At 33.9% G+C, this 144,179-nt stretch overlaps 6 protein-coding genes, 3 long non-coding RNA genes, 1 other non-coding gene and 2 pseudogenes across 13 annotated transcripts; 7 read left to right on the top strand and 5 right to left on the bottom strand.

Annotated features, from left to right (window-relative positions):
* Nucleotides 1-1,318: 1,318 nt before the first annotated feature.
* Nucleotides 1,319-4,542, top strand: LOC107953077 (transcription factor MYB46). Its single transcript, XM_016888303.2, has 2 exons — nt 1,319-1,803; nt 3,444-4,542. Exons 1-2 carry the CDS (start codon nt 1,481-1,483, stop codon nt 4,114-4,116), a joined length of 996 nt encoding a protein of 331 aa, XP_016743792.1. The 5' UTR covers nt 1,319-1,480; the 3' UTR covers nt 4,117-4,542.
* A 28,478-nt stretch (nt 4,543-33,020) lies between these two features.
* TRNAS-GCU (transfer RNA serine (anticodon GCU)) lies at nt 33,021-33,102 on the bottom strand. Its single transcript has one exon. It is a non-coding gene; the product is annotated as a tRNA-Ser (tRNA).
* A 30,010-nt stretch (nt 33,103-63,112) lies between these two features.
* LOC107953075 (pentatricopeptide repeat-containing protein At4g39530) lies at nt 63,113-66,136 on the top strand. Its single transcript, XM_016888299.2, has one exon. The coding sequence runs from the start codon at nt 63,285-63,287 to the stop codon at nt 65,850-65,852; it is 2,568 nt and encodes an 855-aa protein (XP_016743788.2). The 5' UTR covers nt 63,113-63,284; the 3' UTR covers nt 65,853-66,136.
* A 20-nt stretch (nt 66,137-66,156) lies between these two features.
* On the bottom strand, nt 66,157-71,178 carry LOC107953076 (zinc finger CCCH domain-containing protein 56). 4 transcript variants are annotated; one of them, XM_016888300.2, is made up of 4 exons: nt 71,062-71,166; nt 67,377-70,084; nt 67,193-67,249; nt 66,157-66,522 (listed from the first exon to the last, which is right to left on the bottom strand). In XM_016888300.2, exon 2 carries the CDS (start codon nt 70,054-70,056, stop codon nt 68,011-68,013), a length of 2,046 nt encoding a protein of 681 aa, XP_016743789.1. In that variant the 5' UTR covers nt 70,057-70,084; nt 71,062-71,166; the 3' UTR covers nt 66,157-66,522; nt 67,193-67,249; nt 67,377-68,010. The 4 variants fall into 4 exon arrangements, with proteins under 4 accessions (XP_016743789.1, XP_040973787.1, XP_040973788.1 ...); XM_041117853.1 differs by having other exon boundaries at nt 67,193-68,582; nt 68,685-70,084; XM_041117854.1 differs by having other exon boundaries at nt 67,193-69,281; nt 69,465-70,084.
* A 4,775-nt stretch (nt 71,179-75,953) lies between these two features.
* LOC121232239 (uncharacterized) lies at nt 75,954-78,415 on the bottom strand. The gene is made up of 2 exons (XR_005930589.1): nt 78,211-78,415; nt 75,954-76,450 (listed from the first exon to the last, which is right to left on the bottom strand). It is a non-coding gene; the product is annotated as an uncharacterized lncRNA (long non-coding RNA).
* A 4,319-nt stretch (nt 78,416-82,734) lies between these two features.
* LOC121203685 (uncharacterized) lies at nt 82,735-84,025 on the top strand. The gene is made up of 3 exons (XM_041074123.1): nt 82,735-83,007; nt 83,391-83,714; nt 83,813-84,025. The coding sequence occupies exons 1-3, from the start codon at nt 82,735-82,737 to the stop codon at nt 84,023-84,025; spliced, it is 810 nt and encodes a 269-aa protein (XP_040930057.1).
* Nucleotides 84,026-87,776: 3,751 nt separating this feature from the next.
* On the top strand, nt 87,777-90,606 carry LOC121232238 (uncharacterized). The gene is made up of 2 exons (XR_005930588.1): nt 87,777-87,930; nt 90,266-90,606. It is a non-coding gene; the product is annotated as an uncharacterized lncRNA (long non-coding RNA).
* Nucleotides 90,607-97,478: 6,872 nt separating this feature from the next.
* Nucleotides 97,479-100,485, top strand: LOC107953073 (calcium-dependent protein kinase 8-like; annotated as a pseudogene).
* A 4,490-nt stretch (nt 100,486-104,975) lies between these two features.
* LOC107953072 (uncharacterized) lies at nt 104,976-106,239 on the top strand. Its single transcript, XR_001699052.2, has 2 exons — nt 104,976-105,762; nt 105,993-106,239. It is a non-coding gene; the product is annotated as an uncharacterized lncRNA (long non-coding RNA).
* Nucleotides 106,240-117,992: 11,753 nt separating this feature from the next.
* On the top strand, nt 117,993-123,074 carry LOC107953069 (sulfite reductase [ferredoxin], chloroplastic-like; annotated as a pseudogene).
* Nucleotides 123,046-125,462, bottom strand: LOC107953070 (phenylacetaldehyde reductase). The gene is made up of 6 exons (XM_016888296.2): nt 125,126-125,462; nt 124,879-125,048; nt 124,592-124,783; nt 123,862-124,024; nt 123,514-123,700; nt 123,046-123,352 (listed from the first exon to the last, which is right to left on the bottom strand). The coding sequence occupies exons 1-6, from the start codon at nt 125,244-125,246 to the stop codon at nt 123,196-123,198; spliced, it is 990 nt and encodes a 329-aa protein (XP_016743785.2). The 5' UTR covers nt 125,247-125,462; the 3' UTR covers nt 123,046-123,195.
* A 1,085-nt stretch (nt 125,463-126,547) lies between these two features.
* On the bottom strand, nt 126,548-134,573 carry LOC107944619 (phenylacetaldehyde reductase-like). The gene is made up of 6 exons (XM_041117851.1): nt 134,416-134,573; nt 134,170-134,339; nt 133,883-134,074; nt 127,379-127,541; nt 127,032-127,218; nt 126,548-126,840 (listed from the first exon to the last, which is right to left on the bottom strand). The coding sequence occupies exons 1-6, from the start codon at nt 134,534-134,536 to the stop codon at nt 126,684-126,686; spliced, it is 990 nt and encodes a 329-aa protein (XP_040973785.1). The 5' UTR covers nt 134,537-134,573; the 3' UTR covers nt 126,548-126,683.
* Nucleotides 134,574-144,179: the final 9,606 nt, after the last annotated feature.

Here is a 144,179-nt window from a genome sequence, read left to right as displayed (position 1 = left end):
TCAAATAATAATATAACTAATATCTTAACTATATGGTATGTTTATTAATTTTTTTGTCAAACACTCATTTAACATAGACTCAAATCATATTATTTTTATCTAGACCTGTTCATAGTTTAGGATACCTGCTTAGGCCCAAATGCCCACAAGGAAATTTGGGAGGGTTTGGGCAAAAATATTAGACACCAAAAATGAACTTGGGCAAAAAAAGTTAGGCTTGTGGCCCAAGCCTGACCCGACCCGTTTTAAGTTTATAATACTTTATATTATGTAATTTTTATATATTATGTAAAAAAATAAACATATACTAAATATATAATACTATTCTAATGTAAATATTAAAATACAATAATAATAATTAAAAATAATATAGGCAGACTTAAAATGGGTGTGGGTTAGTCTTTTGCAAATATGAGCGGGTTTAAACAAAATTTTAAGCTCAAATTTCGAGCTAGACCAAACTTAGACAAGCATTAATATAATAATATCATACTTAAACCCAACCCGAATCTGACCCAACCCAAATCCGATCCTTACCTATCCTACCCAATCCATCATCACCTATACTTCCATCCTCATCTCAAGTAGTAATAATAATAATAAATAATAATAGATGCCTTCAAAAATGTCCATATCCCTCCTTTTGTCAAATTTCTCCATATAACCCAATATATATAAATATATATTAGAATTGTATTATATATCAAATCAAAAAGTAAAGAGTCTCTTCTACTTTTTCCCCTTTTCAATCATCAAAACCTAAAATGTGTAATATCAATGTGCAAGATGCACCACTTAAACACTTAGATAATTTATATATAGATTAATAAACATGTGCCAAGTGTGTATTAATTATTAATTTATTTTTCCATTATTTTGTCACCCATTCCCATATTTATAGCTTCAATTACACGTGTGTGGGTTCATGCAATTTATAAAAGAAAAAACAAAAGGAAGATTATGTGAATTTGAAGCAAATATCTTGGCTTGGTAACAAAACAAAGCCTATAGATTTCTACATATTTCTTTTAATTTTTCTTTGTTATTGTCATTTTTCACTTTTCCCTATGATTCATTTATGATGATTACCTTTTGAGTGAAGAAAAATGTAAAGTAAAAAAAAGAAAGACAAGATCATGGAGTCAAAGACAAGACGACCACTCTCTCTTCTTATCTTTTTCTCCATTTCTCTCTCTAAAGTCTCCTTCCAAACCGTTTTCTACTTAGACCCATCAACCGACTCTATCTCTCCTTATTTCTTCCCTATATTCTAAGCAAACCCCACAACCATCACCATCATCATCACCACCAATATTTCCACTCCATGAAGCCTCCTCTTCTCTTTTCACTCTATAAAGTCTCCACTAATCTCTACCATCAAACTAGTTAGGATCAACAAATTAATCCACCCATCAACATTGTTATTCTCCTTGGATAGGATCCAAGGCTTAGCTTGCTCTTAAATTAGGAGATTGAATCCATGATGAGGAAGCCTGATCCATCCGTGAAGGTTATCAGTGGAGGCAATACTAATACTAATACTAATACTAATAATGGTACTACTACTAATAAGCTTAGGAAAGGATTGTGGTCACCTGAGGAAGATGACAAGCTCATCAACTATATGTTAACCAATGGCCAGGGATGTTGGAGTGATGTAGCTAGAAATGCTGGCCTGCAAAGATGTGGGAAGAGCTGCCGCCTTCGTTGGATCAACTATTTGAGACCTGATCTCAAACGAGGAGCCTTTTCTCCCCAAGAAGAAGAGCTTATCGTCCATTTACATTCCATTCTTGGCAACAGGTCTGCTTCTTTGTCTTTCTTGCATGCTTATTTCTATATTTTTATGTGCGTGTGTTATTCCACCGTAACTTTAATAACATTTTCCGTCTCCTTGCTTCATTTTCTTGGGTCTCGGCTCATGGTCATAGAACTGCAATAACATTTCTATGAATAAAATCATGGAAGTGTAAGACCAAAGGAAGAATTTTTAATCTGTTTTTTCTTTTTGTTTTTCAAACCTAAAATTTTATGCAAAACTCTCAATTATGATCACCTAAAATAGTTGTAGTATATTATTATATGTTAAACCAGAAAAAAAAAAAGTTGTTCTATCCATATATACCTAATTTTACGTTTGAATACAAAACACTCGTTCCAATGCTTTCCAATTCCAAGTTCTATTCTGTTTTCTAGGTTATTTACTGCTATGATATTCTAGCTAGGTGTAGCACACTTTACGTGCATTTTAATGCTGAGCAATGATAAATAGATAGATAGAAATATTCTAATTGCTTTCTTCATGAGGTGAACCTTAACTTCTACATTCTTTATCATTTCATTGACAAAATAGGCATATGACCTTAGTACTCTACTTAAATGATTATATTCATCTCTATCCCTAATTAGAGTGAAAAAAAATAGAGCAATACTTTTTGCCTCTATCACGTGTATGTAGTCTTGAAAGGGATACCTCAACAGTTAAAACTTGAACTTTCATATCGGATGCCTTGGATATATAGTTGGATTAAAATTATGAGATGAAAAAAGTGAAGTTTTTTGGGATCGAAAAAGGCTAACCCTCTTTGTGTGGTCTAGGAATATACTATATCTACGATTCAAATTCCAACTTATTAGTCATTCTCTTATGACTAAGTTGCAAAAATTGAGAAAAAAAAAACAAATAAACCAAAACATGAAAGGCTAATTGAAATGCTGATGTGGAAAGAGAATTTTAGAGTGATTTCAGGAGAGAAACATCAATCAAGATCTCTCCTTGTTTGTTTGCTTTGCACATGCAAACCATAAAGCCTCGAGTCAATGGGGTTTTTAGAGTAGGTGGTGGAGGGAGAAGCAAAAGCAAGTATTAATTATTAAAGTGTGAGGACAAAGTAACAATTTGTACCCATGAATAAGCCATGTTTGTTAATTTTGAGTAGTTGGATTTTCTTTTCTTTCCTGTTAATGGAGATATAATGAATTAAGTTGAAAGGAACATACGATAGAGTGAATTTAGCCCATCAAGGTTCTACTTTTCTTTTAAATATATGGTGAGTGAACTAGTTATAAAGACTTTGTTGAGATCAAATTCAAGTTTAAAATTGGACTGCCCCTTCCCTTACCCCTTGATAATTGTTCATTTCTTCTCTCTTTCTTTATTCTAAATTTTTAGGGGAGAAAAGATATTAAACGAAAATCCCCACTAAACCTTTGTGTTGAAGATACTCAAACTAACATTCATTTAGTACATTTTTGCTTGCATGCAAGTTGCAAGCCCTATATCATTGCCATTAGATGTGACTGCTTCGTAAAGTCGTTGCTTGGCATGGAAAATGATATTGAAATTTTTATATTTTCTTTGCTTCTGTCGACCGTATAACATAATTATACAGATGAAAAGTACTTAACTGACTCTTTCCATTCATGGTTTGAAACCCTCAAAGGTGGTCTCAAATAGCGGCTCGTCTACCTGGCCGTACAGACAATGAAATAAAGAACTTTTGGAATTCAACAATAAAGAAAAGGCTAAAGAATTTATCATCCACTCCCTCACCAAAGGTTAGTAATTCATCGACGTCGGAGCCTAATAACGGTGCCATGCAAGGGCTCATGTCAATGCAAGAACAAGGCATTTTGCCTATGTACATGGACTTACCATCAGCATCGTCCAATTCTTCCTTGCAATCCATGGTCCTGAATCACACCGGCAACTCATTACCGATGCTCGAGCATGACCTAAACGTGTTCGGGGCGTCCGGATACTTCGATCCAGCCTCATGTGTAACACAGGTTGGGGTAAATGGAGAGAGCTTTTACGGTGAAAACGAGATGTTGGGCACTGTTGAGAATGGAGCAGAAAGGGAACTATATGTCCCTCCTTTAGAAAGCATTGGAGAAAACCTTAAAACTGAAAATACGACTGTTGATGTTTGGAACATCAACAACAACCCTTTCAATATCATAAACAGTAAAAACAACAATAGCAAATCAGACAACATAGGCAATGCGGCTGTTGGGAATTTTTGGATAGGTGAAGAGATAAAAGTTGGAGAATGGGACTTGGAGGATTTGATGAAAGATGTTTCTTCCATTCCTTTTCTTGATTTCCAAAGCTGAATATATATAGTTTCAAAATCCTTTCCTTTCTAGTCACCCCTTTTCAAACCTTACCTCCTATCTTTGATCATCAACACTTGAAAAATATAAATACATATATATATATATCCTAGTCATATATAGTAAAAGAAAAAAAAAACCACCATTTGTGTAAGTTGTAGGGAATTGGTGAGTTTGGAATAAAGGTGGGGATTTGGGACCATTAAAATCTTTTGTAAGTAAATATGTTTCATATGGAGCGGCAAAAAGGGTGCTTTGATTGACTGATGAAGAAGCATCTGAGTACACGAAAATGAAATAATTAATTACGCAATGTGAATATAGTCATGTAAACAAGGTAGAAAGGAACATCTCAAGGAATATATATAAGATTGAGATCGATGTAACAAAGCAATGTCAATGAAGAGAAATAATAATGTTGTATTATTGTTGCATTTTGATAAAAAGAAAAAAAAAAGTAAAAGAAAATCTTGATCTCAAAATCTATAAGTACATTAGATATATGATCATTATTAGATATTAGTTGTAGTCTTTGTCTTGGAAAAGAAGCATTAGATATAACGTAATGAAAAATGTTTTATAATTATTGGTTTTATATAATTAGGCTAGGGGTTAAGATGTCCACTTAGCTTGTACAATAAATATCCCATCGGCTTTAAATGTTAATTTTGGTCATTGATTTCCATTATTTCATTTGAAAATTAGTCTCCATGGTTTGTCTTGGAGCTAGCTGTAGGAAGAGTAATTATAAGCTCGATGACCATTTTCTTCGATTTTCTTGAACATTTTGTGGAGGAGAAAATAAAGTAAGCATGCCAGCTGGCAACCAAACATGGTTGGTAATAATTTACATAATACTTAATTAATTAAATAAATTATAAATTGGTAATTTAATTTGATTGGTCTAATTAAGCTGTTATTAAATCTAAAATTTCAAAATTAATATTTACTATTTGTTTCTTATTCATAAGAAAGAAAAAAGAAAAGGGTTGATGAACTGTGGAGTGAAATGACGGCATGGCATGAAGAATGGAAAGCAGTGCTATCCTAAATCATTTCCATTTGGATTTTAACATTCCCATAACAAACTCGTGAATGCTTGTAATTATCATAGAAATTTAATTTGGAGAATTAAGTAATGGGATGGTTGTTTCTTTCTAAAGATATTATGGTGAGTGACTTATTGATGATTACCTCTATATTTAATATTTAATGTAACTGAATGAAAAGAGAAGGGGATGGCCATTGGTCGAGCACTTCAAGTTTTCATGTTTTGCCGACAGCCAAGGGTAGGGTTTATGGGTTGGACTCGATTGGTTTACGCTTCTATAAATCTGTTTTCATCATATCTTTGTTAATGCAACTAGCTAGCACTAGAGAAGTTTCCAACAGCAGCATGTCAGACAGATTTACACATTTTCCTTCCCAACTTTCTAATATAACATGTTTTATACCTTATTTTAACCATTTTAATTTTATAATTAAGTTTTTCATAATTAATACAATTAGTTTAAAATATAATAATTTTTAAACCATAATCAAAATATTTTTACTATATTCAAGTTTTACTTCATATAATTAATACAAATCAATAGTATTCAGTTAATAACTAATTAACATATATCTATTATTTTGATAATTCAAATATAGTGCTGGACTTAAGTTGTGGATTATTAGTCATGTGTTCACCTTACGCAATAATTGACTGGATTTGAATCACAAGAGTGTCCCTTATTGTGTTGTGTGTTGATAATGGTTTGCTTCTACCAATGATGTGCGAATTGTATGGAAAGAAAAAGCAATAACATGCATATATTCAAAAGTTATATGGTATATCTAAAAACACAAGTTCATGAACCAATGAATAGTTAGATTTGCCAAGAAGTATTAATAGTCGCAGTGGCGAAGTTGGGGGTTGCTAGGTGCCCTGCACCCCCTAAAATTATAAAAATGTATAATTGGCATTTAATCCTAGTTTGGCCCCTTTTCAAATTTGAATAATTAAAAATATTTCCTTCCTTTTTTTTGGTTCCATATACATATGTTAACATTTTAATTTAAAATATTTATATAATATATTACAACTTTCTTTTTTTTTTTTTGATAGTTGGTCACTTTTTAATTTAACATTAAATATAAATTTAGGTTAAATTTCAATTTGTTAACTAGTGAAAAGAAATCTCTTTTATTGTTGCTATTAATGACTACCGTTATCAATGCCAGTCCCTCAAATGCGGCATCAAGTTCATCTTCTAAAATTTTCTTTCATCTTTTTTTCACCAATTTTACTATTGTTTTTATTGTATTTTAAAGTTTATAGTTTAATTTTATTCTATAGTTATTAATTTTTTTTATCTTCTAAGATATTGTAGTTATGAAGTTGAAAACAATTTATTCGTTTTTTAAAAAGAAAAGTATAGAGACAACACAATCATCCTCAGAAACATTATAAATTGATGTTCCTCCTTCATCATTTGCTCCTTTAAACTCTAATGTCCATCCTTCTAAAATTCATAGAGTGGAAGATGAGGCACTTGATTTGTCTAACTTAGAACGTGAACCAGGGTTATGTAAGCAAATATATGATTATCCGATTAATATGCATAATGAAATTCGAAGAGCTTATATTCAAACTAGACCATATCAACCTATTCTTTCAGAATATCCTACTTCTAATTCAAAAAGCATCCTCGTTATTTTCAAACATCATGGTTTAAACAATTTTCCTAGTTAGAATATTCACCTTCTAAATATGTATTTTGTTTGCCTTATTTTCTTTTTAATAGTAATCCAATTAGTCGTTTTGGATCAACTGCATTTACTCATAGTGGCTTTAGAAATTTGAAAAAGGTACACGATGGATGCAATTGTGTGTTTTTGACACATATGGGAAAAGATCTTAATTCACTACATAACAATGCACAATGAGCTTATGTAGATTTAATGAATCAAGCTCAACATATTGAATTATCACTTGATAGACAAACAACATACCAAATTGTACCTAAGCGTCTACGTCTAAAAACTAGTATAGATGTTGTTCGATGGTTGACATTTTGAGAGTGTGCTTTTAAAAGTCATGATGAAAGCTCGAGATGAAAAAATCGTGGGAACTTTCTTGAATTGTTATCACTATTAGCATCTTATGATGAGAAAGTTGAAGATGTTTTGAAAAGTGCTCCACATAATTCTAGTTATACTTCAACAATACAAAAAGATATACTGCAAATTTATACTAGTAGAGTTCGTAATGTAATTTGTGAAGAAATTGGTGATAGAAAGTTCAGCATTATTGTTGATGAAGCTAGAGACGAGTCAAGAAAAAAGAAAATGGCAATTGTTTTGAGATTTGTTGATAAACGAAGATTGGTAAAAGAAAAAAAATTAATATAAAAGATATTGAATTATTGACTTTGAAGAATGATAATTTTAATGTTCTCTTGCAACATAGCTTTGACATACAAAATATCAGAGGTCAAGGCTATGATAGTGTGGGGAATTCAACGGCTTGCAAGCTTTGGTTTTGAATGATTGTCGATATGCTTATTATATTCACTATTTTGCTCATTGTCTTCAGTTAGGATTGGTTGCAGCATATAGAGAAGTGGTTGAAGTGCATCAATTTTTTAAAGACTTGTCTAATATTTTTAGTATTTCTTCTACTTTTTCCAAACAGCACAATGAATTACAAAAATCCCAAGCATCTGAAATAACTTGTTTGGTATCCATCAATGAGCTAGCAACTGGAACAAGAATGAATCAAATTGACACTTTACAACATCCTGGTGAGACTCAATGAAGTTCTCATTTAAATTCAATTACAAGTTTACTGACAATGTATAATGATACTAGCATGGTTCTTGAAAGTCTAAAAAATATCGATCCTAACTATTTTCAATGAGGAGATGCTCATAATGCATATAATAGATTGAGATCTTTTGAGTTTATTTCTATATTACATATGATGAAGGAAGTTTTAGAGGTTACTGATAATCTTTTTTAACCTTTGCAACATCGTTCTCAAGATATATTAAATGCCATGAGTTTAGTTTCGACAACAAAAGATTTAATTCAAAAGTTGAGAGATGATGGATGGAATGAATTGTTGAAAAATATGATATCTTTTTGTGAAACTTGGGAGTTAAATTTTTCAGATATGAATTCTCAATACATTGTGGGCCATAGCCGTAACAATAAGGAAGATATTATAGTAGAGCATCACTATCGAGAGAATATATTTTTTGCTACAATAGATACTCAGTTACAAGAATTGAAGAGAAAATTTAACAAAAATGTTGTCGAGCTTCTCACTCTTACTACAACTTTAGATCCCAATGAGTTTTTCAAGTTATTTGATATTGAAAAAATTTTTATTCTTGTAAACAAGTTCTATCCAAAAGATTTTTCTCTACAAGAGAAAGAACGTCTTCCATATGAGTTGAAGCATTATGAACTTGATGTATGTAAGCATCCTAATTTGAAAAAAATATCAACACTTTCTGAACTTTGTATAAACTTAGTGGAGAGTGGAAAATCAATCATGTACCTATTTGTTGATAGATTGATTCTTATTATATTGACTCTTCCATTTTCAACTGCATCCTTAAAATGTGCTTTTTTTGCTATGAAGATTGTGAAGACTCGACTTCATAGCAAGATGGAAGATGATTTTTTAAGAAGTTATTTAGTTGTGTACATTGAGAAAGAAAATTGCAAAAAAATTTAATGTAAACGAAATAATGGATGATTTTAGTGAGATCAAGGATCGAAGAGTGGATATTTATATGCTTAATTATCCACAATTAAGATTAAAAAAATAGTAGAATATGTCTAAAGAACGCTCCTCTTTTTTGCCAAATTCCGTTAACGGTGACGATAGGGATTCTCATTTTGTCGAAGATCGAACCACCAAGAAAGAGAGATTTAAGGGCGGACTTGATGAAGCATCAATAGATATGGTTGTGGACCCTAATCTGTCTCTAGCACCTTCATGGAAGGATAAGCTTTTGGGTGGAGTTCCAGCTCCGTCCATGATGGATCAAAATGTTTCTTCTTCTGGAAAAGATAGTGAAAGTGATGGAGATTTTGATTTATTGGTTTATGATGTGCAAACATCTATCGTTAACGGAGTTTCAGATATCATTTTTCTGACCGGATTAAGGAAATTTTGTTCAAAGAAATGGAATTAACAGTTGTTATCAAACTTTTAGGGCGGAGTATTGGTTACAAAACTTTACATAATCGCAAAACCAGCCTGTGGAAACCTATTTCTGCTTTTCATCTCATTGATATTAAAAATGGGTATTACCTGGTTCGTTTTTTGAATAGGACTGACTATGATCGTATTTTTTCGTAGGGACCTTGGATTATCTTTGGACAATATCTCACCGTTCAACCTTGGACCAAGGATTTCAGCCCTCTACAACCGTACCCCAGTGTGGTTTTGGCTTGGATTCAATTACCGGGCCTCTCAGGGTTTATGTTGCGTCAGTAAATCGTTAAGGCTATTGGGGGACATATTGGGAAGGTTGTAAAGTTGGATTTCCAGACGGAAAATAGAACCAGGGGACACTTTACTCGTCTTTCTGTGTTCAAAAATCTCGAGAAGCCCCTGGTTTCTCAAGTCTTGGTTGACGGTGCTGTTCAGCGGATAAAGTATAAAGCCTTTCCAACCGTTTGCTTTGGTTACGATAAATACAGGCATGTCAAGAACTTATGCCCAACAGTGGCTAAGGATTGGACCCCTAAATGTCTTTCTAAGGCAGCGAATGTGTTTTCAGCTACTGCCAATGAAGGAGCAGTTGAACAAATGGGTCAGAGTTTGGGCCTTAGATGTTGGTTGAAAGAAGGTCTCGGCTAGGATAATAGAATGTTCGAGGTAACGCAGGAGCGATTAACGGAGTGAAATCTCACAAGGAGGAAGCTCTTGATTTATGGCGTTAAAAGATGTGAGAGAGACAAGCGATAATCACGTTGTCTCTGCTAAAGGTTTTCTATCGGTGAAGGGGGCTGAAATATAGCCTGAGGAAGTTGATGGTTTTAATACTAGGGTTGGGGATAAATCATTAGGGGTTTGGGTTCAATTTCTGTTCCAGGTTTTAAGCCCAGTTCGGGTATTGGATCTTCTAAGGAGGCTACTGCGGTAGCTAAGGAAATGGATGACAAGGGTCGTCCGATTGTTAGGCTTGCAGTGGAGCCTGCTACGCTGAATTCTTCAGGCCAGGCTGCTAATGAGAGGCATGGAAAAGCTATGGAAAAAAGGCCTATGTTGGGCAGTGTTATTACATAGAATATGAGTAAGGAATTAAATATTGGCAATTTTATTTCTAATTCTAATTCAAACATTGGTGTTGCAGGATAGTCACGTCATTTATCTTCTGGTAAGGACGTGGTCTTAGACGATATAGTTCATGGGGGCTTATCCACTGAGGTTTGAGGGGGTTTAAATGCTAGAAATTTTGACAATATTAAAGCTTATTTTAATCTTGCTTTAGAAGGCTCTGGGGGTATTCTTGTTCCCATTTCTGATAGTGTTTCGGATCCCAGGAAACATTCAGTAATAAGTTTCAAACATTTATCTCACGAAAAATAAAAAACTAGTTTGGTTAACCTTTCCGGTGGAAAATTAGGTGAAGGAAATTTTTGTTTCCAAAGAGAGGCATAGAGGTAAAGATTCAATTGGGTGAAGTAGTCAAAAAGCTTCGAATGCGTTGTGTAGTAGGGGGAGTTGTTTCAAAGCTTCTGGGAATTCTAAAGTACCGTTAGCCGAATCTATAAAGGAAATGGCTAAATTCATTTCAAATCTAAATCTTAGCAATGATCTCATTTCTGGATCGGAAGGTATAGACTTGATCACAAATAGGGATATTATCTCTCGACAATAAAAGGTACAGTTTCTAATTTTCGCTGTTTATTATGAATTTTACTATATTTTCTTGGAATTGTCAAGGTTGTGCCAATGATAAGTTTCCTCGTATTTTTCAGGAATATAATCTAGAACATAGTCCTGATATTATTAATTTTCTTGAGAAAAGAGTTAGTGAGTCCAAAGCGGATAATATTATTGTAAAATTGGGGTTTCCTAATTCTCATCGCGTCGAAGCGATTGGTTTCTCGGGGGGCATTTGGATTGGCTGGAAAAATTTTGTTCGTCTTGAGATCATTTATAACCATTCTCAGTTCATTATAGCTCAAGTTGGATCTACGTTTTCCTCAATTTTAGTCTTTATCTCGTTCGTTTATGGGAGTCTGAATAAGCAGAAATGTAAGGATCTGTGGGATATTTTGAAACGTTCGATTCCTATGAGAAATTACCCGTGGGTTGCAATTGGTGATTTCAACGCTATTCTTTCTTCCTCTGAAAAATCATATGGTATGTCTAAAGGTAGGCGTTGCCCTTTATTTGGTGACTTTGTGGATAAGGCAGAGCTTCATGATTTAGGTTTTAGAGGCCCTCCATTTACTTAGAACAGGGGTTTGCTTTTTGAGAGGCTTGATCAAGCTTTGGGAAATGAAGCTTGGGTTCAACTATTCCCTAATAGTTTGGTCACTCATCTCCCTAAAATTAAGTTAAACCATAAGTCTTTTCTCCTTTTCTTAAAACCGAAGGTTATTTTTCCCAAAAGCAGGCCTTTTTATTTTTTGGCTGGATGGGTTGAACACCCTGATTTTGGAAAATTTTTGAAAGATAATTGAGGTTTCTCTGGTGATATGTCTGATACCTTAAGTATGTTCTCTCATGATCATAAAAATTGGAATAAGTTGGTTAATGGTCATATCACTTCTTGTAAAAGGTTTCTTGTTAAAGAGCTCACTGAAATTCAGAAAATTATGGATTTCTTAGGTTCTAATTTTTTAGCTCAGGTGGAGTTAAAGATTTAGCAGAAGTTGGAGAATATTGTTCGTCATGAAGAACTTCTTTGGAAATAGAAATCCCGCTGTGATTGGCTTCATCTTGGATATCACAATACTAAGTTTTTTTATGGTCGTACATTGCGTCAAAGGAAGAATAGTTGTATTATTGCGATCCGCAATGATTGTGGGGACTGGATTTATGATTTGGAAGCTATTGAAGCCAAGGCTAATAAATTCTTCCAAAATTTGTATGGGGAGTCTCCTGGTCCTATAGGATGCTTACCTCCTAGTAAATTTCCTTACCTTAATCATGATGATATTTCTTTTTTGGGGAAACAGGTCACTAACGAGGAAATCAATGTGGCTCTTTTTAATATGACCCCTCTTAAAGCTCCCGGTAGTGATGGCTTTCGTACACTTTTCTTCTAGAAGTAGTGGAATACGGTTAGAGACTCGGTTTGCAATTGAGTTTGAAGTATTTTTAATAGGGGCACTATTGATGCTGAGTTGAAGAATACCTTAATTGTCCTTACTCCCAAGGTTGATAGTTAACAAACTAAAGCCAATCTTTAGAAGAAAGGTTTTATTATGCTCTTCAAGTTTCCTTATCCTTATTCTACTGCTCACAATTTGTTAACAACAACAAGACCAATTTACCAAGAACATGTCAATTGGGTGTCTAACGATAGCACAAATTTCATATGCCTTAACTTGTTATATATTTCATATAGCCATTTTTTGAATAAAAGAAGTTAGTTGAGATATTTGGTTTCTTACCTCATCTTCCCCTTTTAAAGAGTCATATCTAAATTCAAATTGTTGCCAATTGGAAACCATGATGGAAATAAACACTCTACCCTTTCGAGAAGTTTTTTCGACAATAGTATCTTCATTTGCTACATTAATCATTTTTCTCTCCATAGGAAAAATTCCTTTGCAAAAGTACTTCATAAGAAATTGTTATGAAATTCCATGCTAAGGTAAAACTACCGCAAAATTGTTTGAATATTTTCCAATACTTATAAAGAGAATCCATGTCCTTTTGTTTTATGGCGTAGATTTCGTTCCTCATAAAGTTAGCATGAAGAGAAGGGAAAATTTTATCAAGGAATAATCTTACTATATCTACCCATGTGGTTATAGATATTATGACAAATAAAAGAACAAATTTATTGCTTTTATTAGCAAGTGAAAAAAAAGAATGCTCAAATCAATTTAATTTTGCCTCATCAAAACACCCTAAAAATTTTTATACTGTAATTGGTATTGTTCCAGGTTCTGATACAATAAAATATGAGAAAATCTAAAGTTAATGTATTAAATGAAGTTTTAAAGGATCAATTACTTTTTTGGAGAAGAAAATTTGTAAGCTGAGCGAGGATTGGAATATTGAGAAAAAAACTAAATTGGAAAAGTTGGATTAATGCAAGGACTAAAGTTAATTAGACCAAATAGAGAAATATAAGTTATTAATAATTATTTTGCATGAGAATGACAATGAATATGAATAATATCAAGTGAGACTCAATTGGACTAAATTGAATGAAAGTGAAAAGTATAGGGACTGAATATAATTTTTCCATTTTGTCAAAAAATGGCGCAAATGAATTTTTTTGTATCAATGATTGATAATTATGGATGATAAGTGGAAATTTTGACGTGTTAAGTGCATTGAATGGGAAAAGAGAAAAGTAATAAGTGATAAGGGGCTAATATGTAATTTTCCACAAAAAGAGAGCATCCTTTTGCTCTTCCTTCCTCACTCTTTGTTGTTCCCTATGGGATGGAAGAGAGAGCTTCTCTCGTTCCTTTCCTTTTTATTTTTCTTCAAATCCAAGCTTAAATTTCACTCAAATCTTTGAATTCTCACTAAAAACAAGTAGCAAATCCTTTTCTAAACTTGATTTCTCGATCACATTCATTCTTTCAAATCTATGGTTTTTTATGACTAGTAAGAGAAAACTTGGGTTAATGAGAGAAACCTTCAATCAAAGTAAGAAATCATGTTTTCTTCATCTCGGACTTACTTATTTGAGATATTTAGTAAGAAAAAGTCATTTGAGAATGAGTATTGATATTTTGTTTATATTTTTGTATCAAGAAAAGAGAAATTTGGTGGATAAAAAAGTTGTAGGCAAAGGATTAATGGATTCAAGATCTAAGAAAAAATAGTAAAGCTTGATTGTAAGCCTTAGTGCATGCATCCAAGAGGTAAAAATCCTTGGACTTTCTAACTTTTCCTATATTAATTATGATTAATGAAGGTAATAAACAGTTGAAGTAAAATATGTGCTGAAAGATTGAAACCATAGGGCTAAAGTGTATAAAAATGGATAATTAATTTGATTTTGTTATTATCAATAAAACTTGGCTTAAGTTAAGTGGAAATGAGTTAACGAAGTGGTATGAGAATTGTAATAGCCCAAATTTGTCCGGGCCCATGAAATGAGATAAAATAAAAATAAAAGTCCATGTTAATGTCCAACTTACAAACAGGCCTAAAGGCCCGATAGCCCAAACTCGGTTACACTTGTAGCACAACTGGTCTAAACCAGAATACCTAAACTACCCAATACCCGGTTACACCCAACCCACAAATGGACACGGCCCAAGAGGCCCAAACTGTAAACTAAGGACAGAAGACCTAGGGTTTCAGAAACCCTAGGCGCCGCAAGCACTCCAACCATCACCCTCCATCGACGCCTCCATCAGTGCCGTGATTCCAGGCTCAGTATCACACCGCGATCAGCGCACGAATCAACGCCAATGTGCCATCATCAGTGCCCGATCATCGCTAGTCTCTTCATCGTCACATGAAAAAGGGGAAAGAAGAAACAACAGAAGCAATACAAAACATGGCAAGAAATAAATATTGTAAATATGATTTTATTTTCAGTGGCTATAAAAGCCCGAATCGAGAACGATGTAAAACTACGTTTTTGGATATACACACATATACAAAAAAATACAAAACAGTTGACTAGACAGAGGTGATTATTCTACTCTCTTTTATTTCTTTTCTATAAATATATATACAAGTATTGAAAAATAAAGAAACAGAATTTACCTTTGCGAAAAAAACAAAGCTTTCCAGCTTCTAACCGCCGTAAGAGGCGGTGTTGATGGTGGCGCGTAGGCGCGTGTAAGCCCCAGGAGAGAGGCTCAATAGAGCTCCGAGGGCCGGATCTCAACCCTCCTTCAGAGAATTTTTTTTGTTTTTTTTTTTAGAATCAGGTTTAAAATGAAATTTTTAGGTTAAATTTGGCTTATATAGCCTTATGAAAATGGTGTCGTTTTTGCTTAAAACAATAAGCTTCAAAACGACATCGTTTCAAAGCCAGGATCCGCGCGTTGACCCGAGATCCGGGTAGGATCCACGCGTTGTTGTTTAAAGGGCTAATTTCCCAATTGATCCTTCCGCATTTTTATGTTTTTAAAATTCATTTTATTTTTATTTTGATTTGGCCCTAATCTTTTGCATTTATTGCAATTTGGTCCCAATAGCCATTATAAGACCTATTCTGAGAACGACGTCGTTTTTGGGATTAAGGCTAATTGCCCAATGAGTCCCTCAATTTTTGGTGCGCATTTCAATTAGGCCCGAATTTTTTTATTTATTGATGATTAACCCTAGATTTTTTAAATTAAATTCAATTTTAATCCCTTTTTTTATATATTTTTAATTTATTTTAAATACTATACGTATTATTTATTTTTATAAACATTAATTACATGTAAAAATAGTATATATATTATTTTTATTATTTATCATATCATTTACATTATTATACATTTTATTTATATATTTTATAATATATTATATCATTTTACTATATATATTATTCATTATATTATTTTTATTATATTTTATATTACTTCAATATTTATTATTATGTATAATTTTAAAAATTTGCAAACTATTATTAGGTAATGTATATATTATTTTTAAATATTTAGCATATTATGTAAAGTTCTAGAATTTATTATAAAGTTTCATACATATTTAATATAGTATTATTTATATAAATATATATTAAGCTATTATATCATATAATATATTTTTATTATTTTCTTAAAAAATGTCTCTTTTATTAGTTATATATTGCTTTAAATAATTTTTACCTCATTTATTTTTAAATTGTTTTTAAATTTTTTTTATCCTTTTGGTATTTATTTGATATTGTTTTAACATATTAATTCTATCTCATAGATTATTTGTTATTTTTATGTTATTTTATTATTGTTATATATTCATATGAGAATTGATTATTTATGTCAGTATTTTAAGATTATATTCGCATGAAATTCTATTGTATATATGTGTAATTTGTATTGTTATATTCACTATTTTGCTATTTTGTATTTTTGCATGAAATAATAATGTGTGTATATTTATGTTATTTATAATTATATGCATGAAATGTTAATGTATATTGTGTAATTTATGTCGTATTTATCATTTTCTATGTTATATTTGCATGAAATGTTAAAGTATATAGTTTAATTAATTTAATATTAATCTTTTTAATAGGTTAAATGCATCATCGCTTTTAAAATTTTATATTTCATTTAATCCAAAGGAATTTTAAAACCGAGGAAATGTCTTTTGTATTTAGGAATTCGGGAAATAGTGCCCTAACATGCTGGGTTGCGGCTTCCCGTTTGTCTAAATGTCTAAAGTATCCTTTTAAATAGATTTTGTAAATCACGAGATGATTTTAGCTACGAAAGTTTAAGAATATCGTGTCCAATCATGCTAAATGTGATATTTGTACTCTTTTGGGAACGAAAGAATCTCGATTTTCAAATTAAATTATTACGATTTTAAAAAGAGATCTTATTTCTAAATTCTTTCAAACTTTTGACATTAAGACAAAACTATTCAATTTGGTACCAATTTTGGGCGTTGCGAGGGTGCTAACCCTTCCTCATATATTACCGACTCCCGAGCCCGTTTTCTCACAATTTCGTAGACCAAAATGTTTTATAAGGTGATCTAATCACACTTAAAAAGGTTGATGGCGACTCCCATTTTCAAAATACCTCCCTTTTAAAAAAAAGGTTTCGACAGCTTGGCGACTCCACTGGGGAATTAATAAGAGAGTCAAGCCAAGAAATTGATTATTTTCTGTCTTAATGTCAGAAGTTTGGAAAATTTTACAATTATTGATCTTTTTACATGTGTTTGCTGCATATGTTTGTTATCTTGTTTCCACACACATTGCATTTGCATGACCGTTGTGGTCGCACCCTTAAGTGGGAGTGAGAAGCTACGCTTTCGTGAGGTTTTCACCTCCGTATGGGCTAGTGAATTACTTCCGGGATACATCTGTACCTATGTCTTCGTGAGATTTTCATCTCCGTATGGCCATAGGGAAATGTGTTCCCTTGAACCGAACTTGGTCCATATGAGCTTATAATGGGTGAGGACCGAGGAATCTGCTGGTTCAGGTATCCTCGCTTTAGAACTGAAACGCATATAGTGAACTTTAAGTGCTTACCCTAGGGAGTATAGTGATAGCTTTTAGTAAGCTACCCTTATAAGTGCTTGTTTATCATACGTTTATATATAATACTGACTTATTTTATTTTTTTATCATTGCATGTCACTCACCATTTAAAGGTATCGATTCACGGTTCGATTTCTAGATTAGAAAGTTTTGTAATGAGGAACGAATATCTTGATAAAGTGGAGGACAATGCTTCTGTCTGTGCATGGTCAGAAAAACCCAGTTAGAGAAAGGAGATAGTGTCCTGAGGGGTATACATCAGAGTTGTGGGACTTTACTCGTATCAGTTCAACACAGAATGAGTTTCAAGAGTTGAAGGACATTTGGGCCCAATGGGATGATAAGGCTAAGCAGCTGTTCTACCAGAATTATGGAGATCTTCCCTATTTGCTAAACATCAAGGTGGATAAGTATCTGTTTTGAGCTATGGTACAGTTTTGGAACCCTGCTTATAGTTGTTTTACATTTGGAGAGGTAGACTTAGTACCTACTTTGGAGGAGTATACGACCTTGCTCCGCTGTCTAAAAATCCAAGGTAACAAGGCGTATGTTAGGGCTGCTAATCTCCCTACTTTCGTGAAGAAATTAATGATGATCACAGGGATGAGTGAACAGTGGGCCGCAGCTTGAGTCCAACAAAAGGGTGATGGTAAATGCATTCCGTGGGCAAGTTTGAGGGATTTGATATTGGCACACCCAGATGTGAAGAAGAGGGTTGATGTTTTGGCCTTAAGTATTTATGGTTTGGTGATTTTCCCTAAAGCTATTGGGCACATAGACGAGGCAGTTGCGAATTTATTCGATCGACTTGGTAAACAGAACACACCTATGCCTGCAATCCTAGCCGAGACGTTTAGATCTTTGAGCGCATGTCGGAGAGCTGGTGAAGGTAGATTTATTGGATGTGTACAGTTGTTGTTAGTATGGTTCCACAGTCACTTTTGGAAAGTTGATAAGGTTCCCTGCCGAGTGTTCTTTGAGAATTATTCTCCCTTAAGAGAAGCAGCAGTTACACCGAGGAGGGACGACATTACAGAGGAAAGGTGGATGGAAATACTTCAGAATCTCCGAGAGGAAGATGTAATGTGGAAAGCCCCCTGGATGGCTCCTAATGAAATCCTTTATCATTGCGGAAGTTTTGATTGGGTACCTCTTCCTGAAATTTAGGGAGTCGTTGGTTATACACTATTACTCGTCCTAAGACAATACAAAGCGGGGCAGTTTATACCGGCAACACAAGGGTTAGCTCAGAGTGATTTCTCATATAAAGGGGATCATTATAAAAAGAAGATGCGAGAGATTTCCGAGGCTTGGAAGAAATTTTGTTGTATGAAGATTCTGACCGAAGGACCAACGACGACCCTTGGGTACAAAGAGTGGTTTAGCAAGAGGATCAATGATAACATCCCTAGGCCGAGTTTGGGGACTGCTCGATCGATGAATGAGAGTTTACGAGTGATTCCATCAGAGTTGGAAGTTATAAAGCAAGAGTTTGAAAGGAAGAATTTGGAGCTCAGAAGAAAGATAGAGAAGCTTGAGGAGGAGAAGATGTACCTGAGCTTAGACGTTGACGTTCATAGAATTGAAGTCGAAAAAGAGAGAAAAGAAAAGAGGAAGATTGAGGAAGACCGAGATGACTTGAAGACGCAATATAAGAGGATGCAGTTATCAATGAAAAGAGCTGGATTGGGGAAGTCTTCAGAGCAATGGCAATAAGAGGTTCAAGAAGAAAGAGCCAAAGCCGAGTATTGGGAGAAGAAGTTCCAAGAGATGCAGGCACGTAATCAAGCCCTAGAGAAGGAGAATCAAGGATTAAAAACTAAGGTGACTGAGCTTGAACGATCTCTTCATCATCACCGAAGTCATAACTCTGTAGTCGATTTAAAGGCAAGCCCGGATAAGATCGAGGAAATGAAGCACAATATTGGAGGGTTGGAAGCAGCATTGCAGAACTGTGAACTACAGATTAAGCAGCTCGAGGCAAGAGAAGAACATTGGAAGGGAGAGCTTTACCATTTTTAGGATCAAGTCAGAGATAGGGACTGCCTCATGGGAGAAGCTATAGTACAGATTCGAGAGGTTGCATTTGCAAGACCTGGCAGCGCAAGCTAATGTATTGAGTACAAAGTATGAGTCAGTGTCAAATAGAGGTCTAGAGTTAGCTTTGTTATTGGATAGGGTTAAAACTTTAGGCCTGAGGGCAAAGGCGTATTTGTAATCCGTTTTGTGTAAAGATTTTTGTTTCTTAAATAACGTTTTCTAAAAGAAACTGAATTAGAATCGATATCTTTTTTTGCATTCATGCATTTGCATCTCATCGCATCATATATATTCAAATTTATAGAAGGATCCTAATTAGTTTAAATTATAGAGGGAGAAAGAGAGTGTAAGAAAAAGAAGAAATCTGGAAGCAACACATCCTTACAGTACACGCACCAAGACAAAGAATATAGATCAAAGACTTGAGCAGATCTAGAAAGAAATGTAAGAGCAATTACAGGAACAATTGGAAAAAATCCAACATGAGATGAAAGATCAAATGTTAGAGGCCCAAAGAAATATGATGGCTGAAATGGCTCAGCTGTTGAAAGGGGCAACAGATAAAGAAAAGGCCCCTATGACTATCACTGAAGAGGATAATGAGGACCATCCTTCGGGTTTTACTCCACCCTATGTACAAACTCAACCTGAGGCGTATCCCCGAAGGCCGTCCATCACAATAAGATCGCAACATGGGCAAGTTGATGCTGGAATACCCATAAATTTTCAAACTGGCTCGGGATTTAACTCAGGAGATAATCCTACCAATTAGTCATCCCTGATTTAGATGTAGCGGAGAAGGAAGAGATGAGACTCGAATCATCAAGGCAATTAGAGGAACGTTACAAATGGTTAGAAGAGAAATTGAAGGTATTAGAAAATGCTGATAATTATCAGGGAATTTATGCTAAGAACTTGAGTTTGGTCCCAGATTTGATGCTTCCTCACAAGTTCAAGATGCCGGAATTTGAGAAGTACAATGGGACTACCTGCCCTGAGGCTCATATCACCATGTTCTATAGGCGGATGACTGGCTATGTAAACAATGATCAATTATTGATCCATTATTTTCAAGACAGTTTGGTTGGGCGGCGGCTAGGTGGTACAATCAATTGAGTCACGCAAGGATTGGTTCCTGGAGAGACTTAGCACAAGCCTTTATGCAGCAGTATAATCATGTGACTGATATGACTCTTGATAGAATCACTTTGCAGAACATGGAAAAGAAGCCTAATGAGAGCTTTAGGCAATATGCACAGAGATGGAGAGAGGTTGTCATGCAAGTTCAACCACTGCTTTTGGAGAAAGAGACTACCATGCTATTCATTAACACCTTGAAGGCCCCATTCATTACTCATATGATTGCAAGTACCACCAAAAGCTTCACTGATATAGTTATGGCAGGAGAAATGATTGAAAATGCCATAAGGGGTGGCAAGATAGAGGGAGAAGCTGTTAAAAGATCGGCCCCAAGAAGGAAAGATAATGAAGTGAACAATATGAATAGTTATAATTCGAAGGCAATTACGGTTAGTCAGCCCAGAGCAACTACAGTTGGGCAACAGGATTTCCAAAAGCAAGGATCCGGTTCGAGATAAAATTCTGAAAAGGTCTCATTTACGCCTATCCCAGTGACATATCGGGAGCTTTATCAAAGTATATTCAATGCGCATACAATAGCTCATTTTCATTTAAAACTGTTACAACCCCCATATCCCAAATGGTATGATGCAAACGCCAAATGTGAATACCATGCGGGGATATCGGGGCATTCAATCAAAAATTGCACTGGTTTTAAAAAGGCAGTGGAAAGACTAATCAAGATGCGGGTCGTAAAATTTGACGACACCCCTAATATAGAGAACCTGTTGCCAAACCATGGTGATCAAGGGGTAAACGCAATTGGAGACACTGGTATGAGAAGGATCAAAGAAGACGTGGCTGAGGTAAGAATGCTGATAAAAGTAATCTGGGAAGAAATAGTGAAAAGGGAAATGATAATCTCTAAAGAAGGAGTTAGAGGAGTGAGGGACTACTGTGAGTTCCATGCAGAAGAGGGGCATAAAATCTAAGAATGTGACGAGTTTAAGGCTTTGGTACAAAGCCTTATGGATAATAAGGAGCTAGAATTTTATGAAGCAGGCTCAGATGAGGGTCATGTATGCGCATTGGAAGGGGAACCCAAGAATCAAAGAATCAACCGGCCAAGGATCATTATTTTTCTACCAAGGAATAATGAAGTTGAAACACAAACAGCACCGAAAGTCATTATTCACAAACCCGTTTCCTTTCCTTATAAGGATAACAAGAGGGTATTCTGGAATTATAACTGCAATGTGACAATACCGGAGGAAGAAGATATAGCTAGTTCTTCTAATGAGGCTCAAGATGAGGGTTCTTATACACGTAGTGGGAATCGTTATGATGTAGAAGGCGTCAGAGTTGAACCTGTAAAAGTAAAAGCCTTTGACAAAGGAAAGGGGGTTGAAGTACTTGTTAACGAGCCAGTGAAGGAAGAAGAAGCCAGAGAGTTTCTAAAATTCCTAAAACACAGTGAGTACAGCGTGGTTTAACAATTGCGCAAACAACCAGCCCGTATATCAATATTGGCTTTACTTTTGAGTTCTGAGGTACATCGGGAAGCATTAATGAAGGTGCTTAACGAGACTTACGTTACTAATGATATATCTGTCAATAAGTTGGATCGATTGGTTAGTAACATAAGTGCTGATAATTTCATTTATTTTAATGATGATTAAATCCCACCTGGTGGCATGGGATCAGCTAAAGCTTTGCACATCACCACTCGCTGCAAGGGATATACATTGCCAAGTGTGCTTATTGATAATGGGTCAACCTTAAATGTCTTGCCATTATCCACATTAAACAGATTGCCCGTAGACAGTTCTCACATGAAAACATGCCATAATATAGTGAGAGCATTTGATGGCACGGAAAGAAAGGTCATGGGAAGAATTGATATCCCTTTGATGATTGGGCCAAACACATATGAGGTAAACTTTTTAGTGATAGACATCAAGCCCTCTTATAATTGCTTGTTGAGGAGGCCTTGGATATATTCCGCAGGAGCGGTGCCCTCATCTTTGCACCAGAAATTGAAGTTAGTAGCGGACGGATGGCTGGTGACCATAAATGCGGAGGAAGACATCATAGCAACAGTTACCAGTGACGCACCCTATGTAGAGGCAAATGAGGAGGCCATTGAGTGCTCTTTTCGTTCCTTAGAATTCGTTAATGCAACATTTATTTCAGAGGGGAATGAGGTGCCGGTGCCTAGGATATCCAGAACCACAAGAATGGGTTTGCAGCTAACAATGGGGAGAGGAGCCTTGCCAGGAAAAGGATTGGGAAGATATCTTCAATGAGGGATCCAAATTCCAGAACTAAAGGAAAAGAGAGACCGTTTTGGCTTGAGTTTTAGGCCAAATCACAAGCAGAGGAGAAAGGAAACAGAGAAGCGTCAAGAAAGAAGAAGGGCGCATTTAAGTGGAAGAGAAGTAGAGTGGGAATTGATGGTGTTCCCTCATATATCCCAAACCTTTATATCAGGAGGGGTAATTCACACTGAGAGAGGGTTGCTCGAAAAAGGAAGTTATCACATCAGTGCTGTACATAGTGAAGAGTCTGAACGAAGAAACCTTAAGGGCATTCGCCCTTACGAATCGGGAAGCTCTTTAAACAATTGGATTGTAGAAGAACTTCCTCTAGTTTTTAAAGACTTTTCAGAGTAATTTTCAGAACACTCTTGTTGCTCTAGAGCCTAGGAGTAATAAGGTTTCTTTTGTAAAATAGGCTCATGTTTGGATATTTGCATTTCAATAAAACATGACTTTTGTTATCAATCCAAGTGAATATTCTTTTATACCAATCAATATTCTTTCGACCTTTTTTAAAAATTCTTTTAAATTTTTCATTTCATACATAATACATAAATAAACATTCTTAAAATTCATTCATTCTTTGTACATTCTTTCGTACCCCGCAGGTCCCTAGATATCAATGACATGAGCACTGATACTACAAATCCTGAATTCTCTTTTGAGCAAGACATGTGTGTAGAAGAACCTCAGGATTTTGAAGATGACGGGAATTGTGATGTGTCTCAAGATCTGTTGAGAATGATGAAACAAGAAGAGAAACATATCCTACCCCGTGAGAAAGAGGCAATAGAGAATGTAGTCTTTGAGGAAGGAAAAAAGGTGAAAATAGGGACACATATTGCAAAGGAAACGAGACAAGGTCTTGTTGAGCTACTACGTGAATTCAAAGATATCTTTGCATGGTCATATGAGGATATGCCAGGTTTGAATACTGATATCGTGGTACATCGTCTCCCCATAAGACAAGATTGCAAGCCAATCCAACAAAAATTGCGAAGGATGAGGCCTGATATTGTGCTGAAAATAAAAGAAGAAGTCAAGAAGTAGTTTGATGTTGGATCCCTACAAGAGGTTAAGTATTCAGAATGGGTGGCTAACATTGTGCCTGTCTCTAAGAAGGATGGGAAGGTACAAATGTGTGTTGATTATAGAGATCTGAACAAAGCTAGCCCAAAGGACAACTTTCCTTTACCACATATCGACACTTTGGTGGACAATACAGCGGGATATTCGTTGTTTTCTTTTATGGATGGTTTCTCATGGTACAATCAGATAAAGATGTATCTTGAAGACATGGATAAAACTACCTTTATAACATTGTGGGGCACCTTTTGTTACAAGGTAATGCCCTTCGGGCTAAAGAATGCAGGGGCAACATACCAAAGGGCTATGGTGACCTTATTTCATGATATGATGCACAAAGAGATTGAAGTGTATGTTGATGACATGATTGCTAAATCTCGAACAAAGATGGAGCATATTGAAGTCTTGAGGAAGTTGTCCCTGAGATTAAGAAAGTTTCAGTTGAAGCTTAATCCAGCAAAATGCACTTTCGGAGCTAGGTCGGGGAAATTATTGGGCTTTGTGGTCAGCGAAAAGGGAATAGAAGTTGACTCAGACAAGGTTAGAGCCATACGAGAATTGCCTCCACCACGTACTCAAAAAGAAGTTCGGGGTTTTCTTGGAAGATTGGATTATATTGCTCGGTTTATTTCACAATTAATCGAGAAATGTGATCCTATATTTCACCTCCTTAGAAAACACAACCAAGGTACATGGGATGAGGAATGCCAGAATGCTTTTGATAAGGTTAAGCAATACTTGTTAAGCACTCTAGTATTATCTCCGTCCAGACCAGATAAACCATTAATTCTGTACTTATCAGTGTTTAGTGATTCTATGGGGTGTATGCTTGGTCAACGTGACGAGTCAGGAAGAAAGGAGAAGGCGATATATTACCTCAGTAAGAAATTCACAGAGTGTGAGATGAGATATTCACCAATTGAGAAGTTGTGTTGTGCTTTGATCTGGACGACTCGAAGGTTGAGGCAATATATGCTATATCATACGACTTGGCTAATTTCGAAACTTGATCCATTAAAGTACATGATGGAGCCAACAGCCCTAAATGGAAGAATGGCAAGGTGGGAAGTACAACTTTCAGAATTTGATATAGTCTATGTGAGTCAAAAGGCTATAAAAGAGAGCGTGATAACAGAATTTTTGGCTAGCAGAGCTTTAGAAGATTACGAGTCATTAAGCTTTGATTTCTCTAATGATGAGTTGATGTATGTAGCAACTATTGAAGAACGTCCATGGAAGTTGAACTTTGACGGTGCATCCCACACGGTAGGAAATAGAATTAGGGCAGTCTTGGTATCCCCAAATGGTGATCATTATCCATTTACATGTAAATTGGATTTTGACTGTACGAACAATATGGCCGAGTATGAAGCATGCATCATGGGGATTTGAGCGGCCAAAGAGCGAAAAATTAGAACCCTAGAAGTATATGGAGACTCTGCGTTGGTAATATACCAGCTTAGGGGTAAATGGGAGACAAGGGACCCCAAATTGATTCATTATCGAAAGGTAGTTTTGGAGTTACTTGAGGAGTTTGATAATACCACCTTTAATTATCTCCCACGAAATGAAAATCAGATGGCAAATGCTTTAGCAACACTGGCTTCCATGATTAAAGCAAATAAACAAGAGGATGTTAGACCAATTCAGATGAGTATTTCTGAGGTTCCAGCTCATTGCTATAACATCGAAAAAGAGGAAAAGGATGACCATCCTTGGTATCAAGATATATTACGATATGTGAGAAATCGTGAATATCCTGAACAGACAACTGAGAATGATAAAAGAACTTTGAGGAGGTTAGCGTGCGAATATGTACTAGATGGAGACATCCTTTATAAAAGAAGGAAATATCAGGTACTCTTGAGATGCGTCGATGCTATGGAAGCTAGACAAATCCTGGAAGAAGTACATGAAGGTGTTTGTGGGACACATGCTAATGGCTTTACGATAGCAAGGCAAATCATGAGGTTTGGATACTATTGGTCTACTATGGAAAGTGATTGTATCAGCTATGCTAAGAAATGTCATAAATGCCAAATATATGGGGACAGGATTCATGTACCACCTTCACCCTTACATGTTATGACTTCTCCATGGCCCTTTTCCATGTGGGGCATGGATGTCATTGGGCCAATATCACCAAAAGCTTCGAATGGGCATCGTTTCATTTTCGTGGTCATTGACTATTTCACAAAATGGGTAGAGTCAGCTTCATATGCTAGTGTTACCAAGCCGGCAGTAAGTCGTTTCTTGAAAAAGGAGATTATTTGTCGGTATGGAATGCCTGAGAGTATTATATCAGACAATGCATTGAACTTGAATAACAGCATGATTGCGGAAGTTTGCAGCCAATTAAAGATCAAACATCATAATTCATCTCCATATCGCCCAAAAATGAATGGGGCAGTGGAAGCTGCCAACAAGAAATTAAGAGGATAGTAAGGAAAATGACTGAGACCTACAGAGACTGGCATGAGAAATTACCATTTTCACTCTTTGCCTATCGAACGTCAGTCAGAACCTCTACTGGGGCAACTCCTTTCTCATTGGTTTATAGGATGGAGGCAGTGTTGCCCATTGAAGTAGAAATACCTTCTCTTTGAATTTTGTCAGAAATAAAGCTGGATGAAGCAGAATAGGTTCAATCGCGATATGACCAATTGAACTTGATTGAAGAAAAGAGGCTAAGGGATATTCGTCATACTCAAATGTATCAGAAGCGAATGATACGAGCTTATGACAAGAAAGTTCGTCCAAGAGAATTCCACGAAGGGGACCTTGTATTGAAAAAGATTCTTCCCATACAGAAGGACTTTAGAGGAAAATGGATACCGAATTGGAAAGGACCGTATGTTGTGAAGAAGGCTTTCTCTGGTGGTGCACTGATTTTGACAGAAATGGATGGGAAAAGTTTACCCAATCCAGTGAATTCAAACTCAGTCAAGAAGAACTTTGTCTAAAGAGAAGGGAAGCTGGGGTGAAAACCCACAAAGGGCGCTTTGAGACTTTAAAAAAGAAAATGGAGAGACCAAGGTGAAAACCCACAAAGGGCACCTTGAGACCAAAGGAGTTTTGAGTTGAAAACCCGAAAAGGCTGCTCAAATTTCGAAAAGCATGCAGTGACCTTACCATACCGAATTTGACGAGAAGCGGAGTGTGTTACAGGCCAGAGCATCAACAAAGCACTTTGGATATTCTAAACACATGTTAAACTCAAAACAGTCTTCATGGAATTTGTATACAGAAGCCCAAGCTGTGATATGTTGGATATCTGATTCTTGTCCTGTTTACTATCTTTGGATTCTTTTTCTTCTCAAAGATATGTTTTCAGATTAATTTCCTATTGTATTCTGATGATTTATTTAACTATTCTCAAGATTAAATTATTTGTCTTCCATTATTCATAAAGTGAGTTTCATTGAAATAATGATTGATGAACTAAATATTTTTACAAACGAAGTTTTGCATATTACTCTGGAAATCTCTAGAGAATACAAGAAACTAAAACAGAACAATTGTTTGAAGAATTCCCATGAGTGAGGGTCGGAGGTATTCAAGAAAATTTCTTCAGTTCAAAGGATAATTGGACAATTCAAACGATTCAATCTTAAGGGAGGATCGTCTCCAGCAGGTCGTAACGTTCGGAGAATGGTACAATAGGACCAATCTGATTCAAAACACATTAGCAGAGTATGATTGATACTTTGAGTAAAATAAAGGTGGAACTTTAATGGATGAACGAGTAAAGACGTCCAAAATAGGAATCATTTTCATAACATTTTGCATTATAGTATGTCTATTTAGGAGCACTTGACTCATTTCGATCATGTCACCTTAATCATCGGGCATGAGCACATATGCATTCTACAGGTTACGCCCTTTAAGGGATAATATAGATCACCAATAGCAGATTTGGCGTCTCTGTATTGTCAGGGAGCAGATCGAAGATGATAGATTTGGCGTCTCTGTATTGACAGAGAGCAGATCGAATATGACAGATTTGGCGTCTCTGTATTGACAGAGAGCAGATCAAAGATGACAAATTTGGCGTCTCTGTATTGACAGAGAGCAGATCGAAGATGACAGATTTGGCGTATCTATATTGACAGAGAGCAGATCGAAGATGACAGATTTGGCGTATCTGTATTGTCAGAGAGCAGATCGATGATGACAGATTTGGCGTCTCTGTATTGTCAGAGAACAGATCAAAGATGACAGATTTGGCGTTTCTGTATTGACAGAGAGCAGATCGAAGATAACAGGTTTGGCGTCTCTATATTGTTAGAGATCAGATCGGAGATAGCAGATTTGGCGTCTCTGTATTGACAGAGAGCAGATCGAGGATAACGAAGAGCAGGGTGAAGATAGCAGATTTGACATTCTTGAGTTACGATGAAGTAAGTTTGAAGCTATCAGAATACCTTTGAGGAAGATAAGGATCAAGATTTCGAGACTAGGCCAGGCCGGGCAAATTTGGTCCTTTTATAATCTTTTCTCTATTCCTGTTACACAGTAATAAGCAAAGAGGGGCAGCTATAATAGCCCAAATTTGCCTGGGCCTGTGAAATGAGATAAAATAAAAATAAAAGTCCATGTTAATGTCCAACTTACAAACAGGCCTAAAGGCTCGATAGCCCAAACTCGGTTACACTTGTAGCCCAACTAGTCTAAACCAGAATACCTAAACTACCCAATATCCGGTTACACCCAACCCACAAATGGACACGGCCTAAGAGGCCAAAACTGTAAACTAAGTACAAAAGACCTAGGGTTTCAGAAACCTTAAGAGCCGCAAGCACTCCAACCATCACCCTCTATCGACGCCTCCATCAGTGCCGTGATTCCAGGCTCAGTATCACACCGCGATCAGGGCACGAATCAACGCCAGTGTGCCATCATCAGTGCCCGATCATCGCTAGTCTCTTCATCGTCACCTGCAAAAGGGGAAAGAAGAAACAACAGAGGCAATACAAAACATGGCAAGAAATAAATATTGTAAATATGATTTTATTTTCAGTGGCTATAAAAGCCCGAATCGAGAACGATGTAAAACTACGTTTTTGGATATACACACATATACAGAAAAATAAAAAACAGTTGACTGGACAAAGGTGATTATTCTACTCTCTTTTATTTCTTTTCTATAAATATATATACAAGTATTGAAAAATAAAGAAATAGAATCTACCTTTGCGAAAAAAACGAAGCTTTCCAACTTCCGACCGCCGTAAAAGGCGGTGTTGATGGTGGCACGTAGGCGCGTATAAGCCCCAGGACAGAGGCTCGATAGAGCTCCGAGGGCCAGATCTCAACCCTCCTTCAGAGAATTTTTTTTGTTTTTTTTAGAATCAGGTTTAAAATGAAATTTTTAGGTTAAAATTTGGCTTATATAGCCTTATGAAAACGGTGTCGTTTTTTCTTAAAACAATAAGCTTCAAAACGGCGTCGTTTCAAAGCCAGGATCCGCGCGTTGACCCGAGATCCGGGTAGGATCCGCGCATTTTTGTTTAAAGGGCTAATTGCCCAATTGATCCTTCCGCATTTTTATGTTTTTAAAATTCATTTTATTTTTATTTTGATTTGGCCCTAATCTTTTGCATTTATTGCAATTTGGTCCCAATAGCCATTATAAGACCTATTCTGAGAACGACGTCGTTTTTGGGATTAAGGCTAATTGCCCAATGAATCCCTCAATTTTTGGTGCGCATTTCAATTAGGCCCGAATTTTTTTATTTATTTATGATTAACCCTAGATTTTTTAAATTCAATTCAATTTTAATCCCTTTTTTATATATTTTTAATTTATTTTAAATACTATACGTATTATTTATTTTTATAAACATTAATTACATGTAAAAATAGTATATATATTATTTTTATTATTTATCATATCATTTACATTATTATACATTTTATTTATATATTTTATAATATATTATATCATTTTACTATATATATATTATTCATTATATTATTGTTATTATATTTTATATTACTTTAATATTTATTATTATGTATAATTTTAAAAATTTGCAAACTATTATTAGGTAATGTATATATTATTTTTAAATATTTAGCATATTATGTAAAGTTCTAGAATTTATTATAAAGTTTCATACATATTTAATATAGTATTATTTATATAAATATATATTAAGCTATTATATCATATAATATATTTTTATTATTTTCTTAAAAAAAATTTCTCTTTTATTAGTTATATATTGCTTTAAATAATTTTTACCTCATTTATTTTTAAAATTGTTTTTAAATTTTTTTTTATCCTTTTGGTATTTATTTGATATTGTTTTAACATATTAATTTTATCTCATAGATTATTTGTTATTTTTATGTTATTTTATTATTGTTATATATTCATATGAGAATTGATTATTTATGTCATTATTTTAAGATTATATTCGCATGAAATTCTATTGTATATATGTGTAATTTGTATTGTTATATTCACTATTTTGCTATTTTGTATTTTTGCACGAAATAATAATGTGTGTATATTTATGTTATTTATAATTATATGCATGAAATGTTAATATATATTGTGTAATTTATGTCGTATTTATCATTTTCTATGTTATATTTGCATGAAATGTTAAAGTATATAGTTTAATTAATTTAATATTAATCTTTTTAATAGGTTAAATGCATCATCGCTTTTAAAATTTTATATTTCATTTAATCTAAAGGAATTTTAAAAAACGAGGCAATGTCTTTTGTATTTAGGAATTCGGGAAATAGTGCCCTAACATGCTAGATTGCAATTTCCCGTTTGTCTAAATGTCTAAAGTATCGTTTTAAATAGATTTTGTAAATCACGAGATGATTTTAGCTACGAAAGTTTAAGAATATCGTGTTCAATTATGCTGAATGTGATATTTGTACTCTTTTGGGAACGAAAGAATCTCGATTTTCAAATCAAATTATTACGATTTTAAAAAGAGATCTTATTTCTAAATTCTTTCAAACTTTTGACATTAAGACAAAACTATTCAATTTGGTACCAATTTTGGGCGTTGCGAGGGTGCTAACCCTTTCTCGTACGTAACCGACTCCCGATCCCGTTTTCTCACAATTTCGTAGACCAAAATATTTTATAAGGTGATCTAATTACACTTAAAAAGGTTGGTGGCGACTTCCATTTTCAAAATACCTCTCTTTTAAAAAAGAGGTTTTGACAAGAATTTTTAAGCCCATGGTATAAAGTGAAAATTTGGTGATATGAGATCAAAGTGATTAACTGGTATTGGTCAAAATAGAAAGCGAAGAAATGGAAAAGAGAAATATGTTGCATGAAAGTCTAATTTGAATATTGAACATTAAGTATAATATGTGAATGTTAAATATGCAAGTGATCAAAGAGAATTGGTCAAATGATGGTTATAAAGCCTTGATGAAAGACAATATTATAAATATATCAAATTTTTTAATTTTTTTAAATTGAATTTATTTGTTAGGATAAAACTATAGGAGTATTTTAAAAATTTGTGAGTAATTGGATTTTAGTAACTCAATATCCTTTCTAAAATTTCACTTAAATAAATTACTTTTCAAAAATTTTCGTGATTTTTTATTTATTTAAACTTAAACCTCCAAAATTTGTTTTTATTTATTTCTAATATATATTTTTAAAACTTTAAATTATTAAAAATATTTATATTTTTTTTACAAATATAACGATATTCTTATTAAATATTTTATATTATTTATTTTTAATAAAATTATCCATCTTTTATAATTATTTTTAAATTTATAAAATTCCAATAAGCTATTTTTTTTCTCAAACAATTACAATCGCTAATATTTCAAAGATAATTTCCAAAATTTTAATTTTTTTATGCTTATATTTTGCTAATAACTTTTTTACCCAGTTCTACATCTCGGCGCATAGCTTGGAGAGAACCAGAGCAATGGTTTGGTTCACTTTTTATTAGTTTGGACGTGAACTGGGCCATCCAACAGATGAATACGAAGTCAATTTGTATCCATTACTTGTGAATGAACCAATGAATAATAATTTTGATAATATGATAGAAGTTTTAAAAAATTCAAAGAAAACCATAGGTAAGAAATACAATTCATATAATCTTTTTCTCCCACTCCTTTACTCTTCCCCTTTTTGTGCCATATCTGCTTTAGCCTTCAGCCATCGTTGCTGTTTGTTTTTGCCGAGTCTGCTTCTTCCACACCGTCCCTACTACCACGGGCCATCGAGATGATACCTTGTTCTCTTCTTTTTTATCTCAATATTTAGGTTTTGGATTTTTGGTTATGTGTTATGAATTATTATTTGTTAATAATATTAATATTATATGTTTCTTTTCTTAGTAAACGAGTTTGATTAATGATTAGATAGGTCGAAACTAGAGTTTAAGTTATGGTGATGATTGAATCGGATATTAAAGAAGAGAAAAAAGAGTGTCTCAGTAAGAGAGACCTTTCTTTAATCAGGACTAAGGATAGTTTATATACACTTAGTTATAATCCTGAGGTGCTATGTGTCACCTTCCATAGGCAAGTAGAGTGCAAGTGGTCAAGTGATTTGTTGTAATGGATCTAGATAATGTGACAATGTAACTTTTTTTAATCACTTCGAATGGGATGTGATTGTTGAAACTAAAAGTAACAGTTAATAAATATAATCCATATGTGCTCTAGTTATTTAGCCAAAGAGTGTATGTCTAAAAAGTAAGGATCTCATTAGAGTAGATGAGAGATTTCACTTAAAAAAAGTGTCTTCTAAGGATGGAAATATACTGATATTAAATAGAGAAGTTATTCAATTTTATAAATAAAATTGATAAAAATAAATCATATTTCATAAAATGTAATAAAAGAATATATGACATATGACATTGTTTTACCTCTATGTATAGTTAAAAGAAAAGAGATCCTGTTTAATTATGTTCTCAAACAAATAAGCTTGTTTCCAGTTTGCAGTCAGAGGGGAAGGCCACTTTGGTAATATTGGATAATACAAATGACAAAAAAATTGCTTCGACGCCTGAGAGATTCGAACTCTCGCGGGGAAACCCCATGTACTTAGCAGGCACACGCCTTAACCACTCGGCCAAAGCGTCTTTTGATGTGGCTGTGAACGCTATTAATATAAAACTTATAATAAAATTTTAGTACAATTATTGCAATTTGTTTATTTTATTGTTTTATTTTTGAAAAATAATAACCCGAAAGTGAACCTCATTTTATTTATTTTATTTTATTTTATTTGAAAGAAATAATCCTGGTACTTTTATTTTATTACCAGACGAACGATTAAAGTGTAATTTTTATTTTTTTATTTTTTTATATTTTTTTAGTTTTACAACATGGGCAGTAGGTATCTAAAATATTTTGATAGGCGAATGGATTGTATATGAAATTCAGATATAATGTCATTTATATCTCATTCCAATAATTTAATGATATATTAAATTTTTTCTCTTGAATTTCAATATTTTATTTCTGAAAAAATTAAATCTAACTCAAAATATTAAAATTCTAAAAAAAATAAGATGACGTGCATTAAAATATTGAAAAGGATACAGTAAATGATGCTGATTTGAGTGTCTATGTAGACAATTCCATTTAACAACATATAAGACATGCAAATTATATTTATTTGTTCATTTAACATTAAAATTTTTAAATGGAAAACACACAACATCCAACTTTTTAAATTTTACATTTCAATATTTGATCTACTTAACCTTCAATTATTTACTGAATGTTTAAATTTAAAATATAATACCATTTATTTTTTTTATTATGTTAAAAATATCTCAAATTTTTAAAAAATATTAAATTTGAAATTTGAAAAGTATTAAAATTTTATCTTAATTTTATAAATATTCATAATTAATTTCAAATTTTAAAATATTTTTTTAATTATCAAAAAATAATCTATCAAATTTAAAAATTTAAAATCAAATATAACATTATCATCAATCCTTTATTATTTTTAACCAATTTCATTTTAAAAAAGAAAATTATTTATAAATAGATAGGGGAAAAAATACAAAAATAGTCATAGCCAAAATCCCAAGGAATGCTTAAATTCCAATAAATTTATCCAATACAGTCAATCCTATGTACTTCAACGGTTGTAGAAGAAGATAAAAGAGCAATCCATATTTTTTAAAAAAAAGACAAAAAAAAATGGAGAAGATTATTCCACGTTTGATGATTAGCATATAATAAAGTTTCCCGAACAAACTCATAACTGCCTTATTAGTAGCTCATCGTCTCCAATGAAAGGACAAATGTCGAACAGACGAATTCAACGATATACGATCTTAAACAATAGCACCAAATTCAGATAAATCCATGGTCGATGAAGTAAGAGCTATAATAACATATTTACAATCTGATTAAAAAAGAAAATGGTCAAACTGTTCAGAATTAAGCCGGGCAAGAACCTCATGAATGCCCAGCAACTCAGCTATACGTTGCTCCAAAATAAAGGGACACAAACTTGAGAACCTTAGATAAAAGCACCTGCGTGATCCTGAATGACAGCAGCAAAAGAGAAAACATCTTGCTCAGCATGCGCTTGCATTTTTAAAAGTTTCTAGCTTGCTGAATCCAGTGTTGGTCGTGATCAATCGTCCTAGCAGTAGCCTGTTGCACCCCAGCAAAAACGTTGCGGGCTTCCTTCCAGTCCTGCAAGAAATGGTCGGCCGCCGAAACAATAGTGAAGGAGGTGACGTCTCTAGCCTGCCAAACAAAGAAATTGCGATTCAACTACAAACTCCTCGTAACTGTCATAATACGGCACTTAGTCAGGACACTGACCATGGAGAGAACAGAACGTAAAAATACATCATCCGAGGCAGTCTCTACAAGTCCAAGAACCCTCCATGCATCTAGCGTTATAGGACACTTAAGATATTTTCGATGCTTTCAACTCCTCCACAACGAGGGCACAATGAGCCAATAGGGCAACCCCTCTTGGCTAAGCGTCCTTTGCAAGGGATGAACCGACGCAAACATCTCCACAAAAAATCCTTAACCTTGAGAGGTACATCCACATTCCACAACAAGGACCAAGGACCCTCCACCTTTATCCCCATAACTGCGGACATAGAGTTAACTGCCAACGCATAACCTTACTTAACTCCAAAAATCCCTGAACGTGTGTAGTGCCACACAAACTGATCAGTCAGCTTATTTGCGCAATAGGAAGTTGCAAGATTCTCTTAGTATCATACGGAACCAAATTGCCTTCTACCAGCTTAACATCCCAACTGTCACCCCAAGCATTTAAAAGATGACTCACCCAAAGATCATCCATGCCATCAAGCAAAATCGAATCGACTCAACATAAAAATTTGTTTCATGCGGAAATAATAGAATCTTAGCAAGAACAGAAGAATCTCACAAGAATAACAGAGGAAACAGAGGTATTATTCTATTTACTTGATCTTTCTTCAGTACTGTATATATGACTTATATGGAGGAAATAATCCTAACTGTTGCTAACAACTCTTTAACCATCCTGATAACTGCCTAACCACCTGCTTATCTCTATAACCTATAACATTCACCTAGCTTCTTCAAGTGGCAACACCCGAAGAAGACTAAGAAATTGACTAAACAGAGATACGGGCAATGGTTTAGTGAGAATATCTGTCACCTGGTCACAGGCTGAAACTTCACCAACAACCAAGTCTCCACTAGCTACCTTCTCGCGAACAAAAAATAAGTCAAGCTCAACATGTTTAAACTTGGAGTGAAGAAGTGGATTAGCTGCAACAGTTACGGCACTAGAATTATCACACCATACTGTCGGTAGATCAACTAAATCAGCCTTGAGTTCTGCTAACAGAGAAACCAGCCAAGTGACATCACTCGTGGCTGCTGCTAAACTATGATACTCGGCTTCAGGCGTAGAGCGAGAAACAACTGGCTATTTCTTAGAACACCATGAGATAGGGGTATGACCAAAATACACAAAGTATCCCGTAGTAAACCTTCGATAATCAAAACCAAGACCCCAATTGGCATCAGCATAACCGATCAACGATAGACGATCAGACCGGCGAAAAACCAACCCATGAGAAAGAGTTCCACGTAAATAACGCAAAATTCGTTTTAATGACACCAAATGAGAAGTTGTGGGAGCATGCATAAATTGACACACCCGATTAACAGCATAAGCTATATCAGGTCGAGTTAACACAACATACTGCAGCGCTCCCGCCAGACTGCGATATTCAGTTGGATCAGCCAGCGACTCTCCCTCATCTTTAGACAACATAGATGAACTTACCATTGGTGTATGAAAACCTTTGGCTGTAGACATAGAACTTCGATCAAGAAGCTCGCGAATGTATTTGCGCTGAGACAAGTGAAGACTACCAGAGGAAGATCGACTTACTTCAATTCCCAAAAAGTAATGGAGATCACCCATATCCTTTAAAGTAAATTCATTATGTAGCCGCTGAACAAAACAATGAATTTCATCAGAGGAACTGCCAGTGATAACAATGTCATCCACATAGACAAGCACATAAGGCGTAAACTTGAAGGAAGATCTGACAAAAAATAAAGCATCCGATTTAGAGAGGACAAAACCAATAGAGACAAGAAACCGCTGTAATTTGATAAACCAAGCACACGGAGCTTGCCGTAAGCTATACAAAGCCTTTGTCAGTCGACACACAAGCCTTTCACTATTCGGACCCGATTGAACATAACCAGGGGGTTGCTACATAAAAACTTCATCAGTTAGATCTCCATTTAAAAAGGCATTATTTACATGAACCTGTCGTAGAGGCCACCCTCTAGTAATAGCGATGGACAAAATTACTCGTATAGTAGCTGGTTTGACCACTGGACTGAATATTTCCTTGAAGTCACAGCCAAGTACTTGAGAACACCCCTTAGCAACTAACCCAGCTTTACGACGATCAATAGTCCCATCAGGATTCTTCTTAACCTTGAAGAGCCGTTTGCAGCCAATAAACTTGCGGTTGTGAGGAAGAGGAACAAGCTCCCAGGTAGAATTGCGAACGAGAGCACCATATTCAGCTTGAGCCGCAACACACCACTTTAGAGTGGACAAGGCTTCCTCAATCGTAGGTGGTTCAACAACTTCAACATTCATAACTTTAGGCTTGAAAATACCAGCCTTAGCTCTCGTCACCATGGGATGCGTATTAGACACAGGTTGAGCAGGACCAGCAGACACGTTATCAGCACCATCAAGAGAGCTGGAGTGAGTGTGATCACCGGGTGAACAATCATGTGGCTCACGATCAGTCCCAGGCACAGAGGAACAAGCAGATGGAGGAGACGAGTAAACAAGTGAAGGAGCAACTGGTCGAGTAGTATCGATCGACTGTGGAAAACTAGGTCGGACAAGCGGAACGAACGTTGACACTACCGAACTTAGCACTGGCAAACAACTTGAAGCAAACTCAGAGGACAGAAATCTATTTTCATCAAACACAACATGACGAGAAATTACAATCTTGCCAGAAGGGGAAGACACTGATAACCTTTGTGGTGAGAACTATAACCCAAGAAGACAGAAGGTTGAGAACGAAAATCCAACTTATGAGACGTAGACGGTCGTAAATAAGGAAAACAACAACACCCGAATACCCTTAGATGATCATAAGTAGGAGTACGCCCATAAAGAGCCTGAAAAGGAGTCTAACCCTTTAGGACTAGAGTAGGAAGACAGTTGATAAGGTGAACAGTAACAAAAAGCATAGCCCCAGTAGTCCATAGACAGACCAGCTTGAGCTAAAAGAGTAAGACCCATATCAACAATGTGACGATGTTTGCGTTCAACCACCCCATTTTGTTCAGAAGTATATGGGCATGTTACACGATAAACAATTCCTTGAGAAGTAAGGATCGAAGTGAAGGCATGGTACTCACTACCCCAGTCACTCTGAAATTGTTTAATACTTACCCCAAACTGATTCTTAACAAGTTGTTGAAATTAAACAAAACACTTCAATGCCTGTGACTTTTGATGCAGCAAATACACCCACGTGAACTGAGTACAAACATTCATAAATGCTATATAATACCAATTATTCCCACAAGCAACAGACGCAGGACCCCAGAAATTAGAAACAACCAAGTCAAAAGGAGTACCATCTTGAATAGTAGAAGAGTAAAACGGAATTTATGTGATTTCCTTTTTGACATGTCGTACATACACCATCAAGATAATCTTTTTGTACCACAACATTACATTTATTCAGAGCACTTTTAACAACACAAGCAGAGGGATGACCAAGAAAACACATCACCTTCATCAGTTTTATTCTGAAGTTCAATGGAAGTAGCAACTGGAGACAGAACGGACTGAGTAGACAGATCTGGTAGAGAGAACTGATATAACCCATCACGAATGTGGCCCTTCAGCAGCGTTTCCTGGGTCACAATGTCCTTAACAACATAATACGTTGGGTGAAACTCAAAACACACATTATTATCTCTAGCAAACTCGGACACAGACGGTAGATTTTTACAGATTCTTGGTACACACGACACATCAGATAACCGGAGTAATTTAGACTACGTAGGTAAAACACAAGTACCAATAGATGAAATCGATGCGGGGGTGCTGTCACCCATCAAAAGAGATGACTTACCAAAATACGGAAAAGAATCTTGAAGAGTCGACGCATCGCAACAAACGTGATTGCTAGCTCCTGAATCAGGATACCAGGAAACAGTCCAACAGGCATGGGTATGTATGAATCAGTACCATCACCATTAGGTCTACGCTGAGCAGTATTGACATGTGATCTAGAATAATTCGAGTAATCAGATGCATGTAAATCACCAATCCGAAGAAGACCAATACATGGATCTGAGCCACTATAAACACAAGCTCGCGGCTTGGTACGCCAAGGCATAGGCGAAGCCGAAGGATCGCACCCATCTGCAACTCCTTGATCACGACTCAAAGGATAACCAACCTGAACACAATTACTAATAGGTGCAAAACCATTTAAATTCTCATGGAAATTTCCATCATCAAACCCACTATAATGAGCAAAAGGCCTAGGAGGTCCATGATGAGGACCAACCATATTCGGCCTACTAGGCCTAGGCCTAGATAAGTGCCTATCCAAAGCATGATGCGGCCCAGCATAATTTCCATGCACAAGCCCACCAAAACACCCAGCTGGAGTTAGGGCGGAGTATTCGATCGAGTCGAGTCAAATCGAGTCAAAATTTTTTAAGTTAGTCGAGTTGACAAATCCTATTTTAGCAACCGAACCCAATTTGAAATTTTTTCGGATCGAATCGAGTCAAAAAATTTTGAGTCAAGTTAACGAATCCTATTATTTATACTTAATGTTGTGTTTAGATAGACCGATTATTTAACTAGTAGATAAAGTATAAGATTATTTAACTACATGAACAATATAATGATTTAGTCTTTTAACTTAATGAGTAAACATTTATCAGAACGACGTAGTTTTACCTTTTAACTTAATTATTTTGAATTTTAACTTTTAATAAAGTAAACATTTATCAAAACTACGTAGTTTTGTCTTTTCTTATTCGGATTTTCGGATAACTCGAATTGTGTAATTCATATTCGAGTTAAATCGAAAAACTTAATTTTTTATTCAAGTTGATCCGAATAACTTGATTAACTCAAATAACTTGAACTATTTAATCAAAATTTGAATTTTTTATCGAGTTTTTCGAATCGAATCGGATTTTGTTGACCCCTAGCCGGAGTCCAATTCAATGGTTGATTTTGACTAAAACCAAACCGATTTTGACCAAAAGAATGAGTGAATCTCATTCGTTGGGTAGAAGGCCCCCAAACACCATCAGTAAATTCCCTTTGTGATGCAGGTGCAATCGGAGTATTAGACTCTCCTAACACCGGCGACGGTTAAGAGGCTCCAAGAGGACGACCAGCACCCGACGCCCGAGCCACCGTCGATGGCCCATCAAAATCGCGTTGAAACCGATAGTAACACTTCTGAGCAAGATGGCCGATACTATTGCAGATTTGGCACTGAATTCTTGGCCGAAAACCACCTCCACAGCCACTCGATGGAGAATGACCACCACGAACGAAGGCCTCCGGTACTTGCGACGAAGAACCCTCAACAAGATTAGCATGCATAACGACCTCCTGGACGGCCCGTAATTGCCGATTCTTATACTCGAGCAAAGTATCAACAAGGCATTGGAACAGCACCGGTTCCGATGATTACAGTGCCGAGGAGACAACCGCATCAAAATCAGATGGCAAGCTTACAAGCATTACCTACGTCTTCTCCACCTCCAAGATTCGAGTGCCAGAGGCCGCCAACAGAGTACACAAATTTTTAATTTTAGCCACATATTCTTTAATAGACAGTGTACCTTTTTTAAGCGAATGAAGCTCATGCCGAATCCAGGATTGTTTAGCACCAGTGTCTGCCGCAAAAAGACTGGCTGCCGTAGTCCAGACGTTACAAGCAGACCGAGCATCCGTGAAAGAGGCCAAGCACGAAGAGCTAACCGTGGAGAGGATCCACGAGGTAAGCAATTGATCTTATTGATCAAACACTTGAGCAGAGTGATTAGGAACAAGAGATCCATCCGGTGAAGAAACAAATCGCGAGGGCTGAGATAACGTACCATCCAAAAATCCTAGCAAACCATAACCACTAAGAATGAGACGTACCTGTTAACGCCACTGGATGAAGGTACCATCATCGAGCTTTACTACATCATGCCATAGGAAGGAAGTCACTACTTTGTCACCGTGAAATGCAGCATAACCACCATCAATAGAGGTAGAGTCAGCAGAGGTCACGTGAGCCATAGGTCCAGAATCAAGAGGCAACTGATACCATAATAGAATCTTAGTAAGAACAAAAGAATCTCACAAGAATAACAGAGGAAACAGAGGTATTATTCTATTTACTTGATCTTACTTCAGTATTGTATATATAACTTATATAGAGGAAATAATCCTAACTGCTGCTAACAACTCTTTAACCATCCTGATAACTGCCTAACCACCTGCTTATCTCTATAACGTATAACAGAAAGTAAAGGGTTTGAGAAAACTCTAATGTTATGACCCGTACCAAAACCTCTACCGAATCCTTTTTAACAAGAACAGCTTGGCCGCATGTACACTCCTCCAAACAAACAAAGGGTTATTACCTTTTACAAATTCAAGAAACTTGCACTCGAAAAAATATCTGGCTTTGAAAATGCGACAGAGAAGAGAATTCAAGTTAAGCATGAAACACCACATTTACTTTCCAAGCATTGCCAAATTGAAACAATAGGGATTCCGAAAACCCATGCCTCCAAACTTCTTAGACATACATAGTTAGTCTCAAGATGCCTACAGCGTTCCCCTACTAGTACTAGAACACGAACCCCACTAGAACGAGTTCATCATACATACTGGTGGGAATCATAAGGACACTGGTGCAATAAATAGGTATTGCCTGAGCAATAGTTTTGAGCACTACCTTCTTACTCGATCTCGATAATAATCTATTCTTCCAGCTAAATATGCATTTGCAAGTGTTAGAATTGAGTGACCCGAATCTTTATTTATATAAAATATAATGGTAAAATAAAATAATAGTAAAATTCATATAGAACTACATTTTTTTTATTTTATTTTAGAATAAGATTTTTTAAACCTTATTTAAACTTCATCTATTTGATATTGATTAGAATAAAGAGTTTCAATCTTACTACACTTCTATTAGAATATGGTTTTACAAGCCGATAAATAGACATAGTCTACTCCTATTGTAATCATTTGAATTTGACATAGTGAATTTTCTTCTCTTCTGCTCGTGGATGGGTTTCCACATAAAAAAATCGGTATGTTCTTTATTTTTTCGTTCTTTTTTCTTTGCAATATATTGTCATTGCCGACATTGTATTTTTTAAAAAATTGGTATCCGAGCTTCCGAGTTGTTCATCTCAATCACGGTAATGGCGTCTTTGAAGTATGAAATTCCATTGTTGGATAGCAACACCAGATTTGCGTTGTGGCAGATAAAGATGCAGGCAGTTCTTGCACAGATGGACTTAGAGAATGCCTTGCTAGGGATAGATAAGATGCATTCGACATTGACAGAAGAAGAGAAGAAGCGTAAGGATTAAAAGACATTAACACGATCACATCTGCATTTGTCTAACAAAATTTTATAAGATGTGATGAAGGAGAAGAACGCGGTTGCATTATGGAATAGGCTGGAAAAAATATGTATGTTGAAAACTCTAACCAATAAGTTGCATATGAAACAACGTCTTTATGCTCATCATTTGAAAGAATGTGTATCTGTGCACAAACACTTAACAGTGTTTAAGAAAATTCTCTCAAACTTGGAGACCATGGAGGTTTAGTATGATAAGGAAGATCTAAAGTTGATTCTAATTTGTTCATTGCCCCCGTCTTATTCAACCTTTAGAGACACGATTTTATATAGCAGCGAGTCTCTCACAGTTGATAAGGTTTATATTAATTGACCTCGTATGATAAGATGAAACATCTTGTGGTTAAATCTGACTCTCAAGGAGAGGATCTCATTGTTCGAAGGAGACAAGATCAGAATGCTGATGATGATCATGGAAGGACACAGAAACGAAATCCTCACGATAAATCTAAAGATAGATCAAAGTCTTCAGAGGTAAAACTTGTAACTTCTACAAGAAGAAAAGGCACATTAAATCTAAGTGATATAAGCTGCAAAACAAGATCAAAAGGGAGGCTGTGAATTAAAAGGGAAAACAACCACAAAAATCCAGTGAAGTTGATGTTATAGAAGACTACAACGATGGTTAACTTCTAGTCGCTTCTATCAACAATTTTAAAATGAGCGAGGAATGGATCATTATTCAGGTTGCACCTTCCACATGAGTCCCAATCGGGAGTGGTTTACAACTTACGAAACAATGTCTGAAGGTGTTGTTTTGATGGGAAATAATGCTTCGTGTAAAAATGTAGGTGTTGGAACAATTAAAGTTAAGATGTTTGACAGAGTTGTTAAAACACTTAGTGAGGTACGACATGTTCCAAAATTGAAGAGAAATTTAATTTTTTTTAGTATTCTTGATTCAAAAAGGTACAAATACACAGTTGAAAGTGGGGTTTTGAATATTTCCAAAGGTTCCCTCGTTGTGATGAAAGAGTAAAGAAAGACTGCCAAGTTATATGTTTTGCAAGGCTCTACTGTTACTGGTGATGTAGTTGTCACTTCCTCTTCCTTATCAGATGATGATATTATTAAACTTTGGCATATGCACCTAGGGCATATGAGTGAGAATGGCATGGCAGAATTGAGCAAAAGAGGACTTCTTGATGGGTAAGGAATTTGCAAACTGAAGTTCTGCGACCACTGGGTTTTTGGGAAGCAAAAGAGAGTTTAATTTACCAAAGGAATCCATAACACGAAGAGAACGTTGGAGTATATTCATTCTGATCTGTGGGGGGCATCCAGAGTGCCTTCGAGAGGTGGAGCTAATTATATGCTAACTTTTATTGATGATTTTTTCAAAAATGTTTGGGCATTCTTCCTAAAGCAGAAAAGCGATGTGTTTTTTGCATTTAAGTCTTGGAAAACTATGATTGAAGAACAGACAAGAAAACAAATAAAACACCTCCGCACAAACAATGGCTTAGAGTTCTGTTTTAATGAGTTTAATGAACTATGCAAGTCAGAAGGGATCGTGAGACACTTGACAGTTCGTCACACTCCACAACAGAACGGCATTCCAGAATGATCATGGAGAAATTTTGATGTATGTTGTCAAATGCTGACTTACCGAAGTCGTTTTAGGCTGAAGTAACCTCTACTATATATTTTTTGATCAACCAATCTCCATCCATTACCATTAAGAAAAAGATTTCACAAGAGGTATGGTCTGGTAATTCTGTTGATTATTCTAATTTAAAGATCTTTAGGTGTCCTGCGTATGCTCATGCTGATAATGGAAAATTGGAATCGAGATTCATTAAATGTGTTTTTCTTGGTTATAAAGCTGGTGTAAAAGGGTATAAGTTATGTGTCTTAAAAATAGAAAAGTTGTGATTAGCGGAGATATTTTTTATGAAACTGTTATGCTACCTAACTTATCTCTTAAAAAATCTTTCAATAAAAAACATCAAAAGCAGGTGGAGCATCAGATTAATCTAGAATCTATAACAGAGTCGACTCTTCAAGCCAATACAAAAATTTAGAATTAGAGTAGCTTCTTCACAACAACACTCTACCACCAAAAATAGAATTAGAAGATAAATTAAACCTTCAAAGAAGTATGCCAAGACTGATCTAGTTGTTTATGCTTTAAATGTGGTTGAAGATATAGATGCAAATCAAGAGCCATCTAATTATTCTAAGGTGGTTAACTGTGAAGACTCAGAAAAGTGGATGTTTGCTATGCAAAAAAAAATGGAATCACTCCACAAAAACAGAACATGAGATCTTGTGAAACTTCCTAAAGGTAAAAAGGTTGTTCGTTGTAAATAGGTGTTTAAAAAAACAGAAGGGACTCTAGGAGTTGAAAACTCAAATATAAAGTAAGGCTTGTTGCAAAGGGTTACAGTCAAATTCCAAGAGTGGACTTCACAGATGTGTTCTCCCCAGTTGTGAAGCATATTTCGATTCGAGCTTTACTTGGTATTGTGGTTAGAACTTGAGGAGGATATTTACATGCAACAATTAGAGGATTTTACAGTCTCAGAAAAAGAAGATTATGTTTGCTTGCTGAAAAAGTCCATTTACGGTTTGAAACAGTTACCAAGATAGTGGTACAAGAGGTTTGATTCTTTTATGACTTCTCATGATTTCAAAAGAAGTAGCTTTGACAGTTGTGCTTACTTTAAGAAAAATAGTGATGGTTCTTTTGTATATCTAATCCTTTATGTTGATGACATGTTGATAGCAGCGAAAGATAAAGGAGAGATACGAAAGGTCAAAGCCCAACCAAGTGAAGAATTTGAGATGAAAGATTTAGGACCAACAAAGAAGATACTTGGTATGGAGATTCTCAGAGATAGAAAAGCAAGTAAATTGTATCTAAGTCGGAAGGGGTACATTAAGAAAGTTTTTTGTAGGTTCAGTATGTAGAGTGCTAAACTTGTTAGTACTCCTTTAGTAGCCCATTTCAGACTTTCATCAACTTTGTCTCCACAATCAGATGATGATATTGAGTACATGTCATATGTTTCATATTCTAGTGTAGTGGGATCTCTCATGTATGTTATGGTTTGTTCACGTCCAGATTTATCATATGTAGTCGGTGCAATTAGTAGATACATGGCGAATCTTGGTAAAGAACACTGGAAAATAGTTCAGTGGATTTTAAAATACTTACGAGGTACTATTGATGTTTGCTTACAATTTGGAAGAGCTAGAGATTGAGTCATTGGGTATGTTGATGTTGGTTTTGCTGGAGATCTTGATAGAAGAAGATCACTTACAGGTTATGTCTTTACAATCGGAGGTTGTGCAATCAGTTGGAGAGCCACTTTGCAAACTACAACCGCTTTGTCTACCACTGAAGTTGAGTACATAGCGATCATTGAGGCTTGTAAAGAAGTCATTTGGTTGAAGGGATTATTTAGTGAACTCAATGAAGACCTTCGAATCAGTATAGTATTTTGTGACAATTATAGTGTCATCTTCCTTACAAAAGATCAAATGTTTCATGAGAGAACAAAACACATTGATGTTTGGTATCATTTTGTTCGTGATATTATTGCTCATGGTGATATTGTTGTGAGCAAAATTAGTATTCATGAAAATCCTACAGATATGATGACTAAGCACTTCCTATAACCAAGTTTGAGCATTGCTTAGACTTGGTTGGTGTTCATTAATGAACTTAAACCCTTAAAGGGTTTTATAGAAAAGGTAGAGAACTTGTTCATTAAGTGTTTGCGATGAAGAACTTGTTCATTAAGAATTCGTGTCAAGGTGAAAATTGTTAGAATTGAGTGACTCGAATCCTTATTTAAATAAAATACAATGGTAAAATAAAATAAAAATAAAATCCATATAGAACTACACTTCTTTAATTTTATTTTAGAATAAGGTTTTTAAAACCTTATTAAACTTTATCTATTTAATATTGATTAGAATAATGTGTTTCAATCTTAGTACACTCCTATTAGAATATGGTTTCACAAGCCTATAAATAGACATAGTCTATTCCTCTCGTAATCATTTGAATTCGACATAGTGAATTTTCTTCTCCTCTGCCCGTGGTTTTTTTCCTGAAAGGGTTTCCACATGAAAAAATCTGTGTGGTTTTTATTTTTTCTCTTTTCTTTGCGATATATTGTCAGTACCGACATTCTATTTTTTTTTACAACAAGTCTCTCACGAAAAAAATGAAATATTTGCCTCTTATTCTTACCAACAAGGGAGGGGAACCCCAAATAGGAACCTTAAAAGATAGGCGCCTCCACCCTAGTAAAGAAAAAGCCACATGCTTATCAACTAGCTTTGTGCTAGAACTGAACATAACTGTAACACCTCAAACCCGGCCTAGACGTTATGGTCGCATTTGTGGTGTTACATTAGAGTGAGTTTTGAAAAATGTAGTTCTATTAGAAAACTCTGCTTGCGTTAAAAAACCTTGTTTGTGATCTTTATGAAAAGCTACCTTATTTAATTTATTTGTTAAATTAAAGGTTTGTTAAGCAAAACATGCCTCATACAAAAAACGTTATTACGCTTTAAAACATTTTTCGTTGCAGAAGCTTTTAAAACCAATTACATGGCATAGCAGTTGAAAACCGTTTACCTTTTGAAAACCCGAGTCCTACTGCTAGCATTTATAGGTCAATTTAAATAAATCCACAAATAACTGAAACTTTAAAACGGCCTTAGTACATAAAATTTACCTATATAAATGATAAACCGTAAATTATACATAGTTTTACCCCATGTTTAATGCATTTTATAGATGATTTCTCATTAGAATTGGTGAATTCGATGCTCCTAATGCTTTAATTTCATGTTTTGTACTCAGGAGAGCACCAAGAGTTAAAAGGAGCCAAAAACGAGCCAAAAGGGACAAAACGGACCAAATCGAGAAGATGACATGGCCTAAGCCTTGCCACATGGGTAGCTCATACGCCCGTGTCTTTCGAGGGTGTCGACTAAGGCTTTTACGATTCACACGGCCTGGCCATTGACCCACACGGCCGTGTGCAATTTAACGGATCGAACACAGCCTGACAATCACGTCACACGGCCGTGTCATACGGGCGTGTCCCTGCTGAGCCCAAGTTAAGTCCAATTCAGAAAAGGCCACTTTGGAGGGTTTCTAGGCATTCCAAAGCCTATAAATACGCACTAGAGGAGGAGAAAAGGGGAGACGGAGAAGAGGGGGTAAGGAATTACCCCAAGAAAGCCGATTGATCCATCTCAGAAGCCAGATTCATTATCAAGACTGAAGATCTCTCCTCAATTTCCCTTCAGGAGTTTTGGGTTTTCTTTATGTTTTTTACTCTTTATTCTTCTGAGATGTTTTCTTATTCAGTTATGAACTAAATCCCCCAAATACCTAAGGGGAATGAAACCTAAAAAGAATCTTGTTGTTATTTTTTGAATTGTATAATAAATATTTAACTTGCTTTTAATTATGTGTTCTTAATTCTTTCTTTCATATCCCAGGATACTGATTCAAGACACGCTCTTATTCAGAGGAGGAATAGACCCTGTCTAAGAGTACATTTGTCATAATTAAGCTGAGTTGATTGCGCACCTAGAAATAGGGTGATAAGATTTTGCCGGATTAGGGTGAAACCTAATAAGGGGATCCATACATCGAGTTAATGCAACCCTAGAGTGTTAATTAGAGAAAAGTCTCGGTTATTCAATTTAGGGATTAAACGTTATTAGTCTTGAATAGGGATAATAACATAACTTAGGAATCTCTACGGAACAAGTTGAATGCATAAATCGTCCGATTCAGAGCCTGAATAACAAGTACAGTCTATGTGGATTTTTCCTTCGGTATTGTCTCAAGTCAATCGATTTTCCCAAAAGCAATTCCCCAATTCTTTTCTTTGTCCGTTCTTAGTTTAAATAATTAGTTAATTAAAACAAACCCTTTTATTCTTAGGCTAGATAATAAAAAGATAGTTATTACTAGTACTTTTGGTTCCCTTGGGTACGATATCCCGGTCTTGCCATTACTATACTATTCTTCGATAGGTGCGTTTTCCTTTTCATCGTGATAGTAGTCAGTCTAGGTTTGATCTTCATTATAAATATTTATTACTTGTTACGAATCACGCGATCAATAAACTACTTTTACTAAATTCTAAACAAAAACATAATCAGTGGTGTTGCCATCTCCGAGTCCCTCCCAGCACCGAACCGCCTAAGGGTTACCTGTACAGATAGGCAGAAAATGTGAGTTTATAAAAACTCAGTGTGTAATCCATATTTATCAAACAGTCAACATACAGTGTTGAACAGTCTAGGTCTAAGCCCATTTCAGTCGCAATATCAGTGTGGGTCTTAACCTAATACAGTAACAGTATCAGTATGGGCCTTAGCCCATTTCAATACAGTATCATAAATGAATAAAAAGATCCTACCCATCCATCCTCTACAATCTACTCCGTCCAACCCTACACTCTTTGTAGGGATAAAATCGACCCACCCATCCCTACAATCCAGAATTTAGTACCGGTTGCGACACTAACAGTAATTGCAACAGAGATGCCAGTAATAGGCTTATAGCCTTTCAGTACACTTCCTCCAATATAATATGTCCCAACCATGCAATACAACATAATATAAATGTACATACAATAAAGGTGGCATGCTCAAACGTTCACATATCACATAGAGGTATTTTCATCATTTACCTTATAAGGGTATAACAATCACAACATAAATTAGGGTTTAGGTGTACTTACCGACCCAACAGTAGGTCCACATTCGTCTCGTGTGACCCGTGCAACCTTAACAGTTTAACCGCAAAAATGGGCCCAACCCCATAATACGGCCCATGTAGGCCCACACACTCGTGTGGTCCAATAAGGCCAAATAATGGCCATGGTCATGTAAACTATACAGCCGGCCAATTACACTCCACCCATCCGTACGGTTTATCTGTATGGGGCTCACGAGCCTGTAGGGCCAACTCGGCCCATTTCAGCCCAACGTGGCCCAAAACGACCTATGCCCACGAGATCACTCGATGTGTCTCTATAATCGCGTACTCATACTTATGCATTTAGATGACCACACAGGCGCACACATGCCCACGTGGCATCGATGGTAATACATTCCTAACTTCTGCTAATGAACAAATGAAACAGTGTGATTACACACCTGTTGAGAGAAGAACGCCAATCACCACGTACTCCAATGTAGATCCAAGTATGATCCAATGTTAGTCCTTAAAACGTTAGGGTTAACACCCTCTTATTAACACTTAAATCCTCCATCGTACCATTAACCTACCTTGATTAAGCAAGCAGGGTTTACTCTACCCTTAAGCTAGCGATCACCCACTCCTTGTCAAGGATCTGCATTGGAACCTAACCTTGTTAAGTACCACACAAAAAATAAACCATTTAAACCAAGTGAACCACTTACCAAAATACAGAACTACGAGTGGAGGGAAGCAATTAATTCACAGTTTCCACAAAGAGAACGCCACCACAAAAAAGGTAGCACAAACGCAAATGCTTCCTTAACAACCGTCGGCCAAAAAAGAAAATGTTAAAAAAGAGGACTATAGCTTTGTCAGGAAGGGAAAGGGGTGAACAAAACAAAATTATGATAGCAACACTTACCACCAAGATCAACAAACAAAACACAAGAAGGAATCGGCACACAAAGGGTAAGTGCAAGAACAATATTCGGTGTACCTGAGAGGCGAAGGAAGAAGAGAAGGAAATATCCAATTACCCTAGACTAAACCGAAAAGATTTGGAAGATATGAAAGTACCAGATGTTAGGCCAAATAGGGCAACCGCTTGAGAAGAGATGTGAGGGAAAAGAAAAAAGGAAAACGCACACTACAAGAGCTGAAAGGTACTTTCAACAACACAACTCGTCTTCTGAAACCATCGAAAGAAACCACAATTACAAAAACCCGAAAAGAGGAAAATGAAAGGAAAGTTGAGAAAAGAACAATAGCTATCAAAATGAGAATCCAAAAAGCACTCAGTTTCGGCAACCCTTAGCTAAAACCGAATTAGCATCAAAGGGACTCCTACATTCGGCCACTACTACCACCCTCCCTTAACCTTCCTTAATTTTCTCCTTGAATCTCTCCCCACATCACTCCCACTGAACACAATCCCAATCCCTTCCAAATCTCATAACTTTTTCCCCCCAACACTCCTAAAATCTCTCCATCCTTCCATTACTCAGACTTTTACTGAAACACAACTTCTTGCAGTCCAACTCAGCAAAAATATTAATCTCTTTGCCAATACAAGTACTCGAACCAGGTTTCCTTGTAGAAGTAACCACGCCCCTAACCCCTTGACCAGTAAGCTTTTTATGACACATCCTTACCATATTTATTTAAGAAGCTCATCATCAGACGACAGGGTTTCCTCAAGACAAAATCAAAATTTTGCACATGTCAAGGCTTGAACTCAGGACCTCTCCCACACTCCTCAGGACACCCAACCATTTAAGCAGACAAGTATTTATGCAACACAATATACAAAAATAAAGACCTAAATTTTTTAGGCGTTACAATTCTACCCCCTAAAAAAATTTTGGCCTCGAAATTTACCTGATCAAAATAGATGAGGGTATTATTGTCGCATCACCTCTTTAGGCTCCCACATGGCTTCCTTAGAACTGTGATTACGTCATAGCACCTTAACTAGTGAAACCGACTTCCTCCTCAGAACTTTCACATCGCAGTCTAAAATTTGAACCGATTCTTCCTCAAAGGTCAGATCTGGTCTCACCTCAATCTCTTCAGCTGAAACGATGTGTGTAAGATCAGAACGATATCGACTCAACATAGAGACGTGGAATACATCATGAATCCAGTCCAACTCTGGAGGTAACTCAAGTTTATAAGTAACTGGTCCCACACGTTTCAATATACAATATGGCCCAATAAACCTAGGGCTTAACTTGCCCTTCCGACCAAACCTTAGTACTTTCTTCCATTGCGAGACCTTAAGAAACACCAAATCCCTCACCGAATACTCAATCTCCTTACGCTTTAGATATGCATATGACTTATACCAGTCGGATGCTGCCTTCAGCCGATCCCGAATCAACCTCACTTTATCCTTGGTATCAGAAATCAACTCAAGGCCTAGCACACGCTGCTCACCCAACTCAGTCCAACAAATGCCTCGTAAGGTGTCATCTGTATGCTAGACTAATAGCTATTGTTGTATGCAAACTTTTCCAATAGCAAGTAATCCTCCCAACTGCCTCGGAAGTCTATCACACAACTTCTTAACATGTCCTCCAGTATCTGAATCACCCACTTCGACTGACCGTCTGTCTGAGGATAGAATGCAGTACTGAAATCCAACCTTGTACCCAATGCCTCGTGTAACTTCTTCCAAAACTGAAACATGAAGCGAAGATCTCTATCGGATATTATAAAAATCAGTTCCCCATGCCATCACACTATTTTAGACACATACAGCTTAGCCAGTTTCTGTAATGAGTAATCAGTACAGACAAGTATGAAGTGAGCAGACATGGTCAATTGATCCACAATTACCCACACCAAATCATTTTTAGAAGGCGTTAGGGGTAGCCCACTAACAAAGTCCATAGTTACCCTCTCCCATTTCCAAAGCGGAATCTTAACTAGCTGAAGCAATCCTGAAGGAAACTGATGCTTCGCTTTAACCTGCTGGCAAGTTAGGCAATTACTCACAAAATTAATAACTTCACGCTTAGGTCCTGGCCACCAATATAACTCCCGAAGATCTCGATACATCTTATTCCCGCCAAGATACATAGAGTAAAGACTACTATGCTCCTCCTGCAGTATAGATTACCTCAAATCAGTATCCTTCGGTACACATACTCTCCCAAGGAAATAAAGTACCCATTCCCTATTCAGCCCAAAATCTGAAGTTTCCTCATTTTCAATCTGCCGAAAACGAGAACCCAGTGACTCATCCTCCAACTGCTTACCTTTAATCTGTTCAATCCACCTCAGTTTAACTTGAAGTTCGGACAGTAAACTACTATCATCAAATAAGCTGAGACAAGCAAACATCACCCTCAAATTAGTAACAACTGTACGGATCAATGCATTGGCTAACACATTAGCCTTACCAAGATGGTACTCAATCAAAAATGTCATAATCCTTAAGCAGCTCGATCTACCTACGCTGCCTAAGGTTTAACTCCTTCTGAGTGAGGAGATACTTAAGGCTCTTGTAATCCGTGTAAATGATACACTTCTCACCATACAGGTAATGCCTCCAACTTTTCAGTTGGAATATCACCGCTGCCAACTCCAAGTCATGCGTCTTAAGCTGACAAGATGCATATGCAACTACCTTACCCTTTTGTATCCACACACAACCCAAGCCAACATGTGATGCATCGCTGTAGACAGTGAATTCCTTCTCAAACTCTGGCTGAATTAAGATAGGTGCCTTAGTCAGAACTTTCTTAAGTTTCTTAAAACTTTCCTGCTGCTTATCAGTCTAGTTAAACGATAATCCTTTACGTAACAATTTAGTCAAAGGTGCAGCAATCAACGGAAAGCCCTCAACAAACTGTCTATAATACCCTGCTAATCTCAGAAAACTTTGAATCTCAGATACTGGCTTAGGTTGCTTCCAATCCAGAACTGCTTCAATTTTTCGAGGATCAACCCTAATCCCCCCAGCTGATACCACGTGACTTAGAAAAGTTACCTCACGTAGCTAGAATTTACACTTGCTAAATTTAGCATACAATTTCTTCTCCCTCAAAATCTGCTGAACAACCCAAAGATGTGCAACATGATCCTCTTCAGTCCTCGAATACACCAGAATGTCATCTATAAACACCATCACGAACTGATCCAGATAGGGCTGGAACACTCAATTCATTAGATCCATAAAAGTTGCTAGTGCCTTCTTCAGTCCAAACGGCATCACCAGAAACTCGTAATGACCGTAACGAGTTTTAAAGGCTGTCATGTAAACATCCGTTTCCTTGACCCTCAGTTGATGGTACCCCAATCAGAGATCAATCTTAGAGAAAATCGAAGCCCCTCGTAACTGATCAAATAAATTATCTATCCTCGGTACGGGATACTTATTCTTAATAGTCAATTTGTTCAGTTGCTGATAGTCGATACACATCCATATAGTTCCATCCTTCTTCTTCACAAATAAAATCGGTGCTCCCCACAAAGACACACTAAGGCGGATGAACCCTCAATCCAGTAATTTTTAAATTTGAGCCTTAAACTCTACGAGCTCTTTCAGTGCCATTCTATAAGGGGCGATAGATACAGGAGCTGTACCAAGCAAGAGCTCTATCCCAAACTCTACTTCACGGTTTGGAGGTAACCCCGGTAACTCATCCGAAAAGACGTCTGAAAAATCCTTAACTATTCTAATGTCTCCAACAGATGATACTACAGAATTAGAAGTACTAACGTAGGCTAGATAAGCCTCACAACCCTTACGAACCAACTTCTCAGCTCTGAGTGAAAAAATCATATTTGAGAGATAGTTTCAACACTCCCCAATCACAACGATCTCCTCACTTTCTGTAATTTTTAGTACTACCTGCTTAGCAACACAATCTAAATTCACCTGATGCTTAACTAGCCAATCCATACCCATTATCAAGTCGAACCCTCCAAAAGGAAATTCTATTAAGTCCACCAAAAAAGATCTTTCCTTGCACCTCCAAAGGTACCTCCTTAAACAGTTTATTTACTCGTACTGACTGCCCTAATGGACTTAACACAGTAACTTTGCTCATAGTGTTCTCACACATTACACCCAAAATCTCAAACACTGTGTATGTTATATATGAGTGCGTAGACCCAACATCAATCAATGCAGTGTAAGGTACATTATGAATAAGGAACGTACCCTTAATAACATTTGGGGCGTATCTATCCTCTCGGAAACGTATAGTATAAACCAATGTCAGCTGCCTTACCTCAGTATGACCAACATCTTTGCTCGGTGCTTCACGACCACAGCCGATACCATTTCCACATCTGGCCTGACCACAGCCTCTCAGTGGCTGCTGAAAACCTCTCTGCGGCTGAACAGTACCCCTACCAGTAGCTTGCATCTGATCAGGCCTCCGTAGGCAATCCATGATTCAGTGCTCCATAGACCCGCACCTCAAACATTCCCCCATCCGAACCCAGCATTTGCCCTGATGGCGTTTCCCAAAAACAGTACAATGCTGCAACCTAAAAGTAGCAACAGGGGGCCCAACTCTGACTGGCCCGTCAACTGTAGCCTTTTCCTTAAACCTCAAAGTTGAAATTGATGGCTCCCAAACCCTATTGTTCCTTTCCCTACCCGCCTCACGATTCTGGTGCTCAACGCGTTTTATATCCTCAGTAATCTTCGCCTTTTTTCCACTAACACAGCAAAATCTCGCTCCCTCTGAAGAGCTATCAAAACTCGTAGATCATTTCTGAGACCGTCCTCAAAATGCACACAGCGCTCATACTCAGTAGCCACTATGCCTCGCGCATAGCGGCTCAATCGCAAAAATTTCGCCTCATATTCAGTCATAGACTTATCCCCTAAGCCAGATTCAGAAACTCCCTCCTGCCGGCATCCACATAACTAGCGCCCACATATTTCCCTTAGAATTCATTCTTGAAAAACTCCCAAGTTAGTCGATCGAGCTGAGTACCCTCTTTCACAATAAGCCACCACTGATAAGCTTCATTTCTCAACAACGACACTGCACATTTTAGTTTCTGCTCTGGGGTGCAGTCGAGGTCATCTATGATCCTCTCTGTGGCCTCTATCCAATATTTAGCCACATTATGGGCAACTCCAATAATACCCCTAAATATCTCAGCCCCATTGCACTTAAGTCATTTTATTACCAACCTACGGCCCACAGTACCAGTATTGGGCCCAGCGGACATTTTTCAGAATTCGCAGCATAGCTTGGGACAGTGCGTCATCCCCAGATACCCGATCGTGTAACCCAGTTTCAGTCACAAGTGAAGTCGGTGCCTCTCTTACCTCAACGTTGAGCATAAGGCCCGATGCCGAAGACCCATCCCAAGCACCTCTACGGCCTCTGCCACGGCCTCTAGTATCCCCTTCCACGAGTACATCTGGTGCTCATAATCAATTTGCATATTATCTGTATTAACAGTTTTATGTATCAATTTTATAGTTCCAGTGTTTATTAACGGATATTTTATGAAACATAGCGTTAATAATTCAGAGTTTGTTTTCGTAGATTATAGTCTTACTACAGTTTTAGGTTACTCTAATAAAGGTTTCAATACAGTCTATTGTCTATGAAAATCTCAATATTTCAGTTAAATCAAATGGTAATTTTAGAAAACTTACAGGATCGGCGTCGGAGACTCGGTAGACCACACATTCAGAACAACACCTCAAATTATTTTTCCACCATTTAAAACAATTCTTTTGAAATTCATTTTTTTAGGAAAAACTCAAACCCACAGTCGAGTTTTGTAACCTGGCTCTGATACCACTAAATGTAATACCTCAAATCCAACCTAGACGTTATGGTCGCATCTGTGTTGTTACATTGGTGTGAGTTTTGAAAGACGTAGTTCTATTGGAAAAGTTCGCTTGTGTTAAAAAACCTTGTTTCTGATATTTATGAAAAGCTATCTTATTTAATTTATTTGTTAAATTAAAGGTTTGTTAAGCAAAACATGCCTCGTACAAAAAACGTTATTACGCTTTAAAACATTGTTCATTGCGGAAGCTTTTGAAACCAGCTACGTGGCATAGCAGTTGAAAATCGTTTACCTTTTGAAAACCTGAGTCCTACTACTAGCATTTATAAGTCAATTTAAATAAATCCCCAGATAAATGAAACTTTAAAACGGCCTTATTACATAAAATTTACCTATATAGACTACTTTTACTAAATTCAAAACAAAAACATAATCAGTGGTGTAGCCATCTCCGAGTCCTTCGCAGCACCGAACCACCTAAGGGTTACTTGCACAGATAGGTAGAAAAGATGAGTTTATAAAAACTCAGTGTGTAATCCATATTTATCAAACAGTCAACATACAGTGTTGAATAGTCTGGGCCTAAGCCCATTTCAGTCGCAATATCAGTGTGGGTCTTAGCCCAATACAGTAACAGTATCAGTGTGGGCCTTAGCCCATTTCAGTACAATATCAGAAATGCATACACAAATCCTACCCATCCATCCTCTACACTCCACTCTGTCCAGTCGTACACTCGTTGTGGGGATAAAATCAACCTATCCATCTCTATACTCTAGAATTTAGTACCGGTTGTGGCATAACAGTAATTGCAGCAGAGCTACCAGTAATAGGCTTATAGCCTTTCAGTACACTTCCTCCAATATCATATGTCCCAACCTATGCAATGCAACATAATATAAATGTACAAACAATAAAGATGGCATGTTCAAACTTTCACATATCACATAAGGGTATTTTCGTCATTTACATTATAGGGGTATAACAATCGTAATATAAATTAGGGTTTAGGTGTAGTACTTACCGACCCAACAGTAGGTCCACAGTCATCTCATACAACCCGTGCAACCTTAACAGTTTAACCGCAAAAATAGGCCCAACCCCATAATACGGCCCATGTAGGCCCACACACTCGTGTGGCCTAATAAGCCCAAATAATGGCATTGGCCATGTAAACTATACAGTCGGCCCACGAAACTCTACCCTTTCATATGGTTTACCCATATAGGGCCCACGAGCCCGTGAGGCCCACTCGGCCCATTTTGGCCCAACGTAGCCCAAAACGACCTATGCCTACGAGATCACTCGCAGTGGCCTCTACAATCATGTACTCATGCTTATGTATTTAGATGACCACACATGCGCATGCACACCCACGTGGCATTGATGGTAACAGATTCCCGGCTTTTGCCAATTAACAAATGAAACAATGTGATTACACACCTGTTGAGAGAAGAACGCCAATCACCACATGCTCCAACCTAGATCCAAGTATGATCCAATGTTAGTCCTTAAAACATTAGGGTTAACACCCTCTTATTAACACTTAAATCCCTAATCGTACCATTCACCTACTTTGATTAAGCAAGCAAGGCTTGCTCCACCCTTAAGCTAGTGATCACCCACTCCTTGTCAAGGATCTGCATGGGAACCTAACCTTGTTAAGTACTACACTAAAAATAAACCATTTAAACCAAGTGAACCACTTACCAAAATACGGAACTACAAGTGGAGGGAAGCAATCAATTCACAGTTTCCCCAAAGAGAACGCCACCACAAAAAAGGTAGCACAAATGAAAATGCTTCCCTAACAACAGTTGGCCAGAAAAGAAAATGTTAAAAAAGAGGACTATAGCTTTGGCAGGAAGAGAAAGGGGTGAACAAAAAAAAATTAAGATAGCAACACTTACCACCAAGATTAGTAAAGACAACACAAGAAGGAATCAGCACACAAAGGGTAAGTGCAAGAACAATATTCGGTGTACTTGAGAGGCGAAAGAAGAAGAGAAGGAAATATCCGATTACCCCAGACTAAACCGAAAAGATTTGGAAGATATGAAGGTACCAGATTTTCGGCCAAACAGGGCAGCCGCTTGAGAAGAGATGTGAGGGGGAAGAAAGAAAACGCACGCTACAAAAGCCAAAAGGTACTTTTAACAACATAACTCGTCTTCTGAAACCAGCGAAAGAAACCAAAATTACAAAAACCCGAAAAGAGGAAAAAGAGAGAAAAGTTGAAAAAAGAACAATAGCTATCAAAATGAGAATTCAAAAAGCACTTAGTTTCAGCAACCCCTAGCTTAAACTGAATTAGCATCAAAGGGACTCCCACATTCGGCCACTACTATCACCCTCCCTTAACCTCCCTTAATTTTCTCCTTGAATCTCTCCCCACATCACTCCCACCGAACACAATCCCAATCCCTTCCAAATCTCTTAACTTTTCTCCCCCTAACACTCCTAAAATCTCTCCATCCTTCCTATTACTCAAACTTTTACTGAAACACAACCTCTTGCCGCCCAACTCAGCAAAATTATTAATTTCTTTTCGCATACAAGTACTCGAACTTAGGTCTCCTTGCAGAAGTAATCACACCCCTAACCTCTTGACCAGTAAGCTTTTTATGACACATCCTTACCACATTTATTTAAGAAGCTCATCATCAGGCGACAGGGTTTACTCAAGCCAAAATCAAAATTTTACACCAGCCAAGGTTTGAACTCAAGACCTCTCCCACACTCCTCAGGCTAAAACAGACAAATATTTGTGTAACACAATATACAAAAGTAAAGACCTAAATTTTTGGGGCATTACAATAACCCCTTAACTTCTGATAATTAACTGTTTAAACCAAAGCCTTTTCATAAGTATGCAAAATATGTCACATGGTCCTTCATTCACTTTCTCTAATACAGAAAAAGAAAAAAATGGTTGTCAATAAAAAGCGAGTAACCGAAAGACCTCCTCTACTCATAAAAATCTCATGCAAACCACCACAATCTTTTTCCTTTAAGAACAAAAAGGTAGCCCTCCATCACATAGGATATAAAGATAAGATGAAAAAGGGTCTCCTTGTAAAATTCGCCTTTTGACACAATCGAGCCAAACTCTCGATCATTAAGCAAAACTAAATACTAAAAAAGGGTCTCACAAAATATTATCCAGTGAACCCATCTCGCAACAAACCCCAATTTCAGCAAAATGTACCACATGTAGTTCCAATCCACCTTGTTGTAGGCCTTAATGATATCAATCTTCATTATGGTGAATTATTCCAAAAGCCAATATGACTTTCAATTGATTAGCAAAGACTTTGGCCACAATCTTGTAAAACACATTACACATTGCAATAGGCCAAAAATCCTAAATACAATTCAGTTGATCCTTTTTAGAGGTTAAAATAACCAACGTTTCATTAAAAGACTCAGGAAAAACACCATTCTCAAAGCACAACACTGCAAATATATCCTCACCCACGATAGACAAACATTGTTGGAAGAAAAGTCAGATTAATGTCGTCCAGCCTCGGACTTTATCAGGATGCATATTAAAAACCGCTTGATGGAATTTGTCAACAGTAAACGGCACCAACAAAATATCAATTATCAGTAGAGTCAACAGCGGAACACATATCATCAAAGCTAAAGGAATGTCCATCAGTAGACAAAGAAAATAATGATACAAAATAATTCGAAATAACGGTAGACATACCAGTTAAGTCCGAACAAGTTTACCTATTCACGTTGAAGGAACATATGAATATAGTTGAGCCGCTTCCTTTTCAATACTTGTGCAAGAAAATATTTGGTATTAACCTCTTCGTATCGTAACGAAAAACCTTTTGATCATTGTTTCCAGTAAATGGCATCTTTCGCCAAAAGGAAATTAAGTTCAGCTCACACATTCTGAACCTTAGCAGGGTCGGCATTCGAAGAATGGAAAGTTGCCAATTGATCTTTAAGTTCCTTAGATCGTCCCTTGAAGTTAACATCACTAGCCATTTACCAATCTCACAAAACGGATGCCACAAGTCACCACATTTTCAAGGACGGGCCTCTACGCTAATCCCTCCCCACATTTAGTTACCACGACTCTAAAACCATCGACAGTTAACCATTTATTTTCAAAACAAAATCTCCAGTTTCTATGCATATGAGCAATCCCAAAAGGCAACTAATTTAATCGAACTATGATCTTATGTCAAGATGACAAAATAAACAACTTGTGATACGAGAATAGATGCGCCCAATCAATATTATAAAAAGTGTGATTGAGCCATTCGTGAATAAATAAATCAGATCCTCGACCCCACTCACACATGAACTAGTACCCAATCAAAAGAATCTCAAGAAGAGCACAATCAAGAATACAACTTTGAAAACCATCTAGCCAGCCCACTGGATAATCACCCCCGCCCCACATATCATCCAAAGAGAGAAGTTATTAAAATCACCAATACAAACACAAGGCAACCTCAAGGTCAGTGTAGAAGAACGCAACAACTCCCAACTAGCAAATTTGCAAGCAGACTCAAGAAATCAATAGAACCTAGTGAGGCGTCATTTGCCCAGATTACCATCATTCAAAATCACATCTATATTATTCCTAGAAAAGCCAATTATTGAAACATTCGAGCCATGATTCCTAAAAATGAAACACCAACACTGATTCTCAACCTATAAACTAACACAAACCTCCTCCTCCAAGCAAGACAAATCATTGTTTCCAGCAGGCCTTAGAGTCGAGACTAGTCGATACCAAAAGAGATGAAGATGACAAATCACCATGTTGATCCATCAACTCACCAACCCCCAATCATATGAATTCCCAAGCCCAGCTTCTCGTGATCGTTTCCTGACTGATTCAATATCTATTTAAACAATTTTTCAACGTGGCGTGACAAGGAACAGATTCATTGCATGGACCATGCACGTTTCCTTCCAAATTTGTTGAGGTCCCACAACAGTTGCATTGTTTCTATAACATCTTTCACCCACCCGGTGACTGATACGGATGGGAGATGTCACTAAAATACTTTTAGAGCAAAATACTTGACTCTCTTTAAGAAAATGAATATTTTTTGTGTTATTTGGAACTTAACCACTTCATTCTTAACATTTGAAAATATATTTCAACTTCTTAGAATTGTAAAATAATGTTTTAAAGCTTATCGGCTTAAATTAGAGTCTTTTTGGTTCAGGAAAATGGAAGCTAATCAAAATATTTTTTATTAATCAATAATCCAAATTTAGGACAAATAAAAAAACTTTAGAGACAATTTAAGTCATTTTAAAAATGTTCGGAGGTGATTGGAGGTGCTTAGAACCTAAAACACTTCAAAACATATCTAAACATTACTGTATCGTTTTATTATGAATTATAATATTTAAATTTAAATATAAACTCATCTAAACCCAAATACAGAACACAAATACATTCGCCAATAAAATCTCATTCAAAATGGTTAAGAAGACTATAAAGAATTTAAACTTTATCGTTCCACTTTACAACCTTACATACAATACATATCTTTGCATACATCCCACCTAATTGAACTCAAATAACATTCAAATGTTTAAAAATACCACCTTAAAAGTTTGTCAGGTGATGCAACGTTCCCAAACTAACATAGCAACTTCTCGATAAACTTGTACCTACATATTTTAAACAATTAAAACATGAGTTATAAAGCTCAATAATAAGAATAATCAAACTTATCTTAAGATTTTATTAACATTGAACTCTTTAAAAGATTCGTCCAATTAAGTTCACTTAACCCACATTTAATTGTTTTAACCCATTTATACACACTTGTCAAGTTAGGGCTCAATTTTAGTCCAACTATTTATTATCAAATCCAATTATGCATACGTTTTCAGTTTGGTTAATTGATCCCATTTTATGAACTTTTAAGTTTTAATTTCCCTTTCCATCTTGTTAGACCAAACTTTATCTAATAATAAGATTTGATTTAATAATTTAAAATAATTTTAAAATAAAAAATTAAAATTTAACAAAATTGATAAAATGATATTTCAAATAAAATTTGAGAGATAAAATTTTGAATCTTATATTTTGAACTCTTAAATAAAAAATTAAATCAACTTTTAAATCAAGTCAAAATGATTTCAATCAAATTAAAATTTTGTTAATCAATTAAATTGTTTTTAAATAAGTCAGAATAGCTCCAGGCGAAAAAGTATCGGTATCTTTTGGCCTAACTCCAGACCAAAAAGTATTGATATCTTTTGGTCAAGTATAAATAGTTTCAAAAATATCGATACCCCTTTGAAAATTGGTACCAAATTGACATTTTGTTTCTCAACTAATTCAGCTAAGTATCGGTCCAATATAGATGCTTTTTTCATATGGTATCGATAAAAGTCCATTGGTATTGATATCTTTAGCTCCAATGGTCACTGAATTTTACACTAAATGCCAAAAATATCAATACCTCTTTAGCCAGAATTGATACTCGTAATTGCAGGTGAATTAAATACACTGATTATTTCATCCCCAACGTCTTTATCCATGTATCCAACAACCACAGCAGATGGAAATTAGTAGGGGTATAAATACCATCTTCCAATGGTTCTACAGCACAAGAAAGATTATCAAGCTTAAAGATTAATAAAGAATAACCTTATGCTTACCATTCTCAATAATTTTCTTTAAACACTTGTGAGCTTTCATTATTTTCATTCAGCTCAAATGTTTCTCTTTGTAATTGAGCTTAATTTGCAAGTATTCTAATTTTGTAAGGGTTATTTCTTTATTTTCTCATTTTTATTTCTTTGAGAAGGGTTTGTGTCTTAAGGTTGGGATAAAAACTTTTAGGAAGTTTGTAAGGTTTAAACTTAGTCTTTAAATGTTATCAAATTAGTGAATTTGAGAAAATCCTTAATAGGGAAATACTAATGTAGTGGATTAGGCATCGATGATTGAGATTCAAGTCTATCTATAATATAAGAGTCCCAAGAGATTTAAACACGATAAAATCTTATCCCTTAGAATTACAAAATTCACCATGATAACTCTAGCTTTACTAGAGTGCTTAACTAGGCCACTAAAGCTTCGAATAAATGGATTTCTTCATGTAGTACACAAATTCGAGCCCATAATTCATATGGGTCAAATGAACTCTATTTAATCAATTAACCTCTATGAGACATTTGGTGTGCACTCGTTAAGTTTTGATCCGTGACCCGTGACCCGTAACACTTATATTAGGAGTCAGATTATGTTTTGTGCCCTTTACACAAAAAAATGAACAACTAATTCATATATGTTAAATCAAATAACAATTAGTCCTTTTTATATATGTTAGATCAAATAACAATTAGTCCTTTTTATTAAAAATTCTATTTATTTTTATGAGTAAAAATTGATCATTATATATCAATAGGAGATACATTTAACATACCATGTGTAACAATTTGATTTGTTGCATCAGCTAATCTAGCTTTTTAAATATAGAAGTGAATAAATTTTAATCTACTGTACTTTGACAGAACATTTTGCTAAGCTTACAACTGAATAGCTTATCCCTGAACCTCCCTTCAAGGTCTATCTTCTGCTTGGACTCCATTTCTCTTCCTTCTCCCTTATCTCCAACTAAAAATCATAAATGAGATGCTGATAAGCCTCCAAACCCTCCATTTTACTCCCAACAATAAAACCAACAAGGCATGGAATTCAATAATCAAACACCAAACCAAGCTCAAAAATGACCATGCAATTCTCTCTACATTTACCCATATGCAATCTCTGGGTTTAACACCCGATAAGGCCACTTTGCCTTTGGTTTTAAAGGCCTGCGGGAAGCTCAATGCCATTGAAACTGGCAAGAGAATACACTCGAGTATTCGAGACACTAACTTGATCGAGGATGTTCGAGTTGGGACTGCCCTTATTGACTTTTATAGTAAGTGTGGTTTCCTTGAAGACGCGCGTAAGGTGTTCGATGAAATGAGTGAGAGGGATTTGGTCTCATGGAACGCAATGATATCAGGATATGCGGGGTGTGAGGAATTTGAGGAGGTGGTTTTTTTGGTGATGACGATGCAAAGAGAGGGTTTTAGGCCGAATTCTCGTACGTTGGTAGCGATGATTTTAGTCTGTGACAAGGTTGCGGAAGTGAGGTTAGGAAAGGCGATTCATGGTTATTGTTTGAGGAATGGGTTGTTTGATTTGGATGCTCATGTTGGTACTGCTTTGATTGGCTTTTACCTGAGTTTTTTTTATGTGAGGGCTTCTCATCTTGTGTTTGATTTGATGGCCATTCGGAATACAGTTTGCTGGAATGCTATGATTATGGGGTATTTTAATGTTGGAGAATCCTCTAAAGCTTTGAGACTTTTTGAACAAATGCTCATGGATGGAATCGAATTTGATTCTGTTACAGTGTTGGCTCTCATTCAAGCCTCTGCAGAATTTGGATCTCTTGAATTAGGTGATCAAATTCATCAAATGGCTATTAAGTGCAGTTATAGCAATGACCTGTTCATAGTAAATGCATTGGTTAACATGTATGCAGAGATTGGATGTTTGAAGTCAGCATGTAAACTATTTGATGGTATTCCCACACGTGATGTTGCTCTTTGGAATTCTATGATATCTGCATATATTGAATACAGCTATCATGGCGAAGCCATTAGCTTGTTTATTAAAATGCGAACTGAAGGCAACAAGGAGGATGAGAGAACTACTGTTCTTATGCTTTCTTTATGTGCTGAGTCAGCTGATGCTTTAAGAAAAGGTAGAAGCTTACATGCACATGCATGCAAGACTGGGATGGGGATGGATATTAATATTGGGAATGCAATTTTAAATATGTATGCTGAACAAAATTGTATGGATTCTGTCAGAAAGGTTTTTGGTCAGATGAGTAATGTAGATGTAATCTCGTATAACACATTGATCCTAGTTCTGGCTCGGAACAATTTGGGTATTGAGGCATGGGAAACCTTTGGTATAATGCGAGAATCTGATGTTAAACCTAACTCTTATACAATTATTTCAATCCTTGCTGCATGCAAAGATGAAACTTGTCTGAATATTGGGAGGTCACTTCATGGTTTTGTTATAAAGCAAGGGATAGAGGTGAATGCACCCTTGAACACCGCATTAACAGATATGTATATTAACTGCGGTGATGAAACTACAGCTATGAATCTTTTCGAGAGTTCACACGGTAGAGATTTGATCTCATGGAATGCTTTGATTTCCACCTATGTTAAAAATAACCAAGCTCATGAAGCTTTTTTAGTATTTAGACGCATGGTTTCTGAAGTGGAGCCCAATCCAGTTACAATAATAAATATCCTCTCGTCATGCACCCATCTTGCTCATTTGCCTCAGGGTCGTTGTTTGCATGCTTACATGATACGGAGGGAATCCTCTTTAGGTCACAATTTGTCTCTTCAAAATGCTTTTATAACAATGTATGCAAGGTGTGGAAGCATGAGAAATGCTGAAAAAATCTTTGAAACCTTAACAAGGAGAAATATTATCTCGTGGAATGCTATCATAATGGGTTACGGAATGCACGGTCATGGTTATGATGCTATTCTTGCCTTCTCGCAAATGCTAGAGGATGGTTTCCAACCAAATGAAGTAACTTTCATATCTATTTTATCAGCTTGCAGCCATTCTGGTATGATAGAGGAAGGACTGCAGCTTTTTGATTCAATGGTTCATGATTTTAACATCACCCCTCAGCTTGCTCACTATGGATGTGTAGTTGATTTGCTTGGTCGTGCAGGCAGGTTAGACAAGGCTAGAGAGTTCATTGAATCAATGCCCATCAAACCAGATGCTTCAATCTGGAGATCTCTGCTTAGTGCTTATAGAGATCATTGTTACACTAAAGATGCCAAGGCCATTTTTGAAAAAGTTGTTGAATTGGATCCAATGAACCCGGGAAATTATGTCTTGCTTTGTAACGTATATGCTGCTGCAGGTCTTTGGCCAGAGGTCAGAGAAATGAGAAGACATCTCAGAGCTAAGGGCTTAAGAAAGCCTCCTGGAATCAGTTGGATCGTTGTTAGAAGCCAGATTCACTCTTTTGCTGCTGGAGATAGATCACACCCAATGGCAGACAAAATCTATGCAAATTTGAATTCCTTGTTGCAGTCAATTAAGGAAATAGGATATGTTCCTGATCTTCGTTGGATATTGCACAATGATGAGTACATCTAAAGTCCGGCACGGTTCATGACTAGTAAAATTTGGCATTAAAATGACCACTTTATGAGAAATGAGAGGTGCAATGTTATCATCTATTGTACGAAGCATGGTGTTGATCATGAGCTTTGGTTGCTGATATTTTTGGGGATGATAACCTGGTTCCGTGTTTGTGTTGGACAATAGGTTTTGCTTCAATACGGATAATATCTACATTTTCTCAAGACTAGATATGTATCGGATGCGGACATCAAACGTGGCTACTTCGAAGTAAAATAAATAATTGATTACATGCATCACTTAGAAAAAGACTTTGACCTAGTGCCAATATCAAATTTGCATCCTATCAAATGAAGTACTTGCAAGATCCTGAAAGTCCATAAATCCGATATGGAAATTGGCAGGAAGAAGTTATTGTTTCATGTCCACACAATGGAACTATTCACTTACTAATACAAGGCCTTAATCCTGATGTTAGTCCTTGTTACATTGCTTCTCTAGTTGCTTAGGATATAAAAATACTATGATGATCTTGCTTATTCATTCTACATAACAGGAGAAACATGTATATATTTACCATCTTTTTGATGTCTTGAGTTCTTTCTTTTGTGGCTGTTTGTTTCTGAAACTCTATTTTCTATCCATCTGCGAGCTTCTTCATCTTGAATTTTGTTCGAAGCATACCCTATTAAACAAAAACAAAAAAAAAAAAAACCACCAAGTATATGTTATAAATTTTAATAAAATTAAAAAACTATAATTAAATCTATAAAAAAATAGATATAAAAATATAATTAGGTTATTTTAAATATACCGTGATTTTTTTTTTAAAAATCCATTTTTTTATGTAGTTTTCATGTTTGTTCATGAACATTCTGTATTTTCAATCATTTTCAGGTTGTAATGTAAATGAGAGACTACTTGACATCCATTTCCTCTGTTTATTGATTGTTTCTATGCCAAATTTAACTCTAATTCTGATTAATCTGTTAACCCCTCTAAAATGGAAAAATCATCTAAATCCAAAGTAGGAACTGAAGAAGAGATAGTCTAATGAGTTTTCATCTTACAATTAAACTATTCAAGGAGTAGGATATGAAAATGTTCCATGAAATTCATAAAAATGATATAAGCAAAATGTTGAAAATGCTAACTGCAACTGGTATTGTTTGAAGAGATATAATAGACTTGTCTTGTAAAGTCTTGAGTTTGAATCAAAATGCATATGACGACAATAGAAAAAAACAAAGAAACAAAAGGGCACATAAGTAAAAATGGAGTTCCTCAAGAAAAAAATGGTCCCAAAAGAATAATGATGATTGATCTCCTTCCAAGACTCAACATGGGCATCTCACCCTTTTATCTTGCAGTTCTTGTTGAACCTGATCATTTCATTCAAACGAAGACAAAACCTAAAACATGAAACAATGTTAGGAAAACTATTAACAAGCAAGTTGTCCTATGAATATCATCAAATCCCTGCCCTGCAATGATGTTATTATTGTGTCCGTAGACATCATATCCGAATTCTACATGTACCTTAAAAGGATCAAGCACTATCCTCTGGAAAGCAGGTTATGTATACCTATATCTTTTCTTTGGTCAATAATCATATATCTTTCAAACAAAAGAATACAAAATTCCTCATTATCGACAAAAAAAGAGCAGGGGTTCTAAACAAAAATACTTCCATCTTCACATCAGTAATCCCCACAATAAATATGGCGACCCATGGCTAAGATTTAATATATCAAAAATGAAGAAACAAACAAGGAAAAGTAGAGAGGACGAAACACTTTTAAATGGGAATAATCCATTGAAAATTTATATGCGAAAACAAATAATTCAAATAATAAAAAGAATTATGGATGGCAAACTTTATCCGAATGAAATATGTAACTTCTTCCACGAACAAATGAAACTAAAGGAAGTGAGAAAATTGCCTTACTAGAGCTGGCTATTCACAAGTAACTCAGACAGGTAATTTCAATTTCTCACCTCCCCCCCCCCCTTCTTGACTTGTCCTGTGATGACAATAAATAAATGGGGCCAATAACTATTATTTTCACTGTACATTGTCTTTCTCTATCTTGTTAATTCCCATACCACCACCAATCAAAATAATAAACAATTTCCCTTTTAATAGAGCAGCTTGGCAAAACCAATGTCTTCACTAAGCCATAATCTTGTCAAGCTGCAACTGTTTACACAATGCCAGAAATATTTCATGATCACCGAGTTTGCCACGGAAGTTAGAATTAGAACCCTCAACAGGAAGAGTCCTGCTTGAGGTTGCCAGTGTGGTCGGAACAGATGGAGATTCTTTCACCATTGATTGAACCAATGAAACTGCAGGTTCCATGCCATGATGCAAAATAGAACATGATTTATGAAACTGACTAAATTCATCTTCTTGAATTGGCCAATCTACTTTGCAATTGGGCGTCTCCCTTTTTGGCCAAGAATTTAAAAGGGAACCGGTGACACCTTTTGATTCGAGATCGTTTGAGAGCTTATATCCAAGTTCCTGTGTGCTTAAGTTGTGAAGTGATTGCTGCTGCTTCTCAAGGTTAGTAGAAGCAGATAATAGGGAGTTCAACGGGGATAAAGGCTCCACATTCCAAGTTGAAATTCTTTCTGACAAGGAAGCGTCAAATGCAGACTGCAAGAGAGGGTGATCATTCTTGGGAGAGAAGATGTTTGTTTCAATTGGAGATAACACTCTTTGTTGTTGCTCTAGCTTAGCTGAAAGCACAGGAGATAAAATAGGCATAGCAGTCACTTGATTAGGACATCGAGTAGAAGAGACCTCAGTAGAAAAAAGCCCATCTAAATTTGAAGACTTACGCCCCAAGTGTGGTTGTGAAAAACAGGACAAATTACTGAGATAGCGCCGCTGATGCACTTCAAAATCCCGTGACATGTTAAGTTCCATGGCTGACATGTCTTTTGCATTGAGGGAGGACCTCAAACGGCTTCCTTGAAGATTGCTTCCGGACAGATGCAAAGTTGGAACATGTTGAGGCCAACCCGTTGGTGCTTGAGAAATAACATTAGCAGAGGGTGACATGGCTGGAGAAAATGGAGACACTGATATTGCTGTCAAAGCTGACGGAGAACCAGGCAAAAGGTTCAGAATTCCTATCTTATCCATTGTAATCACAGAAGAGGCAGCAGATTGCGGAGACTGAATGCCTAATCCAGAGGATAAATAAAGTGGTCGCAGTTCCTCAGGTCTATGAGCAAAGAAGCAGACGCGACGTTGGCACGTTGTGCCATCCTTGCAGATTCGAGTTCTGTACTGGGCAGGGTGCAGCCAGGATTCAAAAACACCATGAGCATATTCACATAAATCTCCCTGCTTACAGCTCCCTTTACGAAAATCAGGACATGGTGCACAACTGTAATGAAACTTTCTTGGGTCTCTTCTTCGAGCATTTTCACCTGGGTGCACAAAAGGACACTCAGTCCAATCATGGGAATAAGCTCGAGAACAAGGCCGGATCTTAAACGAGAACATACGAAACTCATCAGTGCTGTAAATACTGCTATTAATATCAGGAAAAGATGGATCAACAGGGTACTCCTTCTCTTGAGCAGAAGAAACAATATTATCAGTGGTCTTACATGTAACTGCAGTTATCTTTACATCTGATGAACCGCTATCATGTAATTTCTCAAGACAAACAGGATCATGATTGTTTAAGAGCTCTTCAAGGGCTACTTTTATCTGGGGCATATTCCAAGGAGCAACAATAACATTAGAAGGGCGACAGCCATAGGCATCAGTGACACAAGGATCAGCAGCAGCAAGTAAAAGCAACTTGACAACCTCTACAGCTCCAATAGACCCGCCCGAAGCAGCACAGTGAAGAGCAGTTCTCTTATCTGGGCCACATGAGAGATTGACATCTACCTCTGACAGGGAAAGAATTAACTTCACTACATCGACGCTACCGTACCTAGCAGCAATCATTAACGGAGTTCTCTGCTCCACGACCATCTGTTTGGAGCTCTTCCGGCAACCATACCAAAGTCCAACCTCACCAACCAAAGAAACATCACTTGCAATCATATATCTTTGAAAACCCTCAACATCATTATCAGCAGCAAACTCAAGCAAAACAGAGAACGAACAATTATTACCTACCGCTCCAGTTAGACATTCCATTGTCTTGGTTTCCTCAGATGAGGATGGTGTATCCAAGTTGCCACACATACTTCAATTGGACTCGTTAGAACACAACCTGTAAAGAAAAAAAATCTAAAATATGTCAAGGAAATGCAAGAACAACAACAACACCCAACAGAAGAACAAACTATAGAACATATAGAAGTCCGAACAACACTTCTCGTGAATAAGGAAACCGAAAAAGGAATAAATAAGATAAGCCAAAAAGAACAGTTCATGTTATTAATGAAACAGAAGAGTTTTCTTTAAAAAAATGTAGACTAACTTTGATACTGAAAGAAAAGTATGAGAAAAGCTATCAGTATGTACGTATATATGCATGTATGTATATGTAAATTTATATTTATAGGGAAAGGAGTATGAAATGAGCAGAAGAGGGGAAATAAACTTTTAAATAAAATTTTATAACAAGGAAACCTTTGGAGTAAACTAAATATTTCTTTTAACAGGAAAAAAAAAACCTACAAATTCCTCAATTTCCGGCCAAAAAATCAGAAAGAAAAAATGCTCATTTTGGAAAAATAGATTCCAACCTTTTAGCAATAAATCAATATTTAATTTTCAGGATTTAACGCAGAAGAGAGAAAAAAAAACAGAAAGTATATTCTAATAGTATTTCTTAAAAATATATAACTTCCAGAAATTGCATTTATTAAAATGATGAAGATTTCATGGGCAGGGAACTTATTGTGATTGGCAATAGAAAAGAAATGAACTATAAAATGTTTAACCGAGATTACATAAACAATGGTTAAGAGTTAACAAATAAATTTCATATCAGGCTGAGTCATGCCAACATTGCATAGCATAAAAATCAAGAAAAAGAAAATCTAATTTGAAATTCAAGTTGCTTTGACCTTTTCCAGATTTTCTCGCCAAACAAGCATATTTAAAAGCAAAGAATGAAGGAAGTGGTCAAGAAATCATTCAACTTTGCAACAATCATATAAGAATTAAATTAAAGGAATCATAAACAAAATTCAAAACCAAAAGAACGATAGAGAATCCCAGATACTGAGTTGGAAACCGTACCAAAATGTAGGGAGATAACAGCAGAGAATGCGAGAAGAAGAAACAAACAATCGAGAGAAAGGAAGTGAAAATAAGAAGGGTATACATGGAAGATTGGCCACGAAATTGAAGGAATGGGAGGGGGGAGGGGGCTGCATTTAAATTTTTAATGGATAGGGGGAGGGTGACCGGGAGAGGAGGTGGTCGAGAGTGGAGTTGGTGAGTAAGAAGTGGGGATTTAGTGACCTGATAAAGCGGTGGACAGTGACCTCCCTATTTGTTTGTTTATTTAAACGGGGCCCAGTGAATCGGAGCCTTGGGTGGAGCGGATGTCGGGTGAGTGCTGCTTTCCTTTCAACGGCGTCGTTAACAAAGTCAAATTAGTCAAAAGCAAATCTTTCACTTGCTTTGATTATTGATTTTTTAAGTTTGTATCAGACGGAAAATTTATTTATTTTTAATTAGTTTTTATGCAAAGTGAGTAGTTATTTTCATATGTGATTAGAGATTTATAGATTAATTGGATTAAAATATTAGGGTAATTATTACACTTTTTTTAATTATAAAGAATTTCAATTTAATTCAATTGATGTAGTATAAATATGTCGTAATTTTTATATGTTTGATTGTATAAATTATAATTATATAATTTAAATTTTAAAATATTGATTATTATAAAAAAAATTATCCATAATACTTAAGAAAAAATTCTTTAAACAAGTAAAAATTTAAAACCAAATCATATATAACATGTTAGTCCAAAAAGCATTTGGCAATAAAATTACTAATGAAGCTAACTAGAAAATGAACATTTTATACAATTTTATCAAATTACTTTTAACATTCCATATTTATTAGGTTAGTCCATCTTTGATATTAACCATATACTCATCATCAGTTGACCATTGGCCAAATATACATAATTAACTATAAGTACATGTAATTTAGTTAAAATTAATATAAACAATTTATATTAATAGGTATGATGTAATTTAGTTAGATACTTAGTAAATTAAATATATGTGAAATTATCTTATGTCAATAACTTTTTTGTGTTATTTAAATGAGATTAATAAAATAATATATAATTAAAATATTATTGTTATTGTATAAAAAAAATTCTTAAATTTAAATTTAAATTATTGTAATTAAATTTGAGTATAATTAGTTATAATCACTTGGATAACTATATCAATTCTCAGCCTCCCTTTTAAGAAATGAATAATGTAATTTGAGTGCTTCAATTATACTCAATTTAATAGATCAACTAATTACAATAATTACCCAAACATACCACAAATATGTAATTACAAGTAATTACATTCAAATTCAAGTATTTGAAAGCTTTCTTTGCACAACTTTCTAATTTTTTATAGTTTTAAAAAAATGATTAAGTACTTCAAAAAAGAACAATCGGTTTAATTTTTCAAAGATAAATAAAAATATTGAATAAGAATCGCCTTCATAACAATATTTGTTGTTTTTTAAAAAAAAAATTTAATTAAGGGATTAAATTGTGACACCAACTCAATCAAGAGTTTTATTATTAGTATATATATGGCAAAAGGGAGTAAAAAGTCCTTAGTAAAAAAATTTTAAAAAAATCAATTGAATTATTAGAGAAAAAGTGCACTTAATTAAGCCTTCAATAACAACAAAAAATAATTAGGCCATCTCAGTAACAAAAAGTGGCGTTGATCGGTTTGACTATTAATGGACATCGATGTGGTTGATGGAAGCAATAAAAAATTGGCATGTGTTATACCATGTGAATAAGCATGTTGCGTCAACACATATTTAAAAATTAAAAAAGATTTAAATATGCTCGTCCAAAATGAACATTGACAAATAGGTGTTCAAGTTCATTTTGAATATTGATATATATATTTATTAAAAATTGTCAAAATCATTTATTACAAATATAACAGAATCAAAGTATCATTGATTAAAACTATTCATAGCTCCTCTACCAATCTTTAAATAGGAGGATAGCGTGCTTCAACGCACTCGAACCCACATCCTCCTATATTGAAAACAATGTCAATGCCAATCAAGGTAAGACTTAATCGACTAATTGAATTAATTTTTAATGTTATAATATTAAAATTAATGAATATTAATTTATTAAACTTAAATCAAAAGACACATATTAATAACATTTATCAAATTAAATTTATATTTTTCAAATATAGTAAAAGTTAATTATATCATTGCGCAAAACAAAGATAAATATAAAATTACAAAAATTGAATATTGATAATTTTAACATTAAAATAAAATAAATTAACAATATATCTATAACAAATAACCTGTAATAAATTATTAATAATATTATATTAGAATATATTCTTATTAATATTAATATTCAAATCATGATGAATTTTTATATTATTTTAAAATTAAATAACATTAATATAAATTATTCTAGTTAAATATTTTTAAAAATATATATTTTATAATGAAATTACTTTTTCAACTTATTAATGTTTTTTTAAAATTTACTAAAATTAAAAAAAAACTAATATTATAAAAATATTATAAATTTAATATATACAACTTACTCCGCATAATACAAGAAAATAAACTAATCAATTACTAAAATGAAATTTTACACAAATATATATATATATACAGTGTCTAACCATCCCACTTCACTTGCAGATAGCCTAGTCTAATGGATTCAATTATTCTATGCTTTCGATCAGCAAAGTATTCCAAAATCATTAAAAGAAAATTTAAAAGCACGTAAAAAATTTTATCAAGCTAAGACTTACATATCGAAGGAATAAAATGAAAAAAAAAATCATATTCTTTTAATTATTTTTATTTTTTTAGGTTTTTTTTAGCTCTTACCCTTTAAATTTTAGTTAAATTACTTTCTTTTAGTTAAATTACTTTCTTTTTATAAAAAAATAAATGAATTGTTAAAATTTAATAACATTGATGTGACAGCTCATGTGGTATTTTACATATACTCCATTGTTAACATAAATAATTTTTTATAAGATTTTTATGAATTTTTTTTTAAAATTTGTTGATTTTTTAAATATTTTTTGAACTTTTATAAAATATATGTGGACTATTACGTTTGTGGTCACATCAATATTATTAAAATTTTAATGTTTTAATTAATTTTCCATCCAAAAGCAAGAAATTTAACTAAAATTTAAAGGCGAAAAGTTAAAATAATCCAAAAAAAATCAAAATGAATAAATTTTAAATTTATTTTTATTTTTATACCACGAGAAAAAGAAAAATCCAAAAAGATTTGAAATGAAAAATAAACCAACTTGAGAAAAACAAAACAAAAACTAAGAAACCGAAGAATTGTCTTTAAGACCAAAGATTACAAAATTATTGTTTTGATTTGTTTATTTTTGACAATTTTTTTAATAAAAAATATAAATTATATAAATGATGACTCAATTATTAAATTATTTTTATTAGATCATCTAAATTTAAAAAATACAAAAATATCATTTGACTTATTGCTTCTCTTTTCTTAAATCTAAAATCGTTAAATTACTAACAATTAACAAACCTGACTATTAGAAAAGTGAGAAGTGCTTTTAAAAAGTGCTATGGAAAAGTGCTTATTAGAAAAGTAAATTTGAAAGGTTTGATTTAAAATTTAAGTGTTTAGCATTATTGTGAAAATAAACTTTTAAAAAGATAAAACTTTTATTTTAGACCTGATGATGTTAAAGAAGAAAAGATATATTTAAATGATATTAAAATTCGTTAATATTATTATATACGAAATACATAAAATTAGATTAAAATAAAATATAAAAAAATTTATTATAACTTTTTATTAATATTTTAAGACATGAATTAGAAATTTTAAAATAATTTGTATTATTTTTTTTTGTAAAATGTAATTTGAATATATAAATTATATTAGATATTAAAATAATTGTATGCTTAATATAAATATTAAAAATTTTACATTAGCATTTGTAATTTAAAGTGAACTCATTAAATTACAAGTTATGGCATCTCTTATTAATTCCATTTCATAATCACTTGAATTGTTTGATTCACCATTATCGTCACTTTCTCCATTATGCACATCTTTTGGATCAATAATATTCTCATATGCCCTGTCAATATTTTCATATTCCATAAAATCTGTATCATTTCAACCGACATATTTTTGGATAAAATTGTGTATCATCATTGTGACAAAAACAATCATAGTTTATTTTTCAAAACTACAACTTGGCTTATCCCTTAAAATGACACTTTTTTTTTCAAAACACCAAAAGTGTGTTCAATCACGCTACGTAATTATGAATGTAAATGATTGAATATATTTTCTTTACCATATATAGGTCTACCTCTACGAAAGTCAGGTAAATGATATTGTTTCCCTCTATATAGTCCAAAATAATTGTTCATTTGAGGATATCCAGAATCAACAAGATAATATTTTCTTACATATCATAATATGATAAACAATTAATTCAAGAGTTGTTTATTTTTTAAATTAACAATTAAAGAACTTATACTTTATTATTTAAAAAAGAAATAAATGAAATATCTTACCATTTGATGGGTGCGGAAATTTGTATTTTATATCTCGAATTGCATCAAGAAATATTCTAGTGTCATGCGCCAATCCTTCCCATCCAGCCATAACAAATGTGAAACACATTAAAATCACATACTGCCATAACATTTTAAGTTGGGACACATTTTCTTCCAATGTAGGGAATTTGTTCATTTGGTAGAAAAATAGCGGCAATATGTATACCATCAATTGCATCTATGCAATCCTGAACAAAAAATCATACTAGTCTCATGCAAATTTTTAGTTAAAAAATATTAAAATATAATAATATAATTTTAAATTTTTACCTTAAAAATGCGACATATATCTAGATCGTTATGTATTTGTTCGAGTATTGAGCTAAAAGAACGATCATCGGGTGCAATTATATTAATAGTCATCCTTGAAACTTTCTCAAGCACAATTACAAAGTGTCAACTTATTGTTGCTCCATACCTTTGAAATCTTTCTCGACATTGAGAAACTTTAGCACTAGTGCCCAAGATGTACAAAAAAAATTCTCAACATTTCACGAGAAGATATGTTTCTTGAAGTTTGGAAATTGTATCTTGTCTCCAAAACTCCCAACAAGCTTGTGAATACAATTTTTGACATCTTAAAATTAATCATGCAACATGATTCATGACCATCAAAGATCTTTCAGATCCATGACTCACCTGATTGTTTTGAATCCATGTATAGTTGCTTCAATATATACTTCTCATAATATCATTACACAGAAGAAGATACAACATGAAATAATCGGTTAAAACTTTTCATGCGTTGTTCTTTTCCCTTTAATCATCACTTCCGTCACCAATAGAATTGTCAACCATACTCATCACCTGTAAACAAATTCTATATCCAAAAACCAAACATAAACAACTATTGATAAAACTAGATTACACATAAATAAATAGTCAAACAAAGATTACACATGGATGGCATTTATAAGTCACATAGTAGATATCTCAAGACCCTAAAAAATTTTGAACTCTCCTTTATTTCCGTCTTAAGTCACCAAGCTCTAATCTTGGGATTAATTGATAAAAACACAATTCGCTTGTCCTTATTGATTAATAATTTCAATGATAAAAAAATATAGCGAACTAGCTTCTAGAACTTCCTCTTACAAATTATCAAGCACTTTGATTGCTTGTAGAATATCATATGGATCCATAACATGAGTCAAGCTAGATGTGGCTTGACTCATATTGTCAGTTGCACTGCATAATTTTTCAATTTGACTAGACAATCTTACAGTCTCTCTAATTTTTTTTGAGGATTTCTTAATTCTAATTTTAAAGTGTGAAGTTCCTACCTCAAGTGTTTTTCATTTTTGATTGTTTTCATCAAAGTCACGTCCCACTTGACTTGAAATGTGAACATCATTTATCGTATTTTCTTCCTCATTCTCTCCAAGTATGTCATTGTCAAAATCTTCAAAAAAGTCACTAGGGAGTATACTCGAAGAAGGTGTCTATGCTTTATCACCAGTGATAACTATCCTCATAAACATTTGATCCAACTTCCCTTCGAATTTAGGATCAATGCTCAAAGTTCTAAATTTTTGAGCTTCAGGCACAACCTATATATAAATTGATACTTTAATAAAAAACTAATAATAACCTCATAAATAAGAAAAGAAAAAAATGATAAGAATTATTAATTACCTTTAGCCTACTCTCTCACCAATCATTTGATGTATCAATGGTTCTTTTTATAAGATTCCACCCTAGATCAGTATCTTTGCCTTTAAGCTTTTACCAAGTTTTCCATTCTTTTTTCAAGGCATCCCACCTATTTTTAAATTGTCTTTGTGAATAAGTCTTGCCTGTTTCAGTCTCGAAGTTTACCGTTATTTTTAGCCATCCCTCTTTTGTGAAATTAGTATCAAGTCTATTGCCTTCCAATATCTCTTTAATACAAAGATTACAAAATATTTCTATTAATCTCTTATCCTACATTGCTTTGACCTTTTCACCATTAACTTCAACGACCTATGTACTTTCCATCTATTATATAAATATATATATGATCACATATAGAAAAATTGAAAACCAATATGACAAAAATTCTTAAAATTTAAATAATTAATCTTTAAATGTATTTTGTATATATCAATCATCCCATACATACGACAATATTATTTATGTTTGTTCATGAATTTTACAATTTTTTTTAGATAAGTATTTCACAAGTTAAACATTATGTATATGGACATATATCTAAAAGCGTACAAGTGAGAGTTTAGTTGGGTTCGTGCTTTTGGTGGACATGCTTCTTCAGCTAGCGAAGCAAACGAGCAAATCATAGAAATTTGACAGGGAATTCTCAAATAGCTCAGGTAAATTCACTACTGATATTCATTTATAGATCAAAATTAGTAGTAAATTCAAGCATTCGATGAGGAATTTAAAAGGGAATAATCAACAAATTACTGTATATTATACTATCAATGAACACAAAAGCAAATCCTATACAGCTTGTCAAGAGTTAAGAACAACAAAGTGAATAGAATGAGGCCAAACAAAACCCATTTTTAGATGGAGACCAAAGCCATTTACCTCTCACGGAGAAAGTAGAAAAGTAAGAAAATAATAACAATAAAAACATACCTTAAAGGAACAAATATCAAAAGATGTATTTTTGAAGAAGAAGGGCAAGTCCTCTTCCACTGCTACTTCACAAATTAGACTTCTATTCAAAGAAAATGAAAAAAGAGAAAATAGTTTAAAGAACTACTGCAAAAGTTGAAGAACCATAAAAAGGAAAAATTGAGAAAGTAGTTCAAAGAACTACTACAAAAGTTGAAAGAACCAGAGAAAAGTTGTTCTGGTTGGTGTATGGTAATAAAAAAAATATCGTTGATGTGTTTAAATGAGGGTGAAAAAGTAATTCAACACCCAAAAGTGATTTTGGTTGCAACAAAAGCTTAAAATTTCTACTTCTACATTTGGCCAATTTTTTGTGTTTGAGAAACATTTTTTTCTCTCAAAAGCATCTTCTTTAAGAAAAAAAATTATCCCAAAAGTGCTTTTTGTCCCAAAAGTGCTTCTTAGAAGCATTGCTAAACTAGCCCTAACTTTTCAGTGGATGCTTTTATTCATATAATGAATTTAAAACATAAATTATCAGATAATGAGTTATTTTGGAGAGCTTCAATGATTCCTTACAAAAAAAAGTGAACCCATTTCAATCGACTTTGATTCAAAAACCCATGATTTTCAACATGAAAAAAAATATTTCAAAATTCTTGAAAATGATGATTTCTTGTTACTATCAGTAAGGAGGAGATGAAAATGTTGTAGTTTTGGGTTAAAATGATTTGTTTATAATACGATATGGAAATTATGTGGAATAAAAATAAAGGTTAAAAAAATCATTAAGTTAACAACCACATCAGTCGGCTTTTAGCAATTTAAAGGTTTAAATTTTAAAAAATACGAAAGAATAAGTCAAGTAATCATTTTATAACTTTTTAAAGTCAGATGACCTTACAAGAAAATTTTTAATAATCAAGTGAATATTTATGTAGTTTACCTTAAATATCAAAGTATCAACCTTTCCTTATTCATTTATCCTTTAGGCTTAGCTTGTTTCGTTATTCCTATATATATATTAATAATTATTATAAATTTTAACAATAATTTTTACAATTGTTAATAAATTTTACAATGTTCTAATATATTTTTATAATATCTAAAACACATCTAGAATGAGCCTTGACAAAGATATCCACGTTCAGATAAATCTAGATATTCATTTGTCCAGATTCATTCTAAACATGCATTTTTTGTAAATTTTAATGTTTTTTTAAATATGTAACGCCCCAAATTTTTAATTTTTGTTTTTGTGTAGGTGTGACACAACTGTGTATCACTTCAGTGGTTAAGTGTTCTGGGTATATGTGAGAGGTCCCAAGTTCAAGCCTTGACTTGTGTAAATTTTGATATTTTTATGAATTAAACCCTATCCCTAGTTAGTAGGCTTATAAGTAAAAGTGTGTAAGTAATTAACAAAATAGGTCTGCTGGTCTGGTGGTTAAGTGGAGTGTTAATTGGTTGGAGGTCTTGAGTTTGAATCACTGCATGGGCAAGGAGATTATTTTTGTTCGGTTTGGTGATGAAAAGTTTGAGTTATATCAGATAACTGAGTAGTGGGTGGTTGAGATGATATGGGTAATGGATTGAGTGAATCAGTTTTCCTCAAAAATCTTCTCTATAACCGACGCTGTTCCCTTCCTCTGTTGGTTTTCTTTTCTTTTTCATCCATATTTTTCTCTATAGCCAAAAATTTTCCTCGATTTTCCCTACTTTTTGTTGTTTCTGTATTTTTGCAAATCATCATTGTGGGAGCCATCTTTGAGTTCATCTACTCCAGTAAGTTGGGGTAAGCGTGTTTTAGTTTTAAATTTCTTAAATCGGTGATTAATAGAATGGTTTCGTGTTTAGGAGACTTTTAAGCGGCTACAGAGTTTTAATCGGTATCGAGGAGGTGCGATTTCATTATTGTACATCCAAGGTAAGAGTTGTTGGAATATTTGGGAATACATGTTCTTGATAAACTGGTTTAGTATAGGTTTAAGTGATTGAAATTGGGTTTCGGTTGGTCAAATATAGGTTCTGGAGTGCTCGAGAGTGTTGTTGCAGCGAATCGATACTAGGTGTGTACCCGAAACGTAGAAAATAGGGTTCGGTGAAAAGCCAAAAAAGCTTACTGTCTATGCCACACGGGCGTGTGGTCGTCCGTGTGGTAGGTTATGTGACGGTACACGGGCGTGTGATCGACGAGCCTGGCCATGCGCATGACATGGTCGTGTAATGGCCAGACGAGGCCGTGTGCGACACACAAGCTCGACCAATTTGGGCCGTGTAGGCCACACGAGCGTGTAGCCCCACATGGGTAAACCACACAGGCGTGTGAAATTCTGGGCCAGGTCGTGATATTCACACGGCCAAGGCTATTTAGGGCCGTGTGAGCCTACACGGGCAAACAATATGGGCGTGTGAGCCTATTTTCACTGATTTGTTGCTAAGGTTGCACGGGTCACCTGAGACGACTGTAAACCTACTGTAGGGTCGGTAAGTTTACCTAGACCCTTAATTGTATGAAATGACTGAATGACTGTTAAACATATATAAGTGTTTGAGCATGATAATATTTCAATGAACTGATATTATATGAACTGTAATATGAGAAAGCATGACATAATTGTATGCTACACTGCATCGGGTTGGGGTTTGATATTGATTGAAGGAAGTGTACTGAAAGGCTTTGAGCCTAACTTACTTACAGCTCGGCTGCAAATCACTGTTTAGTGCCGCATTCGATGCTATTTGGAGTGCAGGGATGGATGGGTTGATTATATCCCCACATGGAGTATAAGGTTGGACGGAGATAGAGTGTAGAGGCTGGTTGGGTAGGATTCTTATACCTGCATATCTGTTACTGAGATGGGCTAATGCCCTAATGCTTACTGTTACTGAAATGGGCTAAGGCCAAACTGAAACTGATACTGATATTGAAAAGGGCTTAGGCCCAGACTGTGAATATTTGTTTACTGTTTGTTTGTTTGTATTGGGATTACACACTGAGTTTACGTAAACTCACCCCTTCTGCTTAATCTGTACAGGTAATCCTCAGACTTAACGGATCGGTGCAGCGGAGGACTTGACGGTGGCCACACGTAATTAAACTATTTTAACTTCAACTTTGGATATTTAATTCTTAATTATTTTCTGGGTTAATTCTTGATGTAAATTGCGGACTTTCTAGGACTTTTACTTAATTTAGGTTATTATTTATTTTTTATGGATTTATAATTGCTAAGACATTTAAAAACTAGGTTTAAAAAAAAGTTTTCTCTAAACACGCGATTACTCAAAACGACTTTTAAAAGCTTTCGCAACGAAATTTGTTAAAACGTTTGACTGGATAAATAACAATTTTGGGGTCAATAAGTGGAAACAAATGAAAATTCTATTATCGTAACAACTTAGTTTTAAACGTTATCATGTGACATGGCCAAATTCGGCCATAATGTCTAGACTGGGTTCGGGGTTTTACAAAATATATGCTGACATGACATGCTTATCCAGGTGGTTTCCATGTGCTAGTTTCTCGTTGCTTCCGTTAACCACATCAACATCCATTATTGATCAACTATGGTTTCTATTAACTAAAGGGCTTAATTGATTTTTTTCACCACTAAGGGCTCGTTTGGGTGCACTTTTTCCTAAGAGCTTAATTGATTTTTTTTAAATTTTTTATTAAGGGTTTTTTTTATCTTTTTTCTTATATTTTTAAATCAAAAGCCTCTAAAAAATGAATATGTATAATATAGATGATCTAATATTATGATATGTGTACTGTCTTAAAAATCCACTCAAGTTGTGTTTGGTAGATTAGAAAGAAAATTGATATGTGCAGCAAAGAAAGCAATTGATAAAGGGAAGGTAATGACCATTGTAGATGAAGATGATGACAATGTAATAAAGAAAACTAGGAGATTTAATGTGCCTCTTACTGTCAAGGACTGCAATAAAAGGTTGAAGACGATATGTGTGCCAACTTTGAAATTGAATACTCCATCAGACTAAAGAAACCAAAGTGTAATGCCCCAAAATTTAAATTTTTGTTTTTATGAATGTATGACACAATTGAGTATCTGCTTCAGTGGTTAAGTGTTATGGGTATGTGTGGGAGGTCCTAAGTTCAAGCCATGACTTGGCCAAATTTTGGTATTTTTATGAATAAAGCCCAATATTTGGTCAATAGACTTTTATTTAATTATTGATAAGCTTATATCAGAATGGGCCTATTGGTTTGGTGGTTAAGCAGTGTGTTGGCTTACTGATGGTCTTGTATTTGAATCCCTGCGTGAGCAAGAAAGATTATTTTTGCTCGGTTTGGTGGTTGAGAGTTTGAGTTGTATTGGAAATCTAAGTAGTGAAAGTTTGATGGAGAGAATTTATGAGTGAATTAAGGGATTTTGGGGTTATCGAGATTCTTATCGAATTATTCTGTTCATATTTTTCTTTTTTTTCCCCAAAAATAAAATTTTCAGTTTTCTCTTTTCATCTTCTCCCTTTTTGCTGTCTTTCTCCTTTTCCATTATTTTTCCTTGTTGCCTAAATTCTATGGAACTTAAGGCTCAGATTCAGGAGTTGTTGGATCGTGGGGTCATTCGTCTTAGTGTGTCTCTGTGGGGAGCACCTGTTATTTATGTGAAAAAGAAAGATGGGACAATGAGGATGTGTATTAACTACCGTCAGTTGAACAAGCTAATGATCAAGAATAAGTACCCACTTCCAAGGATAGATAACTTATTTGATCAGTTCAGAGTGGCCTCTGTGTTTTCTAAGATCAATCTGAGTTTGGGCTATCATCAGTTGAGAGTTAAGGAGGCCGATGTGCATAAGATGACATTTAGGACTTGTTATGGACATTATGAGTTCCTAGTTATGCCCTTTGGTTTGACTAATGCACCAGCGTCATTTATGGATTTAATGAACCAAGTATATTAGCCCTACCTGGATCACTTTGTAGTGGTGTTCATCGACGACATTTTGGTGTATTCTAAGATAGAGGATCAGCACGATGAGCATCTCAGAGTGGTTCTACAGATTCTTCGGGAGAAACAGTTGTATGCGAAGTTCAGCAAGTGTGAGTTCTGGCTTCAGGAAGTAACATTTCTGGGACATGTAGTTTCTGCTGAGGGGATACGAGTCAATCGTTATAAGATTGAGGCTGTGTTGGATTGGAAACAATCGAAGAATATGCCTGAGATCTACAGTTTTTTGGGGCTGGCAAGTTATTACTAATGCTTCGTAGAAGGGTTCTCTTTGATCGCGGCTCCATGACTAAGCTACTGCATAAAGGAGTCACTTTCGTTTGGTCTGATGCACAACAGGAGAGCTTTGATAAGCTCAAGATGATTTTAACTCGGGCTCCTGTTTTGATACAACTTAAGCCCAGTAAAGACTTTGTGCTATACAGTGATGCATCACATGTGGGTCTAGGTTGTGTTCTAATGCAAGACGAAAATGTAGTTGCTTATAAGTCTCGACAACTCAAGACTCATGAGGCTAACTATCCGATGCATGATCTGGAGTTGGCAGTGATAGTCTTCGCTCTAAAAATCTAGAGGCATTACTTGTATGGTGAGAAGTGTATCATCTACACTGATCATAAGGCATCAAACATCTCCTCACCCAGAATGAGTTAAATCTTAGGCAGCGTAGATGGGTTGAACTGCTTAAGGATTACAACTGCACTATCGAGTACCATCCTAGTAAGGCCAATGTGGTGGCCGATGCGTTAAGCCGTAAGGCTATGATCAATCTAAAAATGATGTTCGCTCGACTTAGTCTCTTCGACGATGAGAGTCTGTTGGTAGAACTTCAAGTTAAACTGACATGGATTGATTAGATCAGAGATAAACAGATAGGGAATAAGTCTCTAGAGCTTTTTTTCTGTCAGGCTGAGAGTGGTACTACTATGAAATTTGGGATTAATAAAGATGGGGTATTGTGTTTTCACGATCTTTTGTGTACCGAATGATGGGGTTTTAAGACAATCGATTCTGAGGGAAACGCATTGTAGCCCCTTATACTATGCATCCCTGCGGGAACAAGATGTACCGAGATCTGCGAGAATTATTCTGGTGGCCAGGGTTGAAGTGTGAGGTTACTGACTTCATTGCTCGATGTTTGACTTGTCAAAAGGTTAAGGCTGAACATCAGTTACCTTCGGGTTTGCTGCAGCCGGCTAAGATACCGTTATGGAAATGGGAGCGAGTAACGATGGATTTCGTTAGTGGGTTACCTTTAACACCAATTAAGAAAGATTCTATCTGGGTCATCGTGAATCGATTGACTAAATCTACTCACTTTATTCCGGTCAAGACGAGTTTCTCCCTGCAGAAATTAGCTAAGCTCTACATTTCTGAAATAGTGAGACTTCACGAGGTACCTGTCTCAATCATCTCTGATAGGGATCCTCATTTTACATCTCGATTCTAGAAAAAGTTGCATGAGGCTTTGGGTTCGAGGTTAGACTTTAGTCCTACTTTCCATCCTCAGATAGATGGTCAGTCGAAGAGGGTGATTCAAATACTAGAGGATATGTTGAGAAGCTATGTTATTGATTTCCAAGGCAGTTGGGAGGAGTACTTGCCATTAGAAGAGTTTGCCTATAATAACGGCTTCCAGTCTAGCATCCAGATGGCACCTCTTACAAGGAACTATAAGGTCTTAAGTGCCGTACTCCCTTATGCTGGATTGAGTTGAGTGAGCGACGTATTTTGGGTCCAGAATTGGTTTCTGAAACTGAAAATAAAGTTAGATTAATTTGGGATCGACTAAAAGCGACTTTTGATATGCAGAAGTCATATGCAGATCTGAAACAATGACATTAAGGTTCTGAGGAGGAAATTCATTCCATTAGTGAAGGTACTGTAGTGAAACTATAGCACTGAGAAGGTTACGTGGGAACCTGAGGATGCGATGTGTCAACAGTATCTTCATTTATTCTGATCAGGTAAATTTCAGAGCCGAAATTTTCTATTAGGAGGTAGAGTTGTAACGCCCTAAAAGTTATATTTTTGTTTCTGTGAATTTAGGATACAAGTGTGTATCTGCTTTAGTGGTTAAGTGTTCTGGGAGTGTCTAAGAAATCTTGGGTTCAAGCCTTAGTTTGGGCAAATTTTGGTATTTTTCTAAATAAAGCCTTAACCTTGCTCAATAGGCTTATGTTTAATTTTTGATAAGAATATGTTAGAATGGGCCTACTGGTCTGGTAGCTAAGTGGAGTGTTGGTGTGAAGGAGGTCCTGGGTTCGACTCTTTAGGATGGCAAATGTTGTATTTTTACTTCTAGTATTGGATAGCGTTGTGCTGATTAGGGACTCTAAGTAGTGGTGTGTGGTGGGGGAGTGTGGGAATGGAAGTAGAAGGAAATTAAGGGATTTGGGGTGAGTTTAACTTTAGCCAGCAACTTTTTGAAAAAAATTCAGTTTCTCTCCCCTCTTGAAGGAATTCTGTTGTTCATTCTTCCCATTCCCCAGTCGAAATTCTCCCTTTTCTTTTCATTCTTTTTTTGCTTCCTTTTTGGTCGGCAATCGTTCTCCCTCCCCCACCTGTGACGTTTCATTGAATGACTGTGGTAAGTAGTCTCCTGTGGTTGTGAATTATGACGTTAAGTTTTGATTGAGGATAATTATTTTGATGTTTTGGCAGCATCGCTTTGCTAAGATCAAGACTCTTCTCGTGCTGCTTCATTAGCAAACCAGATTTGAAGTGTTAGGGGTAAGTTTCGATCGCTCGTCGATTGAGTAATCCGTTTGGATTGTTTTAATTCGATGATTGAGTGTCTAACTGAGTAGTTTTAGGCAAATATAAGTTCCGGAAGGCTCAGAGTTCATCTTAGCTTCAATCAAAATCAGGTGTGTACCTAAAAACACGAGAAACGAGGTTTTGACGAAAGTTAAAAACCTTTTTGTCGATGCCACACGGCCGTGTGGTAGGCCGTGTGGAAGCACACGGGCATGTAATCGACGAGCCAAGCAGTGCGCGCAAGACACGGGCACATGACATGATCATGTGATGGCCGATGAGGCCGTATGTGACACACAGGCTTAACCTATTGGGCCGTGTGGGCCACGCCGGCGTGTAAGCCCACACAGATGAACCATACGGGTGTGTGGAATTCTGGGCCAGACCGTGTGATCCACACGATCAAGGCCAATTTAGGCCGTGTGGGCCCACACGAGCAAGCCATATGGGCGTGTGAGCCCAATTTTCTAAAATATTCTAGAAGGTTGCTCGGGTCGCCCAAGTCGACTGGGACCTACTGTAGGGTCGGTAAGAGTTACTCGACCCCTGGTTACATGATCTGACTATATGTTATATGTGCTCTAGCATGTTACTCTTATCATGTAGACCGATTTGTATGTATGGTCTGTAAATTGCCTATTTGCACATCATGTATTGTATACTGCATTGCATCGGGGTTGGGTTATTGTATATGAAGGAAGTATTCTTAAAGGCTCCTAAGCTTGATATCTAGCAGCACAGCTGCAATTATCTGATTATGTGTCGTATTTCAATACAGCATGGTGTGTAGGGATGGGTGGGTCGATTTTATCCCCACATGGTGTGTAGGGTTAAACGGAGTTGGCGTGTAGAGGCTAGTGGGTAGGAATTTATTATTTTGCTCTGTTATACATGATCTATCTGAGATGGGCTAAGGCCCATTCGTATCTGATTTTGTATCTGAGTGGACTAAGGTTCACACCGGTTCTGTAAAGGGTTCAGGCCCAAGTTATCTGATATTTAGATGTATGCCTGATTTCCGCTATTGTGTATATTTTCTGAGGGGATTAAATACTAAATTTGCGAAAACTCACCCTTTTTATTTAATCTGTGTAGGTAATCCCCAGACTTGACGGTTCGGTACAACGGAAGACTCGACGGTGGCCACACATATTTAGACTGTTTTAAATTCAGTTCCGGTAATTATTTCTTTTTAATTATGTTTCGAGTTGGTTGATGTAATTTGGAACTTTATGGACTTTATTTTGATTTTTGAACGGTTTTTGGGTTTTTATACTAAACTCGCTTCCTAAAAGCTAATGTTTTCGTACACGAGACGGCTTCCAAAAATTTTATAGGGTTTTCAAAAGCTTCCACGCAAAAGAAATTTTTTAAATCAAATCAATTAAAATATGTTTTCTAGAACTAAGTAAAGTTAGTAATTGGAACGATTTTAAGGTCAATGCGTTTTCAAAAACACTCTCGTGTGACATCGCCAGATTCAACCATACTGTCCAAGCCGGGTTTGGGGTGTTACAGTTTGAAATTTATGTCTGTTTGATCGGTGAACATCGGTAATGCTCTGAAACCCTTTCCGACAACGGATATGGGTAAGGGGTGTTACAAGAATGATGGGTGTAGGGCCCAAAATTTGCTCGACCCAAACCACTAGAAGCTAAGTAGGCCCAAACCTAAGTACCCATTTACAAACATGGCCCAAACAGCCCAAAAACACAAACAGATTGCAAAAAATCTAGGAGCCATCATTTGCAACCCAGGCAGTCCCCAGGCACCGCATGTCACGCAACTCTCCGCATCGTGCACCACTCTACCTCCACGTCAGAGTCCACACCTAGCACGTACCTGCAAACAAGCAAAAGAAGTTGAAAAATTGGCTATAAAAGCCAAATTGAATCAAGTGTAAAGGGATCTTTTTTTTTGCTCCCGATTTTTGGATATACACAATAGCAGAACGTGCAAGAGTAATTGATATCAATAAAAAATCAGATTGAATGCCTAGAAGGTTGTTCTTTATTCTTTTCCATTTTGTATTTCTTTTTCTTTTTGTTTTTCTTGCTTTCTTTTCCTTGCAAACTGCTTTTGCATCAAAATCGGGGAAGAAGAGGCTTACCTGGCCTTACCCCGTGGTTCGTCGTCAGAGGTGGAGGCGCAGAAGCCCCGATGACCCTCGTGCGCGGCATCTCAAAGCAGAGGCGAATCCCTAACAGAGGGTGAAAGGGGGTTTTGAATTTTCTTGAAGATAATCTGCAAGGCTGCTGTTTGAGAGGGGGGGTTTCTTTCTTTTTAGCTTTTACAATACGTTTAAAACAGCACCATTTGGTGCTGGGCCCACACATTTGACCCAAAATGGGTAATTTATGTGTTAAGTCCTCCCTTTTGCGATAGTGATTAATTGGGCCTTGCTTATGCTTTCTTGGATTCTTTAAATTTATCCCTAAAATTTGCGTGTCATCCCAGTTTAGTCCGCGTTTAGGTGCAGCATTTTGGGACTTGGGAAATTTGCATTTTTAGTTCCTGCTTGTTAGTGCTTATCTAGTTCAAGTCCTGGATTTTGTTTTAATAATTCGATTTGTTCAAAACTATCCTCTAGATTTTGTTTGTGTTCCAATGAAGTTCTTTCTTAGTTTTTTTAAATTCTTCTTTTTTTTTTATTTTTTATCTATTTTAATATTTTACGTTTAAAAAAAATTATTTTATTTTGTAATTTGTTTATTTTAAATTTTCTTATATACAATTTATTTCTTCTAAAAATCTTATTTTACTACATATATATATATTTATTTTAAAAAAAACACTATGATTCATTATTTTTATATTTTATACTCATTAAGTTTCTACTTTATGTGCATTATAAGTTGTTAACAAACATTTTTATGATTATTGGTTTTATATTATAAAGATTGTAATTCATATATATTCGTTAGTATATTTTTTTTATATAATGATACAAATAGTTTATTTATATTGTCTAGTATGTATATTATTTGTTTTAAAATTTGGCCTGAGCATACATTGCAATTTTTATGTACATAATTGATGTGACATTTTTGCTAATTTTAGATGTAAATTGTTTTGTACAGCATTTATGTTAAATTTCAACCCACAATATTTGTTTTGAAATTCATTTATATTAAATTTTATATTTAGGCATTAATGTTTATATATTGCCTGTTTGCCTATAGTTGTTTTTATGCATATTTATATTTATATTTATACCTTTGTACTACAGTCGATGAACGGTGAGCTATGATATTTATTGTTTGTTTCAAATTGTTAATTTCATTTTTTCCTATTTTCAAATAAATCGTATAAATGAGCTCCACTGCTTTTATAACCACTCGTGTTTCAAAAGAACCCTCTCAACATAAGGAAATATCTCGTATTTAGGGAGTTTGAGAGATCGTGCCCAATCGTGCTGGGTTTTGTTTTTTTCATTCGACCAAAATACGGAATATCCTTTGGAAATTTCGTCCATGTTTTTTAAAAAAAATTATAAAATGAGTCAATATTTCGTATTTGGGGAGTTTGAAAAATCGTGCCCAATCGTGCTGGGTTTCGTTTTTTTTTTCGACTAAAATATGAAATATCTTTTTTTTTTGAAATTTTCATCTACGCTTTCTTAAAATAAAACGAGGCAATATTTCGTGCTTGGAAGTTTGGGGAGTCGTGCCCAATCATGCTGGGCTTCAATTTTCCATTCGACTAAAATACAAAATATCCTTTTGAAGTTTCGTCCATGTTTTCTCAAATTAAAATGAGGCAATGTTTCGTATTTAGAAATTCGATAAATCGTGCCCAATCGTGCTGGGTTTCAATTTACCGTTTGGGCCGAATAGTCAAATATCCTCTTTAAAAAAAAAGTTTAAGAGCATGTGTTTTAGAAATCCTGAGGTGATCTTGTGTCGAGGGTTTAAAGTATTGTATCCAATCGTGCTGGACGTAATGTTTTATTCCTTCTAAGCGAGAGAATCTCAACATCCTATTCAAGTTATCCAAACGTTTCAAAGATTGTATTTTAAAATCTTTTCTAATTTTCAACATTAGGACATTAATCGATCAATACGGTATCGATTTTGGGCGTTGCGAGGGTGCTAATCCTTCCTCGCGTGTAACCAACTCCAGAATCCGTCTTCTAGTTTTTCGTAGACCAAAAACGTTGTTTTAATAAACCAAAATATTTTATTAAAATGATAGATCACAGGGTGACCCGATCACACCTAAACAAAAAGGATTGGTGGCGACTCCATTTTCGTTTTAAAGTCGATCTCTATTTTTCAAAATAAAAATGGTTTCGACAATGGGTCTTAATTTTGATTCTATTTCTTTTCAACATGCAGATCGTGAATCTAATTTAGTTGCTCATACAATAGCAAGCATGGGTTTCAAAATAGGGAACTCTCAATACTGGATTGAAGAAGTACCTCTTGATGCTATTGCGATTACTGAAAAGGATCGACATTTGATGCAGTAGCCTGACCAGGCTAGATCGATCATTGCTTGAGTTTTTGTGGAAGACGATCAGAGTTTTGAATTTGGATGACTGATACACAAAGAAGAAGATGCTTCTTTTGTGGTTTGATCGTTTTTTCTACTCTCATCGAGGCAGTTTTTATGTTTCTTCTCTCTCTCTCTCTCTTTTTTCTCTTTATTTGGTATGCTTTATTTATTGTTTTGTTAATTTTGCTTGCCCTTAAAGGATGTGTAGACGAACACGTGTGTTTGAGTTTGGTGTGGTTTGTTTTTATTATTAGTTCAAGAGGATCATCCATATTTTCTCTAAAAAAAACAAACAAGTAATTTAATCTATTTATTTTTAATCATATTAAATACATAAATAAAAAATTAATATATTTATCTCATTAAATATATTATTAAACTCAAAATAAATTTTAAAATTTTCTTATGTTCTAAATTAGAATATAATTTAAAAATTAATTCAATTGTACTTAAAATAAAAATAAAATTAATTAATTTTAATTATTACATAATGAATAAATAAATAAAAATGATAATTTTGTCTCAAAAATAAATAAAATGATTATTCATTATGTAATACTTTTTCGTTTCAAAATACTTCAAATTATTTAATTTTAATTTTATTTTAAATACAATTGAATTAATTTTTAAATTATATTCTAATTTAGTACATATTAAAATAGTAAAAGACGAAAACATCGTTATATGAATATACCATTGAATTATATGTTACTAATTTGAATGTTAATGGATTAAAATCAATTTCGAATTATTAGAAATTAGTCATTAAGTTATTCGTTAGGATTTTTCATTTCGAGTAATTGAATGAAGTTATTTGGTATCGAATATATTTATAAGTCTTTGATTAATTGTTAGAATTTTTTCAGAATGATTCGTTAAAGATGCTAAAACATCAAAGGTGAAGGGAAAGCCAAAATCATTGAAGATTGAATAGTCTTAGTTAAGCTTGCTTAGAAATTTTTTCGCATTCTAGAATTTATTTTGTGAAGTAATTGATTTAATGATTTTTTTAAATGATTAATGATGTTTTATTTAAATTGTTACATTTATAAAATGAAAAAAAAAACCAATAAAGCTAGTTGGAAATTCTTCAAATATAGTTGGCATGTCTTAGTGTATATTGTTTTGAGCATTTGGAGTATTGTCATTATTGTACTTTGTGCATTTAATGTTCGGTTGGTTATTGATTAATTCGTCTTTAACATGTAATGGAGTATTATTATTTTGTGTTTTTACTATTATTCATTGATTGTTATTGGGAGTTTGATTGGACACTCATGTGTCTGAATGTTATTGCTACCTATTGAATTCTTCAAGAATGATTTATTATTGTCTCAATGTGTTTTTTTTTAATTTGTAAAATCAAAAACCAAATACTTATACTAAGGTTCTGTTTGTTTCATTGAAAATGATTTCCGAAAAGTATTTTCTGCATTTCTCTTTATTTATTTCATGGAAATCAACTTGTTCAACGGAAAATGACTTATAGGTCAATGGAGAATAAGCCATTTTTATTGGTAAATGACTTAATTACCCTTTTTAAAAATGTAAGTCATTCTTCAGAAAATAGCTATTTTATATGTGATTTTATTTTTATATAAAAATTAACTTAAGTGAAGCTTAATATTATTATCTTAATAATAAAATTTTATTTTTAAAAATATTTAAAATTAATAAAATATAAATATAAAATATTATATTTTTAATATTATTAAGCATACATATTTAATTATTTCTATTTAATCATATAATAAATTATTAATATAATTTATCATTTTAATAAATTATTTACTATTTAAATTTTATTTTAAAAAATTTAAAAATAATAATTTTAAATAATATTCTTCATCTATTATTGAAAAATATTTAATATTAATATTTTAATAATAAATATTTATTACAATTATAAATATATTAATAATAAATGTTTTGTAGTATAAAGGTTATAATATGTCATAAGTCTATGTACTCTTCACAAATTTAGAATTTAGTCCATGTAATTTTATTTTCAAGAATTTAGTCCCTCTATTTTTTCAGATTTAAAAATCAAGTCCAATTGATAACATTGTTAATTTGTTTTTGTCAATTTTATTGATGTCACATTTTTAAATAAAAAATACTCGATATTCATGTAAATAAAAAATGACATTATAATAAATATGAATTTAACAAAATAATTTTAATAATACTAACAGAATTCTGATATCTAAAAAGTAGGACTAACTAAAAATAAAAGTACATGGATTTAATTTCAAATTTACAAAGAGGACAAGGACTTATGACTATTTTAACCTAGTATAAAAATATGAGTATTTGTTTAAATAATGCTTAGTTTCATTTATCCCTTACAACTCTAATGTGTCAGTATGTACTCTCATATATGTAATATATGTAATTTAAATTAAGTTTTAATTAAGCATTATTTATTATTAAGTTTATATATGACATTGATTATTACAAAATATTTTCTTGTTATAAAATAAATTTCGATAGTTAAAAGGAAATTGCACTATAATATTTTATAACAAATATTTCTATGACGTGTTTGTTTTTCAAAGAACAATGTAAAATATAAATTTATAAATATAAAATAAACTCCATTAAACAATAAAATGATAAGAAAATCTCAAATGTATGTTTGTTTCATTGAAAACAATTTCTATGAAATATTTTTAGGAAATCTGCTAAACAATAGAAAATATTTTATACAGATTCATCTAAACACCAGAAAATATTAACTTTTTCAGAAAAATAAATTATTTTTCCGAAAACCATTTTCAACGAGACAGACGAAGCCTAACAACACATTTGGTTGGGAGGAATGAAATAAGGTTGTAATGGAATAGAGTTGTAATGGAATAGAACTGTAATTAGTAATTCAATTGTTTGGTTGAATGGAATGAAATAGAGTTGTAATAGTATTCTTGTATTTGGTTAAATGGAATAGGTGTTGTAATAGCATAAGGAAAAAGTTGAAATTAATGACCAGAGTACCCTTAGTAGAAATTTTTTAAGTAGATTATTGTTATTGTTATTAAATTTTAATAGAATTATAATAATAAATAATTTAAGCATATTTTAATATAATTATTATTAAATACAATTTAATAATAGTATTTTTATTATTCAATTATTGTTAAATGTTCATATAAATTTAATTTAATTAATATAATTCATAAAAATAATAAAAATAATATCTAGAATATTTTAATATTATAATTAAATTCTAATAATTTAGTAACGTATATTATAAATATATCTATTAGTATAATTAATATATTATTTGTAAAAATATGATTTATTTCTAAATAACTTTATAAATATTATGTCAAAAAATAATATTTGAAAATAAATAATTTGACATTTATATTTAATAATAAAAACATTATTTAACAATAAATTTAATTTTATAAATTTAAAAATAAATCTAAAAATTATATTTGAAATTATTTTATTATATATATTTCTTTTGAATATAACCAACTGGATTTATTTAATATAAAATAGAAAAAAAATACAGTCAGACAAAACATAACAGCAAAAAAACAACCTTATTGAAAATAAAAAAATTAAAATAAAGACTATAATAAATAAAAATAAATGCAATAATAAATAAAACTATTAGAGCTTTCGAGGGACCCTAATTGCCCTAGTATTCACAATCCAATTGATGTTAAAACCATTAGAGCCTTCTGGAGATTTTATCTCTTTCTTTTCTCTAGAGCTTTATCTAGTTCTCTCTTTTTCTTTATCTTTTTTCCCTCTAGTCCGCTTTTTTTTTCTCATGTATCTTTCTCTCCAAAGCTTTCTCCTCTTTCAATTTTTTTGTTTAGTTTGTCTTAAAAGCTCAACAAAACCTATAGATCCATACATGCAAATCTCCCCCTTTTATTCTCCCATTGTCTGTCACAATTTTTTTTTCTTTCTGATTTGGGTTGTTTTGTTTTGTTTTATTTTTTAAAATTTCATTACTGGGTTTAAAACATGTCAGAGTGAAGGAGACCTTATATTAATTCTGTGAAAATAGCATTGTTGGATGAATTCTAAGTTGCGAAAGCATTTAATTGTAATGATTGGATTTCAATTTTTGTTTCTTCTTGATTTTTCTTCCTTAGCTAGCTAAAATTCATAAACTGAAATTATGGCTAATATGATTTTTTTGGTTTGGGGTATTTTTGAATAAAAAAAATTTGGTGGCTATTCTTTAGTTATAGCACGTAATGAGTATTCCGTGAGAGGCTGAAATGAGATTAGAATATTGCCTGGCCGTTTCACTCATTCAATTAAACTAAACAATGAAATAAAATTATTACAGTGAATAAGGTATAAATGGAATAATTATTCATGCTAACCAAACGTGCTTTTATGAGTAATTGTTGATATCTTTTAAAACTATTTTTTTTTGGATGAATTGTTGAATCTTTTATGTTTATTTTAGGCTTTGTTTGAAAAATTTTACTTATATGAGCAATTTTTCTTACTAAATAAATGTTAAGAATTTGTAAAACACTTATAGGATGGCTCATATGATACAATTATGTTGGAAATGGCTTAATTGCAAGTTAGGATGATTTGAGCACGTAATTAATTGTATGATTGAATGATTGGGTTATCTTAGGAGCCGAAGTAATTTCATGTCCAAATTAAACTTTGGATCAGATATGAGGTTTACATTAATTGTATAAATTGATAATGATTAAGAGTTATCACATATTGACCCTTGTAAATGTTTTCAGAAATTGCTCAGGTGTAAATTGTTCTCATAGTTTGTTTTATGGGGTGCTAATAGTGAACGGGAGTATCATATTATTGTGATTTGCATTAGGGGGATCAGTTGTGTAAGTTGCGTGTTGCATGCATTATAATATGATTAAAAATATTTTAATGAGGTTTGGTTAGATACTCTTGTATCCGACATGATCTTCCACATGTAATGATTAATGAGGAAATGACTGAATAAAACAATTTATTTTTGTTAAAGTTAATTTTGAGGTTGTTTAACTATGAATTTTCATTAAATGATTGTAATTTTTGTGTGATGATATTATATTTGTTATGTATGTTAACTAATTTAAACGCTTGAAATTGAGTGTTATTATAAACTACTCTGGTAGAACACTACTGAGATCAGCTCTTAATTTTATTGTTTCATGCGTTGATTATAAGTAGGGAGGAGTGAAAATTCATAGACAAACATTATTTCAAGAGTCTACACAATTTAAACTTTCGTAAAAACTTATCATTTAAAAGGTTAGATATAAGTAATTTAAGCTTCGATTTTTAAATGAATTGCTATGGTGTCATGACTATTTTGGTAAAATTGGGTAGTTTAATTGCTATTAAAAATAGATTTTTATGCCATGTTACAACTTTTAATTTACTAGCAACACTAAATTTTCATCTAGCTGTTGTAACTTGTCCTTCTAGTATAAATTGAATGTGTTTTGGATTGTCAAATCCAGTTGGTGTTTAATATGTTTTGGTATGGTTGAAACATTTTAATCGAAAAATTATATTTTGGGGCTTGAGTTTTAGTACCTCAAGTCGTTATATATGACCGCTAAAATTTCAAAATAGAGAAGCTTATATCTGTATATGACCTCTCTCTCTATATCAATGACTCAGTACTCCAAAACATCACTGCGGAACTTTATATATTGTATGAGGAATAGAATACATATTTGTACCAACAGCCATTTATTGTTCTACCTTTGCATGATAATGCAGATATATATATATATACACATATGTTGCGCATTGTATTTTTATATTAGTTATTTAAATGTATTTGTCTTATATTATCAAAATTTAAATAAAATTAAAAATAAATATATTAGGTATAATGTGTTAATCATATTTAAATACATGATATTTGACAATTATTTTCGTAGAATATCCAAATTTAATGTCATTTTATTGGTAAGTTAGAGACATTCTAGATGAGGAAACAACGGCAAAAAATGTATTGGATGTCAAACTTGAAAAATAAGCGCAACAAACTTGAAACGAAAAAGGATGTCAAACTATGACTAAACTTTTGACCTCATACACTCATATTTTGAAATAAATTCAATTTATTATCTAGATGTTCGTTCTTATTACCAAAGGTTAATTTTTGTTTATGGACTCCAAGAGAGCACTGTCAATATTTAATAATAATAATAATAAAATAAAAGAATATTTAAAAAATAAAAGGGAAAGTATCCAAAATAGAAAGGCAATTGAGTTTTAAAAATGATGACATTTTATTTTGAGGTTTGTTTAGGTATTTTTGGAAGTAAATAACTATAAGAAAAAAAAGACAACAGAGATATTTATCTGTCTGTTTCTTGTTCAATCGTTGAATTGAAGAGACTAAAAAAGGTAAAAAGAAAAGAAAAGCTTGGATTTTTAATTTCTCAGGGAGGAAGAAGAAGAAGAAAGAAGAGAGAGGTTGCAGAGAGATAGAGAGGAAGTCTTCGCAAGGAGAGAGCTTTGACTCTCCTTCTTCTCTCTTCCTCTTTCTCATTGTTTCTTTTTATATCATTTCATTCTCACACATTGAATCACATTTCAGTTTACAAAACCCTTTTCATTTGTCTCAACATTCTTTAACATTTTTCATTGCCACGAGATTCTGGGTTTCTTTTTTTTTCTTTGAAGGTGAGTTAGTTAAATTTCCTCCTTTTTATTTTAAAACAAATTTCTTCTCTTTGTTTAACGTGGTTCATTTTTTAGGCAGATTGTCTTTTTCTCCGCCTCTCTTGTTGAGAGGGTTGTTTGTAAAGATTTTCTTTTGGGTTCTCTCTGTGAAATACTTTCAACTTCAAATCTTCCAACTTTCTTGGAAGTTCCTCTCCTTTTTCTTTTCTTTCCATTTTTGGTGTCTTTAATTTGTATTTTTGCCCAAAACAGAGACAAATATTTAAAGTTGTTTAATGTTATGGATTTGCGAGTTTAATTTTGGCTTATTGATGTATGGTTACCTCATAAGTTTTTATATATTTATATGTTTTGCTTATGGGGCTGAAATTCCAGGAAACTTGGACCAGAGCGAGTTGTTGGTTGTTTAACGTTGTGTTTTAATTCATGGGAAATTGCTGTGCTACCACCGGTCCTCTAGTGGATACTAATAGTAATAAAAAAAGGGGAAAAAGAACAAAGCTATTCCATATTCTGCAGATGAATATGGTGTCACCCATGGATCTACTGCGTTCAAGCTGCAGGTTTTAAACGAACTCACTGGCCGTGACATTTCAGCTCAATATGATCTAGGCCGTGAGATGGGTCGTGGCGAATTCGGTGTAACATATTTGTGTACTGATCCCAACTCAGGTGAAAAATTTGCTTGTAAATCCATATCCAAGAAGAAACTTAGGACTGCAGTGGATATCGAGGATGTGAGGAGGGAAGTACAGATAATGAAGCACTTGCCTAAGCATCCTAATGTGGTTACATTGAAGGATACTTTTGAGGATGATGATGCTGTGCACATTGTAATGGAATTGTGCGAGGGAGGGGAGTTGTTTGATAGGATTGTTGCAAGGGGACACTACACTGAACGAGCAGCTGCTGGGGTCATGAAGACCATTGTCGAAGTTGTTCAGGTCGAATTCTGAATTATTTTTCTGTTTCTGAATTGATATATAATCTTGCACTTCATATTTTAGTCTTACATTGTAGTTATGCATCATATGTTTGTTAAAACAACGGTTTTAGCATTACAGAAGCCCCGGTTACATTCTTGCAGTTCTGCTTTGAATTACATTTGGTAGTGATGAATGAATAGATTTTCTGATTGCTAGGTTGAATTTTTGTTGGTTTGGTATATAATCTTCCTTTGTGGATGTTCTTGTTTGCACCTACTAATCCACTCGTCTGGCCAATGTTAGCCATTCCTTTGGTATATAATCTTCATGTCCGCATAACCTCATGGTAGGTAATAAAATAATAAGGATGCTTTCAGGGCACCGAAGTTGCTGTCGATAAAAAGTGAATTACTTGAATGCAATTGCTCTCTATCTGGATGATAGTGCTTTTTATGTCTGATGAAGATAAATAACTTGGTCACGAACTTGTTGCAGATGTGTCATAAACATGGAGTCATGCATCGAGATCTCAAACCAGAAAATTTTCTATTTGCAAACAAGAAGGAAGCTTCCCCCTTGAAGGCAATTGATTTTGGGTTGTCAGTCTTCTTTAAACCTGGTATCGCACATCAGCTGTTGGGTTGCTTTAGCATCTCCTTTTCTATATTGGGGACTAACATTGCAAGAATGCTCTTTGTAACAGGTGAACTGTTCAATGAGATTGTGGGAAGTCCATATTATATGGCTCCAGAGGTTCTTAAACGTAATTATGGCCCTGAGGTTGATGTTTGGAGTGCCGGAGTTATCCTTTATATTTTAGTTTGTGGTGTCCCACCATTCTGGGCAGGTTGGTCTTTTAATCTTTGAGGACTTTTTCTTTGTTCACTTGGCTTGATGGATAATTGTGTCGTCTTTCAAAGCCTGTTGGCAAAGATGAAGAAAAAAATGTGCTTTTTCTTTTAAAATGCTTAAATATTATGTGATCAAGAGGTTCATATGTGTTTTTGCATACATTTTCCCTAATCTATTCTTGTGCTTTTAGAAAAATAGATATAAATAAATTTGTTGTATTTTATATAGAGACTGAGCAGGGAGTGGCGGAGGCAATTATTCGCTCTGTTATTGACTTCAAGAGGGACCCATGGCCTAAGGTTTCTGACAATGCAAAGGACCTTGTAAGGAAGATGCTTAATCCTGATCCAAAGAAACGGCTTACTGCTCAGGAAGTGCTCGGTAACCTTTTAGGCGCCTTCCTTGCGTGTTTTATTTACGTTGATGTCTTTTGAGTTTATACAAATAAATCATCTGAACTTGTTTGTGCAGAACATCCGTGGTTACAACATGCCAAGAAAGTTCCCAATGTACCATTGGGTGAGACTGTGAAAGCTAGGCTTAAACAGTTTTCAGTAATGAACAAGCTTAAGAAGAGAGCTCTAAGGGTAATAATTTAATCATCTCCTAGTAACTGGCTGTACATGTCTCTAGTCTTAACCTTTGGAGTTTTTCTTGATTTGCCAGGTGATTGCTGAGCATTTGTCTGTGGAGGAAGTAGCTGATATAAAGGAGACATTTGACATGGTGGACACCAAACAACGAGGCAAAATAACCCTCGAGGAGCTTAAGGCAGGATTGCAAAAGCTTGGCCAGCAGATTCCTGATGCAGATTTGCAGATCCTAGTGGGAGCTGTAAGATTATTTGTGCTTAACCATAAAATTTTAGATTTTTTGTCTCGTCAGTTAATGAGAAGTAATGCAACTGGTATATTTGAGCTCCAGCCATATTATGTTGGTTTTAACAGGCTGGTGGTGATGGTGATGGGACTCTGAATTATGGAGAGTTTGTAGCAGTTTCGGTTCACCTCAGGAAAATGGCGAATGATGAACACTTACATAAAGCTTTTGCCTTCTTGGATCTAAATAAAAGTGGGTATTTAGAGAAAGAAGATTTGCGAGATGCCTTAAATGATGAAGTTGACCCCTGTAGTGAAGAAGTTATCAATGCCATTATGCATGATGTGGACACTAACAAGGTGAATGAATCCTGCTGTAATGCATAATATCAGATCAGGCATTTCTTTTACAAGTACCGTTAAAAGCTTTTACATTTGAATTGCAGGACGGGCGCATAAGTTATGAGGAGTTTGCTGCAATGATGAAAGCCGGTACGGATTGGAGAAAAGCATCAAGACAATATTCACGAGAAAGATTTAACAGTCTAAGCATGAAGTTGATGCTGGTAGTGGCCACTTGAACAAAGGAACAAATGTTGGCATAGAAAGAGAGAAGAAAGGATTTTTGGTTGGAAAAATTGTTGTCAATTTTTTTTTCTTTTGTGAAATTAAATTTGGGACGGAACATAAAGTAGGGTTAGATTGATGTATGAATAGCCAAGATTTGTGATGAGTGAGTCGCAGAAGAGGAATAAAATGAAGCGTTTTACAAGTGGTGCTTAATGAATTAGGCTTTTATAATTGTAACAATCAACTTTTTTATTTCCTACGCCATTTTATTTTTAATTAATTTTTCAAATATTGTAAAACAAATTTTTTATTTGAATTATTCAATATAATTAAATTATATTAATTTGTTTAACAATTCATATATTATAATAGTAATTATTTGTTTTTATTAAGGATTATTTTTTATTTATTAATGATTATATTTGATGCAGCTCATAACTCACAATTTGACACCTCATCCATCAATAATATAAAATTTCTTTTGAAAGGCTTAAAAATAAATATTTTTAAATTTATTTAACATAATTAAAAATTAAATACATTGATTTATTGATAAAAAGATTTTTTAGTTCTTTTTTTATTTCGAAAATGAGCAAATAAAGACTATTACTTACCGTGTTAATAATTTTCAATTTGCAACTAAAGTTTTTTAGGTAATAAAATCATTCTCATCGACCAATAGAAATTTGACAAGTGGGTTTTTTATTTTAAACTTTTTTATCTTTTTTTCCTTATCACCGCATAAGATAAATTGGATGGAAATTATTAATACCTTAAGTAATTTTCTTCATTTTTTTCACTTTCAAAATAGATAAAGATTAAATTAATTTTTTTAGAATGACTAATTTATTCGATTTTAAAATTGAAAGGGACCTAAAAATTCTTTTTACCTGAAATCTTCTATTTTCAACTTTTGCCATGGCCGGCCAAGATTTAATTGTCAACTTTTGATCGTGGTTTTGCATTGGAAATCAAATTTCCCATTTTTCCATCAAAACTTTGATACCAAAGCATCAGTTTATCTCAATTTTGCAGCTTCCTTTCATATTTTATTGTTAACAAAATTTCAATTTACGTTAATAGGAAACGATGCCTTCAACTTCATCTCTACAGTGGCAAAAGAAGCCGATGGTTTCATTTCTTCCAAGATTTTCAATGGCTGGTTAATTTTTCTATTGTCGTACAGTGATCATGCTAATAATGTGACGAGTGCTATAAAATTTATTGAGAAATTTATGTTTAAGTTGTTTTCAATCATCAATTGTTCCAAGCTCTAAGTTAGTATACCAATTAAAGGTATTTCCTTTTAGTGACTTGAAAAATTGCTTCACCATTAGATCGTCATCAGTTTCGACGTTATTACATGTCTCCACGAAATGAGTAAAATATTGGTGTGGATTCTTTTTTTAATCAAATTGTTGAAATTTTGGAGGTTGATAGCTTACTAGCATTTTGAGGTGATCAATCTTGTAGGAGTATGGCTTGGTATAGTTGTACGAAGGTTGAGTACACAACCAACGTGATCTTTGACAGCTTATTTGATGAGCTCTTTGAGTTGATCGGCAGTGACAACTTCATTGATTATTGGTTGAGAATCTTTGGCAACTTGCACATTAGTTTGATCACCAAGCTCCTCTAGTAGACTCTTATGTTGAATCTATTCATTGGCTGGCCTCTTCCTAGTAAGATCAAGAATCCTTTTTATTGTGAAGGCCATATGGCCATCCTTTTCTTTGAGGCTTGCGAGGAGACTCTCCATCGTTTCCCACATGTTCTTCTAAGGATATGGTGTTAGTCGTCATGACATTCATCACTATGGAATTTGGCTTTGGGTTTGAGGGAGATGTTGGAATGGCATGATCTCTTGATTGAATACCTTTCTTCTTGAATGATAATTAGTGAGATATATTTGATTCATGCGGAGAAACTTCTTCTAAGTAATGAATTGGTGAAGAACTATCATAAATTGGATTGTCAATTAGCATCAAAGAAGTCTATTTGAATAACTCCAAAAGAGTTTTCGTCTTTTGCCTAGTGACATAGGGACGAGTAGGAACATTGGTGCTTGATAATTGATGGGTGTCGAATCTAACAAAAATAAATTCTTACGCCTAAACATTATGTAAACAAATAGTTTATGGAGTAGGGTCAATCCCACAAGGATTGGAATATCTAAAATTATTGTCTGGTTTAACCAAGTTGAGTGCCTAGGCAGTTTTGTACCCGCGACGTGTGACGATCTGTACAAAAATAAAAGGTTGGATTTAAATCTAATAAAAGTAAAAATAATTAAAATCGAAATAATAGTAAAAATAAGCAGAAACAAAATTAAATTGAATAAACTGATGTGATAAAATTCTAGCTCCAGACTCAATTTTTGCTTCGATTTTGAGCCGATCCTTGATAACAAGTCTTCTCCTTCAATCTATAGGTCAGTTATAGTGATTGAGAACGCCCTAGACTACCAACCAATTGTTGGTAAAATCCTAGTTTGAAAACAGTTTTCTAGCACAGCGGAAAATTAAAAATTTGAAAACAGACCTAGTTTGTGAAATTTATAGCAATAAACCCCAACCGAATTCATACTTGTGTTTTCAGCTTAGCAAACGTTCGATGTTCCTGGCTTTCAACCAAATGATCTTCTCTGCTATTCTCGTATCACAAACTGCTTCGAATGTGGGCTTGGGCCAATTGAATTGAAACATAGAAATAGAAAAAGTTCTCTCTTTTATTTGGGGTGAAAACAAAAATTTTCTCTTTTTAATAGAAAGCGGTAGAATTGTTATTTGGAAAAATATATTTGATAGTTGAGAATAAATTCTCTCTATTTTTTGATAGAGTAACAATATCTTAAGTTTGTGTAAATAGCTCTACAGGTACCATCTATTTATAGGAAGAGAAGGTAGAAAAACAACTTCCAACTTAGAGTAGGAGTGGGGTGAACGACACACCCTATTATTCCTACTAGAGTTGTTGCCCCATTCATGTTATATGAGGGGTTTTGGGCCTCTTTCACATCGAGTCCAATTATGAGTAATGTAAATTAATTGTGGGAATGCCCAACAACTAACCCTTACTGAACGAACAACCACGAAATACGTGTCCACGATTTAACTCTTCAATAGCCTTGCAAACTAGAAAGGCCCAATTCGAACCAATAGATTTAACCATGTGAGTCATTTAAATCCAATTGTTATTTCCTTTGACATATCTAACCAACCACTTGATTGGACACGCCGATATGTTATTCGGTAGATTGAATACAACATACAATGATATCGGTTCTTCCAACTGTATGCCTATCGACATCGAATCAACAAGCTTTTATGACTTGGTGTCTGTCGAAACCATTTTTTGAAAAAAAGGGGAATCGACTTTCGTTTTAGAAACGAAAGCGAAAAAATAGGAGTGCCACCAATCCTTTTTTGATGAGGTGTGATCGGGTCACCTTAAATTAATCATTTTAATAAAAGTTAAGATTTACTAAAACGATAATTTTTGGTCTACGAAAATCAGAAAATGAGTTCGGGAGTCGGTTACGCACGAGGAAGGATTAGCACCCTCGACACGCCCAAAAATTGGTACCTAGTTGATTAATTAGTGTCTTAGTGTCGAAAATTGAAAACTTAAAGTACTTTGAAATGCGATCCCTCTCTTTAAAAAAAACTCGAATATTAAAGACATTCTCGTCTTGAAGTGATAAAATGTCACATCCAGTGAGTTAGGACACGACATCTCGAGCTTTGAGAATGAGCTTACTTTTATTTAAAAAAAATTCTTGTATTTTAACTACTTTTCAAAAGGATATTCGGCTAGTTAGGGCGAACGAGGAAAATCGAAACCCAGTGAATTAGGGCACGTTTCCTCAAATTTCTCAAATACCGAATATTGCCTTTTACTTTAAAATAAATTCTTATTTCGAGGTGACAAAATGTCATACCCGGTAAGTTAGGGCATAACACCTCGTACTTCCGAGAATAAGCATTTTTTACTTGTATTGCGATTTAAAAAGATTATGTCGTTATTTAGATTAAACAAGAAAAACCGAAACCCAGTAAGTTAGGGCATAATTTTCTCAAATTGTCTAAATACGAAACTTGTTTTATTTTAGAAAACCCAGTTATATGCGTCGAGTAAAAGACCAATATTATTATAATCGCATGGAAAAATGAGAAACAAATCGTAGCATTAACATGCATAATAATAAAAGATGAAATATAACATGAAGATATAATAATAATAATAATAGTAATAGCAATAATAATGTAAATATATACAAAAAGAAAATATATAATGTGACAAAATCAATATAAAATTAATTAGTTTAATAATATGATAATAGCAATAGTAATAATATAATAATGAAGTAGAATATAAGAATAATAATAATGCATTAGTAAGAATAATAATAGTGAATAAAGAATAAAAGTAATAATAATAATAAATTTAACGTATACATAAGAAATAATAAATAAGTAAATAAACGCATACTAAAATATATATGTAATAATGATGATGGAGAAAAATATCTAAATATGAACAATATAAGAAATCTCAAAATAAATAATAAAAGATTTATAATAAACAATAAAAGGAACTTCAAATAATTAACCTATAGAACAATTAACATATGAAATTTAAAGTACACAATATATATATAATAGTTTAAAATATAATATATGTATGTATAGACAAATTCAAAATATATACAATGTAAAAGTTTAAAATAAATATTGCACACAAAAGCCTAAAATAAATGATATTTAAAATAATATAACAAAACGATTTAAAGTAAGAGTTTGAGGACAGAATTAAAATCAAAGTAAAATTGCGGGATAAAAATCGTAAATAATAGAAGCTATTAGGGACTAAAATAGGGCGCGCATAAACTAATAGGGATGAAAAATAAAAATAAACCAAACCCCGAAACGAAACGTTTTAATGTGGACCAATTTGAAAAGTGCGCAAAATCTAAGGAAAAATCTAAAAACAAAAGGAAAATAAAAAGGAATTAAATTAAAAGAAACAAAAATGCGGAAGGACTACGCGCGATTATCCCGCTTAGCAGAAAGACGCGGATCCTCTGTTGGCCGGGTCGGGTCATCGGGTCACTTCATTGAAACGGCGCCGTTTTATACTATGGGGGCCTAAGTGAAACGGTGTCGTTTCACTAAGGTTATTTAAACCATTTTTTTTTAAAAAAAATTCATTTCTTTCTTACTTCAGAAAAAAAAAGAATGAAGCTTTGAAATTCTCTCCCCCTCTCAGTCTCCGACCTAGCTCCGGTCAATGGCCGTCGTGGCCGTACGCGGTGGCCTGGAAGCTCAAAACTCCCTCCTTTGAACCCCTTTTTTACATAGAAGAAGATTTAAGACTTAGAAAACCATAAACTAAACCCCAAAGCCTCTTAAAACAACGAAAACGCCTTGACTTTTGGCTTCTTCCGTCGAAGCTTTAACCGGATCTCTAGGGATCCGTCATCTTTCGAACCAGAAAAGCGTGTGCCAAGGGTATCAACGCCGAATCCCGGTAAAACTTTCCCTTTTGTATACGTTTATGCGATAAATTCGAAAAAAAAATAGATAACGAAGATAGAAAAAAATGAAACCTTTGAAATGTTTCTTTGATTAATCTCTGTTATTGATAGATCTTTTTTTTATTCTTTTTTTCAAGAAAAGGCCCCCCTTTTTACATTGGTTTCTATTCGGCTTTATAGCCGATTTGTTACAACATTTATTTGCTATCTTTTCTTCGTGCAGGCGATTGGAGCAAGTTGAGGAGCAGGTGGCTGACAAGGGCGGTGGAGCAGGCATGGTGCGATGGGACAGGGGGCAGAGGCGGCTCCTAGGGTTTCTGTTCTCTGTTTAGGTTATGGGCTGTAATTGGGCTTAGGGTTTTTTAGTTTGGGGCCAAAATTGGGCTGTACAGTGTCAATACAACTTTATGAGATGACGATGTCTATCTCTTAAATTGAAGAAGTAACAAATACCAATATGAAAGTTTTTAGGTGCGGTTTAGGATCTCACGAGTCTCTACCTGATTGGCTATCGACCTAAAGCTAAATAGGAAATTTAGATTAAAGGTTTAACAAAGATTAATTAAAAATAGAAAAATGAAAATTGAAAGGGGCCTGACGTAATATTGCGTAGGCAAAAATAAATAATAGAAAAGAATCAGAATAAAAGAAAGGTATTGGAAGGCCGTCTCATACGAGTTAATTTATGAAAAATCTTGATTTTTTTTAAATAATAACTAGATTGGGTTGGTTTTTTTTTTGTAAAATTACATGGTTGGGCCGAAATAATAAAAACGTAAAAAATCTCGATTTTTAAAATAATTACTGGATTAGGCTTTTTTTTTTGTAAAATTATGGGATTGGGCCAAAATAACGAAAATGCTTCCAGCTGGAAGCGTTTTTAGCGTATTGGCAAAAAAATCGCTTCCAATTAGAAGTGCTTTCCTTCTGATTCGTTTTTTAGGGTAAGGGTTTTGTTTTTTTAAAGTACGGTTTTTTTGTGAATTTTAGGATTTAGGGCTTAGGGTTGTGTAGGGTTTTGAGGTTTTTTTATTATATATATTTTAAGTTTTTTATATATTATTTTTAAGTTTTTTTATAATTTTTTGAGATGTAAAGTTAATAATTATTTAATTTGGTATTTAGAAGCATCGTATTTACACCAATCGTATATTCAAATTATTTGAATTGTAAAATTCAACTCGATTCATAATCGATACTCAAACTACTCTATTTAATTAAATCTTAGCTTGTAATTTTTTTTTATTTTTTTAATGCAACTGAGTTTTAGTCATTTTTTTCACGAGAGGTTGAGGTCAGTAAGATTTTTCAGTGCAATTGATCGACCGAATGTGATTGCCATCAAACAAATTAGAGATTTTACCATTGCTATCGAAAAACATGAAATAAATTGTAACAGAAATTTTTTTTAAGAAAATCTTAATACAATTTTAATAAAAAATAAAGTTGAGAGAGAAATAAAATTTGAGTGAGAAATTAGAAGGGAATTGAGGGAAATTTGAGAGAGATTTGAGAATCTGAGAGAGAGATAGTTGAGATTGAATTGAAAAAAATGAAATGGTGGAGGGGGAGTTTATATAGAAAAATAATTATAGCCATTAAAGTAGGTAGTCGTTGGGAGTGACTGTTTGGAGGGAAAATATTTTCAGTTAGAAGCGTTTTCTGCAAATAAGTTAAAAATACTTCCAGTTGAAAGCGTTTTGTTATTTCAGTCTAATCCCATAATTTTTGGAAAAAAAAAAGAGCCTAATTTAATAATTTTTTTAAAAAAATCAGTATTTTTATGTAATTCACTCTTCTCCATATATATATATAATAAAATATAAAGCTCTAAGTATCAAAGAGTTATCCAAATATGCTAAAAAAAATTAAGTTATTATATTAATGAAATATTAAAAGTATTATTTTTACTCTTTTTTACTTTTGAGGTTTACTTTTGCATCTAATTAGAAATCAAATAATAGGCTTAAAATTAGTGGCATCTCGTTTAAGAATTTATCAAAATTAAGCATAATAGTAAATTGGGCATATTATCAATGATGAAGCCAAATGAGCAAGAGGATTAGCTTAAGTGGGCTTGTTGATGATGATCTTTTTGATGCCATCGCAACTTTGGACTTTGAATTTTTAAGAAAAGAGATGAAAGGCAGTGATCGTCCCACCAAATATGCCAAAAATTTATCCACACAAATTTTGAGTTGAAAGTTGACTTTAGAAGTTGGAGTCAAATTTTATTGATAAGTTTGAAAAAAAAGTTACTTTCTTTAAAAATTTCTTGAATACAAAGAAAACTCATTTGATTCTTTTGTCCAGTTTGACTTCAATCTAAGAGTCGTGTAGACTTAGTCTTAGATGGATGCAAATTGCTTCAAGTGTTATGTTGCCTTACTCTTAAAATGGGTTTGGACCTCTTTTTTTTAATTGATTTGGATAAAAAAATAGTTTTCTTCATAAGCGACTTTTGGCTTCTTTTCCATAGTTGAATTGGATCAGAAGACGACTTTTCTTCTGAACAAGTATGGTGTTCGTTAGAATTTTTTCAAGTTCTTCAGCTTATTTAGAGATTTCTATAGAGATATTCTAGACTTCTTGAACTTGTGAAGGTGTAGAATGGCTTAGGATAAACCCTTTTTATAGCGTCAATTAGAGGTGTGCATGGGCCGGGCTACTGACCCGGCCCGAAGGCCCGCCCCAAAAAATAGGAGGGTTCGGGTAAAAATATAGGCCGAAATATGGGTTTGGGAAAAAATGAGGCCCGTTTAAAAAATGGGTCGGGCCTCGGGTAAAACTTTTTTGGCCCGGGCTCGGCCTGGCCCGACTCGAATTAAATACTAAAAATATTTTTATTTTTATTTTTAATCATATTTACATTTTATTTTCAATTTTAATATAACAACTTTTTTATTATATTTTCAATTTGTGTATTGTTTTAAGAATTGTTTTAGTCTCATTTTTTATTTATTTCTTGTTTTAATATTTATTTTTATGTTTTTAAATGTATTTGATTTATTATATTTTAAAATTTTTTATTTAATGAAATAAGCTAAAAAAAATTTAATATGAGCCGGGCCAGGCCGGGCTCGGACTTAACAATTTTATTTCGGGCCGGGCTTGGACAAATTTTTAGGCCCATATTTTAGGCTGAGCTGGACCCGGGCCTAGAAAACGGGCCTAAAATTTTGTTTGGGCCCGGCCCGGCCCATGCACACCTCTAGTGTCAATTATTTATGAAGAGAATTCTAGTAGAATTTAACTGCTCCATTTGATTGTTCTATTGAAATTTAATTTCTTTTATTTATTATTTATATCTTATTAATTTAATTAATTAGAAATAAATAAGCGTTTAATATTATCACTTAATTATTTTATTTTGAATTAGTGATAGTATAAAATTTTATTATTTATCTCTTAATTAATTTAATTAATAATTATGACACATATATGATGTTTCATTTTTACCTACGATAATACTGGCTTGATCCATAGTAATCTTGGCTTAACTCGTGTGGTTTTGTAATTAGTTTGGAAATTTATTCATCTATACAGACTCCTTAAGTGATATAGGACTACCAATGCGTTTTATAAAATTATTCAAGTTGAATTTTATTGATAATTTATATTAATTACTTAAAAAATGTTTAAAATTTATTTTTCATATATAATATTAATAAATTAATATTAATAAATTTATGTGATATTTAAATTAACTTATATTTTACTCTCAAACATTATATCTAAAATGAATATTTTAACTTTTTACAACACATTTTTGGCTTTAATTATAAACACTTCAAATCTTAAACTATATATATTCTTTTTAACAAAATTTGTTTTAAAAGCATAATCACTTATAACCACTTATTTGGTTCTTTAATATAAAAAAAATAAATCATCTTAGTCTTTCATTTAATTTTTGTCTATTTTAACCCATGTACTTACATTGTTTATCAAATTACTTCAAAATTTTTCAAGAATTTTCTTGGAGTTACGAAGAGATCCTCAAGGGTTCCTATAGTTGGGCAAGACAATATTCATCAGCCACAAAGCTAGTTCATAATAAGGCACATGCTTCTTCACACCTTTTGCATACAGACATCAATTGGGTAATTTTGAAATCTGATGGTTCGGTCAGATTTGATGATGGCTTTGCAGCTACTGGAGGGTTTCTTTCTGATCATAATGATGGGTGGATCATAGGGTATTGTAGGTATCTAGGTAACTGCACGGTGGTCGAAGGGGAGCTTTGGGGGATTTTAGATGGCTTAAATCTTCTTTTGAATAAAAGTCTCAAAAAGGTTGTTATCCAAACTGATAGTATTGAAGCTGTTAATGCTATTCAACAAGGATATTCAGGGACATCTAATTCTGTTCTCGTCAGAAGAATCCTTATTATTCTTAAAGCTCTTAATCAATGGAGGATTTAGCATATTCTTCGTGAAGAAAATCTAATCGCAGACAGTTTGGCCAAATCAGTTCATTCTAGAAGACTTGGGTTACGATTGATAGAGGATCCTCCTTTGTGGATTTAGTTTTCATTTATTTGTAATTTTTTCTTTTCACCAAAAATGTAACACCCCCAACCTGTATCTGTCGCCGGAATAGAGTACGAGGCATTACCGAGAAGCACGAAACACTTACAAATAATTTAAATACATTTTCATAACAATTTGTTTTGATTTCATACTATTTCATATTTAAGCTTTATTCACCAAAGTATTTGAAATATCATCTTTATGCAAATAGCACACATGAGGTACATAATTCCATAATTATGAATGAACACATTTATCAAACATATTCCATGTTTTTATATATATCATAGTTTCATATTTCCGTGTATCAATTACCATCACTTCCTCGTATTTCAGACAAATACGTGTAACAATTCATAAATATGCAATTCATTAACTCTTCCTACCAATCACGATTTAAATTGACAAATCACTTATTAAGCCCAATTTTAATGTTCACTAAAATCTATCATACAAATTTGGATGTACGTATTCATCAATAAATTCCATGTATAGATATCATCATCTCATATTTCCACATACATTTACTTTCCACATTTATGAATTCAAATAGCATATACAAGACATACCAATGTATTTCAAGTACGTTTTCATGATATTTCATTTCGAACTCAGATTATTTCATACTAGAAGTTTTCTCATTAACTCATTTGGAATACCAATTCATACGGATAATACACTCAAGGCGTAGAAATATATAATCACAAATGAACTCATTCATCAACCAAGTTTTATGCTCATGTCTCATCAACTCGTATTTCCTTATGTCACATAATTCCATGTAATACTTACCAATCTTCTTCAAATTAGTGAACATCTTACGGAATTGAGTACTTCGTTTTCTCGATGCCATAGTTCAACTATGGTCTTACACATCTTCACATAATGATGCCATAGCCCAGCTATGGTCTTACACATATTCATATATCGATGCCATAGCCCAGCTATGGTCTTAGACGTAATCACATATCACATATCGATGCCATAGCCCAGCTATGGTCTTACACGAATCACATATCTCACTGATGCCGTATCCCAGATATGGTCTTATACAGTAGCATATATCACACCGATGCCATATCCCAGATATGGTCTTATACGGAAATCACTTGTCACTTGTCACTTGTAGCCAAAGCTACCATTATTCACTGATCAGGTAGCAGAAGCTACGACTTTTCACTTATCAGGTAGCCAAAGCTACCACTTTTCACTTGTCATTTGTCATTGATCAGATAAGTGTAGTCGAAGCTATCACTTATCACTTTCACTTGTCCTTGATCAGATAAGTTGATCAGATAAGTGTGGCCGAAGCTATCACTTATCACTTGTTGCCATGGTCCAACCATGGTCTTTTCCTTCAATTCATCTTGTCACTGAACTGAAATGCTCAATTTGATCATTTATTCAATTTTCTTGCTTTTACATTATTCACGATTTTATCATGAATACATATGAAATAACACATCATGAAATTCATAAAATTAACGAATGATCACTAAAATTTAGCCATATAAATTCAGAAGTTCGAATTTTGTATTATAACGATAATCATAATTTCATAATAAATATTCCAAATAAATTATTATATCATTTCTAATTCAACACTTATCGATTATAATCGGGCATATGATCAATTTATACACGAGTCATTCATATATATATGTATATTTTTCCTCCTCCTCCTCTCCATCCACATTCTTAGTATAAATAACACACTTGTGAGTAACCTTATCCATAACTTTCACTAATTACTTATGTGAATATTCAAGCTATCCACCCGTGTCATAGTCACTAAATTATTTATATCTGAAGCTACGGAACTAAAAATTTAGGTCCGCTAATTTTCCCTAAAACTAGACTCACATATCTTCTTACCATAAAAATTTCATAATTTTTGGTTGGGCCAATTAATACAGTTTATTCATTGAAATCTCCCTTGTTCTGCTGTCTGACAGTTCCGACCCTTCTTCACTAAAAATTAATTATCTCCTCGTACATGATTCGAATGATATTTTTTTTGTTTCTATTGAAAATATATTCATTTAGGATTCTAAAAATATAAATTTAAGCCCATAATTATTTTTATCCAATTTTTGATGATTTTACAAAGTCAGAATAGGGGAACCCGAAATCATTCTGACATTGTCTCACAAAATTTATCATATCTCATGATTTACAATTCCATTGTTTACATAATTTCTTCTATAAGAAACTAGACTCAATAAAATTTAATTTCATTTTTATTCATCCTCTAATTCCATTTCTACAATTTTTGATGATTTTTCAAAGTTACACTACTGCTGCTGTCCAAAACAGTTTTAATGCAAAATGTTGATTTCCATTTTGCCCCAAATTTCACAATTCATACAATTCAGTCCTTGCTCAATTAACCCCTCAATTAAGATAATTTTCTCAATTAATACTTTTACTAGACATTATAAGTTATTTCATAACTATTGAAATTCAGAATTTCCACATAAAACTCTAACTTCAAACTCTTTTACAATTAGGTCCCAAACATTCACTTTCTATTCACTTCTTTCAATAAAATCAGTATATAAACAATTTAAAGCTCTAATTCCATGCAAAATCATCATATAATTCCAGCACATATTCATAACAACTTTTAATTTCTTTCATAGAATTAAAAACTAATGAATTCAACAAGTGGATCTAGTTGTAAAAGTCATAAAAAACACAAAAATTTCAAGAAATAATCAAGAATTGAACCTACTTGAAGTAAAAATATGAAAAAAAAGCTTAAGGGAACTCTTCCATGGCATTTTTACTGATGAGAATGCAGAAAAATAAAGAGAAATCTAGATAATTCCACTTTAATCCTAGCTTTATTAAGTAAATTTTGCAATTTTGCAATTTTTCAATTTTTCCCTTAATTCTCCTTATTTTCTTGCTGATTTCATGGCTTGCCGTCCAGCCCAAATAGACCTTGGGTCTATTTTCCTTTTAAACCCTCTTTCTTTTATCATTTAAGCTATTTAATCATTTCTCACAATTTTACATTTGATACAATTTAGTCCTTTTTTGTTCAATTAACTATCAGAAATTTAAAATTTCTTGATGAAACTTTAATACTAACTTATTAACACTCCATAAATATTTATAAAAATATTTATGGCTCCATTTAAAATTCCAAAGGTCTCGATACCTCGTTTTCGATTCTAATTGTTTTAGTATTTATTTTTAGTACACTATTCACTATTTCAAAATTTTTCTTAACTTCACATTTAACTTATACTCACTAAATTAATAATATTTCCTACTCATTTGTCAGATTTAGTGATCTCGAATCACTGTTCCGACACCACTGAAAATTAGGCTATTACAAAAAAAAATACTTCGAAATGGATGGAAAAATTAATATTTGTTAATTTTATTGACGTGACATCCACATGCATGCTATGTTAGTAATTAATTAATTTTTTAAATTTAAAATATTTTAAAAAATATTTTTATACTTTAAATACTTTAAATAATTTTTTATTTTTATACTTTTAAATTTTTAAAAATTAACAATTAATTAATTGTTGATGTAGCATTCATGTGCATGACACGTTAGTAAAATTAACAAACGTTAATTTTTCTATTTATTTTAGATGATTTGACAAATAACGTAAGTTTAAGGGCTAAAATAAAAGAGTTAAAAAATAAATGAATGACTAAAATAACTATCTTGTAAAATTAGAGGACCAAATGTATCATTATACATTTTCTAGAAAATAATATTTTCAATCCAAAATTTATCTAGCAGTTAATCATTTTATTTTTATTTGCTATTTTGGTCTGAACACCGTAGCCCCCGCAGCCAGACCTTCCTTCACAATGGCTAAATCGTAATTCCATCCAAATTCAATGTACCGCTGAAATCCAAATTTGATTTCGCATCTTTGACCTTTTTATCCACAGTTCTTTCACGCGCTTTCATTTGCCTTTTCCATAACGCGCTAATATGTCGTTTTGTTTATTTGCATTTTTTTTAATCATCTGTTTGAGTTGTGAAAATTCATGGGTATTTCTAATTAGCGACGTTGAAACGCGATTGGATTGGTTATTAATTGAGCTGAATCGTCTTTAATTGAATTATTTGAAATGTAATTTTTTTAACCTTAATTGAATTAATTTTTTTTAAATATATTAATTAAATTGAAATATTTTAGCTAATTCGATAAGTTAATTGAATTAATCAAAATTTATATATTTTTATTTTTTAGTTAAAAAAATATAAAAACATATAAAAAATACGTTGCTAATATTTAATTTTTTAATATACTTCAATTAATATAAAAAATAATAATTAAAAAATATATTGTTAATATAAAAAATATATTATATATAATATATATTATTTATTTTAGTTAATTACTTGATTTCAAATTAAATTAATCAATTTAAAAATTCATTAACTGATTTTCGATTGAACTAAATTCAGTTACCAATCAATTAATTAAATTAAATCAATTCGATCGGTTAATTCAATTTTAACCGAACTATAAACAAAGGACTTCGTATGGAAGAGCCGCAAGTTATTTAAATTCAATTATTTCACACTGTACTGGACATTTACATATAAAGAATGTAATTATCAATTGCTAATTTTTAATTCTCGAAGTGACTATAAAAAGAAAGAATTTAGCATATAAGAATATAGGAAAAGAAGTTACTACCATAATTTATTTATATATTATTTTAAAGGGTAATATATAAAAATAGTCATTTTTGTTTGCCTCAAGTTACATTTTAGTCACTTATGTTTGAAATGTTACGTTTTAGTCACTTATGTTATTATTTTGTTACGAAGTGATCACTTTACCGTTAAGTTCCGTTATCTCTTTAACGGTAATCCTACGTGGCAGTCCAACTAGATTTTAAGTGCCAACTTGAATTTCTAAATAGGATGAAAATAGATTTTTAATTAAAAAAATTAATTAATTAAAATTTTTAAACCTAAATCTTAACTAAAAAAACTGTTTATCTCTTCTTTTTAATTTTTCTTCAATCTCTTTTTTTTCAATGGTTTTTTTTCTCATCTGACTGGAAAAACTATTATTAAGATCAAAATAGTTGAACTAAAATTGATTGCTTCATACAGATGGATTCAATGGAGGGTTCAGGTATGTCTTCTTTACATTCCTCTATCTCTTTTATTCAATACTGAAAAACAAAAGATTAGATTTTTTACTGTTTAATGAAAACCCTAAATTAAAATTCTTGATATTTTCTTCTACTTTTTGAAATTGTTTGTAAACATGTATTTTATTTTGCGAAAGTAGACATCCCATAAAATGCAACCAGAAACATGTTTCATGAACATGTTTCATTCAAGCTAATTTTAAAATTTTCAGAAAAGGGTTGTTACTCTCACTGTTCTTGTTCCTAATTATTATATTTTTTAGTTCTTTCATAGTTCTTGAATAATTGGTTTCTCAATCAAATTTTTTCTGATCTGAATCAACTTATATGTTCACAATCTATTTGTGGGTATTTCAGATTATTCTTTCTTATTGCTGATTTCAACTATTTTGATCTTAATAATAATTTTTCCACTCAAATAAAAAAAACCAATTGAAAAAATTAAGTTACAGAAGAAAAATTAAAAAGAAGAGATGAACAGTTCTTTTAGTTAATGTTTAGGTTTGAAAATTTTAATTAAAAATCTATTTTCATCCCATTTAGAAATCCAAGTTGACACATAAAATTTAGTTAGACTGCCACCTAAGATTACCGTTAGAGAGATAAAGGAACTTAACGGTAGAGTGATCACTTCGTAACAGAATAATAACATAAATGACTAAAACGTAACATTTTAAACATAAGTGACTAAAATGTAACCTGAGCCAAACAAAAGTGACTATTTTTGTAGATTACCCTATTTTAAATATCAAACAAGTTAAATGTTATATTGCGTTTAGAAGTGTTTATAAATTGAGTTGAGCTCAGATTATATAAGGTATTTAAATTAATTTTTTAAGCATGAGTTTGACTGGACTCGAAAAATAATTTTTTTTTCAAGCTCGAACTAATGTAAATTCAAATTTGACTCGGCTTGCCTATATTTAATTTTTTAAAATAATTTTTTATTTAAAAAATAAATTTTTTAAAAATTATAATGTACTAAAAAGAATAAAATAAAATTTTCCTAACACAATAAAAATACATTAAAAATTATTTATATTAAAAAATACTATTATAAATATAATAAATATTTTATTGTATTAAATATAGTTTTTAAAATTTTATATTCTGGGTTAGGTTATTTAGGTAAATTTTTTTTTGGGGTTGGGTAATGAATTTAATTGTTATTGGGTTAATAATTCAATATAAATAAATATATATAATTAATATAATTAATTTTTATAATATAATATATTTGGGTTGGGTAAAAAAAAATCTTGTCCAAGGCTCGATAAATATAGAAAATGAGGCTTAAATTTTACCAAAATCTATTTTTTAAGTCTTATATTTTTATTAAACTCACTCATTTTTTGAATAGATTTTCGGACGGATGACTCAGTCACTAACAAACCTACTTGTGCCTAATAGTAAAAAAAAAAAGAAGCTCAATTTAACCAATTACTTGTATTATTTGATTAAAATAGAACATAAATTAGTGACCCTGGATATGATATACCTGTAATCTAAAAATATACATGAAAACACAAATTTAGATGAAGCTACAAATGGGACAATATGATATTTGTTTTTTTTATTATATTACTAAATGTGATATTTAAATTATTTATAATATTTATCATACTTATAAATAATAATTTTGATTTTATTAAAATTGTTTTAAATGAATTTGTATAATAAATAAAAATTTAAACTTTATATTGAATTATTTTACATTTATTTATGTTTCCATTAAAAAATTATATTACTCTAGTTTTTTCTCTCAATATATTACTCTAGTTTAATTATTTATATAACAAGTAATTTTATATTTTATATATAAAATTTTATTAATAATAAATTTATATAATCTAACTTTATATATTATATTAATTATATATTAACTGAAAACCATTAGGAAAATAATTTTTTTTGCAAAAATAAAAAAATTATTTTTTATAATATATCAAAATTTTAAAATTTGTAAATTCTTTAGTAATGATGATGAATTTTCTTATTAGCACTATATTTAATATTTTAGTTATGCCAAATAATTCGAATAAAAAATTTAAAAACTAATTACAATAATTGAAAGTATAATGTTTTAAAAAATTAATTAAAAATTAAAATTAAATAACGTAGTTTAAGACTAAAATGAAAAATAAAAGATATATTTTTATTGCATACAAAATAATATTTTAATCTTTAATTTATATATATATAAACTTTTAAATTCAATTAATCTTAATTTAAATCCACATTATTAGCAATAAAAATTTTAAATTATGTAGAAAAATGAAAATATGATGTTGAATACCATTTTTTTAAATTAAAGAGTTGTGATTAAATTATTAATTTTAGAGTTGGATAAAAATCACCTGAATTAATTTTTCATTTTGAATGAATTTTTATTTAATTATAATAAAAAATAGAATAAATCAAAAGAGTTCCTTTCGGCATTTAGACAGAATGTGGGCCCAGATTCATAAAAGAAAGTCCCGTGCGAGGCACGTGATGATGCACCTTTGGCAAAATTAAACAAAAGCCAGCTCTATTTAGCACCTACAGAGAGTGGATATTCTATAACTGCTTTTTTATTTTTTCCTTCGCTACAGTCGTTCTCAGCGCCATCTTTTCTTTTTCTTTCTTCTTCATTTAAAGAGAAGGTTGAGGAACCCTAGCTGATTTCTTTTTCCAAAATAAAATTGAAGGTTGAGGCTTTAGCTTTAGCTTTCCATTGAGACCATGACGACATCGTTTGGGAGTGCAACGAGTACCGTGATACCCAACGATCCCAAGATTAGAATGCAAAGCTTTACGGGGTTGAAATCTTTGCATTCTATAGCTTTGGCGAGGAATCATCGCGTGTTTACACTTCCCTTCTCCGCTCCTTCTGTTATTAGAGCTGTCTCTACGGTCAGTTTCATTTTGTTTCAGAAAAAAATGAAATTTAATTTTGTTTTGAATGTTAACTGTTGTTTGGAAGCTAAGTGAGTCTCAGAACATTTTTCAGCTTTTTACAACTTGTATGCCTTTTCACTTTCTTTTTTCTCAGTTTGTCTTTTTTCTTTTTACAAAAAGGATTCCTTTCCTTTTATATATATATATATAATTGGATATATATTTTTTTTGGGGAAAAAAATTGGATATATTTTAATTCCCTGCAATGTATATATCTACGCTAGAATAATTTTTATTATCTTTTTTCCTTGTGAATCTAAAATTGTAAATTTATGTATGAACGTGATTGTTTTAAATAAGTTCTTGAATCCCGTTTCAGCCAGTGAAACCCGAAACCAGTACAACAGAGCCAAAGCGAAGTAAAGTTGAAATATTCAAAGAACAAAGCAATTTCATTAGATACCCCCTTAATGAGGAGATATTGACTGATACACCCAATATAAACGAGGCTGCAACACAATTAATTAAGTTCCATGGGAGCTATCAACAGTATAACCGAGATGAGCGTGGTACAAGGTCTTATTCGTTCATGCTCCGAACCAAAAACCCCGGTGGAAAAGTCCCAAACCAGCTCTACTTGACAATGGATGATCTTGCTGATCAATTTGGTATCGGAACACTTAGATTGACCACAAGGCAAACGTTTCAGCTCCATGGAGTTTTGAAGAAGAACCTCAAGACGGTAATGAGCACGATTATTAAGAACATGGGTTCAACTCTTGGTGCCTGCGGGGATCTCAATAGAAATGTGCTTGCTCCTGCTGCTCCCTTGATGACAAAAGAGTGCCTGTTTGCCCAGGAAACTGCTGATAACATAGCTGCTCTGTTAACCCCGCAGTCAGGTTTTTACTATGATGTGTGGGTGGACGGGGAGAGGTTCATGACATCAGAGCCTCCGGAAGTAGTGAAGGCAAGGAATGATAATTCTCATAAAACGAATTTTCCAGATTCGCCTGAGCCAATATATGGGGCTCAGTTCTTGCCGAGGAAGTTTAAAATTGCTGTCACTGTGCCAACTGATAACTCGGTGGATATCCTCACAAATGATATTGGTGTTGTCGTAGTTTCTGATGATAACGGGGAGCCTCAGGGATTCAACATCTATGTAAGCCTACTGTGTGACTTAAGAAATCAAGTTTTTTTTTTTTCAAAGTGTTTATATCTAAAAGCATCCATTTCTTGTTATTTTCATTGCAGGTTGGTGGTGGTATGGGAAGAACTCATAGAATGGAGGCCACTTTTCCTCGGCTGGGAGAACCGTTAGGTTATGTTCCAAAAGAGGACATTTTGTATGCTATTAAAGCCATTGTTGCTACTCAACGAGATCATGGCAGAAGGGATGACCGTAGATATAGTAGAATGAAATATTTGATCAGCTCTTGGGGGATTGAAAAGTTTAAAACTGTTGTTGAGCAATATTATGGAAAGAAATTTGAGCCTTTCCGTGAGTTGCCTGAATGGGAGTTTAAGAGTTACTTGGGATGGCACGAGCAGGTTTGTGTTTCTATTTGGAGATGTTGTACACGATGACTTTTGTTTCACTTATCAATTTCTGCATTGCTTAATTTCTAATTGTGTTTTGATCTTTTGATATTATGCTTGGCCTAGAGTGGTTTCAACTTAAATACGATCCTTAGAGTATACTATAGTGCATTTGATGACCTTCTTGGTCACTTCTGACTGGTTAGAAACTTTTGGCAGGGAGATGGTGCTTTGTTTTGCGGGCTTCATGTAGATAATGGTCGTGTTGGAGGGAAAATGAAAAAGACACTGAGGGAAGTAATAGAGAAGTATAACTTAAATGTGCGAATTACCCCAAACCAAAATATTATTTTGTGCGACATTCGTAGTGCATGGAGGCGTCCCATTACCACAGTTCTTGCTCAAGCTGGCCTGCTGGTAAGATGCTTATTACTTGCTATAATTGCCTATAGCTTTCTGAACCTTTAGTCTACAATATCTGCAAAAGTTTGAATTGAGCATCTTAATCAGAAGAAGATTTGCTTTGTCTGTTGTGTTACTTGTAGTTGCCAATCTTTGTAATACAGATTTTGAAGAAATAATAAAATTGATTAATTAAGAATTAGCTGCTGTTGTTAGCTCACTTAAAAGTTCCATAATTTTATGGCATGTTGGTAGCTAGAGAAGACCGATAGTATGGGATCATATGAATGGATGAGCCAGTTAAGACATTTCATAGAATACCACTAAAAAGATTGGACAGAAGATATGAGATGACATTTCATTATATTTTTCAGTTGCTTTTTGTTTCCAGATGAGAAACCTCAATGTGGGTTAAGTGGGGTGCTTGCAGTGTGTAATGACGGGCAGCTTAAGGCCCCTAGTAATAAAGGAATGTGAGCATTTTCTTTATGTCTTCTATAAGCAGCAATAATGTGTTTAAGCATAATTGTCCCCGGAAAGAAGAAGAAAAAGAAAAAGAGGAAAAAAAGAAGGGCTCTGATATGATTAGTGGGATATTGCTCAAATATTGCCTAATGGACAATTAGGTGCATGCAAGAGTAAGATGGTTTTCACCCTTCAAAGTCAAGCGTAAATAATGTTAATCATTATTATTGTTTCCCTAAAGGCATCAGCTCATGGACTGAAAACCTTGGATTTATTGCAAATCTGCTCTCAAGTTACAAAACCACAATGCTAGAGTAGATTTCACCTATGTTACTTGGACTCTAGTGTAAGTGTCGCGTATGAGTATGTGTCTGACTAGGATATGTTCAATTTTCTTTTTCAAGTTTTTCCATGTATTTGGAGGGTTCTTGGAGAGTTATATCCCTATACCTATGTACAGATATATTTGTAACAAGAGTATTGGACACGTTTACTTCAAATGAAAAACTTGGGGAGTATATGACTGTTACACAATATTCCAATTGTAAAATCAGATTGCATAAGTATATGGTGTTCATGAAACTTTTTTTTTTTTTTGGTAGCATGGGTTTCACCTAGTTAATCATATTCAGGGACATATGCCCTATGCGGTCTGCACTTTGCTGCCCCCCCCCTTTTTATTATTTTCTTTTTAAATTTTCCTTGGGTTGCAGTAATGTTATATGGTTCATTAAGAAGTGTTTCCTTTGCTTCTTAATATTCATTCTAAGAATTTCTTTACCTTATTCTCTCTTATTATGCTATAATTTACACTTCAAATTAGATGTATAGCTGACTGCTTCTTGGTCTGAGCAGCATCCTAAATTTGTAGATCCCCTGAACTTAACAGCTATGGCATGTCCAGCTTTCCCACTTTGCCCACTGGCAATAACAGAAGCTGAACGAGGCATACCCGACATCCTCAAGCGTGTCAGATCCGTCTTTGAGAAGGTATGTTTATCAAATACACAATCTTGTTAAATTTAAAAGACCCCTTATCCCAAACAACAACACTGGCTTAACACTCTAATTAAAAAAAAAAGGGACTGGCTTAACACTGAAGTAAACCTGCTGAATTATTTTCAAACTGACATTTAACTTCTCCATGATCCTTTTCAAGATGTTTTGTGCATGGCCCTCATTTAATTTTGTCTCAAGTTTTCCTAATCTAGTCAATTCTGCAAATCCTCTTCCCTATCTATTATTTAACTTGGTATGAAATCAGGTTCGGAAGTTTACTAAACAGAGGTCTTGCCTAATTTCAGGTCGGTCTGAAGTACAATGATTCTGTGGTGATCAGAATAACTGGCTGCCCTAATGGTTGTGCTAGACCGTACATGGCTGAGCTTGGACTGGTTGGTGATGGTCCCAACAGCTATCAGGTAGTTCAATCATATGAAGCGATGCCTTTCCATACTAATCAATTCCTAGCATAACTGGGTCATTGGGATTTTTTTTGTTAAAATCAGATTTGGCTTGGAGGAACACCAAATCAAACCCAATTAGCAAGAAGTTTTATGGACAAAGTCAAAGTTCAGGATCTTGAAAATGTTTTTGAACCTTTGTTCTACTACTGGAAACAAAAAAGACAGCCAAAAGAATCATTTGGTGACTTCACAGCCCGCATTGTAAGTACTCGAACAACTAGCATATTTCCATTATCATTCTCTTCAGGCACAATAGTAGGAAAGTATTCTATTTCCTTTGTCAATTTTTATCCATATTCCTTTGTGAAAGTCATTTATGATACAGTGAACTCATGGCACAGAAACTGATGAGGATGTTGATTTCTTGCAGGGATTTGAAAAACTTAAAGAGCTCGAGGACAAGTGGGAAGGTGTAGTGCAAACGCCACCAGCAAGGTATAACCTAAAGCTTTTTGCCGATAAAGAGACATATGAAAGCCATGGATGAGCTTGCAAAGCTGCAAAACAAGAGTGCTCATCAGCTGGCAATTGAAGTCATTCGCAATTTTGTTGCTTCCCAGCAAAATGGTAAAAGTGAACGAGTCATTTGAGAAACTATTGCTGCTGCATTTTCTCTTTTGGACTTCGATACCATTAGCCAACATCTAGAGCTGATGAAATCATTTTGTATTCCAGTTTTGGTATTGTATTAGCATTATACAGGATCTGGGTTCTCTATATTCAGGAGAAGTTTCTCGAATTTGCTTTAAAAAATACAATTCCCAGTGTTGTAGTTTTGTGCCTTTAGATATTTCTTCTTGACTGGGCAGGAATTGTAAGGCAATTTCAAAACACTGAGCTATAAAACTAGAAAAGATTGAACCTGGATAACATAGCTGATTACACAGTTCTTTTCAGAATTCTCCATTCAAGTAAAACGAAAACAAGAAAAGTGTGACATCAAAACCAGAAACAACGCTAATATTTGTATTATAATAGCGTGTAGAAGAAGCTAATAAAGAGAGGACAAATGGACAAATCCCTTCTCCTTCAGGCTTTCTACTGTTTCCTTGAGGCTGGCATCCAAAGGAATGAATTCTATACCCACGCTTTTTGCTTTTTCCTTTGACACCTGATATGTTGGCACATACGGCTTGTCACCTGCACATCTGTCAATATTTTTTTAATCAAATCACCGCTGCTTAAGTATACATCCCAACCTCCAGCATGTAACATAACACGTAAGATATCATTTTAGGTTAAAAACAGATATAACAAATCATGGCGGGTTGATATCAAGTGTTCGGATTGGATCGGAAGTTTGACTTACTTTTGTGGAAGTTGCAAAGAAGGATAGAGGTGGTGTAAGATGTTGACAATTTCTGAGTAATGTACAACCCTCTCAACTAAACAATATCTACCACTAGCTAATGGAATCTCAAATGCCTGGATATGTGCAGTTGCAACATCCTTAACATTCACCCAACCAAAAGTTGCATTGGGAAAAGTTTCTGCTCCTGCACAATGAAACAACAGAACGATCGTGAACAAAAGTTGTCTTTGTAATTTTCCTTGTTTAAATTAATTTTCTCCACCACTGAGGTAGAAAATACTTACCGCCATATATGGTGTGAACGACAATGTCTAAATGGAGAAAGAAAATAGAGGCCTAAAATACCTTTAATCAAGTTTAAAATTGCTGCAGCACTGGTGTTAAGTGTTGGCTGTAAAAGAGGGCCAATCACCATTGCAGGGTTTATGGCAACCATGTCAATGCCCTTCTCCTTTGAAAATTTCCAGGCAGAATCCTCGGCCATTGTTTTTGAGACTACGTACCATAGCTGAATTAAAAAAAAAAACCAAAAAAAAAAAGTAAAAAGAGGACAAATTTTCAGCATTAATTTACATATATAAACTTATCACTCACTTAAATGTTCGGGGCTGTAGCATGGACAAATTGTATAGTTCACAAACATAGAAATGTCATGCAACTTATAGCAGCAACAAGGCAACAACTAGCCGGTTATGCAACCTTGCAAAAATTGTTCCATAACGTGTACTCAAACTCAAATATCTGAGACTCGAAATCTGCAGAAATGATAGGATTGGCATCCATTCTAGTAAATATAGGTTTAAGAGTTCATAAACTGGATAAAGTTCATATTCGATACAAGTTGGACCACCAATCATCAAGCATGGATTAAGATCTTATGAAACCAATTGTGAAATTCTGAAAAACTTATCTTGATTCTTCATGATCGTATTCTTATTTGTTCAACAACAAAACTATTGGCATCAGTATACAATCCTTTTCTTGCTCAAATTTCCATAATTATTTCAATATAACAGGTTCAAGTTGTAAAAGATAACACAAAACATTCAGCAGATGGGATTGAAGACATACGCACCTTTAAGTCCTTACAGTAATCAGGATCGCTAAACCAATTCTCGTCAACCACAACATCGGGAGTTCGAGGTTTTCCGTTATATGCGACTGCAGCTATAGAAGATGTCAATACCACTCGTTTAACGGAAGGGGTCTTAGCGCATGAGCTCAAAACATTCAGTGTTCCTTTCACAGCGGGATCAAGTAATTCTGCCTGATATCATGATAAACAAAATTCATAACCTTGATTGTATATAGGGTGGAAAGAGAAGGGGTATATTCAATGTAGATCAAGGATGTAAGGTCAACCTCTGGGTCAAGGACATCGTGATAGAATGGAGATGCAGTGTGGAAAACACCTACACAACCTTCAACCACAGGATCAAAGGAACCTTGTTCCAATAGGTCTGCTTTTAACAACATGAGCCTGCTCTCAGCACCCTCAAGTCCAAGCAAGTGTTGTGTCTTCCTTGGATCATCTAATGAAATATCACTTGTAAGTAAGAGCAACAATGAGTAAAGCAACGAAAAAAAAAAGCATGAAAAAGGAGCAGACTTGGGTCACGAACAGAGGCTTTGACAGTGTAACCACGAAGTAGAAGCTGCTTCACAAGCCATGACGCGATGTAGCCAGAGGCTCCGGTTACACACACGGTTTTTCCTGCACCGCTGCTCATTTTCCTCCCTTTACTAATATTTCTTTTTTATTTTTGGTGATTTTTGCTCTATTCTGTGGCTGTCAATTGCATATTCTTATCTTTGTTTCCCTCTCTTTATTTTAGTGTGGAGTTTCTTCCATCAACCAAATGTAGAGATCACATTTGCTTGGAATCTTTTGTCAGATTGGGCCGAATCTAGATAATAGAAGTCATATATATTTCAATAAATGTCACATTATTTAATTTAGTATCAACTTTATTATATAAAAATGTTCACTGCCTGCGCTCTAATTTAATCTTTTACTAACAAGGGTAGGAAATTATATCCAATTTAAACTTAATCTCAACAGTAAACCAAATTAATTTTTGTCATTTTTACTATATTTGATAAGAAATGTTGTATCACAGCCCATTATTTATTGCATTGGGCCTAGCCTTCTAGGCCCATCCTATGAGTAAGGCTTCAAGGTTTTTCTTTTTTTTTATTATTATATATATTTAAATTTTTTTAGAGTGTGTTTGGACGAGAGGTTGAGGAGGAAATTCTCATTTAAATTAAAAGTTTTAAAATTAAAATACAAAATTTATTTGTACAATAAAAATAATAAAGAATTTTAAATTTTATTAGCTTATATATATTCTTCAAAGATTATTGGTAGATTATATAAAAAAAAAAACCTATGCTATTTGTGTCATTATGCAAAAGTAGGAATCAAGGCACTCCTTCTATACAATTAATTGGGAGGAGAGTCATAAAGAAAGTTAGGGTGAAGGTGGAAGATCTCTCTAACCATGATATAATGGTCTTAGAGGATTCCAAAACCCTTAAATATGATTTAAAGAGAAATTAGTTAGGTCTTCAAGTATGCCATAGACAATAGGTGATTTTATTGATTACAATGATATCAAACTTTTAAATAGTGATATGTTAACTAGTTCTGAAGATGAAATTCCATTCATATAGTTTCCTGATTGGGTTCATGATCTAATGGAGGACAGTCATTGTTAAACTTTTAGCTAAGAAATCAGGTTTAGTTTCTTATTGAAGAAAATGCTATGCTCTTTCGAAGTCAACTCAACAATTTCAATTAATGGACTTAAAGAATGATTATTACTAAATAAAGTTTAGATCAAAAGAGAATTATATGAAAGTGTTTTCAGAAGTTCCCCGGATTATCTTTAGTCAATATCTAATGTTGCAACCATTCTTGACTACTCAATGGTATTCACATCAGGTTCTGATGCGTATCCAGTTACCAGGTTTGTCCAGAGCAATTGTAAGGTAATTTCAAAACACTGAACTATAAAACTAGACAGGATTGAACCTGGAAAATATAGCTGATTATATCAGTTCTTTCCACAATTCTCCATTCAAGTAAAACGAAAACAAGAAAAGTGTGACATCAAAACCAGAAACAACCCTAATATATGTATTATAATAGCGTGTAGAAGAAGCTAATAAAGAGAGGTCAAATGGACAAATCCCTTCTCCTTCAAGCTTTCAACTGTTTCCTTGAGACTGACATCCAAAGGAATGAATTCTATACCCAAGCTTTTTGCTTTTTCCTTTGACACCTGATATGTTGGCACATACGGCTTATCACCCGCACATCTGTCAAAATTTTTTTATTTTTTATTATCAAATCACCACTGCTTAAGTATACATCCCAACCCCCACCATGTAACATAACAGATAAGATATCATTTTAGATTAAAAAATAGAAATAGAAAATCATGGCGGGTTGATATCAAGTGTTCAGACTTGACACCACTCCCGGATTCGATCGGAAGTTAATAACATACTTTTGTGGAAGTTGCAAAGAAGGATAGAGGTGGTGTAAGATGTCGACAATTTCTGAGTGATGTACAACTCTCTCAACTAAACAATATCTGCCACTTGCTGATGGAATCTCAAATGCCTGTATATGTGCAGTTGCAACATCCTTAACATTCACCCAACCAAGAGTTGCATTGGGAAAAGTTTCTGCTCCTGCACAATGAAACAACAGAAAGATCGTAAACAAAAGTTGTCTCTGTAGTTTTCCTTTTTTAAATTTATTTTCTCCATCACTGAGGTAGAAAATACTTACCGCCATATATGACGTGAATGACAATGTCTAAATGGAGAAAGAAATAGTGGCCTAAAATACCTTTAATCAATTTTAAAATTGCTGCAGCACTGGTGTTAAGTGTTGGCTGTAAAAGAGGGCCAATCACCATTGCAGGGTTTAACGCAACCAAGTCAATGCCCTTCTCCTTTGAAAATTTCCAGGCAGAATCCTCGGCCATTGTTTTTGAGACTACGTACCATAGCTGAATTAAAAAAGAAATTATAACAAAAAAGAAACATTAAGTAAAAAGAGGACAAATTTTCAGCATTAATTTACATATACAATCTTATCATTCACTTAAATGTTAGGGGCTGTAGCATGAACAAATTGTATAGTTCACAAACATAGAAATGAAATGCAAATTATAGCAGCAACAAGGCAACAACTAGCCGGTTATGCAACCTTGCAAAAATTGTTCCATAACGTGTACTCAAACTCAAATATCTGAGATTCGAAATCTGCAGTAATGATAGGATTGGCACCCATTCTTGCAATATGATGGAGCAAGCATATAGGCTTTAAGAGTTCACGAACTGGATAAAGTTCATATTCGATACAAGTTGGACCACCAATCATCAAGCATGGATTAAGATATTATGAAACCAAATGTGAGATTCTGAGAAACTTATCTTGATTCTTCATGATCTTATCCTTGTTTATTCAACAACTAAACAAATATTATCAGAATACAATCCTTTTCTTGCTCAAATTTCCATAATTATTGTTAGTACAAAACTCCGGTAAGGAAAAAACTCGAACACACGATCGGAACTCGAAAAGAAAAAGAAGAAATAGGATAGGCTCCAAGGCGTGTATCAAGCCACTATCTTTAAGGTTATATTCGCCCCCACTTATCTTCAGTGTGCAAACGAGTTCCAAGCAAATTAACCTCGAGGATACAATGAAGCCAATGACTATTTGCGTTTTGCACTGACGAGAATAGTCCACTATGCACTGAGTAATGTATAACAAAAACTCAATTTCTACAAATGATTTCTGCAGCAATACTTTATAGAATAATCTAATAATATTAGAAAATGAAGGAAGAGAAGAAATAATATTAGAATTTGTTGATATGATTTTCAAATGAAATCCCATTCCTATTTATAGGAATTTTCATGTCTCTTCATAGAGACATCTTTCAATAGGTGTCTTTATGAATAAATAAATAATAATAATTATTCATTTAATTTTGTAACTATTCAAATAATATTTTTGAATAGTTATAATTCTTTTTTAAAAAATCAAATGATATAACTTTTGACCAATGACCAAAAGTTTTATCTTTTGATTAATTACACCCATTCATTTATAGTTATTGGGATACTATAAATATTTGAAAATATTCCAACAATCTCCCCCCATTTTCAAAATATTTAGATTATGATATTCTTGGAAATCAATTTGCATAAATAAAGGTGTCTTACGATTGAACCTTCACTTAGTGAAAACATGTTAAAGTTAATCGAAATTGTATGGTAGACTAAGCTTTGAACCAACTATTCCATTTGATTAACTGAACACATCTCACACAATGATTTCAACATCAGTCAATGCATAGTATCTAGGGACACTATTATAGCCATGTGTCTATGTCCTCTTTTCATGAGTGCTGTCAGAGCCAAGCCCTTAAGCTCCTAGAAGCGGCCACACTTCCACTCACATAGGTAGATCCCATCAAAAGTGTTCCCGTAATTATAACACTCTAACATATTTATGTTATGGGTCCATTAAGAGTACATTACTCATCCTTCCCTTATCATTACGGGTACCTAGCACTTTAATCTTAGGATGGATTTATTTATAGTGCTAACAGTCATATACTAATGATGTACTTTGTCTCATTTAACTCAAGACTTGACGTTATACCAAGCGTTGAGTCGAGTTTCCATCATGGGTGACTCTAATTAATAGGCTTGAGTCCCATCCCTTTTGAGGTCCTTTTTATTGCATCTCTAGCAAGACTTTTTGTCAAAGGATCTGCCAAATTTTCACTTGACCTCACATAATTAATAGTGATCACTCCATCAGAGATTAATTGTCGGACATAACTATGTCTTAATCCAATGTGTCTAGACTTTCCATTATATACTTGGCTATATGCCTTTGCTAGAGTAGCCTCACTATCACAACGGATAGAAATAGGTGAAATTGGCTTAAGCCATAAAGGTACATCATAAAGCAAATTTCTTAACCATTCTGCTTCTTTAGATGCAGCGGCTAATGCAATAAATTCTGCTACCATGGTGGAATCAGTAATACATGTTTGTTTCTTGGAACCCCAAGAAATGACTCCTCCACCAAGAATGAAGATCCACCCACTAGTAGATGCATGTTCTTCCAAACTTGTAATCCAACTAGCATCCGAATACCCTTCTAAAACTGGAGGATATCCATTATAACACAATCCATAGTTAATAGTTTTCTTTAAGTACCTAAGTACTCTATTTAAAGCTTGCCAATGTAAACTACTTGGATTACTTGTGTATCTACTCAATTTTCCAATAGCATATGCAATATCTGGTCTTGTACAAGTCATTATGTACATAAGACAACCAATTAGACTTGCATATTTCAATTGATCAATTTTCCTACCAGCATTAGATACTAATTTTAATTGAGGATCCATGGGTGTAGATGCTGGTATACAGTTGAAAAGATAAAACTTTTTAAGCACATTTTCAATGTAATGTGATTGTGATAAAGCTATAATGCTTTCATCTCGGGTTATTTTAATCCCAAGAATAACATCTGCTACACCCATATCCTTCATAGCAAAGTTGTTTGACAAGAATTTCTTTGTGTTTTCTATTTGTTCCAAATCCGTGCCAAAAATGAGCATGTCATCTACATATAAGCAAATTATAACACCCTTTCCATTATCAAATTTACTATATATGCACTTATCGGATTCATTTATTTTATAGCCATTAGCTAAAACAACCTTGTCAAACTTTTGGTGCCATTGTTTTGGTGCTTGTTTAAGCCCATATAAAGATTTAACAAGCTTACATACCTTATGCTCTTGTCCTGGAACAACAAATCCTTCCGGTTGCTCCATGTACACTTCCTCTTCCAATTCACCATTTAAAAATGCAGTTTTAACATCCATTTGGTGAACAACCAAATTATATATAGAGGTAAGTGATATTAATAGTCTAATTGTAGCAATTCTTGCTACTGGAGCATAGGTATCAAAGTAATCAATACCTTGTCTTTGTGTAAAACCTTTTGCTACCAACCTTGCTTTAAATTTATCAATGGTTCCATCGACCTTCATTTTCTTTTTGAAGATCCATTTACAACCTATTGGTTTGGAACCTGGTGGAAGATCAACTAAGATCCAAGTTTGATTTCCCATTATTGAATCCATTTCATCATTTATTGCTTCTTTCCAAAAAGCAGAGTATTGAGATTTCACTGCTTCTTCAAATGTAATATGATCAGATTCGGTATTATAACAATAAGGTATCTTATTACATATACTTTCACCTTTTCCTTCTACAAGAAACATAATGAAATCTGGTCCAAAATCTTTGACCTTTTTAATCCTCTTACTTCTTCTTAATTCTTGACAAGATTCATCATTATTATCAATTTGTTTCAATGGAATCTCATTCTCATTTGAAGAATGAATCAATTGTTGTGGTTGTAATTGTCTTGATATAGAATTAAATCTATTTTCATCAAAAATAGCATCTCTTGATTCAATAACCGTATTAATTGAAATTGAATCATTTGGTTCAATTACTATGAACCTATATGCCTTGCTATTATGTGCATAACCTATAAATATGCATTCAATTCCTCTTTCACCTAACTTTTTTACGTTTAGGTGTTGGAACTTTTACAATAGCTCTACAACCCCAAACCTTTAAATAATTAAGGTTTGGTTTCCTTTTCTTCCATTGTTCATAGGGGGTTATTTTAGTTTCCTTATTAGGAACTCTATTCAATATATGACAAGCTGTTAGAATAGCTTCTCCCCAAAAACCCTGTCCAAGACCTGAATATGATAACATTGAATTTACCATTTCAATCAAGACTCTAATTTTCCTTTCAGCTACACCATTTTGTTGTGGTGTGTAAGGGGCTGAAACTTGATGGACAATTCCAGTGAGTTCAAAATAACTTGGATTATAGTATTCTCCACCTCTATCCGATCTTAAGCACTTGATAAATGATTCACACTGAAGTTCAACTTCAAATTTATAAACTTTAAATTTATCAAGCGCTTCATCTTTTGAATGCAATAAATATACATAACAATATCTAGAACAATCATCAATAAAAGTAACAAAATATTTCTTTCCACCTAATGTAGGAGTATTATGCAAGTCACATAAATCACTATGTATCAAATCAAGCAATTTTGTTTTCCTTTTAACCTTAGGGAAAGGATTTCTTGTAATTTTAGTCAACATACAGGTATTGCATTTTTCAATATTATTATTAAAAACAGGAATTAAACCTAATTTATACATGTCATTCAATTTTCTATAATTCAAATGACCTAATCTATAATGCCACAAACAAAATGATTCAACCATATAAGCAGAAATAGTATTTTTATTCTTATTAATAATATTAAGTTTGAACATGCTTTCATACATATACCCTTTTCCCACAAAAATTCCTCCCTTAGACAAAATAAACTTATCTGCCTCAAAAACAAGTTTGAAACCAAACTTATTCAACAGACTTCCAGACACTAAATTTTTCCTAACTTCTGGTACATAATATACATCATTTAAAGTTAAAACCTTTCCAGAAGTGAATTGTAGTTCAACAGACCCTTTGCCTTTAATTGTTGCGGTGGAAGAATTTCCCATGTACAAGACAATTTCATTTTCACATTGTGTGAACTTTGTGAACATGCTTTTGTCTTTGCACACATGTTTGGTTGCTCCGGTATCAATCCACCATGTATTATCATCTTGTGCCATATTAATTTCAGATATCATTGCAATGAACTTTTCGTTATTATCAGCCTTAGAAGATGATTTCTTCTTTAAAAATCGACATTCATTCTTGAAATGTCCCGGCTTTCCACAATGATAGCATGAGCCCTTTTGTTTCTTTTTGAACTTAGGTGCTCTATCAGCCTGATTGAACTTTCTTTTGAATGGTTTAGTAGTCTGTACTTCCTCCGTAACATGTACTTTGGCATTTTCAGAATTTAGGTTCTGATCTTGTTTTCGATACTCTTCTTCAATACGAAGATAATTTGCCAAAGCCTCAAGAGATATTTCCTCTTTCTTATGTTTTAGACTTCTTTTAAAGTCTTTCCAAGATGGAGGAAGTTTGTCTATTATAGAGGATACCACAATCATTTCATCCATTTTCATATCATATTGCTTAAATTGATTCAGCATCTTTTCAATATCACGAAATTGTTCCATAACAAAACGACCATCAACCATTTGATAATTATTGAAACGACTGACAAGAAATTTCTTACTTGTAACATCTTCGGTCATGTATCTTGCCTCCAATTTGTCCCATAATTCTTTAGCGGTGACGTCGTTTTGGTAGGTGTCGAACAAACCATCAGATAAACCATTCAATATGTGGCCCATGCACATGTAATCAGCATTGTCCCATTTTTGTCTTTCTCGGGTTGCAGCAATAGATTCATTTTCATTCTCTTCAGGTCTTAGAGTATCCAAAACATAAGCAATCTTCAAAGTTGATAACAAAAAGTGCATCTTTTTCTGCCATCGTCGAAAATTGCCACCATCAAAACGATCAAGTTTAACAAAGTTGGAAGCCAACTCCCTTAGTGTTCCACTTTCATGTGTTGTGGTAGTCATCATGAAATATAACCTTAAAATTGTTAGTACAAAACTCCGGTAAGGAAAAAACTCGAACACACGATCGGAACTCGAAAAGAAAAAGAAGAAATAGGACAGGCTCCAAGGCGTGTATCAAGCCACTATCTTTAAGGTTATATTCGCCCCCACTTATCTTCAGTGTGCAAACGAGTTCCAAGCAAATTAACCTCGAGGATACAATGAAGCCAATGACTATTTGCGTTTTGCACTGACGAGAATAGTCCACTATGCACTGAGTAATGTATAACAAAAACTCAATTTCTACAAAGGATTTCTGCAGCAATACTTTATAGAATAATCTAATAATATTAGAAAATGAAGGAAGAGAAGAAATAATATTAGAATTTGTTGATATGATTTCCAAATGAAATCCCATTCCTATTTATAGGAATTTTCATGTCTCTTCATAGAGACATCTTTCAATAGGTGTCTTTATGAATAAATAAATAATAATAATTATTCATTTAATTTTGTAGCTATTCAAATAATATTTTTTGAATAGTTATAATTCTTTTTTAAAAAATCAAATGATATAACTTTTGACCAATGACCAAAAGTTTTATCTTTTGATTAATTACACCCATTCATTTATAGTTATTGGGATGCTATAAATATTTGAAAATATTCCAACAATTATTTCAATATATCAGGTTGAAGTTGTAAAAGAAAACACAAAACATTCAGCAGATGGGATTGAAGACATACGCACCTTTAAGTCCTTACAGTAATCAGGATCGCTAAACCAATTCTCGTCAACCACAACATCGGGAGTTCGAGGTTTTCCATTATATGCGACTGCAGCTATAGAAGATGTCAATACCACTCGTTTAACGAAAGGGGTCTTAGCGCATGAGCTCAAAACATTCAGTGTTCCCTTCACAGCGGGATCGAGTAATTCTGCCTGATATCATGATAAACAAAATTCATAACCTTGATTGTATATAGGGTGGAAAGAGAAGGGGTATATTCAATGTAGATCAAGAAGGGAAGGTCAACCTGTGGGTCAAGGACATGGTGATAGACGGGAGATGCAGTGTGGAAAACACCTACACAACCTTCAACCACAGAATCAAAGGAACCTTGTTCCAATAGGTCTGCTTTGAACAACATGAGCCTGCTCTCAGCACCCTCAAGTCCAAGCAAGTGTTGTGTCTTCCTTGGATCATCTAATGAAATATCACTTGTAAGTAAGAGCAACAATAAGTAAAGCAACGAAAAAAAAAGCATGAAAAAGGAACAGACTTGGGTCACGAACAGAGGCTTTGACAGTGTAACCACGAAGTAGAAGCTGCTTAACAAGCCATGACGCGATGTAGCCAGAGGCTCCGGTTACACACACGGTTTTTCCTGCTCCGCTGCTCATTTTCCTCCCTTTACTTGTTTCTTTTTGGTGACTTTTGCTCTATTCTGTGTCTGTCAATTGCATGTTCTTCTGATTCCTTCTCTTTGACAGTTACGTTTCTTTATTTGAACCAACAACAACAGTAATAATAATAACAGTTAGGTTTTTTTTTTGAGTTTTAGTGTTTAGTTTGTATCTAAAACTATTATAAGTCAATTGAGTATTAGCTCGATTTACACGAGTATTGTTGTCAATATAAGAAAATGTGGGTTCGAGTTCATTGAAGTACATTATCCTCTTACTTATGTGTTAGGAGAGGCCATTATCCTTTTACCATGTGTTTGTAGGAGAGATTTAAAAGAAAATTTTCATTTAAAAAAATAAATTTATTTATATGAATAAAATTAGTAAAGAATTTTAAGTTTTATCTGCTTATATATGTTCTTCAAAGATTTATTTGTAGATTATAAACATTAAAAAAAATGCTTATGCTCTATGCTTCTAAATGGGAGGAGAGTCATAAAGAAAGTTAGACTAAGGGAGGAAGATCTCTCTAACGATGATATGATGGCCTCAAAGGATTCCAGAAGCCCTAAGATGTCATTTAAGGAGAAATTACTTAGGTCTTAAAGTATGCTATAAACAATGGATGAGTCTATTGATTACAATGATATCGAAATTTCGGATGGAGATGTGTTAACTAGTTTTGAAGATGGAATTCCATCTATAAAGTTCTTTGATTGGGTTCAAAATCTAATGAAGAAGAGCCTGTCCCGGATAGTCATTGTTAAACTCTTAAGCAGGTAATCAAGTATAATGCCTTGTTGAACAAATGTTATGCTTTTTGGAAGCCAACTCAACAATTTCAATTAATGGACTTAAAGATGATTATTACTAAGCAAAGTTTACATCAAAAGATGATTATACGAAAGTGCTTTCGGAAGGTCCCTAAATTGTCTTTAGTCAATATCTAATGTTGCAACCTTAGTGTACATCATTCTTGATTACTCAACTGCATTCACATCAGGTTATGATGTGTATCTGGTTACCAAGTTTGTCCAGAGCAATGTATCCTCAAGGTGCTTGGTGACACTATTGGAAAGGTTATTAGAATTGACTATAATACTCATAGTGGATCGAGAGTTTTTTTTTTAAAAGATGGTTGTTTTATCGATTTTCATGGTCCATTAATTTCAAAAATTAGAATTGATGGGAATCTTTAATGAGTTAGTCTTCCTAACATTTTTTTAATGTGATCGCTATGGTCATAGAAAGTGTAACACGTTAAACTCGGCCTAAAAGTTTGGATCAAATCCAGATGTCACATTCATTACCGAAGTGATCGTAGATAAATATTACAAAACAACCGATATGTCAAATTATGATATTTCATCGTTTAATAACCAGTTAGAAAAATTACAGTTAATATCGTATATATATAAGCGAAATAAAACTTAGAATAAATCGAATAAAACTTAAATTGGAATTTGTACCACAGTTTTATAAACTTTACATTTCGAAACTGAATGACAAATAGATCTGAAAATATAACTTATACTGAATTTTCACCAAGACTGTCTGAGACCTCCGTACAAAACAAGTCCAGCGTTAAAATTCTGAGAAGATACCTGAAATGGAAACACTAAGAGGGGGTGAGCTACTCGAGCTCAGTGTAAGACAGAAACAAGACTAAACACACATATTCAGATTTCAAATCAGTATTGCATTAGATTTACAGATAAACATCGTGTCAGAAAGAAACTTGGAACTAACGTCCCAATAGAACAGAAATCGCACTCACATCAATTCACTAACAGACAGACATAGCACAGGCAAACAGTCAAGCACCCAGAACATACAAATAGACATGGATGTAATGCTGTCAAATAAAACCCACCCATCCAGCCAAAACACCTCTCCATCCCCCTATCACACCCCATAAGAGCTGTTTAAGCTCATCCAACCGAAACACACCACATAGGACCTCGAGGGCCCATCTAACCCTACACACCATATATGTGGACGAAGCCACTCAAATAACAATACACAACAATGTACGGTAATCTGCTGTACAGACAAGTTGTAGTATTAACTGCTAGAACAAATAACCGTACGCAACAAAGCTGATGCACATGCAGTACAATGCGATAAATCACTGTACGAGTAAATTGCAATAGAACTGCCAGATCAGATCAGAATCAGACTCCCTTCTCTTCACAAACCCACCAAAAAATTCTTAACTTTATGCAAGTGTATGCATGCACACAAATTCAGAGAACAGAGACACTTACATAGTCAGTCAGACGGAACAGATATGCAACACACCCCACAGACCAGATTCAAAATCATACATCACACATAATCATCACAGATATCGAGTCTTGAACACTCTCACTAAACTTAGCTAAGGGTTGGAGCACACACAAACATATATTCATATTAGAATTGCACACAGAACCAATATAAGTGTCTTAAAACCACACGCCCCTGTGCTCTGGCTGTGTCGTAATGCCTAGGCTATGTGGGAGATCAAAAGCCCGTTTGAGGAGGGGCATACGCCCGTGTGACTGAGGCACACGACCATGTGAAGAAAGGTACACGACCGTGGGGACAGATACGGCTAACATGGTGTGTGAGGGTCTCACATGCCCGTGTACCCATCAGACACGCCCGTGTGTCCAAAACACATGCCCGTGTAGGATCTCTAAATCCCCAAATTAGCCATACGACCATGTGGCCAGGCCATGTGGCACCCAAATCACACAATCCCAATTCCCAATCACATACGCTCGTGTACCCGAGGGACACGGCCGTGTGAAAATTGACAAAATCCTCAAATCGGCCACACGACTGTGTGGCATCCAATTCAGCCCGGAAAACCTAATTCCCAAAAGCACACGACCGTGTAAACTGAAACATGCCCGTGTGGAAACCCCCATGGCCATGAAACCATTTCGGAACAAGCCAAAAAATACCGTTTCAGCCTTCGTAACAGTCCCAACCTTCGCAATGACATAAGAGGGTTGGGATATGTTGTATTTCCCGAACCTTTTTCAGCAACTAAACCCAAAGTTGTCGGTTTAAAGCACAATTGAGAATTTGTCGAAACAACAATTCACAAAAATAAAAGTTGACAAGATTTGAATTCCCACACCTGTTTTGCAAACGAAAATGTTCAGATGTCTACCCAATGACCATGAAAAGAAAAACCAAGAGAGGGAGAGGGGAAAAATGTGCAGAAAAAGGAGAAAGGAATAAAATAAAAATAATAAAATAAAATAAAAATGATTAAATAATTTAACTTCAAATAAAACCACCATTTAACCAACAAAACATAAAAAAAATTAAAACTTTTCCAAAACCCTCCCACAAGGTCTCGAACCAAGGGCCCCATGTCAAACTATCACCCACACAACCACCAGACCAATAGGCCGATTCTATCGCTTGAATGTGCCACTAAATAGATTAGCACTCCCTTATCACTGACCTTAACTACAAAACTCAAAAACTTCTAACCCCAAAATTTGGGGTGTTACAACTCACCCCTCTTTAAAAAAATTTTGTCCCTGAAATTTCCAACTAATAGAACAATAGTACAACACAACCACCACCACGCTCTCGCTGTGATCTTTAGCCTGAACGAACCAAATCAAACCTAAGATCTCATACACACACCTAGAACACTTAACTACTGAAGCATATACACAATTGTCCTATCATCCACAATTTTAATACTTTAATCTAAATGTCAACACATTCAACACCATACTATTTCAAAATCGTCGAGGACACTCCTAAATTCGATGTTCGGTGGACTCGCATCGAAAACATGCTCTCGCCTTCTTCTAACACTTACCCAAATGACATTTCTCACAGTGCTCACAAAATGAAGTGATCGCACCACTACCAGCACCCTTCGAAAAACCACCATTGCCACTTAAATGCGTTCTGACATGCTTCACAGAACGAGATTCCAACCTCGGAGGACTGCGGACTCATTTCTTTTCACAATCTACGTACCTAGCTTGAAACGTTTCACTAGCCTGCCTCATCCTAGCCTTGAACACCTTCTCTAATACTTCCCTCACTACCCGAGTCAATGCCTCCATACCAAGCTTTGGGTTATTGCTATTTAAAGTTGACAGAATTGCACTGTCTTCTAACTTTTAAATAAACACACGTCTCGAAGAAATAGACGGCTCATCGCGACCTTGCTTACCTTCAGAATCCATATCAGTCCTGTGGCTAACTTAGGATATCTACACTTTCAGAAAGCAAACACAAAATAAGTACAAGAATCTATATTTCTAATCTTATGGTTTCGAATTCCCACCTGGACTAGCATCGGAGTCTCAGATAGTTCATTTTCGTAAAATATTTCCTGAAATACAAATAATTTCAACTTACTGTGGTAAAGTTTCTCAAAATTAGTGCCACTAAACAGATTAGTGCTTCTTTCTCACTGACCCTAACCACAAAACCCAAAAAATTCTAACCCCAAAATTCGGGGTGTTACAGAAAGGATAGATGAGAGGTTATCATAATAATCAATAATGGCAATGGGATTAAAGGTCAACGTCGATATCCAAGTATAAAACAAGAATTATAGACCTTGGATATTTGTGGAGAGGTACCCATGGAGGTCAATTAGAGGACCCAATGATGCCAGATCAATGGATGGTTGCACTAATTATGAGAAATCAAGATTTAAAGTTATTGCAAATCTTGTGGAGGATATTACAGAAGATGGAGTAAATAAATAAATTTGTAAGTTGACGAATAAGGAAGCCATAAGGAACAATAATGGGGCCTTTAAAGTGAGTTGGTCAAGAACTATGAAAAGAATATTGCTAAGCCTAAAGATGGAATGATCTTTACTAAAATTAATGCTAAGCTTGAGAATGTGGGCCAGGGCTCAAGCCAAAGATCTATAAAAGGAGTGAAACTGACTGATGAGGAGTTTATGATGATAGGCCAAGGTTGAAGTCAATTGTTATTAAATGAAGGCATTTTTGCTAGTGAGGAGTTAAGTCGACTGCACTTTAAAGCTCAGAGATTATTTTCATCACTTAATAAGGATTACCATTATGTTATTTAGGTGGATGAAAACCAAGACCCTTATTTGTTGACAATTATAGAGCAAAAGCTAGGGGAAGGTGATGAAGGACCGTTGTTGCAGCAGGGGGCTCTTCATCATTGGTTTTATCGTAAAGGAGATTAGTGAAGTGGAAAAAGGTTCATCGAGAGCCGTTAAGAAAGGTGTGGTTGTTTGCAATAGTGGGGGGTTTGAAATTATCCCTAAAATCAGTAATTTATGATATAATTAAGTCCTTAAGTAAAGAAATTGTAACACCCCAAACATGATTGGAAACCTGATCGAATCCAGAAGTCATAGTGGTCGTTGGAGTGGCACAAACATTCAATCATTCAAAGCAATTAATCAACCATTTCATTTTAACAAATCCAATTACAAAATTCATAATTAAAAGCTTAAAATAAAGTAATCATTTAGTTCAAACATCCAATAAGGATCATATGCCTCAAACCAAATGTTTAATCAACATAAAAATTACCAATTAATCATATGGTCTTAAGTATATGCCAAGGCCAAAAGTAAGAAGAAATGTCTTAATAGAATATGGGTTGTGAAGACTCTTTGCAATGTTACCCTTTCACAAACTCTTCGGTGTAATTATTATATGGTCATGGAATTAAAAACACGAACCTGTGGTTTTCTTAGTGATGATTCGATAGATTTCAAGCTACCAATTCATATAGTTAGAATTAAAAGTGTTCTAATCACGAACAACTATATATTTATGCAATAATTCGAAAAGTGAAAGTCATATTTAACAAAAATTTTCAAAGGCATAATACAATCATAAAAAAATAACAAAATAACTATTGGCTCAAGTAACACTACGTGGAAAGGCATTTGGACACATTATTATCCAACTGAAAAATAAATGACTAATGAAGTGCATAACATTTAATAAACAATAGAAATACTCCAGTGCATGTTATATGTAACTTAGCCAACCATTAGACCAAATGTGCAAAGCGCAACAATAACAATACTCCTGGATGCATAAAACAATCCATACATATGACTCTCCACATCTAACTTACTCATCGGATCCCTAAAACCTATTCGATATCAATTTATCGAGAAACATGACATTCGATCTAATAAATCACATTTAATTCCAATCCATCACATAAGATATTCCATTGATGGTCATTAAACTATCTAAAAATTCAACTTAAGGCAAGTGCACCTATCAAATAGTAGTATAGTTATGGTGAGACCGAAAATATCGTATCCACGAGGACTAAAAGTACTAGTAATTACTATCTTTTTATTATCTAGCCTAAGAATCAAAGTGTGTTTTTAAACTAAAACTATTTATCTAATTAACTAAGATTATGACAAAGATGAAGTTTGGAAAATACTTTGGGAAAAACCGATGGAGAAGGCAAAACCCAAGGAAGAATCCACTTAGAATTCACTTATTACTTCTGAATTAGACAATTTATTCACTTAAATTAATCAGTAGAAATCCCTAATTTATGTTAATATCTCTCTGAGACTACAAACAACTGACTTTAGGTTGATTATTTGAAATCTCTTTCTAATTAAAACCCTTATTGTCGCATTAACTCGGTCTATGATTCCCTTATTAGATTTGACTCTAATCCGGTAGATTTATGTCGTCCTATCTCTAGGATTGCATTCAACTCCGCTTAATTATGGATGATCTACTCTTAAACAGGGACTTTTACTCTATTGATTAAGCACATCAAAACCCGAATTAATAACCTGGAGTAATAAAACAAGAATTTAGAACTCACAATTAAGAATAAGAATAAGTCTTTATCATATAATTCAAATAGTAATAAGATTCGTCATAGGGTTCATCTCCCTTAGGTATTTAGGGATTTTAGTTCATAATAATAATGGAAAACATCTCAAAGTTTGGAAAACAACAAAACATAAAGAAAACCCAAAGAACTTCTAGGAAATTGGATGGAAATCTTCAATCTTGATGTAGATCCTGGCTCCGAGGTGATTCCGATGGCTATTCGCGAGTATTTTCTACCTCCAACTCTGTGTGTCCCTTTAATCCTTTTCTAGGGTGTTTATATAGGCTTTAGAGTGCTTCCAAACCTTCAAAAGTAACCTTTTCCGAGTAGAACTAGACTTGGGCTCGACGGGGACACGGCCGTATGCCATGCCCATGTGCAAGTGTTCAAACCGTGTGTAATTCTAAGTTGGTTTCTAGTCGACACGGCCATGACAAATGGGCGTGTGGCCTGCTCGTGTAAGGATCACCCGTGTGGAAGTGCCTAGGCCGTGTGAAACACTGATTTAAGCCCAATTTGTCTGTTTTTGGCCCGTTTCTCGCTCCTATTGCTATCCTAAGCTCTCCTGAGTATAAAACTTGAAATTAAAGGATTAGTAGTATCAAATTCACTAAAACCAAGGAAAAATCATTCATAAATATGCCAAGCATGGGGTAAAAATATGTATATATTACGGTTTATCATCCATGAAAGTCAATTGATCTCATTTAAAGTATTTAGGGGTTGTACAAGGTCAAATACGAAGTTAGGATTTAGATCCAAATTCTAAATACCATAATCCAACAATATGTCTCGAGATAAAAAATTTAATGTCTTTAAACAGGCTTCCCATGTTTCACTATATTTATTTCGATGTGGTATTTTCTCGAGACATTAGGGTTCATGTCTCAAGACTGGTCTCAAGACGCTTTTCCCCTCATTTTCTAATTTAGCTTTAATGTACTCTTGTCTCGAAATAGAGACCACTCTGTCTTGAGACTTAAGCCATGTTGGCTCGAGACTTGTTTATGTAGTCTCAAAACCTAAGCCTATAACGTATGCCATATGGTAAAAAATTTTCTTATGGTCTCGATACATGTTCTTGTTGTTTCGAGACACTAGCGTAGAAGGACTTAATATGAACATTTTAATGCATGCAACTTGCAACTAATTTCATACCTAAATTATACCAACTTATTACCAAATATATTTGCATCAATTTTAACATACTAAACATGATCACACGCTTCCCAAGTATGACATTTAATTCATCAAGCTTGACAAGGTTAATTACATAAGCTATCACTTATAAGCATCATATTAACTTACTATTTAAGCATTGAAAATTTATCAAATAAGACCTTTTATTCCTAACCTATCAAAACATACCAAAACCATCAAATAAAAACTAATTTACGAGACTCAACCTAGGTACATGTTATTAATTATAAATTTACATACAAAAGGAGTACAAACTTTATCAGAGTTAAGTTGAACTACTCACCTTGGATGTTTTAGAACTGCGATCTACTAAAAGTTTATTCGAAACCTGTGCACAGAAGCAAATATAACTGTACACCAACTATATCTGTATCTCTAGCCGACACCATTAATAGAGTATTTTTTTTCATTTATAATCAAATCACATTACAAAGAGAGTAGCATCACAATCTCACCTTTTCATTATAAAATTTAATAACATTTACGAATAACCATATCACTTAATTATGTCATACAAAACATATTCATTTATTAATGCATAGTAACATTCAAAATTGAATACCATCATAACATGTATCATTTTTAATTTTCATCACATAAACTTGTCAAAGCTACACCATTTTACTTTAATATCTTATGAATTCATATAACTTATCATAATAGCACAGTTTCTCACATACATAAATAGTTAACTTAAACAAATCCTATTTAACCACCAAAACTTAGGGCGCATTTCATCTTTTAAATATCAAAACCTAGCCATGCATCTCATGCATATTGTCGAAACCATTTTTAAATCGAGTTTTGGAAAATGGGAATCGACTTTAAGAAAAACGAAAACGGAAGTCGCCACCAATCTTTTTAGGTGTGATTGGATCACCTTATAAAATGTTTTGTTTTAAAACATTAATTTTGGTCTACGAAAGTCGAGAAAATGGATTCGGGAGTCGGTTATGTACGGGAAGGGTTAGCACCCTCGTAACGCCCAAAAATTGGTACCTAATTGATTATCAAGTGTCTTTAATGTCGGAAATTTGAAAGTTTTAAGATGCAAACCTCTTTTAAGTAGAATGTCTCAATTTTGAAAATTAAGGCTCACTTATTTCAAACGAGTCAAAACATCACATCCAGTAAGTTAGGACGCAACATTTTAAAACCTTCGAAACTAAGCTCGTCTTTCGAAAATTTCTATCTCGAAACAACAAAACGCCATATCCAGTAAGTTAGGACACTATGTTTTGAAATCTCGAAATAATTGTTTAAGTTTTGAAAACTCAAAATCACTTAGAAGGGTGCTTGACTATTCGAATTCAAAGAGAAAAGTCGCAACCCAGTAAGTTAGGGCACTACCTTTCTCAAAGTTTCCAAACATCAAGCATTGCCTTTTATTTTTTTTAAAAAAAAACCTTTGAATATTATTTTAAATGACGTTTTAGGATGACATATTAATGCATCATGAAGCATAGATGTACAAAATATTCTAACATTTCCATACAAACATAAATAATATCATTAAGACAAAACTAAATAACATGAACATACGTTTAATGAAAAAAATCATACTAGGGTAAATATAAGATAATAAACAAATAAAAACATG

This window comes from Gossypium hirsutum, chromosome A07, assembly GCF_007990345.1.
Source record: "Gossypium hirsutum isolate 1008001.06 chromosome A07, Gossypium_hirsutum_v2.1, whole genome shotgun sequence".
Classification (NCBI taxonomy): domain Eukaryota; kingdom Viridiplantae; phylum Streptophyta; class Magnoliopsida; order Malvales; family Malvaceae; genus Gossypium; species Gossypium hirsutum.
The sequence above is the reverse complement of the archived record's forward strand: the minus strand, read 5'-3'. Positions and strand labels throughout refer to the sequence as shown.

Coding starts and splice junctions, on each gene's coding strand:
- LOC107953077 (XM_016888303.2), top strand. CDS start 1,481: ATGATGAGGAAGCCTGATCCATCCGTGAAGGTTATCAGTGGAGGCAAT. Junction 1,804..3,443: donor CATTCCATTCTTGGCAACAG/GTCTGCTTCTTT, acceptor AAACCCTCAAAG/GTGGTCTCAAATAGCGGCTC.
- LOC107953075 (XM_016888299.2), top strand. CDS start 63,285: ATGCTGATAAGCCTCCAAACCCTCCATTTTACTCCCAACAATAAAACC.
- LOC107953076 (XM_041117852.1), bottom strand. CDS start 70,056: ATGTGTGGCAACTTGGATACACCATCCTCATCTGAGGAAACCAAGACA.
- LOC121203685 (XM_041074123.1), top strand. CDS start 82,735: ATGGAACTTAAGGCTCAGATTCAGGAGTTGTTGGATCGTGGGGTCATT. Junction 83,008..83,390: donor TGAGAGTTAAGGAGGCCGAT/GTGCATAAGATG, acceptor TGAGATCTACAG/TTTTTTGGGGCTGGCAAGTT. Junction 83,715..83,812: donor TGCATGATCTGGAGTTGGCA/GTGATAGTCTTC, acceptor CTCCTCACCCAG/AATGAGTTAAATCTTAGGCA.
- LOC107953070 (XM_016888296.2), bottom strand. CDS start 125,246: ATGAGCAGCGGTGCAGGAAAAACCGTGTGTGTAACCGGAGCCTCTGGC. Junction 124,784..124,878: donor ACGATGTCCTTGACCCAGAG/GTTGACCTTACA, acceptor TCATGATATCAG/GCAGAATTACTTGATCCCGC. Junction 123,701..123,861: donor AATTTTAAACTTGATTAAAG/GTATTTTAGGCC, acceptor TTCATTGTGCAG/GAGCAGAAACTTTTCCCAAT.
- LOC107944619 (XM_041117851.1), bottom strand. CDS start 134,536: ATGAGCAGCGGAGCAGGAAAAACCGTGTGTGTAACCGGAGCCTCTGGC. Junction 134,075..134,169: donor ACCATGTCCTTGACCCACAG/GTTGACCTTCCC, acceptor TCATGATATCAG/GCAGAATTACTCGATCCCGC. Junction 127,219..127,378: donor AATTTTAAAATTGATTAAAG/GTATTTTAGGCC, acceptor TTCATTGTGCAG/GAGCAGAAACTTTTCCCAAT.